Genomic DNA, 115,561 nt, shown 5'->3' with positions numbered 1-115,561 from the left:
AAAGGAATAATCTACCTGATTACAGCAGTCTTCGAAAATGCAAATTAAATTTTCATTTATGGTGTGAAACATGTTAAGTCAATTCATTTAATATAATGCTGAACTCCATTTTTCAGTTGTTTAAATAGTGTTAAATTATAGCACAACTAGGGAAATGATAAATATTTAAGAAGATTAAAATACCAGTGGAAAACATATTTCATGTAGATCAAAGGGAAAGCCTTCATTCAAAAATACTTCTGAATAGGGCCAAAATAATTCCATTAGAACTTTAAGAGAGAGGAGCCCCGAAAGTCCAGTTTGAAAGATAAGAATAAATATACAAACTATGAAGCAAAACCAGGAATATAGAATACTTTGAAACATCTACTTATATCCATTTTAATGAACAATTAAAGGATACAGTGTGTTAAAGACATATTTAAAAGACTAATAGTGGGAAAAGACAGATGAATCAAATTTTGTTTATATCCTAAATAATTACAAGAGATTTTGAAAGTGTAGTGTAATTCATGTTTTCTTTCCAGTTTAAAAATTTCTATCCATTGCCTCTATCTTTGGTGTCACTGCCACCAATAAACACAAGTATACAGCTTAGAAATCTAATTAACTATCTTCAACTAGGAAAAAGAAAACCAACATTATTCCTTTAAAAATAAGATATAAAGAACGTGATCCTACTTAATTTTGTCTCACGGTCCCACGCTATTCTGAAGTATCATGCCGAATGTAAAAGTTTGAAAGGGAACATCATCATTTGCTATAATTGTACCAAAAATTTAGCTACTGTACGCTGGTGTGATGACAGCTAGTAGTATGCAGAGGCTACAGAAAGACATAAAATACGTATGTTTAGCTCACAATTAGTCAAAGGAAGGTTCAGTTTAATGTGAAACTGAAACATGGACAACATAACGCCTTCACGTAAATATGCTACAGCTTTGTTCTCTTGCAGTTTAAAGGGATAGTGTAATTATCTTAAATGTACACAAAACATTATGAAACATGGTAGTTGTTCATGATTAAAATAAAATAGCAATGTAAATTAATTTAACAGTGTTAAATATATTCACATGATCACCACTGTGATTCAAAATGGCCACTAATGAAGTTACACAGCAATATATGTACATAACATTTGCCACAACAGTTTTTGTAAGTTTGACTTTTTGCAGACCAGGTAATTTCATGAGACAAATAATCTTGCATCAATTCTTTCATATTATGAAAGGAATTAAATGTTGTAAGTAGTTTCATTCCTCTAGGGGAGGGGGGAAGGGAGAACCTCTAAAAAGTCAGTGCAAATTGAAGAGAGTTCTGCCTTCTCGAGTATTTGAACCTGTAGACCAAGATAGATTCCTAGAAGCTGAGGATAAACAAACCTTATGATATTAAAGACTCTCACAACATTGTCAGCGGCATTTAGCAGATATTTGCCACAAAGAGGAATCCCAAGTCCTATAGCAGAGCCTTCTGAGAATATGGTTGCTGTGGCTGAGGTGGCTGTTGACTGCCTCCTGGCTGAGGCAGTGTTGATGATGTTAAATTATAGTTTGGCACCTGGGACATATTAGTTCCTGCATTCTGGTATATAGTGACGTCAGCAGTAGCAGCAGCAGCAGCAGGAGGAGGACTATATACTGAAGCCTGGTTGGGATATGTGTTTCCTTGAACAGAACTGACCATTGTGCTGTGGAGGGGGGAGAAAACACTTAATTAGATCAAACCTGACTTACACAGCCATTCAGAGATAAACAGGAAAGCTGTGCATTAAACATTCATTCATTCAACCCATTTCATAAATACTTATTAAATACCTTTAAGAGCCGAACATTTGCTAATTTAAACACTAGGATATTACAAAGAAAGAAGGAATGAGAGTCCTTACCATCAAGGACCTTAAATTCTAGTAGAAGAATAAAGATAACAAGTCTATAATATGTCAACGGATAATAACTGGTATGAAGAGAAACAAAGCAAGTAGGAGGACCAAGAGCACCTGGGACAAGAGATTCCAGTTCCTGAACAGTAGCAGGGGAAGGCCCCTCAGATAACAGTACATTTAAAAGACAGCTCAAACACTTGAGGGGGGGGGGAGTCATATTAATTATGGCAAAGAGGACAGCAAGTAAGAAGACTATAAGGAGAGAAAATGCCAGACATGTTCAAGGAACAGAAAAGAAGCCATGCTGGAGACAAAAGTGAGCCACAAAAGGGGAGAACAGCATAACATAAAGTGACAGAATTAAGGGGGAGGAGAGTTTAGAATATGTGGCGCCCTGTAGACCTTAACAAGGATTCTGGCTTATATTTGAGTGAGATGAAGATACCGACTGGTTGATTTTGGACAAAAGACTGATGTCATTTGATACGGGTTTTAATAGACTCCCTCTGGACCAATGACAGATACAAGCATATCTGAAAGGAGGCTATTACAATGGTCTGGATGAGATGACAGGTAGCTCGAGCCATGGTGGACATGGTAAAAAAGGAGAGGAAAGGGTCAGATTTTGGAGGCACTGCCATCAACATTTGCTAGTGGGAAGTGGTCAAGATTGCCTAAAGTTTTAGAACTGATAAGTAGAGTGGCCTTTTCACTGAAAAGGAAGACTACAGATAAGGACTACAGTAGATTTGGGGAGGGAGAATCAAAGTATAGTTGTAGACACATTGAGAGACCTAGGAGATTCACAAAAGACAATGGACAGGCCTGGAATCCAACTGAGAGGTCAGGACGAGAATATATACATTAGGGAGTCACTGGCACACACACAGTGTTCAGAGTCATGGGCCTGAACTGAGATCTCCTAGGGATTACAAACAGAAATCAAGTAGTTCTTATTTAACCCTAGACCTCGGAAAAAGGAAGATGAATAGGCACTGGGCAAAGAAGATCGAGGAGTGGCAAAAAGGTGGAAGGAACACTAAGAGAGAATGGTCATGTGAAGACAGTATTTCAAAAAAGTCAAGTGAAGACATATTTCAAAAAGGAAGTGAGCACTGGATGTCACAGTCAGAAATCACTAGTCTTTGACCGGAGGGGTCCCAGTGACTATGGTAGATGAAAGCTTAATAACCTTATTTCTCTTATTTCCATGAAAATAAAGCTGCATTATAAGAGGCCTCCTGGGGTACCTGGGTGGTTTAGTCAGTTAAGCATTCTGATTTCAATTCAGGTCATGATCTCAGGGTTGTGAGACTGAAGGTTGTGAGTTGAACTCTGTGACTGGGCGTGGAGCCTGCTTAAGATTCTCTCTCCCTTTGCCCCCAATCAAATAAAAAATAATAAAATAAAATAAAAGGGAGCTTCTATCTACTCCCACCACATTTACTATCTGTACCATACCCACATAAGACCCTGCATTCCCTCTCCCAGAAATTGATCAAGGTCAATGCTCCCATCCAAGGCACCCTCCACTGTCCATGGCTCCTATTCCACCAAAAACATTCCTTCAGGATTGCTGCTGTCTCTGCTTCCTCTCCTCCTGTTCCCAATCTGCTATTTGAGTTTCTACTCTGTGTAAGATTCCAAGTTAACTAAACCAAGAAAAACATTAAGAGGTTTAATATTTAAATTCCTCACACAGACAACACTTTCCATTAAAAATGTAAAACATGTTAATAAAAAAAAATGTAAAACAATCTATACAGTGGGGAATTGCCCAGAATTTTCAAAATATTGCCTATTTCTAAAGTTGTCATCAATTGCTACATTGTTTACAAATCATTTGTAAATTCAATGCTCTTCTACTTTGCAAAAAAACCCACCCCAATTCATTATTGCAACAGGTAGTAATTTACTGTTACATTCCACCAACTAATGTAACCACTTAAATAACATTTAAAGACATTACCCATTATCATTCTATGTGCTATGTTGTGAGATATAAAGTATAACAAGAGGTTGGATTTGATGCCAATTCTTACATCAGTAAGAGTCACAATACTGGTATCATAAATACAATGTTGAGACCAAGTGTTTAGCTGTGGAACCAAAATGCCTGGTTTTGTATCTTACCTAAGTAGGACCTTAGCCCTCCCCTCCATGTCTCAGTTTCCTCATCTATAAAATGGGTGACAGTGTATCAACTTTACAGGTTATTAGAGTAAGAGTGGTAATACATGCAAAGAATATAGCACAGTGCTTGGTGCTTATTGAAACACTCCATAAATGTTAGCTACTACTGCAGTCATTCCCATTTTGTACAATATTTCCTATCTCAGTCACAGTTCTGCCATCTACTTGAGGGTAAAACCCAGCAATTCACCCAATATTTCTCTTTCATACCGCTGCTCTGCCCTCGCTCCTCACCCAGCCACCAATATGTAATCATTCGTTAATCTCCTGAATAACTCTTTCCCCATCTCTTAACATTTCATCCTACAGTTGAACAATCATTGCTTATCTAATATATATAATCTCCTGGCTTCTTACCTAAGCCCTAAAAATTCATCTATCCTACTGCTATTTAAAGCCATTTAACAAGATTCCCCAGGTAAGATCCAACCTCCTTAACATACCTAGGACCATTCATTATCCTTGCCAGTAACTCCAAGTGTTATCTCTCCCCCATCCCACTGAAGACTTTAATCCTTTAGTAACAAAGTACTGTTTGGTAATCCCCAAAATGTGCCATGTATTTTCACAACTCCTCCATTTATTCATTCCATGAGTATCAAGCCATTTCACACTACCAAGTCTTTACTTATGACAGAACATCTTTCTTTTTTCTTCCAAACTAAGAATAACACAGCTTCAGCACATTTTCTTGTAAACCTTCCCTGAACCACAAGGCTCCTAAAGTACCTTGCAAGTACCTCTATTTGTAATTTGTTATAATTACGTATGTTTTTATTGTCTGTCTCATCCAACCATTAAGCACCTTAAGGATAAGAAACTCTAAATAAATGGTCAACTAATATTTAACAAGAGAGCCAAGAATATTCAGTGAAAAAAAAAATAGCCTCTTCGATAAATGATGCTGGGAGAACATGATAACCACATGGAGAAAAATGAAACTGGAATTCTGTCTCATATCATTCACAAAAACGAACTTGAAATGGATTAAAGACTTATATTTAAGACCTGAAATTCCCAGAAGAAACACGAAGAAAAGATCTCTGACGTGGTCTTGGTAGCAATTTCCTGGATATGACAACAAAAGCAAAAGCAACAAAAATAAAAATCAACAAGTGGGAGTACATCAATAATGCACAGCAAAAGGCAGTCAGCAAAATGAAAAGGCAACCTACAGAATGGGAGAAAATGTTTTTAAATTGTATCTCTAATAAGAGGTTAATATTCAAAATATATACAGAACTCACATAACTCAATAGCAAAAAACCTAACAACCCAAATAAAAAATTGACAGGGGAATTTAATATAGAGTTTGCTAAAGAAGACATAAAATGATCAATTAGTACATGAAAAAAGCTCAATATTACTAATCATCAGGGAAGTGGAAATGAAAAGCATAATGAGATATCACCTCATACCTGTTAAAGTAGCTATTGGGAAAAAAGAATCCTTGAGCAGTGTTGCTGGGAATGCAAACTGGTATAGCCACCATGGAAAACAGTATGAAGGTACCCCCCACCTCCCAAAATTAAAAATTGAACCACCATATGATCCAGCAGTCCTATTTCTGGATATATATCCAAAGGAACTGAAATCAGGACCTCTTAAGAGTTCTCTGCACTCTCGTTTTCACTGCAGCATTACTCACAATAGCCAAGATAGAGAAGCAATGTGTCAGGAGATGAATGGATAAAGATGTGGGGTACACTCATACACACACGCATGCATATACAAAGAAGTATTATCAAAAACAAGAAAGAAGGAAATCCTGTCATTTGTGACAATTTGGATGAGACATAAGGACATTATACTAAGTAAAATAAGTAAGATAGAGAAAACAAATACCATATGATCTAACTTATGTGTGGAATCCAAAAAAGTCAAACTCACACAGAGGAGAGGGGTAGTTAGCAGGGCTTGGGGATTGCTGAGAATGGGAAATCCTAAATAAAGGGTACACCCTTTCAGTTATAAGATGAACAAATCTGGGGACCTAATATACAGTATGGTGGTTCTAGCTAATAATACTGTATCATACACATGAACGCTGCTAAGAGTGAATCTTCAATATTCTCACCACAAAAGAGAAATGGTAACTAAATGAGGGGATAGAGGTAGTAGCTACTACTACTGAGTGGTAACCATTTTATAATATATAAATGTATCAAATCAACAAATTGTACACCTTAAACTTATACAATATTTTATGTCAATCCTATCTTAATAAAGCTGGAAAAAATTTTAAATCATATTCTGGCACAGATGAAATATAAACATCTGTTTAAGAGAAGTTCAATGAAATAACAGACAAGTACACAGCTTCGTTCACCTCAGTACTATCACGGGCATCATCACTACAGGCAGGTTCAGGAAACAGCATCAGTACCGCCTTACCAAATTATAAGTAAGATCGTCCTAGGGTGACAGAAGTCTGGACAAGTGATAATCCTAGAACCAAAACTATATATAAAAGAGTAAGAAATTGCCTTCTAGGTGTGAAATAAAGGACACTTAAAAACCTGCCTACCAAAAATAGAAGAAAAAATAATTCCTCATTTGTCATTACATATAACTTGTCATTACAAAGATCAAGTCGAATATGCAGTACACCTCTATCAAGTATATTTCCAACCCTAATTCTTGCTCCTCCCAATTTTGTTATCCTACATTTACCTTGTCACCAATTTCCTCATTTAAACACACAAAATATATTTTTATATATTTATAAACGTATGCTATACATACGTGTGTGTATGTGTGTGTATCTATTTAAAAACTTCCTCAAAGACTTGTGAAACCTTTGCAAGAAATTTAAAAATGTAACTCATTGGCCTAATACAGCACTTAAAATTCCCACCAACACTTAAACATTTATTTATCAAATATTAACCGAGTTTCCAGCAGGTGTAAAACTCTGCTATGTAGTGTGCATACAAAGGTGAAAGAGACTTAGCTCCAGCTCTCAATATACAATAATTCAGTGAGGATATAAATAAGTGAAAAACCAACAAGACAGTATATGCTGTGCTGGGGTACTGTGACAGCAACAGAAGAGGAACAGTGTTGGACAGGCAGGAAGGCAAAACAGGCACTCTGGGAAAGATGAAGGTCGACTAAGAATAAGAACTGCAGAATAAGGAGGAATTTGTCAGGCATGGAGGGCTAAATATTTCCAGGAAATGTTCTACTAGGCACCTCTAAACGGCACCTACTGAAATGTGCCTGTGCTTCTTACAGATAATTCTGACAGCTATAGTGTATCAGTGGAACCAGGCCCTGCCATACAGAGCAGGACGTGCATCCGGGATTTTACATTTTCAGTGCCGAAGCAGACAAAGCAACCTATAGCAAAACAGCAAGAGGATGCTACACTGCTACAGCACAACACAGTTTAAGCACCTAACATAAGATTACCTCTGAGAACAATTACTCAAGACCCTGACAGAAGCAAGCTCTAGTGACAAGGTGTTAGAGCAGCATGTGGCACAGTAACAACAGACTAGCTGGAAGAGAGGGAGCATTTCTGGCTAACAGTAAAGTATCTATATTAACTCATGCACATTCTCAACAATACCCACCTACTTTGTATCTAGTTTTTTTTTTTTTTTTTAAAGCAGGTTATTCCTTACCAATTTGCTTATTTTCCATGTAAGGGTATCATTTTCATCAAATTTCAAATTTAAAAAAAAAAAAAAAAAGTCCTAGAAGAGAAAGAGCTATACCTAACATTTTTTTTCCTATGCTAAATAACCTATGCTATATAACCCAGCAGGAAATGGCCTGTCTTTTGATGTCTATAATAGGCCTCTCTATGAACCTTCTTAAGGTCACTTAGGAATACTAGATGTGATTACAAAATGATGTGTGAAAATCCCCAAACATCCCCAGTGTGACTCGTTTGAGGATGAATAATATAATAGTGATGGTGGTATGGTGGCACTCTTGGGCAACTTCAACACTGATGGAAAGATTTCTACAAATTGTGCCTGGGCCACAAGTAACTTCTGTTATGAGTCAGAATATCATGACTTTTAGAATGAATATCTTTTATTCACTTCAAAAGAAAAAACTTCAGTTTAAATTCCCACTGAAGCAGAAGAAACACTCACATAATTATAAATTTTATCATCTATAATCACTTAATTGTAATAGGAAGCATCATAAGTAAATAGCCCAAACACTCGTCTATCATTTCATATTCAGCTACTGGACACATGAACTACAGGAGCATATGGCTTCTTGTATCTCTCCTTTCAAATGGTTTATCTTGCTGTGATAAACTAAATTCTGACACAGGGGAAAAAGAAGGAAATATTTGTCTTAGGAGACATCTCAGAACTATAAATTCTAGAATAATGATAAAAACACAGATTTTATATGAAATTTGTGGAGGATAAGTTATGGTCAAATTTAAGTTTCATTAAAGTCTTTCAAATACATCATATATTCAAAAGCAGCCAAATTATGGGTCGGGTTCAAGATGGTAGTGTAGGAAGACCCTAAAGTCACTCCATCCCATGAATGTAACAAATAGACAACTACATATGAAATAATTTACTCTTAAAAAGACCAGAAAACTGGACAAACAGAACTTTTGCAACCAAAGACAAAAACCACTGAGACAAGCAGGAAAGGCTGAGACACCATCTGGACAAAAAAAATCCCATCCCAGGGACTGTGATCTGCAATCAGGAGAGATCTCAAATATGAATACATTTTCCCTAGACATCTAACCTTTAGAATGCACATTAGCAGAGTCCCCAAAATGTTGGGCTTTGAAAATCAATGGCAATTATATCCAGGAAAACCAGAGACTGTTGGGAACAAAGAACTTGCTCTTAAAAGACTAGCCATGCAGACTCACTCAAAATCCAGCCTTTGGGATTCTGAAAAGCGCCTTGACCATATGTAAACAAGAACCACTTATCAATCTGGAAGTGCCTGCCAGAGAGGCAGGAAACTGTTGGGACTTTCTTCAGGAACAGAAACACTGGTAGGAGCCATATTAGCGATCTCACCCTACCTTACTACTGTCCATGTTAGCAAGTGCCAGTTTGGAACTATCTTTTTCATGTGCTAGAACCAGTAGTCACACTCAGTGGAGAACTCTGCCCACATTCACAGCACAACCATGAAGAACAGTCAGGCGAGGGCAACAGCCCTGCCTACCACCCAGACACACAACATCTGCGAGACACAGCCCAATCAGGCACTATCTCCATCCACTCCCACACCATAGACTGGGCCCTGACACAGCAAACAGGCACAGGCAATCCACACAGGGAAAGCACCTAGCTTTACTCAGAAGAGACTGTGTTTCTGTCCTATACACAAAATTTCCTACACAAGGCCACTCCTTCAAGACTGAGAGAAGCAGTTAATTTACCTAATAAAGAGAGTGAGGCAAAATAAAGAAACAGGAATATGTTCCAATGAAAGAACAAGAAAAAATATCAGAAAAAGATATTAATGAAACAGCAAGCTGACAGGAGTTCAAAATAATAGTCATAAAGAAGCTTACCACACTTAGGAGAAGAATGGATGAACACAGTGATATATTCAACAAAAAGTTAGAAAACACAAGAAAGTATCCAACAAAAGTTACAGAACAGAAAAATACAGTAACTGAACTGAAAAATATACTGGGCAGGTATGACAGCAAGCTGGATGAATCCAAAGTTGGAATACAAAGCAACAAGAACTCACCCAGAAGGAACAGAAAAAAAACAATGAAAACAAAGGAATACCGTTAGTAAAATATCAAGCAGAATAGCATTTCTATCATAGGGTCCCAGAAGGAGAAGACAAAAAGAAAACACCAAAAAACTTACCTAAAGAAACAATAGCTGAAAACTTCCCTAATCTGGAGAATGAAATAAACATGCAGGTCCAGGAAGCTCAGAGAGTTCCCAAGAAGATGAACCCAAAAGATCCACGCCAGAACATGTTATAATTAAAATGGTTAAAGTTAATATAAAGAGAAAATCCTAAAAGCAATAAGAGAAAAACAACTTATTCATACAAGAAAAACCCCAGGAGGCTATCAGCAGATTTTCCAGCAGAAACTACAGACAAAAGACAGTACTCACAGTGCTAATGAAAAAAAAAAAACAAAAACAAAAAACCCCTCCAACCAAGAATTCTTTACCGAGCAAGATTATCATGCAGAACTAAAGTAGATTAGAAGTTTTCCAGATAAGCAAAAGCTAAAGGAATTCATCACCACTAAACATGGCTTTACAAGAAATGTTAAAAGGATGACTTTAACCTAAAAAGAAATGGCACTAATTAATAACAAGAAAACACACAAAAGTAAAAATCTCATTGGAAAAGGTAATTATCTAGTAAAGGTAGATCAATCACTTATAAGGCAAGAATGAAGATTAAATTACAAAAATAGTAAAATTAACTAAAACTATAGTAATTAGTTAAGGGATATATAAAATAAAAAATACAAAATGAGGGATGCCTGGGTGGCTCAGTAGTTAAGTTGCTGCCTTCAGCTCAGGTCATGATCCCAGGGTCCTGGGATCGAGTCCCACATCGGGCCCCTTGCTTGGGGGGAAGCCTGCCTCTCTCTCTGCCTCTGCCTGCCTCTTTGCCTGCTTGTGTGCTCTCTCCTTCTGACAAATAAATAAAATCTTAAAAAAAAAAATACAAAATGACACACTAAAAATATAAAATACATGTAGAAGGTAAAAATGTAAAGTTTTGGAATGTGTTCAAATTTAAGTTGCTAACAATTCAAAACAGGAAGTTATACGCACAGCAAGTTATATGTGAACCTCATGGTAACCACAAAGCAAAAACATAGTAAATATACAAAAGAAAATGAGAAAAAAATCTAAACATACACTAAAGAAAGCCATCAAACCACAAAAGAGGAAAAAGAAAGAACAGAGAGGAGAACTACGAAAGTAGCCAGAAAACAACAAAATGGCAGGTGATATATACCTATCAGTAATTACTTTAAATGTAAATGGACTAAATAATCAAAAAAGATGGGATAGATTAATAGATAAAAAAACATGACCCATCTATATGCAGCCTACAAAAAGACATACTTCAAAGTAAGAACAGAAACAATCTGAAAGTGAAGGACTAGACAAAGATATTCCATGCAAATGAAAACAAAAAGAAACTGAAGTAGATGTACTCACACTAGACAAAATAGGCATCAGAAGACTGTAATTACACTGAGCCCAAATGGCTCAGTCAGTTAAGCATCTGTCTTCACGTCAGGTCATGATCTCAGGGTCCTGGGATTGAGCCCTGTGTCAGGCTCTCTGCTCAGCAAGGAGTCTGCTTTTCCCTCTCCCTCTGCACCAGCCCCGACTTGTACTCTCTCAAATAAATAAATAAATAAAATCTAAAAAATCGTGTCAGTTCAACAGATGCAGAAAAGCATCTCGTGAAATACATCCAATTATAATGAAAACTCTCAATAAAGCAGGTACACGGGGACCATTACTAGACATAAGGAAAGAAATAATGACAACAGCCACAGCTAACATTATATTCAATGGTAAAAAAAAAAGCTGGAAGCTTTTCTTCTAAGATCATGAACAAAACAATGATACCCACTCCAGCCACTTTTACTCAGATCCTATTGCATATCCCAACCATAGCAATTAGGCCAACAAATAAAAAGAAGGTAGAAAGGGGAAGGTGTAGAGGAAGTGTAAGTGTAAGGGAGAGGAGAGGAGAGGAGAGGAGAGGGCAAGACACCCAAATTAAAAAGGAAGAAGTAAAACTGTCACTGTTTGTTGATCACACGATACTGTATGTAGATAAGCCAAAAGATACCACCAAAAATTTGTGAGAATATATGAATCCAGCAGTCAAAGATACATGACAAACATTTTAGAAACACAAAAAATCAATATACAGAATTGTGGCATTTCTTATACACTAATAATGACTTATCAGATAGACAAACTGGGAAAATAATCTCACTGGGGAGGAGTCAAGATGGAGAAGTAGCAGGCTGAGATGACCTCAGGTAGCAGGAGATCACCTAGATAGTTTATCAAACCATTCTGAACACCTACAAATCCAACAGGAGATCGAAGAGAAGAGGAGCAGCAATTCTGAAAACAGATAATTGACTACTTTCTGAAAGGCAGGACCTGCGGAAAAGTGAATCCAAAGTGACAATAAAATAGACTGAGGGGGGGCAGCTCCCAGCGGAGCAACGGAGCACAAAATCAGAACTTTTAGAAGTCTGCTCTACTGAGGGACATAGCTCCAGAGGCTAAGCGGGGGTGGAGCCCTCATGGGGACAGCATGGTCTCAGGTCCCGCAGGGTCACAGAGGGATTAGGGGTGTCTGAGTATCACAGAGCTCCCAGGTATTAGAGTGAGGAAGCCAGCTACAGAGACGGAGCCAAGAAATGAGCACTCAACTTGGGATTACCTTCAACTGTGATCCGTGGCACAGTCAGGAACTGCTCTTTGAACAGGGACCCCACAAGTGGCAGATCCAGGGAAAACCCCTCGAAGAGTGGCAAGGATCGGCTGGGTTTGGAAACTTAAAGCGGGGCTGAGTGTCAGAGACAGAGACACTCAGTCACAGGCTGGATGAACTCGGAGCACAGTTGGGAGGCCAGGGAGACAGGAATGATTGAGCACTTTTCTCCCAAGGCACACTGAGGAGTGGGGTCCCAAGCTCTCAGCACCCCCAGGCTGGAGACTGGGAGGCCGCCATTTTCATTCCCGTCCTCTGGAACTCTACGGAAAGCATTCAGGGAACAAAAGCTCCCAAGAGCAAACCTGAGCAGATTACTGAGAATGGACCCTGCCAAGGGCTGTGCAATCTGGCTCAGGAAAAGACACTTGAGAATCACTACAACAGGCCTCTCCCCCAGAAAATCAGCAAGAAATCCTGCCAAGACCAAGCTCACTTAACAAAGAGAACACCAGAATTCCAGAGGAGGAGAAAGCAAAGTATGGAATTCATGGCTTTCTGCCCATGATTCTTTACTCTTGCAAAGTTAATTAATTTTTTTTAATTTTATTTTTTTCTTATTCTAACTTTTTTAACTTTTTTTCTTCTAAATTTATTTTAACTTTTACCCTTTCCTCTTTTAATGTTTTTTAACTCATTTATCTTAACAATACCTTCATAAAAAGAAAATCTTTTTGAACCTTCATTATTATACTCATATTTTATCCTTCATTGTTATCTAACTTCAATTTTTGTATACACATAGGGTTTTCTCTTCTAAAAAATTCTGGGATACCGCTTCTTCTAAAAGATCAAAATATACCCTAAATCTACCACAAGGCTTTGTTCTAGTCTCCAGCCTGAGCAAATTCTCTCCACTTTCTTTTTCTTTCTTTTCCCAACCAACTTACCTTATCAACTCCTTTTCTAGAATTTTTTAAAAATTTTCATCTTTACAGTAATATTCCATCCATTCAACATGTATACCCTTTGTGTGTGTGTGTGTGTGTGTGTGTGTGTGTGTGTAAGTTTTTCTTTCTTTAAAATTTTGGGAGGTAGTTTCTTCAAAGAGACCGAAATACTCCCAAAATTAAGTGGGTGTCTCTGTTCTATTCACCAGTCTAATAAATATTTCTTCTTTTTTCCTTTTTTTTAAATTTCTTTTTTGAACTTCTTTTTACCACCTTTCTTCCCACCACAATTTGGGGGCTCTTCTGATTTGGTTAATGGACATTTTTCTGGGGTCTTTGCCACTCTTTTAGTATTTTATTCTCTCCTTCATACATTCTTATCGGGATAAAATGACAAAGCGGAAAAATTCACCAGGAAAAAAAAAAAGAACATGGGGCAGTACCTAAGGCTAGGGACCTAATCAATAAGAACGTTTGTAATGTGTCAGATCTAGAGTTCAGAATGACAATTCTCAAGGTGCTCCCTGGGCTTGAAAAAGGTATGGAAGATATTAGAGAAACTCTATCTGGAGAAATGACTAAAATCTAACCAAGCTAAAATCAAAAGCTATTAATGAGGTGCAATCAAAATTAGAGGCTCTTACTGCTAGGATAAATGAGGCAGAAGAGAGAATTAGTGATATAGAAGATCAAATGATGGAGAATAAAGCAGCTAAGCGAAAGAGAGACAAAATAAAACTACTGGACCACGAGGGGAGAATTCGAGAAATAAGTGATACCATAAGATGAAGCAACATTAGAATAATTGGAATTCCAGAAGAAGAAGAGAGAGAGAGGGGAGCAGAAGGTATATTGGAGCAAATTACTGTAGAGAATTTTGTTAATATGGCAAAGAGAACAAGCATCAAAATCCGGTAGGCGCAGAGAACCCCCCTCAAAATCAATAAGAATACGTCCACACCCCATCATCTAATAGTAAAACTTACAAGTCTTAGTGACAAAGAGAAAATCCTGAAAGCAGCTTGGGACAAGAAGTCTGTAACATACAATAGTAAAAATAATTACAATGGCAGCAGAATTATCCACAAAGACCTGGCAGGCCAGAAAAAACTGGCATGATATACTCAGAGCACTAAATGAGAAACACATGCAGCTAAGAATATTGTATCCAGCTAGGCTATCACTGAAAATAGAAGGAGAGATAAAAAGCTTCCAGGACAAACAAAAACTAAAAGAATCTGTAAACACCAAACCAGCGCTACAGGAAATATTGAAAGGGGTCCTCTAAGCAAGGACAGAGCCTAAAAGTCGTAGACCACAAAGGAACAGAGACAATATACAGTAACAGTCACCTTACAGGCAATATCATGGCACTAAATGCATATCTCTCAATAGTTACCCTGAATGTAAATGGGTTAAAATGTAAATGTAAATCAAAAGACACAGGGTATCAGAATGGATAAAAAAACAAAACCCATCAATATGCTGTCTAGAAGAAACTCATCATAGACTCAAAGACACCTCCACATTTAAAATGAGGGGGTGGGAAACAATTTACCATGCTAAAGGACATCAAAAGACAGCTGGGGTGGCAATTCTTATATCAGATAAATTAGATTTTAAGCCAAAGACTGTAATAAGAGCTGAGGAAGGAGAGGCTATATGGGGGGCTTGGAGGGGCAGGAAAGGAATAAATGAAGCAAGATAGGATCAGGAGGGAGACAAACGGTAAGAGACTCTTAATCTCACAAAAGAAACTGAGGGTTGCTGTGGGGAAGCGGGTAGGGAGAGGGTGGCTGGGTTACGGACATTGGGGAAAGTATGTGCTATGGTGAGTGCAGTGAAGTATGTAAACCTGGTGATTCACAGAAGTGTAGCCCTGGGGCTAATAATACATTAAATGTTAATAAAAAAATTAAAAATTAAATTAGAAAAAAAAAAAAAGAAAATAATCCCACTTACAGCTGCATCAAATACCTAGAAAGAAATTCAACCAAGGATGTGAAAGACTATACACTTAAAACTATAAGACACTGATGAAAGAAACTGAAGTTTACACAAATAAATGGAAAGATATTCTGTGCTCATGGATTCGAAGAATTAATGTTGTTAAGTCTCCATACCACTCAAAGCAATCTACAAATGTATTACAATCTCTATTGAAATTCCAAGGTCATTTTTCACAGAACTAGAGCAAATAGTTCTAAAATTTGTATGGAATCAAAAAAGATCCTGCATAAGCAAAGCAATCTTGAGAAAGAACAACAAAGCTGGTGGTATCATGCTCCCTGATTTCAAACTATACTACAAAACTACAGTAATCAAAACACACAATGTCAGTATAAAAAGAGACAGATCAGTGGGACATCACTGAGAGCTCAGAATTACACCCACACACATACGGACAATTAATTTACAACAAATAAGCCAAGAACATACAATACAGAAAGGACAGTATCTTCAGTAAATGGTGCTGGCAACACCGAACAGCCAAATGCAAAAGAATGAAACTGGACAACCAGCTTACAGCATACACAAAAATTAATTCAAAATGGGTTAAAGACTTGGATGTAAAACCTGATACCATAAATTTCCAAGAAGAAAGCACAGGTGGTAATAAGCTCATTGACATCAGTCTCAGTAATATCTCTATGGATCTAATGCCATAGGCAAAGAAAGAAACAAACAAAACTGAATGAATGAATGAATGAATGGGATTACATCAAAACAAAAAGCAGCTTCTGCATAGTGGAAGAAACCATCATCAAAACAAAAAGGCAATCTACTGAACGGGAGAAATTTTTTTGCAAATCATATATCTGATGGGTAATTAATATCTAAAATATATAAAGAGTTCAATAACTCAACAACAAGAAACCAAACAATCCAATTTAAAAGGTGAAAAGATGATATGAGTAAACATTTCTCCAAAGACCTAACGATGGCCAAGAAGCACAGGAAAGATGTTTGAAATCAGTAATTATCATGGAAATGCAAATCAAATTCACAATGAGGTATCACCTTACACCAATTAGAATGAGTATTATCAAAAAGACAAGAAGTAAGTGTTGATGAGGCAGTACAAAAAAGGGAATCATCATATACTGTTGGTGGGAATGTAAAGCGATGCAGCCAACAGTATGGAGATTTTTCAAAAAATTAAGAAGAGAATGACTATATGATCCAGTTGATCCTCTTCTGGGTATTTATCTAAAGAATACAAAAATATTGATTTGAAAAGATATATCCACCCTTATGTTCACCGCAGGATTATTATAATAACCAAGAAATGGAAATAACCAAAATGTCCACTGATATAATTAATCGATAAAGATGTATGATGTGTGTGTGTGTGTGTGTGTGTGTGTGTGTACAGTAGTATATGCAGTGTATACATACTACTTGGGTATAAAAAAAATGAAATTTTATCATTTGAGACAACATGCATGGATCTTAAAAGCATTGTTAAGTGAAATAAGTCAGATAGAGAAAGACAAATATTATACTGATTCCCCTCATATGTGGAATCTAAAACAACCCAACCACTACCAAACCAAACCAAACTCATACAGAGAACAGCTTGGAGATTACCAGAGGGGAAGAGGATGAAGGGCTGGGTAGAAAGGGTGAAGAAGGTCAACTGAATGGTGATGGATGTAACTACACTTTTAGTGGCGATCACTTTACAGTGCATACTTAAAATGTACCTCTGCAACTTATATAATGTGATATGCCAATATCACCTTGATAAAAAGAAAAATGATAGGAAATATTAAAAATACAACACCAAGACTTGAATAGAGCTGTTCAGTGATTCAGTGAGACAGAAGACTGGCTTGTAATGCAATAATACAGGGGTTCAAGTAGAACCCACTCCTAACCACAAACAGGGCTGACCATCTGGTACTGGTGATAGCATCTATCCTAGGTTTTTCTTATGTAGCTCTTATGGTTACACGTGAATGGAGCCATTAAAGAGTTACAACAGTACTAACTCCAAACAGCAGCAAAACAATAGTCAAAAATCAAATTACTTAGGGTAGGATGCCTGAGTCTGCTGACTGGGAAGGGCTGGGTTTACAGATGGTGGAACTGCTCCTTGGCTGAGAGAAGACAGTTGCTCTGGGGGAAGACTGTAGCTCTGGAGATGGCTCATCTGTGCACTCCCTGCAACCAGGTAAGTACCACTTTGGGGAGGCCCTGGATATACCTAGAACAGTTCATGACAAAAAAATATATATAAATAAATTACATTTTCTAAGACTTTAAAAGGTATGCTAAAATTTCTTTGTAAAGGCATTCAGTTACACAGTGAATTAACAATCAAATCTCTGAAATCTTTTTAAAAGCTATTTCTTTCGATAGCCATTAAGAAAAATACTTTTCAGTGAAGTGGGCTTCTGATGATTTTCTTAGGTAAACATGAGCTAAACTTGTGTTTATCTCATATAGAAGCAGTAAAGGAACTTACCTCGAAATTTTACACTAATATCATCTCTCTTTCCATATTGATATTTTAAGTACTTTCCTAAAAGGAATCCTAAAAAATGTTTAAGAAGTGTCTTTGAATTCACTATTTCATGTCCATAGACTGCATATACAATCTGTATTTCCTACATTACAGTTTAGTAAACACAAAGCAACCTAACTTTCAAAAGCAGGGGTCAGCAAACATTCCTACAAAAGTCCAGATAATAAATATTTTAGGCTTTGTGGGCCTCTCTGAACTCTGCCCATATAAAAAGCAGCCAGAAACAATGTATAAAAGAGTGAGAATGTTACAGCAAAGTTGATTTAAAAAACAAAAACAGAAACAGGTGGGAGGCTGGATTTGTCTCTGGGCTATTATTTGACCACTCAGGCATCTAAAAACTATGCTTATTTTAGTCTAAAGAGACTGACCTCTTAAATGCCCCAAATCTTAAACACAAATAATATTCTAATTTTCTATAGTGTTCACTAAATCCTTCCATTTCATTTATTTGAGGAGAACCCCACTGTCTACGTAAGTGAGACTCCTACCAGGTGAGATAGTAGTAAAGATAGTATAGTAGTAACACAGTCATCAGGAGGTAAGACAATCATCTTAGCACTTCTTTTAAGCTTTTTAGCTTAAAAGCTTAAAGAAGCTTTCTTTTTAAGCTTTTAAGACTCACCATATATCAGAATACAGAAGGTCTTAATTATAAACAGAGCTATTCCAATCTAAATGCATTGGTTTTTGTACTTTGCAAATGAAGAGTTTTTGTTTTTTTTCTCAGACTGGTATCAAGAGCCATGAGTAGCTGTCACCTAGCCCCATGTTGCTCAAATATGACTACTCAGTCCCAGGCATCAGGCCTCTCATTTCAGGGCAAGTGGGCCATTTAAGGGGCGGGGGAAAACTTGCAGAAAATCTGGGCCACTCTGCATAAGTAAAGTAGAATGCCTATATAATTATTCCCTAGACAGTAAACTTACTCAGTTTGTGGGGAAAGTGCTCTTGAAATAGTTGCTTAGGGTGATTAAGGAGGAAAAGGGCTCTATATTACATTCTATCTCTTTTTTTTTTTAAGATTGTATTTATTCATTTGACAGGCAGAGATCACAAGTAGGCAGAGAGGCAGGCAGAGAGAGAGGAAGGGAAGCAGGCTCCCGGCTGAGCAGAGAGCCTGATGTGGGGCTCGATCCCAGGACCCTGGGATCATGACCTGAGCCAAAGGCAGAGGCTTTAACCCACGGAGCCACCCAGGCGCCCACATTCTATATCTTTTTAAAGGAAGAGGGAAAAATTCAGATTAAAACAACTTACTATAAAATCAAAAACTGCAGATACCCAAAAAAAGTTATTAATTTTTTAGCAATAATCAGACCAAAAAATGAGGTTCTTAACCAGGTAATTACATATGAAGTTTTAGAAATATATAGATGTTCTGTCCTTACTCTTGAATGTTTTGATTCATTAGGTTTCAGGTGGGGCCAAGGAACCTGTATTTTTTTTTTAATTTGATTAGTAATTCTGATTACTTGAAGAAAAACAATTTTTTAAAAAGAATTCTGGAATAATTAGTGTATTATACATTGTATTTATCAAGTAAAAAATTCTTTTAAACTTTATACTAAGATTACTTTCAGAAAGTTTCACATTTTTACAAAAACATAGCTATTCCAAATAATTTCAAATATATTAAGAATTTAAAATGATATACTTGAGGAGCTACCTGGGTAGCTTAGTTGATAAGCATCCAACTCTTGATTTTGGCTCAGGTCTTGATCATGGGGGGTCTGAGAATGAGCCCCAAATCAGGCTCCACGCTCCACGGGAAGTCTGCTTGAGACTCTTTCTCTCCCCTTCCCTCTGTGCCACCCTCTGCTCACATGTTCTAAAACAAATAAAATCTTAAAAAGGTAAAAATAAAATGATATGCCTGAATTTTTAAAAGCTTACCTGAGAACCAGAAACACCAGATGACTGCATGTAATACTGCTGATTCTGTAATTTCGCATACATGGAATACATTGGATCTTCATTCATTAACTTCGTATACAGTGAAAGTGCTTCCATCACTTTAACATTAAGTTCTGAGAGTTCTGAATGTTTTCTGAAATATTACACAGTAATTTCAAACAATTGCTATTTAAATGATACGATGTTCTAAATAAGGCACATAAAATAGCAAAAAGTAATATACGTAGATATTACTAAAAATTTAAACTTATGGCAGAAAATACCCTGTTCTTTAGCTCAAAGGCAACAAAAACTGCTTTATGTACTGTGCTGGGAGAACTCCACATATTACTGTACTTGACTTTACCTTGAAATAACTAGGTGTCCCTAGTAAATAACAGATGGGTAGGTCATTTGTGGGCTCTGGTAATGCTACATATAGCACTATAATGATTACAATAGGTAACCATTATTCTTCTTAAAAGACTAATATAATTAAGGTCAAACAAATGCTCACCTTAAAAAAAAATAGGAAGATGTGACTAATTCTAATTCCCCTATCTATAGTAGAAAATAACTGAATGAGAACTGGCTCTTTTGGCCTATCTTTAAAATAAAAAAATAATAAAAAGGCAATTCTATCCCAGTAGGCACTTAAACAGAACTTGAGGGAAGAAGATATACAATGTAGATAATTGCAAATGTTCTTTTACCTATCAATATCTTCCAGCTTTTCATCAATGAGAGGTCCCATCTGGTGACAAATTGCTAAGATAACGAGATTTAAAGAAATGTAAGAAAACACAGTAAAGGAAGCAAATCTCTCACGGATATTCATATAAGTGAAACGAAGTCAGAGAGGAGTAGAAATGTTAATATTTTTTATATCATTCTCAATTTTATCTAAATATAAAACTATTCTGTAACAGAACACTAGATATACCTCTGATATTTTTTTTAATGTGGAAAGTTAATGGAAAATAGTTTACCTTCAAGATGAAGTAACTCTGGAAGATCTGGTTGATCATCACTGGGATCTGTACTTTGCAACATCTGTAGCAACTGGTCCATTTTGTCCTATAGGAATTAAATAGTTAATAGAAAAAGCAATAAATCATTAAGCAACAATACAGTCTCACTTCATTAATTAGATAAAGGATGGAGAAATTTTGTGATTCATATGGAGACTCCAATTTTGCTTTTACATATTTAGTATCTGTGTTCTCTTTAGTACCATGTGAGCTTTGAAAGCTCTTCCTACTTACTTTTGAAACTGCTAAGAGAGACTCTCTTAAATGAGAAGAAATAGAGCCATATTTAAACTTACAACGTGTGAGTTCTTCAATCTGTTATATCATGCTGTGGATTTCTCTGTCATTTTGTTTTGGAGCAGCTGTAGCCTTGGTAACTTCTCTCTTAAGATGGCATTGCTTATGACTAACAACTCATTATTACTTCTCCACCATGGTGAATACAGCAGCTGTTTTAGCAAGGCATAGCTCAGCTATATTACAGCTCTTCTCCTTCTAAGTAGGGCCATAAGATTTTATTCTACATTTTCTTTCCACCAATATTTCAGTCTTTCATAAAAGGAAGGAAGAAGATTTGTGGTTTCTCTATTTTCCTATGTGAGAAGGCTGGAAGGCATCTCAAAGTAAGGACTCAGATCTATTTCAGAATCTTTCCTTATAAAAACCAATTGACTCTGAAAAACAATCTGAGGGGTTTGAAGTGGTGGGGGGGTGGGAGGCTGGGGTACCAGGTGGTGGGTATTATAGAGGGCACGGCTTGCATGGAGCACTGGGTGTGGTGAAAAAATAATGAATAATGTTTTTCTGAAAATAAATAAATTGAAAAAAAAATATTCTTACTGAGTATTAAAAAAAAACCAATTGTATATAAATTTATAAATACACCTATATCATTATATAAATACACCTATATATTACACAAGTATATATGTACTTATATGTACATTTTTAAGAATCAAAATACTGACCTTCAAAGAATACTGAGTACCAAAGAATAATCTATAATAATAACAAAGTTTTCTCCATGCATGGTTTTTACATGGTTATGTTACTAAACACAGATATATTAGGTAAATGTAAAATAGACTACCAATTTTACATAGTCATTTAAATCAAAACAAAAACTGTTTTTGCAAGGAAGACCTTGAGAGATGAACTAATCACTGGACAGTAAAAGCGACACAAGTATATAAAAAAAACTCTTCCAAAGTCAAAAGAATTTTGTATCTTAAAATAGACACTATATTTCAATGTAAAAGATTCACAATTTCCATTTTAAGTAGCCTAGAAAAGAAGGCATGTGTCAGAAAAGTATGCCTATAGCAAAGGAAAAAAAAGGGAGGGAAGTGGAGCTAACATGAGAGAGTCAACTAACATGTGGTTACTTTTTGTTTTATTCATAAAATATTACACCCTATTTGAAATTATCTAATATCAAAGAAATGAGATATCTATACAGACCATGAGGCTGACTCTAAACACATTTTCTTATGCAAAGAAATTGGCCAAACAAAACTTGCCCTGACCCAGTCAGATTCCCTGACTTTTAGCACAGTCTTCGACCGTCTCTTTCTCTAAGAGTACTCTTCAAATTTTCTGTTTATGGCTCCTCCCTAAGAAGGCTAAAAACCTACAAAATCCCTTCAAATATTTTAAAGGGGACACATCATTTTTCCTAAGCTTAAAATGTTAAAAACGATGTAATTTCCAGAGCATTAAGTACTGACCATTGCAAATAAGACAGTCACGTAGTCTATTAAATAGATTTCATCCAAAAAACTTTTACTAAAGGGTCGCCTGGGTGGCTCAGTCGTTAAGTGTCTGCCTTCGTTCAGCTCAGGTCATAATCCCAGGGTCCTGGGATAGAGCCCTACATGGGGCTCCCTGCTCAGCAGGAGGTCCTGTTTCTCCCTCATCCTCTTGTTCCCTCTGCTTGTACTCTCCTGCTTTGTCAAATAAATAAATAAATTCTTCTAAAAAATTTTTTTCTACAATTGTTATTTGCAATAATTAAAAAAACAATACAAAAAAACTGCAAAAATCCCAAGCTCCAATAGCAAAATAATTAAATCATATGAACCCATTCTATGGAATATTAAGCAGGGTTTTTAATGATGAGGTATAGAATGAGACTAGAGAGTTTCAAGGACAAACTTTGCTTTGTCTATATTGCTTGAATTTTATAACATAAAATACATGCAATAATCAAGCAATCAATTTTTTTTAAAGACGACAATAACAACACTTAAACTTCAATACCAAGTATTGAATACCAACTCTCGCAGAGGAAATCACTTACTTCATCAATAAAGGCTTGCTCTGGTTCTGGCTCTATTGTTTCCACTTGAACATCATCACTAAATTGTACCGTCTTCTTCTCCGTTTTAACTATAAAACATGTAATATTTATTTTTTCCTTATAATAAAATTCTATTTTAAAGCACTTTAAACTGCGTGAGAGAATTTGGATTCTTCTTTTATTCCCTTCAATCTCAGAGACTCAATTTAAGGAATAATTAGACTACATACTTAGGCAATAATGAGAGAACATTATTTTATGGAATCCTGTGAAGATTTCTTCATCTTAAGATTTTACATTTTCCATAAAAGATACTTCAGTAAAAATAAGAGGTATATTTCTGAAACAAAGATTAATTACCTACTACATATGAGAGTTCAGCAAATCGACGGACAAAATGTAAAGTTTTACAAGGTCAGAAATGAACTCTACAAATTAAAATAAGTCCTCTTTAAATTACCAGTCCCTTCAAAGAAAAAATCTCATTTGAAAGACCATGCTATTTCAATGTAGTGAAATGGAAAGTCAGCTATACATTCTCTGGCAAGCCACTCAGACTTGTAACTAGGAAAGTGACATCCAGGTCAGTGAACTTTATAAGTGGTATAGGCAGTGATCCATGAAATCAGCCTGCATTTTTTATTTACATTATTCTTTGAAATAAAAATGTGGTTATGAAGGGATCTGCAAATCACTGGCCAGAAGCACATATTTCTCTTGCTTAACAAAGCAATCCTTAAAAACTATTCAATATATCATTAACTAGTAAATACAAGGTTACGATTAATAGAGCAATTAACCATCTCCCCCAACACACTGAGAGGCCCCCAACACACTGAGATGACTTTTTAAAGGAAAGAACTTCCTTTCTGCATTTCTCATCCTTGTACCGATGTGGCTAATCAGTACTCACAAAAACATTAAGAATTAAGATGAAATGGGGTTTGGGAACAGAGCAGAATTAGGGAAAGGAAATTTATTAACTGAACTATTAAATGTGCGTAATAGAATATTACATTTCCTCCCAAATGAATCTCTTCTGCCATCTTATGAGATACGCCCATTTTAAAAATGATGTTAACAGCAGCACACTAATATTAAAAATGCTTGCACAGGAAAAAGCTAATATATGACACAATTGGATTTAAATACCAATCTATCTGGCACTACCAGCCCACATACTGGAATCCAGCTGATGATTTTTCACTCTGAGAACAGGAACTCACACCACTTATGTATTCTGTGCTGTAAGCTTCTGTATAAAATGTAGATAATTTAATTTCCATTCATCCCATTCAAGTCACCATAAAGCAAAATTCTATACACACACATACGTTTTAGCGGATTTTATTTTCCCATGGGAGTATAAGAGACATGTGTTAGAAATAATTCTGCTTTTCATATCTTGAGCTATTAGCAAGTAGAGAGCTGGGAAAGCAACACATTGGCTGCTACCCATAAGAGAACACATGGTAGACTTGACATCTTAATAGCTGACCACGCACAAGTTTTCAGTGCTTTTTCTCGTAGGCACTAATACTATTACCAAATATGTGTGCGTGTGTGCAAGTATACGTGTGTGTATGTATGGACACAAAATAAATGTTTTTACATCATCTTCCTATACTTCCTAAAGAAAAACAAGCTAAGCAGGGCAGGTACTTGTACAGGACATTAAAGTGGGCTTGTTTCCTCATGAAAAATAATGCTATGAAGGGGCGCCTGGGTGGCTCAGTCAATTAAGCATTTGCCTTTGGCTCAGGTCAGGATCCCGGAGTCCCAGGATGGAACTCCCACATGGCTCCAGGATGGAGCCCCACATCAGGCTCCTGGGCTCAGTTGGGAATCTGATTCTACCTCTGACCCTCCCCCTCTCTCATGATCTCTCTCTCTCTCTCTCTTTTAAATAAAAAAATAAAATCTTAAAAAAAAAAAAAAGAAAAAGAAAAAAAGAAGAATGCTAAAAAGATCATGCTAACACTCCTTTCCCAAGCTCAAGAACTACAACTCCATTACAGAAGCTCTGTTGTTCCTGCTCTTCTCTTCAGTAGTCCACAATGAAACACAGGAAGACGAGCTAGAATACTCATTTCAAAGCTGCACTGCTATATGGTAGAGAAAAAGATGAGTTGGCTACATGGTCCATATGAGACCTTGGGTTTCATCTTGAACAGAAGTCCAAGACAATTCCCTATTTTCCAACAGCTTACTGAGGATAAAACTAGAACAAAAAAATCCAAACCTCAAAAAAAACACAAACAAACAAACAAACAAAAAATCACCACCATAAGCCCAGGTTAAAAAGTTGGCACACAATACACTGCCATTTAAAAAGGGTTCTACAACATATTTTTTGAGTTTTAACAAAAAAGAACTCCATTAATAGAATGGGTATCAGGAATCAGTCTCTGTCATAAATTGGTTATAAAGTGACATGAGACAACTTGGCAGTAATTAGGAGACAGCTTTGTTTCATCAATGATAAAAGTAATGTCTGATTTATTGTTAAAGCCTTCTCCTGAAAGAGAAGTGTTCTTATTTAAGGAAAATTTACCTTTTATATATATCTTTACATATATATATGTATATGTAAACACACACATATGTATATATACACACAAATACTTACCATTTATCATATAAATATTTAGATAGTATGTATTTTGATTAAGATTCAGTACTACATGCTGTCAGAAATGAAGAGATGACTATGAGACAGAGATCCTTTCTTAAAATTCTTGTAAACTAAAAAAAAAAAAAAACCCAAGCATTCTATGGCTTATGACTCTCTTTGATCCCTTCTACTGGCTTTATAGAAAGATGAAATGAGGTGAGGTATTTTGCCACATAACTCCAGCTTACCAACTTACATACACAAAGTCTTAAAATTCTAAACCTTTCAACCACTAATGGAAATCCTTCTACACTAGAATGTATTTGTTTCCTTAAACAGAGGAAAACTAGGACTTAATCTTCAAGTCCCAAACTCATCATTATGAAGATCAGTGAATTCTAGTACTACGTACAAATGCAGTGAACTGCCTCCCAACATTTTTGTAAGTTACCAGTAGTTACATCTCCTGCAACTATTACGACTGCCAGTAACATCACACTTCCTCCTTGGACACTTTCTAGTTTATTTCCCCTAGCAGCACAAACAAAAAGGTATTCACATGATTAGTTATGGACCCTTCTGAGTATCTAACATGGGGGCTTAGGAAAGCCATTATATTGCTTACAGGCCCCTGCTTCCAAGTTTGGGGCTGGTGTTCGTATACATGCTCCCAAAGCAAGCAAGCAAGCTGTATTCTTAATTAACACCTTGGAGGAATTAATATGAGTCCCAGCTCAGCCTATAACTTTCCATGAAGCTGAATTTTTACTCTTTTATTAAGAAGACAGTTGTGGGCATAAATATTTATAATTGCTAGATCTTCTTGGTGGATAGACTCTTTAAGAATGATGTAGTATCCTTCTGTTATCTCTGACTACAGTCTTTAGTTTAAAATCTAATTTATCTGATATGAGAATTGCTACCCCAGCTTTCTTTTGAGGTCCACTGCGATGAAAGATGCTTCTCCATCCCTTCACTTTCAGTCTGGATGTATCCTTACATTCCAAATCGGTCCATTGTAGACAACATATGGATGGGTCCTGTCCTTTTATCCAATCTGCAAGCCTGTGCCATTTTATGAGAGCGTTTAGGCCGTTCACATTGACAGTGATTATTGAAAGATACATTTTTATTGACATCATGTTGTCTGTAAGTCCTTGTTTCTATAGATTGTCTCTGTAAATTTCTGTTCTATAACACTCTTGGGTTCTTTCTCATTTTATAAAACCCCTCCCCTTAATATTTCTTGTAGTGTCAGCTTGGTGGTCACATCCTCTTTTAAATCTTGCTGATCTTGGAAGGTCTTTATCTCTCTGTCCATTTTGAATGTCAGCCTTGTTGGATAAAGTATTTATTGTTGGCTGCATGCTCTTCTCATTTAATGCCCTGAATATGTCTTGCCAGCCCTTTCTGACTTGCCAGACTTCTGAGGACAGGTCTGACATTATTCTGATGGACCTAACTCTGTATGTAAGGAATCCCTTCCCCCTAGCTGCTCTCAAAAGCTCTTGTCTAAAATTATGATCCATCAGTCTTACAATCAAGGGCCTCAAGGTCCTTCTAGATTTGTTGATCTTGGGGGGCGTTCTTTCTACCTAGAGGACATGAACACTGGTTCTATTCCCCAGATTGGGAAAATTTTCATGGAGAATTTGTTCATCTCTATCTTCTAGTCTTCTTTCTTTCTCCTCCCCCTCAGGGATCCCAATAATTCTGATGCTGGAACGTTTCATGGTGTCATTTACTTCCCTAAATCTGTTTTCATGGCTTCTAAGCTGTTTGTTCCAGGCCTCCTCCTAATCCTTTTTCTCTTATCAGTTTGTCCTCTAGATCACTAATTCTATCTTCTGCCTCTGTTACCCTAGCTGTTGGAGTATTTAGATTAGACTGGATCTTACTGATAGCCTTTTTAACTTCCTCTCCTGCAGTTTTCACTTCTGCCCTAATCTATTCCATGCTGTCACTATGTAAGACAATTGTTAATCAAGATAAAGAGTCATACTGATATGAATACATTAATAGTAGGGGATCTTAACATGCCACTCTCAGTAATAGATTGTTGAAACAGAAAATCAATAAAGAAACAAGTGCATTGAATGACACATTGGACCAGATGGACCTCACAGATGTGTACCAAACATTCCACGCTAAAAAAACAGAATACTGATTCTTCTCAAGCACACATAGAACTTTCTCCAGAATAGACGACATACTGGGTCACAAATCAGGGCTCCACCGATACCAAAAGACTGAGATTATTCCCTGCATATTCTCAGACCACAATGATTTAAAACTGGAACTCAAACACAAGAAAACGTTTGGAAGGAATTCAAACACTTGGAAGCCAAAGACCACCTGCTTAAGAATGTTTGGATCAAGCAGGAAATCAAAGAACTTAAACAATTCATGGAAACCAATGAGAATGAAGACACTTTGGGCCAAAACCTATGGGATATGGCAAAGGCAGTCCTAAGGGGGAAATACAGAGCCAACCAAGCCTCCCTCAAAAAATTTGAAAAATCCAGACACCAGTTCTCTTTATACCTTAAAGAACTAGAGAATCAACAACAAATTAAGCCAACCCCACATACAAGAAGGGAAATAATTAAGATTAGAGCAGGGATCAATGAGATAGAAACTAGAGATACAGTAGAACACATCAAGGAAACTAGAAGCTGGTTTCTTAAAAGAATCAGTAAGATTGATAAACCACTGTCCAAACTAATCCAAAAGAAGAGAGAGAGGACACAAATTAATAAAATTATGAGTGGAAAGGGAGAGATCACAACTAAAACCAAGGAAACAGAAACAATCATCAGAAATTAATATCAATGGGGCACTTGGGTGGCTCAATGGGTTAAGCCTCTGCCTTCTGCTCAGGTCATGATCTCAGGGTCCTGGGACCAAGCCCTGCATCCAGCTCTCTGCTCAGCAGGGAGCCTGTTTCCCCCTCTCTTTCTGCCTGCCTCCCTGTCTATTTGTGATCTCTATCCATCAAATAAATAAACAAAATCTTTAAAAAAAAGAAAAAGAAAGCAAAGAAATTATTATCAACAGTTATATGCCACTAAGTTAAGCAACCTAGATGAAATGGATGCATTCCTAGAAACCTCTAAATTTCCAAAGCTGAATCAGGAAGAAATTGACAACCTAAATAGAACAATATCTAGTAACGAGATTAAAGCAGTGATCAGAAACCTCCCAAAAACAAGAGCCCAAAACCAGACGGATTCCCTGGAAAATTGTGCCAAACATTCAAAGAAGAAATAATACCTATTCTCCTGAAGCTGTTTCAGAAAACAGAAACAGAAGGAAAACTTCTAGACTCTTTTTATGAAGCCAACATTACCCTGATCCCCAAACCAGGCAAAGACCCCACCCAAAAGGAGAATTTCAGACCAATATTCCTGAAGAATATGGAAGATAAGATTCTCAACAAGATCCTAGTTAATAGGATCCAACAGTACATTAAAAAGATTATCCACCATGACCAGGGGGGATTTATCCATGGGATGCAAGGGTGGTTCAACATTCACAAATCAATCAATGTGACAGAACAAATCAAAAAGAGAAGAGAGAAGAACCACATGGTCCTCTCAATTGATGCACAAAAAGCATCTGACAAGATAAAGCATCCGTTCCTGATTAAAACGACTCAAAGTATACAGATAGAGGGAACATTCCCCAACTTCATAAAATCTATCTATGAAAAACCCACAGCAAATATTATCCTCAATGGGGAAAAGCTGACAGCCTTCCCTTTGAGATCAGGGACATGACAAGGATGTCCACTCTCGCCACTCTTGTTCAACATAGTACTAGAAGTTTTAGCAACAGCAATCAGACAACAAAAAGAAATAAAAGGCATTCAATGGTATTGGCAATGAAGAAGTCAAACTCTCTTGTCTTCACAGATGACATGATACTTTATATGGAAAACCCAAAGTCTCCACCTCCAAACTACTAGAACTCATACAGCAATTCAGTAATGTGGCCGGATACAAAATCAATGTACAGAAATCAGTTGCCTTCTTATACACTAACAATGAAAATATAGGAAGGGAAATTAGAGAATCAATTCCATTTACTAAAGCACCAAGAACCATAAGATACGTGGGAATAAATCTAACCAAAGAGGTAAAGAATCTGTACTCGAGGAACTACAAAACACTCATGAAAGAAACTGAAGAAGACACAAAAAGATGGGAGAGCGTTCCATGATCATGGATCAGAAGAATAAACATTGTTAAAATGTCTATACAGCCTAGAGCCACCTATACTTTCAATGCCAACCCAAGGCCATTTTTCAAAGAGCAGGAACAAACAATCCTAAAATTTGTACGGAACCAGAAGCGACCCCGAATTGCTAAGGAAATGCTGAAAAAGAAAAACAAAACTGGGAGCATCATGTTGCCTGATTTCCAGCTTTACTACAAAGCTGTGATCACCAAGACAGCATGGTACTGGCACAAAAACAGACACATAGACCAGTGGAACAGATAGAGAACCCAGATATGGACCCTCAACTCTATGGTCAACTAATCTTCAACAAAGCAGGAAAAAATATACAGTGGAATAAAGACAGTCTCTTCAATAAAGGGTTATTGGAAAAATTGGACAGCTATGCACAGAAAAATGAAACTTGACCACTCTCTTACATCATACACAAAGATAAACTCAAAATGGATAAAAGACCTCAACATGAGGCAGGAATTATCAAAATCCTAGAGAACATGGGCAGTAACCTCTTCGACATTGGCCACAGAAACTTCTTTTAAGACATGTCCCCAAGGGCAAAGGAAACAAAAGCAATAATGAACTTTTGGGACTTCATCAAGATCAGAAGCTTTTGCACAGTAAAGGAAAACAGTCAACAAAACAAAAATGGAATGGGAGAAGATATTCACAAGTGACACTACGAAGGGCAGATATCCAACATCTATAAAGAACTCCTCAAACTCAACACACACAAAATAGATAATCACATCAAAAAATGGGCAGAAGATATGAACAGACACTTCTCCAAAGACATACAAATGGCTAACAGACATATGAAAAAATGTTCATCATCATTAGCCATCAGGGAGATTCAAATCAAAACCACACTTAGATACCACCTTACACCAGTAGAATGGCCCAAATTAACAAGACAGTAAACAACAAGTGTTAGAGAGGATGTGGAGAAAGGGGAACCCTCTTATACTGTTGGTGGGAATGCAAGCTGGTGCAGCCACTTTGGAAAACTGTGTGGAGATTCCTTAAGAAATTAAAAATAGAGCTACCCTATGACCCTGCAATTGTACTACTGGGTATTTACCCGAAAGATACAGATATAGTGAAAAGCACCCCAATATTCGTAGCAGCAATGGCCACAGTTGCCAAACTGTGGAAAGAGCCAAGATGCCCTTCAATGGACGAATGGATAAAGAAGATATGGTCCATATATACAATGGAGTATTATACCTCCATCAGAAAGGATGAATACCCAATTTTTGTAGCAACATGGACGGGACTGGAAGAGATTATGCTGAGTGAAATAAGTCAAGCAGAGAGAGTCAATTATCATATGGTTTCACTTACTTGTGGAGTATAAGGAATAACATGGAGGACAGTGGGAGATGGAGAGGAGAAGTGAGTTGGGGGAAATTAGAGGGGGAAACAAACCATGAAAGACTGTGGACTCTGAGAAACAAACTGAGGGTTTTGGAGGGGAGGGGTTAAGGGATGGATGAGCCTGGTGGTGGGTATTATGAAGGGCACATATTGCATGGAGCAATGGCTGTGATGCATAAACAATGAAATGAATTTTGGAACACTGAAAAAAAATAGAATAAAAAAAAAAAGGCAGTTGTGGATTATCATCCACTTACAGACTGGAAAATACTTACTCATTTCTGGTTCAGCAGTAAGATCAGCAGTCACAAAATTAGAGGGAAATAGCCCCATGCCTTGATGGGTTTCACCTTTCCACCAGTTGGGATCACTAATGAGGAGCAAGAAAGAAAACCTTGATTATAATAAAGATTTTTATCTCTATAAATCTCTACCTTTTATAGTGTTTAACCTGCATTTTTACTAGATTTGAATCCCCCAACAATCTAAGGAGGGAAGAAATGAATGTACCATTATTACGAATAGAAGATGAAGCCTCAAGAGAAAATAAAGAATGTTAAACACACAGCTCTTTATCTTTTGGAAGGCTGGTGAATGCTTTGAGGATATAATACAAGGCTCTGAACTCTGCTCACCAAAACAGAGATCTCTTCAACTTCAGGTAGTTCACGGCCTCCCTGCAAGACTCCTTTGTAGTAAGGTAATAGTAGGCTCTTAATTCAGATCCATTCCTAAATTTTGCCCTCTCTTGTATACATTAGCACCTTTTTTCTCCCACGAGAAACAAGATGATAGATGACACTGTTTATAGCACAAACGTTCACAATGAACATACACTCAGATACACCCCATGCTTAACCACTGTATCTTTGGTGCCTAGTATAAGGAAAGCTACCAAGCTCTCAATGAACATTTTTTGAATGAATCAATGATCAAGGTTTTCTGCAATTTCCAGCTAAACAGCTCAAACTTAACTTTTCTTTTACTCAAGAAAATAATGTGTTACACTACAACCTAAATTTTTTTTTATTTATTTTTTAAAACCACTTGCAAATTTCAGTACTTCATTATCAGTAACAATCATCAGTAAAAAATTTTGAGTAAACATAAAACTCTAGTCAAAACCCAGATGTACTTACAGGAAACAAACTCAGGGGTACTGGAGGAGAGGAAGGCAGAGGATAGAGCAACTGGGTGATGGACATTAAAGAGGGCACATGATGTAATGAGCACTGGATATTATATAATTACATAACAGATGAATGAATCACTGACCTCTACCTCTGAAACTAATAATATACTATATGTTAATTAATTGAATTTAAATTAAAAAACAAAAAACCAGAGGTACTGAATCACCTCCCATAACAACATAAATGTATATAATTCCATGTAAAATGAATTTGACCCATGGATATACTACTTTTTGTGAATAAATAATTTCAATGTATTATGCATTTCTAATAAATTCCATATATACCAACACATACTTGGCATATTTTCTAAAATCTTAACCTTACTAATTTAATAATTTATATTATTAGATGGAACAAAAATGAATAAACTAGGCCTCCAAAAAAATAAAAACTATTTAAATGAGATGAGAAAAAAATTAAACTACAAAAAAGAATCCAGACAATATGACATAAGCAAAGTAAAAAAACTGTCACACAGAGAAAATATCTACAATATTTATTCTTATTACCTTTGGTAATGGCATTCAACAGGAATAATATGAAACACAGAAGCAATATGTCATATATTTTCATATGAATGTCAACTTAATATCAATTTGATATTATCCATCACCTGTCATCAAGAACTGTAATTATTTCTCCAGCTTTAAAAGTAAGTTCATTATCTTCAGCAGCTTCAAAGTCATATATGGCACGAACTTTTCTGCCTTCATGTTGGTGGTTAGTTAAGAGATTGGATGTGCTTGGGTATAAAGTAGAAAGGGTGGTTGACTGCTGCCTTTGTTCCTTCAAAGACAACTCAATAGCTAGAAAAGAATGAGTTAAAAAGACTCAAAATGTTAATATATCCAACAATCCAAAGAAGTAAAAAGAAAAGGTATCTGAAGGTAAAATGTATTCTTTTAAATGTGAAGATGGGAACTAGGACATATCTTGACATAATGAATAAAAATGATTTCATGAATTTTATTCGTTCATTCACAACTGAAAGTTTAAAGAATAAACGAAAAAAGTTGAACAGAATAATTACTTTTTTTAAAGATTTTATTTATTTGACAGAGAGAGATCACAAGTAGGCAGAGAGGCAGACAGAGAGAGAGAGGAAACAGGCTCCCTGCTCAGCAGAGAGCCCGATGCAGGGCTTGATTCCAGAAGCCTGAGACCATGACCTGAGCCGAAAGCAGAGGCTTAACCCACTAAGCCATCCAGGTGCCCCAATTACTATTTTTTCATGTAATCTCTACACCCAACATGAGGCTTGAACTCATAACCCCAAGATCCAAATTCACATGTTCTACTAACTGAGCCAGCCAGGTGCCCTGCATAATGACTATTTTTACTGAATGGATAAAATTTAAATTATTCTGCGTACTAAAAAGATGTAATATCTTAGATTCACTTTTTTTATTTAGCTGCTGATATTTTAATCTTCTTCCATATTTTCAATATACTTCTACGCTTCTGTTCCCATAATGATAATCAAAATCACTAGGGAAGTCAAGAGTCCCATATCTCAATGAAGACTTACTAAATCAGAGCGTCAAAGGTAGTATCCGGGAACCTGTACTTTACAGCTCCAACATTAATTCTTATGTTATCAGTCCAAGAAGTGGAACTTGGAAATAACTAGAATGAAGTTTCACCTAACAAATTCCCCCCAAAGAGATTTCAAATATGTCTCTTTCTTTTTGGGTGGTGGGGAGGGGGAGAAGGAAGACAGAATCTTAAGCAGACTCCACACCCAGCGTGGAGCCTGAAGCAGGGCTGGATCTCACAACCCTGAGATCATGACCTGAGTGAAACTCAAGAGTTGGATGCTTAACCAACTGAGCCCACCCAGGCACCCCTCAAATGTCCTCCCCTCATGCAGGCCATCACCATGTGTCACTCAGGCTCTGCAATGTAATCGGAACAGACTGATTACCCCGCTTTCAACTCAAACCATAACCCCCTTCATCTCTGTTCTTCATTGATAAAAGACCTAACAGGAAAAAGAAAACTTTAAAACTATCATAAGAAAATACAGGAAAGTACCTTTGAGGATTTGGGGAGTAGGGTAAAATATTTTAAGATGTAAAAAAACAAAAATCATAACCAAAAAGCAGAAATTTTGACATCAAAATTTAAAACTTCTATCGGATAAAATATACGATTATCAAAGTCAAAGTAAAAGCCATAAATCAGGGGCACCTGGGTGGCTCAGTGGGTTAAGCCTCTGCCTTCAGCTCAGGTCATGATCCCAGGGTCCTGGGATTGAGCCCCACATTGGGCTCCTGCTCAGTGGGGAGCCTGCTTCTCCCTCTCTCTCTGCCTACTTCTGCCTACTTGTGATCTCTGTGTGTGTGTGTGTGTGTGTGTGTGTCAAATAAATAAATAAATAATCTTAAAAAAAAAAAAAAAGCCAAAAATCAAAAGTAGATATCGACAATAGAAATAACAGGCAAGAGTGCCTGGGTGGCTCAGTCAGTTAAGCGACTGTTTTTGGCTCAAGTCATGATCCCATAGTCCCAGGATCGAGCCCACATCAGGCTCCCAGCTTAGAGGGGAATCTGCTTCTTCCTCTGACTGTCCTCTCTCTAGTGCTCTCCCACTCTCTCTAATAAATAAAATATTAAAAATAATAAAAGTTTAATATCCAAAATTAAACTTTCTATATCATCTTAAAAAAAAAAACCCTCAATAAAAAGAGAGACAATCAGAACAGCTAATAAACATACAAAAAAGGACCAAGGCTCACTAGTAATCAAGGAAATAAAAGTCAAGATAATTGGACATTATATCCAACCTATCAGAATCACAAAAATCAAACTCAAATACCAAATATTTTCAGGAGATTAAAAATATTAATAACTTTCATACACTGCTAGTGGCAGAGGAAATAAACTATCTAGAAAAGTTGAAGATGTAAAAATGGCCCCATGGGCCAAAAATACTGGTTACTGTCACACAAGATACACACACACACAGAAAATATTCACAAGAATACTCAATGCAGCCTATTTACTATAGTAAAAAACAAAACAAAAGACAAACAAAAGGGGCGCTTGGGTGGCTCAGTGGGCTAAAGCCTCTGCTTTCGGCTCGGGTCATGATCCCAGGGTCCTGGGATCGAGCCCCGCATCCGGCTCTCTGCTCAGTGGGGAGCCTGTTTCCTCCTCTCTCTCTGCCTGTCTCTCAGCCTACTTGTGATCTCTGTCAAATAAATAAATAAAATCTTTAAAAAAAAAAAAAAAAAGACAAACAAAAAACTCCAGAAAACCCAAACATTCATCAGTAGCAGGATGGATAAACTACAGTATATATTTATTAATACTCTGGAGTATTAAACAAGTGAACTTGATTTATATGTTCTATTATGAATAGATCTTGGACATAATGCACATTAAAAAAACTGTAAATGATATGTATAATTCTTTGTGAAAAAAGAATTTGTTGGACACATAAAAGTATTGGTATTACTTATGGATATACAGTGTAATTAAAATAGTATTACAAAATAGATGGAAAGGACATAAATGAATAGTAGTTGTCTCAGAAGAGTATTATTTGATACCGTAAAGGGGCACAAAGTAGATTTCAGTGTTAGCTGTAAAGCCCTACATCTTTCACTTTAAAATATCTCAGGAAAATAGTATTAAGTAAGGGACCCATTCTCTTCCCACTTTTCCAGTACCTGGGGCTTAAAAACATACCTTTTGCTAAATCTTCTTCTTCTTTTTTGTTAGCCACAGTACCAGGATCTTTAGCAACCAAAGCTGGGCTTGCTTTTGCTTGTTCTGCAGCCTAACACACACAAAAAAAGAATACAGTATTTGAGGACTGTCCTCAAATTTTCCTACCTCCACTCAATCTAAGAACTTGCAAGACCCTTCTTATTAATCTACCACAGACTCCTGAAGCAGAAAATAATCCAAACTGGAGCAGTCTCTAATTTGAAAGGAGAAGAGTTTTAACTCACCAGTCAACAGCTAACATAATCACTTTCTCCACCCCTAAATTAAGGATTTCCTCCTGTGTTCCTCTGATGGTTCTTTTAACAAGTTACTACGCTGTGAGTAGTTAATAATGTAAATTGTGGGGCCAGACAAACATGGGCCCAAATCCTAAATCTACCAGGTTCTAATTATAACCTGAGGTACATTAACCTCTTTGTGCCTTAAGTCTCTCATCTACAAAATGAGGGTAATGATAGCACCTACCTATGGAAGGATTTGAAAAGATTAAATCAACATGTAGCTTCCAAACTTAGATAGGATGGGGGCTGCCGCTTATCGTTTAAAACAAAAAGTTTAACATTTTCTCCTGGGATTTATAATGTACATGGAAGTAATATGTATGATAATTATTGCATAAAGGATAATGATAATGAAGGGTAAATAAACCCTAAACAGTTGCAAAGTTTCTACATTTTACATGAATACAGTACTAACTCAAAATAGACTGTGAACACTTACAAATGCGTATTAGAATACCCAAACTAACCAAGAACATAAATGGAATTCTAAACAAAATTCAAATTAACACATGTACAGAACACAGAACAGAGCCTGGCACATATTAACAGTCAATAAATCTCAGCTTCTATTAAAATTATCTGCTTAGATCTGTCTCCATAGCCATGCTATTGGTCCCTAAGAATACGAGTGCCTAAATATGGACGGATTACTAGCAATCAAGAAGTTACTGCTGAATAAATGAAAGGGAAAACATTCAATATTACAGTAAAATACAGTTCTAGATACATATGTAGTTCTACATATACAGTTCTGTATATACATTAGTGTATTTTATATCGTCAAACAAACACACAAAGCATTTTTTAAGAAAAATGGACGTTAAAAAGTTTTTTGTACTTCACTAAATGAAACTTTAAGCCCTCTCAATTCTCATCCATCTCTATGTGGAATCTTCTTTCGATACTAATTGTGTGTGTGTGTGTGTGTGTGCGCGCGTGTGTGTATGTGTTTGGGGTTTTTTTTGTTGTTTTTTATGTTCAATTACTCAACATATAGTACATCATTAGTTTCTGATGCAGTGTTCAATGATTCATTAGTTACGTATAACATCACACATCTCTGAATATTAAAGGTATGCTTCCTCAGAACAACCTTTTCAATTACATATGATATTTTTTTCAGTTTGGTCAATTTCACAAATTAGACATATTGATCTTTTGTGGTCTGTGGAGGAATTTCTATCAGTCAAGAAGATAGCGCAGACATTATATTCAGAGTGCAAAAAGGAAGAAATTTACAACCAAGGATACTCTACCAGACAAGATTATCATTCAGAACTGAAGAACTGAGAAAGAATTCCCAAATAAACAAGAGCTATAGGAGTTCATCACTACTAAACGGGTTTCACAAGAGATATTAGAGGGACTACATCATGGGAAAAGATCATAACTAGAAATAAGAAAATATGAGATAGAAAAAAATTTCACTGATAAAAGAAAACATATGGTGAGGGTTGCTAATCAACCACTAATAAAGCTAGTATGAAGGTTATAAGACAAGAGTAATGAAGTCAACTATATTTACAATAACTACTTAACAGATACACAAAAAGATGTAAAATATGACATAGAAACATAAAATGTGGGTGAAGGGAATAAAAATATAGTGCTTTCAGAATGTGTTTGAACTTTAGCAACTATCAACTTAAAATAATCTGCTACATATACACAGGTTGTTATACATGAGTCCCAGGGTAACCACAAACCAAAATCCTGTAACAGATACACAAAAAATAAACAAAGTAATCCAAACAAAACACTAAAGTAAGTCATCAAATCACAAGGGAAAAGACCAGGAGAAGAAAAAGAAATAGAGAAGAAGCACAAAAACAACATGGAAACAATGAACAAAATGGCAATAAATACATACTATCAACAATTACTTTAAATATAAATGGGCTAAACTCTCCAATCATACACACAGGATAGAGGAATTTAAAAACCAAGACCCATCAATAGACTCACTTGAATTGGCATTAATTATATCACACAAAACAGGCTTTAAAACAAAGACTGTAACAAGAGAAAAAAAGAACATTACGTAATGATGGGATCAATTCAACAAAAACATAAAACACTTGTAAATACTTGTGCATCCAACCTAGAAGTACCTAAATATATAAAATGACTATTAATGGACAAATTAGGGAAGAAAAAATGACAGCAATACAGTAATAGTAGGGGGCTTAAAATACCTGCTTACATTAATTGCTAGATCATCTAGATAGAAAATTAATAAGGAAACATCAGCCTTAAATAACAAATTAGACCACATGAATGTAACAGACATACATAGAATATTCTATCCCAAAACAGCAGAATACACATCTTCTCTTCTCTTCTCTTCTCTTCTCTTCATACACATGAAACATTCTCCAGGAGAGATCACGTTAGGCCACAAAATATGACTCAGTAAATTTAAAAAGAGTGAAATAAATCAAAGATCTTTTCTAACCATAATGGTTTGAAATCAGAAATCAGTTACTAGAAAAAAACTCTAAGAAACAAATACACGAAGACTTGACACGCTACTGAACAACAAATGGGTCAACAATGATGACACTGGGGGGTCAACCTCAGGGTCAACATGACATTCGAGACATAAGAGCCCCCTGGACAACCGGCCACAGCTAGAGCACAAAAGGAAGAGAGAAGCCCTGAGCTGCTATGGTGTCCTTGCCTCAGCTCATCCCCCAACACACTGAGAATCTCCCAACCCTAACAAAGTTTTCATCCCAGACACCATGAAGAGAGAAGAGGCTTTTAGGAAGCCCTACCTTGTCATGTACCATCAATAATATATACCACAGCAAGACAAAGAACAAAGACAAGAAAAGGTCATCGAAATCGTAAAGGAAATAAAACTGTCATTATTCACAGATGACATGGTACTATACATAGGAAACCCTAAAGACTCCTCTGAAAAACTATTAGTACTAATAAATTAATCCAGTAAAATTGCAGAACACAAAATCAAAATATAGAATCTGTTGCATTTCTATATACTAATGATGAACTATCAGAAAGAGAAATTAAGAATGCAATCCCACTTACAATCCCAACAAAATGGGTAAAATGCCTAGGGATAAATTTCAAAAGACCTATACCCTAAAAACTATAAGACAGTGATGAGAACAACTGAAGATGACATAAATAAATGTAAAGATATGCCAATCTCATGAACTGGAGAATTAATATTGCCAAGATGTCCATACTATCCAAAGCAGCTACAGATTCAATGTAATCCATATCAAAAATAATACTGGCATTTTTCACTAAACTAGAACAATCATAAAACTTATATGGGAGCACAAAGGATGCCAAAAAGCCAAAGCAGTCTTGAATAGGAAAAACAAAGCTAGGAATATCACACCCCTGGATTTTAGAATATACTATAAAATTGTTATAAGACAAGAGTAATGAAGTCAACTATATTTACAATAACTACTTAACAGATACACAAAAAGATGTAAAATATGACATAGAAACATAAAATGTTTGAAATATAATCAAAACAGTATGGCACTAGCGCAAAAACAAGAAACACAGATCAATGGAACATAAACAACCCAGAAATAACACTTGGGTGGTCAATCAATCTATGACAAAGATGGTAAGAATATACAATAGGAAAAAGAGTTTCTTCAGTAAGTAGTGTTGAGAAAATTGGACAGCTGCATGCAAAATAATGAAACTGGACCAGTTTCTTATACCATATACCAAAAATAAACTGGATTAAAGATTTAAATTTAATTCCAAAACCATACAACTCCTAGAAGGAAACATAGGCAGTAAGTTCTCCATCAGTATTTTTTGGATCTATCTCCTCAGGTAAGGACAACAAAAGCAAAAATAAATAAATGGGACTACATCAAACTAAGAAGCTTTTGCACAGCAAAGGGAAACATCAACAAAATAAAATGACAACCTACTGAATGGGAGAAAATATTCATAAATATTATATCTGATAAGAGGCTTGTATCTAAAATATATTAAAAAGCTCATATAACTCAAGTGTTATAAAAACAAGTAATATAATCTAAAAACAGAGGACCAAAATAGACATTTCCCCAAAGACAATATCCAGAGGACCAACAGGTATGTGAAAAGATATTCACCAACAATCAGGGAAATGCATATCAGGACTACAATGAAATAATTCCTTCACATCTGAGAGAATGGCTAGTATCAAAAAAAAAAATTTTACAAGTATTGGCAAGGATGTGGAGGAAAAGGAACACCTGCTTTGTTGGTGCGAGCATAAACTGGTACAGACACTATGCAGGTTCCTCCTGAATAAATTAAAAGTAGAACTATCAAAAAATTCAGTAATTCTGGTTTTTATCTGAAAAGCTTCTACATTTTTAACCAAAGACAAAAAAAACTACTAATCCCAAAAAGACATATGCACCCCTGTGTTCACTGCAGTACAAGAGCCAAGACTAGAAGCAACCTAAATGTCCATCAACAGATGAAAGATAAAGATGTGGTATACGTGTACGCGAGCACACACACAAACACACACACAATTACTCAGCCATAATAGAAGAATAAAATCTTGCCATTTACAACAACATGGATGGACCTAAAGGATATAATGCTAAGTGAAATAAGTCAAATAGAGAAAAACACATGGTATGATTTCACGTTTATATAGAATCTAAAAAACAAACAAACAGAAACAGACTCAGATACAGAAAAGAAACTGATAACTGCCAAACAATAGTAGGCAGGTGAAGGCATTGGACAAAACAGGCGAAGGGGATTAAGAGATATAATCTTCCAGTTATAAAATAAGTAAGATGGGGGAGGGAGACATAATGTACAGCACAGAGAATCAGTAATATTTTAACAACTCTGGATTGTGGCAGATGGTAGCTAGACTTATTAAAGTGACCATTTCATAATGTATATAAACAGTGAATCATTATGTTGTATACCTAAAGCTAATAAAATATTTTATGTCAAATATTCTTCAATAGAAAAAGGGAGAAGGATGTGCAGAAATAAGCTACATTAAATCCTATATACCTGAAATGCACACTTTTCAAAATTCCTTCCTATCATCCGGTTCTAAGTGTAGCAGTGATACCTATGTTATTAATCAGTCAAACACAGTCACAGCGCTAGCATTACTTTTACATCTCTGTGTCAAAAGTGAGTGCTACAAGAACTGCAGCAAAATGAGTCAGCTGCCTAAAGTATGACTTTTCTTAAGACTTTTATATTATTTTCTTCTGTATTTAGGATGAAAACATGTACTTTAAAAACATTTCCAGAGGCTTTTGTTAAGTATGCTGACAAAAATCTAGTCTGATTAAAATGTAATAATGACTAAGTGACTGAGTTTAAGATCTAAAGGAACTTGTATAGATGATCCTACCTGATACATTTTTCATTAAGTATGAAGTTCCTCATAAACATGGTTTTCAACGATAAGTTATCAGACACCATTTAAAAAAAAATCACCATTCTACCTCATATTTTACTTTATATGCATTTTATATATTTCCTGTGGCTGAAGACAGTAATTACAACCAAATTAGCTTTCATGTATTTTATAACATCTAGCCAAAAAAAAAAAAGTAATTCTTAACTTTACTAGTGCTGATGTATGTCCTAAACCTCTTGAACAGGAGAATAATCTAACTTCTGCATCAGTTGATAAATAAATGCTCTTGCCAGTGTTCACTCCACTTCTTGTCCTTTGAAGCCTAGTCCAAACAGACACATATCCACTAACCTCTATATCAAACGGAAGGCAGGATCGTGTAGTGGAAAGAACACTGGACTGAGAGTCAGGAGGCCTGCGTTCTAGTTCCAACTCTGTCAACTATGAGCTGTGGCCCTGGGGAAGTCACTTAACCATTCTGGGTCTCAGTTTCCTCATCTGTAAAATGAGGGGATTAGATTAGAGCATCCCTAAAGTTGTTCACACAACTATCTGAGATTCTAGGTTAACCAAAGCTATGTATCACATAGATCATTAGTTCTTCTGCCTCCTCTAATTGGAACCAGTCCCTTTGTGGACTGAAAAGCACTTTTCACTTGCACCGAAGCTGTCCTCAAGAGCAGTGCTTCCCAAACTATAACATGCACGTGGAATCATCTGGGGATCTTATTAAAATAGAGAAAATGAATCCATAGGTTTGGAGTGACACCTGAGATGCTCCATTTCTAACAAGATTCCCTGTGATGATGATGATGGTCAACAAAATACATTTTAAGCAATAAGTTCTAGAATAGCTTCTTAGGGGGTAGAAACTGCAATCTCACTAATCATCTATACCTTTTGGTTTGCTATAATGAGTCTACCTTTGATAAGTAAACACTGCCTCTATTGTCAAGGAACTTATTATAAGATATCTTGGATTTTTCTGCTTAAAGTTATTCCTTAATTATAAGGATTTTAAAAAATATTCTGAGTAGTAAAAGCCAGATTTGTCTTAAAGACATACTTCACCATTGTAAAACCATTCATAAGCCAAATTTTTTTTTCAAGTAAGAAGAAAAATATCCTTTGCTTCCTTCATCTCCCAGACATATTTCTGGATCTTCATATCTCAAGAATATTCAGATAAACTAAGACTGCTTTGGGTAGAAATCTAGATAAGTATCGATGGATCACTTCACAATTCCCTGAAGTGGTCAAAACCGCGAACTCAAGCCTTCCACAGTTTGTGAGTTTTCTACGCATGCTTTCACACTACTTGTCATATTGTACCCCAATCCATGCAGTAGAGAAAGTCAGTATAGTAAATTACCATACATTTTAAACATCCTAGATTAGCTGGAGATCCCAAAGGATGGTTATCCAGAATAGAAAAAAAATAAATAAATAAAAGAGAGACCCTTCCATTCTTTCTTTATGACATAAACCAGAGATTGATCCCATTACATAGATTGGGGGAAAGAGGGGCAGAAAGGCAATTTAAGCCTTTCACTCGGTCATATTTCTGTCAGCTCTTATTAAGAGAAGATGCTTTGTGTGCTTCTCTCCTCACTGATTAACTTTTTTTCATTTTTAATACAAGTATTCATAAATTTCATATTGAAAAGAACTTTTTTTTTTTTAAAGATTTTATTTATTTATTTGACAGAGAGAAATCACAAGTAGATGGAGAGGCAGGCAGAGAGAGAGAGGGAAGCAGGCTCCCTGCCCAGCAGAGAGCCCGATGCGGGACTCGATCCCAGGACCCTGAGATCATGACCTGAGCCGAAGGCAGCGGCTTAACCCACCAAGCCACCCAGGCGCCCCTTGAAAAGAACTTCTAAACTCATCCTTAAATTTTAAGGATATCTTGATTTTTAAGCTGTCATTCTTTGTAGATAAAATTAAAGCATTAAGAGTATTTAAGAAGACTGTCTTACTACATGGTACCATAAAGCAATTTTGTCTATATTATTAAAAACACCATAAAACATTTTTTAATTGCAAAAATGCTAATCTAATTTATAAGGAAGCAGAAACGGTGGGAAAGTGGAAGTTGGAACACATTAATATTCCCCTGTATTTTCTGGCACCACTGAATGCAAGATTATTAACAAAAATTCCTTTGGAGTAGTAAAACCTACCCGGATTTGGAGGAAAAAAGAAAATTTCATATAAATGTTGCTACTTTAGAGAAACAAATTGTAGCCACAATGCATAGGGCATTACAAAATACCTGAGAGCCAATAGCTGGAAACGTAACTCCTTGTTCCTTAAGGTTCTTAATCATTGCTGATATTAGACTAAGCTGTGGATCATTCTTAAATTCATCTGTCCATTCAACCATAAGAGCCTTTAATTTTTCACAGACTTTAGGATGACCCTGAAAATAGAGAAAGAAATTAGTAAGAAAAAGTACTAATTTGGCTAATGGTAAAACACAGATATACTAAATATAAAAATTACAAGGTGCTATAGACATTTTTTTTTAATCACACACTACCCCTAGCTATAGATGATACCTTAAGAAAGCAGACTTGGTTACTAAAAATAATCAAATTTTTTTTCATACTATGAAAAAGCATTAGATGATACCAGTATATATCTCATATAAAATTAAAACAGATCAAGTATGTTAATTTTGGTCAGAGGGACAAACTTTTCAGAGTATTTTGCAACTAAGTGGGCGTTATACATGAGGAAGACACAGAAGAGTAGTCTGTTTTGTTTTGGCTATTTTGCAGATCAGTAAAAAATAAGGTGGAAAGAGAAAATAAATGATACAGTTCCTTTATTCCTAATTCCTGACTTTTAAAAGTATGATTGTGTATTTTTTCCAAGTTGTTTAATTATCCAAGGCCTGGTTTGAGGTCCACTGTATGTATTTTTAGAAACTTCATTTCTTCAAAATAGTATCTCCCCCTCAAGTATAAAACCACTAGGTTCACTGTAAAACCTTGGGAAAATAAAGAAGTCTTTGTCTTGTATATAGCTGTTAGCTTTTTAAAATAGTTGTTCATGCTACTAAATACAAGTTTGAATATCTCACCTTCAATTAAATTACAGAAAACATATTAAACGTATACTAAAATCTCTTCACAAACAGTCATAAATTTTGACGGACATTCTGGACATTTAAAAAGTGATTATTAGTTAGTAGAAAATACCTAAATGCAACTGAATAAAGCAAAACAGGGAAAGAACACATATTCATGCTTGACAAGAAAGTACAGAAACTCTGTAAAGAATTACGTAAATAAATTTTTATCTTATTTCTGTACTGTTTTCTACTAAAACCTGGAAATAATCATTTTTCCCAAAAACATGAGGCATTTTCCCTTTTGACATCTTAAACTTGTTCTTGATTATATACTATCCCATCCTCCCTCCTCCTAAGAGTCAGAAATAATTACCTTCAGAATGCATAAATTTTTACTAGGAAACCTCACATGTTACTTAGTAACTTAAATTTTTTTAATTCCTTGAATTCCATCATTATATTCCTTATACTACATCCAGTTAAATAAAAAGCAGCATTAAAATCCTGTCATGGGGACGCCTGGGTGGCTCAGTTGGTTAAGCAGCTGCCTTTGGCTCAGGTCATGATCCCAGCGTCCTGGGATGGAGTCCCACATCGGGCTCCTTGCTCAGCAGGGAGCCTGCTTCTCCCTCCGCCTCTGCCTGCCATTCTGTCTGCCTGTGCTCGCTCTCTTCCCGCCTCTCTCTCTGATAAATAAATAAAATCTTAAAAAAAAAAAAAAAAAAATCCTGTCATGGTCAGGTAGTGGTCTTACTCATGTCACAATGAAAACAGTGTCATATTTTGGCAGTATTTCTGAACAGTTCTATATAAGGAAAATACCTCCACATCTACACAAACGGTTACAAAAACTGTGCCTAAAATAGACTGGTATTTAATCAGAAAGAGAAACAAATATATTTTCTTATAAGATGAAAGGAATGATGATGAAAACAGGTTAAATATACTCTAATCTGGTTAAAAAAAAAAAAACAATTCTCCCCATTACACAAACTAATAGTCTCTTCAGCAAAACATCTACTTTACTTTACTTACATCTTGGATAGACACAGCCTAGGAAGGATTTTTAAAAACAGGAAGCACAAACCAGTCCTTTGTGATTTAAAATGTAAACAACCAAACGATAAAATACACAAAGAAGGCTGTTAATTCATTACAGGAAATAATGCTCCTTACCTTGTTTAGTACGTTGCTTACTTCACTAGCAAAATCTCTTGAACATACTTCTAAATGAAAAATTTTGCCACAGTTTGATACACATGCTCCTAGAAGCTAAAAGTATAAAATCACAAGTTAAAAGGGCTCAGTTTTAGCAGACAGTTTTGTGGTAAAACTTAAAATGAAATCACTTACAGTCAGAGCTTGCATAGCAACATGAGGATCTTTATGGTTCACCCTCCTCATAACAGACCGAAGACAATCTTTGGGTCTAAAAAATGAGAAATGTAACAATCAATTAGTAGTACATCGAGGCTTTCCCGCCCTTAACTTAATAAGCAATAGACTACTATACAAAAGGTAGACTACAGTAGAGAAGTTAAATTTTAATAATGACACAAATGAACTGTACACTAACAAGTTCCTTCAAATTTTTCAAACAAAATTAACAGGCTCTCTTCCTTAGCAAACACAGATTAAGCGTTTCACACTAATTCTGGATTTTAAAAAAAAAGTTCTGAAAATGAAATGACAGACCAGATCTTCCACTTCCAGTCATGATGGAATAAATAGAACCAGACTTATACTCCCATTATAAACAATGAGAAAAATGGAAAAATATATTTAAAATATACACTCAGGTCACTGGGTTGGACATTAGGCCACAGACAGTGCTGAATGATCTCTAAGAAGGAATATAATTAGATAAGCAAGACATCTGCCTCAATTTTCCACTCAGAGGCACTTTTCGGATATCAGTACAGGCTTTCTGCTTTTAAGGGAGTTTCTGGATCCTGGCGTAGAGATTGTGATCCCAAGAGAATGGTAGTCTCACTGAGTTGAGGGGAAAGAAATCAGAACTCAGGAAGGCCAAGAGAGCTAGAATTTGCAAAACAGAGTAGAAGGAGCTAAATGAAGAAATGGTTCTGGATACTTGCATAGGAGTCCACTTAGGTCTACTGAGGAAAAAGCCACACATGCATAGATTAAAACCTCCATAAGGCTGGACAAAAAGTGACTGTGAGCTGTATGCAGAAGAGTTCCCAAAGCTCACGCAGTCATCAGAGTTCCCATCAAAATGGAGAGTCCTTGTTAAATATCTAGAGCCTTCAGTGGATACACCAGAGTTCAGGCTTTGGTAGTAAGACTAAACTATCCCAAAAGACTACTCTAAATCCATCCTATAGTAACCTAAAAACAAGTCAGAGAAGTATAAAATTGAGCCAAATGTAACAAGTTCAGAGAGAATAAAGTCCAATGATCTTTAACAACAACAAAACCTGGCACTCCATATAAAATTCACAACACTACGTATTCAGTCAAAAATTATTAGATATGATATTATACACAAAGCAATTATGAGATATAATACGAGGTACTCAATATAAAATTTGTAACAATAAGCATTCAGCCAAAAATTACTAGATATAGGGGCGCCTGGGTGGCTCAGTCATTAAGCATCTGCCTTCGGCTCAGGTCATGATCCCAGCATCCTGGAATGGAGCCCTACATCGGGCTCCCTGCTCTGCAGGAAGCCTGCTTCTCCCTCTCCCACTTCCCCTCCTTGTGTTCCTCTCTCGCTGTCTCTCTCTCTCTGTTAAATAAATAAATAATCTTTTTAAAAAATTACTAGATATAATACAAGACATAGCTAGGAGAAAATCAGTCAACTGAAAATGAAGAAATCACAGAGATGATGGAATTAGCAATCAAAGACTCTGCATAAGCTATTCTAAGTATACGCAAGGATATACATCAAATCAACATAATGAGGAAAGAAATGGTGTAAAAAGGATAAAGCTTAAAATAAGAATACTTCTAGACATGAAAAGTATATATTTTAAAAAGTGGATAAAATTAATTAGATAAGAATAAAAGATCAGTAAACTTGAAGAATGCTTGAAGTACACAAGTAAGTACAGAGGTAAAAAAGACTAAAAAAATTTAATACAGAGCCATCACGAAATACATTTTTAAAAGAGAAATGGGATATTTTAAAAATTCACAAAAAATATTCAATTGATATATATAATAAACAAAAGTTCAACAGAAGAAACATATCTAGAAAAATGGCAAATTTTAACATTTTATTTTTTTAAAGATTTTATTTATTTATTTGACAGACAGAGATCACAAGTAGGCAGAGAGGCAGGCAGAGAGAGGAGGAAGCAGGCTCCCTGCTGAGGACCCTGGGATCATGACCTGAGCTGAAGGCAGAGGCCTTAACCCACTGAGCCACCCAGGCACCCCAAATTTTAACATTTTAACCCAACCAAATCAACAGTTATGTTAAATGCAACTGGTCTCAACACACCAAATAAGACAGATTGCTTGATTGGATTAAAAAAAAAAAAAAAAAAGGCAGGACCCAGGGCACCTGGGTGGCTCAGTCAGTTAAGCGTCTGGCTCCGGCTCAGGTCACAAATCCTGGGTCCTGGGATCAATCCCTGTGTCAGGTTCCCAGCTCAGCGGGAAGTCTGCTTCTCCCTCTCCCTGTGTGTGTGCTCTTTCTCCCTCTAGCTCTCACTCTCTCACAAACAAACAAAACCTTAAAAAAAAAAAAAAAAGCAGAACCCACCTAACTGCTCCCTACAAGAAACTGTTAAAATATAAGGACCTATGTTACTTAAAAATTAAAGGATGGAGGAAAGATAAACATACCAAGCAAACATAAACCACAAGAAAGCTGGAGTAGTTATATTAGTATCAGGCAAACTGCAATTCCAGAGAAGCCATATTACCAGGGATATAGATTAAAATTACAAAATGATAAAAGGATCAATTCTCCAAGGAGACATAATAGACCAAGATGTGCAGTCTTATCTAAAAACAAAGCTTCAGGGGCGCCTGGGTGGCTCTGTGGGTTGGGCCGCTGCCTTCGGCTCAGGTCATGATCCCAGGGTCCTGGGATCGAGTCCCGCATCAGGCTCTCTGCTCAGCAGGGAGCCTGCTTCCCTCTCTCTCTCTCTCTGCCTGCCTCTCTGTCTACTTGTGATCTCTGTCTGTCAAATAAACAAATAAAATCTTTAAAAAATAAATAAATAAATAAATAAATAAAAACAAAGCTTCGAAATATATGAAAACTTCATATAAAACTTCATATAAAAACTTCAAATCCACAATTTAGTTGGAGATTTCATTCCTGTCTCAGAAATTGGTAAAACAATTGAATAGAAAAATGGGTGTGAGAATACACTACTCTACAAGAGCAGACTATATATTGTCTCCAGTGCATACAGAATGTTTACCAAGACAGGCCATACTTTGAACCATTTAGAAAAACTTAATTTTTTAAAAAAAATTGAAATGATATAGGCTATGTTGTTAGACCATGATAAAATTATACAAAAAATGAGTAATATGAAGAAAACTGGAAATTCTCCAAGTTCTACATAACCACAGTTGGTCATAATACATTATCCTTTTTATATATTATTAGGTGTGATTACAGTGTTGTTGAGGATTTTTGTACCTTTGTACATAACTGGTCTGTGGTTTTTCCTTTTTTGTTTTTGGTACTGACCTATTGAAGGCCTCATAAAATGAGTTACAATAAAGAAAATTCTGAGCCCAGACAGCTTCGCTAATGAATTCTACCAAATAAGTGCCATTATGCTAAGTACAAAAATTTTCTGTACATATCCTTTAACAGGTTGAGAAAATTACCTTTAGTTCTTAAATTAATGAAAGATTTTGTTACAAATGTATACTGAATTTTTTCAAAGGAACTTTCCACATTTATTGAGATGATTATATGGGTCTTTTTCTTTAGTCTGATGAGACAGTGAATTATACTGATATATTTTCAACTGGTGAACCAGGCTTGCATGCCTGGGATAAATTCCACTTGATTTTTCTTCAAAGAACCAGTTCTACTTTTGAATTTTCTCTATTGTTTTTTTCTCTTTTCAATTTCATTAATCTCTGCTCTTATTTTCATCATTTCTTTTCCTTTGCTTCAAGTTTGCTGTTCTTTTTTCTTAAGATAAAAACTTAGATCACCAACTTGAGACATTTCTTCTACTAATATAAGCATTTAATGATAAAAATTTACCTCTATGGATTGCTGTAGCTACATCCTACAAGTGTTGATATGTTTTATTTTCACTTTCATTTCACTGAAAATACTTTCTAGTTGCTGAAAGTAACTATGGGTCCTCTTAGACCCATAGGTTATTAGTCCAAAACAGAGATAAAATACAATCATAAAAAAGTAATTGAAAAGAAAAATGGAGAAAAAAGGGAAGAGATAAAAAATATTGAAAACTCCTAGCAAAAGGGTAGTTTTAAATCCAACCATATCAATAATTACATTAAATGTAGTCTAAGCACTCCAATTACCAGGCAGAGGCTATCAAATTGGATAAAAAAGCAAGAACCAAGTATATGCCAGCTATAAACTATCTACAAGAAAATCTATTTTAAATACAAACAGATGAGGGACACCTGGGTGGCTCAGTTGGTTAAGCGTCTGCCTACCACTCAGGTCATGATCCCACAGTCCTGGGATCAAGTTCCTCATTGGGCTCCTTGCTCAGTGGGGAGCCTGCTTTTCCCCCTGCCTGGTGCTCCCCCTGCTTGTTCTCTCTCTACCTCTCTCCCTGACTAATAAATAAAATATTTTTTAAGTAAAAAATAAAGAAATAAACAAATACAGATAGATTAAAAGAAACAAGACAGAGAAAGACATATCAACATAAAAAAAGGTCAAGTGGCTTTAACAATTTCAAACAAGGAATACTAGTAGAGATAAAGAGACACTTCATAATAATGAAAAGGTTACTTCTCTAAAAGAAACATAATTTTAAGTAAGAGAACTTCAAAATATATAAAAGAAACATATATATATACATATATATACACACACACACATATACAGAAATGAAAGGAAAAACTGACAAGTCTAGTCTCCTAGAACTTCAACAAACTCTTCTCAGTAATGTGACAGCCTAAGTAAAACAAACAAGAAGTATGAATATAGAATAATTGAATACTACCACCTATCTGGGCCTTTTGAACATTCTACTCACACATGGTAGAAAACATAATTTTGAAGTGCACAGAAAATTCACCAAGACAGATCACATTCTGGACTATAAAACAAATGGTGACAAACTTAAAAATCACACAAAATATGTTATTTGACCACAATAGAATTAAACTACAGATTAATAACAAAATGACTATAAGAAATACCCAAATGTGTGAAAATTAAACACAAATCTAACAAACTTAAATAACTCTTACATCAAATGAAATCACAGAAACGTAATTTCACTTAAGTAAATGAAAGCACACTATCAAGCAGTCTGTGTAAGAATGTTCACAGTGGCTCTCTTCCTAACAGCTAAAAACTGGATATAATGCAAATGTTCCTCAATGAGTAAATGGATAGAAAAAAATTTTAATATATTTATACAATGGACTATACCTCGGAAATAAACAGAAGTAGTAATATACATAAAAACTTGGACTTAACTCCAAAACATATTCTATATTAGATACAAAATCACACACTACACAAATTTATTTCCAAAATTTTAGAAAGGAAAATTTAATCTATAATAACAAAAAGCAGATCAACAGTTGCTTAGGACAGCAGAACTTTTGGAAGTGATTAAATGCTCTCTACCATGAGTGAAGTAATGCTTATTATAATATAGCATATATATTTGCTAATCTCATCAAATTATCAAACTGTATACTTACAAGGAATGCATTATATTGGCAAGAAGTCACTTCTTCGTAAAACAGACTTATTTTTTAATACCAGGCCATGTACGTGTAATCATGTGTTTCATGGGGATGCTATAAAATAGCAGTAATAGTAATAGCAAGTAACTATAACCTATGGAACACATATGTGTTTAGGTTCTCAAAATTTTACTTAAGGAACTCATCCAATTTTCAAAACAGTCACAATAAACTGGAGTCTTACAGTTGTTCAATTCCTTGCCCATGATACCGAAGTGGGTAGTAACTGGTACAAAAAAGATTCAAACCCAGGTGTGGCTGAGTCAATACTCTACATTCTGACCATAGAACTGCCTTGCAATGAAGACGAAGGAAGCTGGGAGCTACTCATACAACGCAAAGGATGAAAGCCTCAAAATATTAATTCACCAGATTGAAATGGCATTTGTTTTACTTAATATTATAAAACATTATCAAAAGGATAAATATTGTATGATTCCATTTATATGAGGTCCCTAAAAAAAGGCAAATTCATGGAAGTTAGCCTTGACAAGTAAAAGTCACCAGTGGCAAGGAAGGAGAGGAAATGGGAAGTTATTATTTAATGCACACAGAGTTTCTATTTGGGATGATGAGTGAGTTTTAGAAATGGATAGTGAAAACATACATGAAAGAAAAACCCTTATCAACTGATATGAACTACAATGGGCCCTGAAGAAACTGTCCAGTAAGAATAATTATCCTAAAAAATGTCTTTAAGAACTGGAATACAACTACTAAACACTGTGACTTTAAAAAGTCATTATTAATAGGGAAAAGTTAAAATAAAAAAGGATTTCTGTTTCTAAGAATGTTTCATTGACTATTGGAAGATTTCCTCCTAAACAGCATGGAGAAAAAAAAAAAAAAAAAAAAAACAACTTTTTTTTTTTTTTAAAGAATTTATTTATTTGAGAGAGAGAGAGAGAATGAGAAGAAAGAGGTCAGCAGGAGAAACAGACTCCCTGCTGAGCAGGGAGCCTGATGCAGGGCTCGATCCCAGGACCCTGGGATCACGACCTGAGCTGAAGGCAGAGGCTTTAACCCACTGAGCCACCCAGGTGCCCCCCAAAAAAAAACTTTTAAATTATATTTATTGGCTATCCATTGCATGCAAAGCATTCATCTCTTCTCATTCAGCTCTTTTTCTATTGATTTTGTATGATCTTAGTATTATCTGAGGGTGACCTGGCTGGCTCAGTCAATTAAGCCTCCAACTCTTGATCTCAGCTCAGGTCTTGACCTCCAAGTCATGAGTTCATGACCCCACTGGGCTCCACACTGGGTATGGAGCCTATTTAAAAGAAAAAAAAGTACCTGACAGCAATATTACTAAACTGAAGAATTAATATACTATAATATTATTATTTTTTGCCTTTTTCATAGTGGGATTTATTTTAGGAGCCAGAATCTGTGACCTCATACTGATTTTCGCAGTTGTGAAAACCATGCCAACACATAAAAACACAAAATTATAATTTCAAGCGCCAGTACAGGTGAAATCTAAAGGGATTATCTGAATGTTAAAATTAAAACCATTAAAAATAATGATCCATAGACGATTCAGCTCAGTAAATGAACTTAATAGAAAGTAATCCTTCATAGTTGCTTAAACTAAATTTCTGACATATTTTTTATAAACCACTTTCATTTTTTTAAAGAAAGAACTCCAAACTCAGAAGACTTTTGGAAAGGGAAGTGAGGAAAGAGCATTGAAATGCAACCTTTACTTTTTATTTTATGTATTTCTATACAGCTTGAAATGTTTTACCACAGCCAATTTTAAAAACCAAGGCAATGATACCTCTGGCACCAAAATAAACTTGGCTATCGCATAATAAAAAGGATAATGTCATAAAAAACCAATTAGAATGCTTATAAGCGCTGAGGAATAGAGTGAGTAAAACACAAAAGTAAAAGTGAAATAATATATACACACTCGATTATTACTCTTACAATTTAAATAAAGATTATAGCTAAAATACTATTTTTAAGAAGGAGAGTTGTATTTTTTTTAAGATTTTATTTATTTGACAGAGAGAGATTACAAGTAAGCAGACAGAGGGAGAAGGAGAAGCAGGCTTCCCACTGAGCCACCCAGGTGCCCCAAGAGTTGTATTTTTTTTTTAAATATAAACCTATGGTTAATATAAAAGTAAATACAAAAATATTCATGTAAACAGAATATATACATATATGTATTGAATTTGTTTCCTAGCTCTGGTACAAGCAAGCTTATGTGGTACCCATACCTCAGCTTCTTTTTACCAGTGAATTTAAACTATGTATACTAAGGCTATTATCCTCTCAATGAAGAATTCAAGTTGACTGTAGAGACTGTATAATTTATCAACTATACAAGTACCTTTTTGAGAATGAAAGGGATGCTAACTGGGCATAATTGAAAAACAGGAGGCATAAAGTGAGATTATCCAAGACAAACTATATGTTTAGTCACAGGGCCAAAACACTGTCCATCCACAAAAATCAGCTTTTGATGCATATATCTGAGACACGTAGTTCAGAAAAAGGGCGAGAAAAAAGAGGCAGCAAATAAATCTCTAAGTATCTAAGACTACAGCATTCCTGTAAAGACTCGTGGGTAAGCCTAAATGGCCTAAAGGGAAGAAGCAATGACCATTAATTTATAAGGAAAATGTTTTTAGCATTCCCAGACCCCAAACATAAGCTCCCTTGGGCTTTTCTGATACCTTAGGACACATCTTGCTAATGGATGCACCAAGTCAGTCAAGATAAAGCAGACGCTCACAGACACAGTTCAAAGCTATGGCGGCTTGATGCTGAGAATCTGAGCGCAGCTCCCCAGGGTGAGCTGGGCAGCGCTACTCTTGCTGCTCCAGGTGCGTGCTATCTCTAAAATAGCTCAAGGAAAAACTGAATGCCACTGTAAACATGAAGATTCCCTTCAAATTTCTTTTAGTTAGAGTAAACAGGTACAAGTGGAGGTCCTTCAGTAAGAATAAAGAGGCATAAACAGAGGATACCTGTACTTTCATGTGGCTGTGGCTTCTAATGATTTTTTTTTCTCAAATCACAGACTGGCCAGGAAACAAACTCTTCAGGAATGTACAGAGCTGCCTTGACATATATCAGGTCTGGTGAACTAAAGCATCAAAGTCAATTTCATCATTCACAAATACTATTCCAATCCACCTTAATGAAGTACCTTGGGCCTCAAAGAAAGCTGAGCTTTAAGAGGGGCATCTTTTCGGGGCACCTGGGTGGCTCAGTGGTTAAGCCGCTGCCTTCGGCTCAGGTCATGATCTCGGGGTCCTGGGATCGAGCCCCGCGTCGGGCTCTCTGCTCAGCGGGGAGCCTGCTTCCCCCTCTCTCTCTGCCTGCCTCTCTGCCTGCTTGTGATCTCTCTCTGTCAAATAAATAAATAAAATCTTTAAAAAAAAAAGAGGGGCATCTTTTCTATTGAATCCTCTTTACTCTACTTGTCTCCCATCATACCACTCTCAGTCATTTGGTTTCCATGTGAAGTTACAACTACTACAATTAAGCTACTTCATGCTCAAAGGTAGATGAAAATTTAAGGCATGAACGCTCCTTAACCTTCAGATACAATTATCAGAGTCATGCTACCGCACTTTCTTTTGCAATTCAAAAATTTTTTCAGTAAGTCTGCAGAAGTTGAAGCTCTTAAGGCAATTCTGGAAAGGATATAGTCTTTAAATGAGTTTCATCAACAGTCACTCCTTTGATCTAACAATAACTTAATAAAACTTTTCATTCTTGCTCATTCATCTTATTGGAAAAGTACCCAGAAAGCAAGATCCCTCTACATATTGTGCCTTATGTTTATATCAGTGCTAAAGAATACCAACCCTGGGACGCCTGGGTGGCTCAGTTGGTTGGACGACTGCCTTCGGCTCAGGGCGTGATCCTGGAGTCCCGGGATCGAGTCCCACATCAGGCTCCCAGCTCCATGGGGAGTCTGCTTTGCTCTCTGACCTTCTCCCCTCTCATGCTCTCTCTCACTGTCTCTCTCTCTCAAATAAATAAATAAAATCTTCTAAAAAAATAAAAAAAAAAAAAAAGAATACCAACCCTTATGATCAATCCACTTTGTTAGCCAAAACTGTCACACTGAATTACTCTCTCCATGTAAATTACAATGACGCTGTGAAAAAAAAAAATTATCAGGCAGCAAATAGCTCAGCTGATAATGCTTTAACTAATGTTATGCCATCATCTTCACTTTGGCTTTTATGAATTTTCATAAGCTAAGTTTTACCACATCATGCACATAAAACGAAACCATGAAAGGTCACCATGAAACTAAGTCTTTATGACTATCCAAACAGTATTCCCATGTTAGCTGTTCTTATTTACAAATATCTACAAATGGGTAGAACTCTCTCAACACAGAATAACAATTTTCTAGGCGGAAAATAGCAAAGGATCCTTACATCATATTTTGCCATTACATCATATTTTGCCATTCAATCTCTTAAAGACTGTGTATCTCAATTATCAAAAATGGAATTTACTATTTTGTTTACTAAAATTCACTATTTTGTTCCAATGATATATGCATTGTTTTGTCATCAAGGTCAAAGTTCTCATTCAATACTTAGAGAGCAGGCCTCTGTGGCATATTATATATTCCAAAGATAACCACAATAATAACTCCCTTTCTACATGCTCTTCTACGAAGTGAACTTGCCACTTCCCATCAAGAGGTAAAGTTTAATAACCCTCCTCTTAAATGTGGACTGACTCCAGTGACTTGCTTGACCCACAGAATGTAGCACAAGTGATATTCTGAGATGGGCAGTTCATAAAAAGCATGTAGAATAAACCTCCATTTCCTAGAATGCTCCCTCTAGGATCCCAGCTACTGTACTGTAAGAAACTCAAGCCAAGTGTATAGACCTTGGTAAATGTTTCAACTGAGAGCTCCCGCTGAGAGCCCAGCTGACTGCCAGACATCAACTGCCAACCAGACTGAGCATCCATCCCAATCAGGCCTTCAGATATTCCAGTCCCAGCCATTAGGTGACTGCAAGTTCACGAGAGACCTCACGCAAGAAGTACCAGACTGTTAACCGAAAGAACCGTGAAGATCATAATAAATGCTTTTAAGCCACTAAGTTATAGGTTGGTTTGTTATGTAGCAACAGATAACTAGAATCACCTCTAGCAAAGTGTGCTGACAGCTGTTCAAACACTATTAACTTGTATAATTTAAAATTGGGTTTTCTTTTCATCTTTCCTTTTAAATAAAATTTTAATAAAATTGCCTTAACTGTTTATCTCCCCATCTTGAGGGTTTCTGAAGACAGGATCCAGGGCTACATTGTTCATCCTTGGCTCCCTACTCCCTAGCCACTGCACATAAGATAAAACGTTTTCAATTAGCAATAACTGCGCCTCTGATAAACCTCATTGGCTACGATACTGCCACTGCACAAAGCTGATAAAACATTTTCATTGTGAATGTCGCCTACAATAATGCCTTCAACATGGCTGATGCTGAATAAAAAGTCACCAAGCTAAATATGGAAAACACTACTTTTCACTGTTGTACAATACTTAGTATTTAGAATAAGTGAATAATCCTCCTTACAAAACTCTATTACCAACTCCTATATGTCTTCCACTGAGTTAGTTTTCTATGAGAAAAATGTACATGCTTTCATAAAATCTTGTCTTAGAATTACAATAGGATTACAATAAAATCTTGTCTTAGAATTACAATAGGATTACAATAAGGGAAAAATTCAGATTATCTAATGCTGGGAAGAGCACAAGATGTGAGGTAAGAGACTGATGATGGTAATAAACATTAAGTATTTTGTAAAAATACATGCTAAAGGCAAAATCTCCATGTGCATTAGGAAAAATCTACCAGTGATTCCCATCACCCACCTCTGTAAAGGGTAGTCTCTCTAAAAACCTTCTCAAAACTCCATTTTTGTATTTAAAAAAATTTTAAGACATATCCTCTCTTTTCTTTATCTTGAGACATGCAAACAAAAGACCAGGGTCAGGGACAAGAACAGGGAAAGGGAAATTATTTTTCATCTTTCCCAGTTTTCCAACTACAAAATAACTTTGCTGCTCTAAACTTACCATGTGAAAACAAGCATAGCACAAATCTCACCACTGTAAAATATCAGGGAATAGTACAATTTCCTGGGGTGTGTTTCCAAAGTCTGGGCAGTGGCAAAAATTGCAATTAATCAATTTCTCTTTATTAGGGAGTTACCTATTAGAAAACATACTGCATCATCTCTCAAATAAGCTCAACATAGACAACTTTTCCTCAATTATTAAACCAAAACTGTTACTTTAAGCACCCATCGAAGAAAAAGGCTTTCAGGCACTTGGGTGGCTCAGTCATTAAGTGTCTGCCTTAGGCTCAGGTCATGATCCCAGGGTCCAGGAACTGAGCCCCACATCGGGCTCCCTGCTGGGTGGGAAGCCTGCTTCTCCCACTCCCACTCCCCCTGCTTGTGTTCCCTCTCTCGCTGTCTCTGTCAAATAAATAAAAAAATATATAAAATAAAATAGCTTTCATACAGGCCATGTTGTTTAAAAAAAATGCATACACTGAGTGAATCACACTTAGTGCAGTGAGATATTCATACTCTGAGAGAAATGAAAACTAAAATGGTGAAATAGCACATAAATCACTAAATGATATCTCACTAAATAGACAACATTTAGGAAAACACAAGTCTTTAGGACAAATCTTTAGGAAAAATACAATTTGAGGGGGCTACAAAGAATACAGTTAAATTCAGTAAGATAAACATGCATATGATGCAGCTCAAATCTATAGTCAGAAGGATCACAGAAAAGTAAAACTAATTTTGCATTCCTGCAACTCTCTTTTCAAAAAATAATGAAATTTCAAATCTCTTTAAATAGCCTCAAGTAAATATCCAAAATTGTTATTCATAAATTTCTACCTACTTTCAAGTATGTTGCTGTATAGTTATGTCAGATAAATAGCTCAACATTAGTCTCCCAGCTACTGGGACTCTCTGAAAAGGTCTTTCCATTTATACATAGGGCAAAAGCCAAAAACATAAAATGATTCTGCAGGATCAAGATTTGTGACATCTTGTGCTTTATAAAATTTTGCTAAAAACTTTCATTTCAAATAGGTCTCACTTCTCTATTTCTCATTTGAAAAATATTTTTGTATCATAAAAATATTAAGTTAAACTGTGATAAGCTTTTATATCCTTAGGTAAATCATTACCACTAAAAAGGCAGTTAATTTGAATTCTAACTATTTTATCTACTACTAAATCAATGATCTTAGATCAATTAACTTCAAAATGAGGATACCACTTTCTTCATTATCCCCCTCATGGAACCTGACAAAAAAAAAATAAGTAGGACATTTTCCTTAAACTATTGCAAATATTAAAGAAAAACAGAAAAAAACAGTAAGAAAGTAGGTGTTTCTCCTAAGATGAAATGATATGTGACTACAGTACATGAATAGAGTATACAAATGATGTTATTTGGCATTTAAAGAACAAGTTCATGATTCCAAAAGACTTCAGCAGGAAAGCAGGTAAACTAAACACTGAGGATTGATGGAAGAATGAATAACAGTTACTACATACTTAAATTCAATATGGTGATACTTTGAGTTTCCTAGACTATGTTAACACTAAGGTATATATCTGTCAAACACAACACAATGTGATTTATGCATGGAAAAGAGAAGAATCACTCAAAACTTCAATATCAAATTGGCATGTCTTGATTCATGATTTTTAACTTTCAAATAATTGTTCATTATAGGCACTTAAGAACGCAGCACTGAAAAGTGAGGCAAAAACGTAAGATTGAGCGTAAAAACCTAAATTTGAACTTTACCTCTGTTACTACTTTCGGAAAATCACATTAAAATTTCAGAGCATTAATTTCCTTATCTTTGAAAGGATCTCTACAGTCACGAGGACTCTATAGGTCCTAGCTATAAAATATATTGTGTTTTAAAAATTATAATAAAATACAAAAGTAAAATCACTGTCTAGGGCCAAGTACAGATGAAAAAACGAGACTGAATCACAATCCCACCCTAACTACTAACCCCACTCATCTTCTCAATTTCCCCCTTCAGGAATACACAGATGTTATAGTACAGTCCACTGATGAAAAAAGAAGATTCCTATCAAACAACCAGTTAAAGAAAGACTTCACTTAAATGCGGGAAAAAGGAAAAAATACCTCGTAAGAAACTTTACCAAAAATATTCAAGACTTCTAAGAGAAAAAATTCAACAGTACTAAAAGATACAAAGATAAGCTATGTTCTTGGATTGGAAGATTTTATATCATAAAAACAATTTATTCATTTAAAACTAAGCCAATTTATTTTTTTTTAAGATTTTATTTATTTATTTGACAGAGATCACAAGTAGGCAAAGAGGCAGGCAGAGAGAAAGGGAGAGGCAAGCTCCCTGCTGAGCAGAGAGCCCAACGTGGGGCTCAATCCCAGGACCCTGAGATCATGACTTGAGCCGAAGGCAGAGGCTTTAACCCACTGAGCCACCCCGGTACCCCCAAAACTAAGCCAATTTAAAAAGAAATGGTTTTTAGACTAGGCAAGTCAATCCCAATGTTCATCTGGGGATAGTAGGAAGGGAAAGGAGTATTTAGAAAAACTCTGAAATCATGCAGAAGCAGCACATTATATACACATACAAACAGGACCAAAACTAAAGTTCAAAAAATACATAGGGTAATACACACAGGAAGGAGTATAATATATAAAGGCAGTATTTCAAATCAAAAGAAAAAGATGGATTACTCCGTAAATGTCACTGGAATTTTGGGTAGCAAGACAGAAAAGAATAAAGTTAGAGCCACAGCTCATACTATATAAGAGGATATTCCAAATAGAGCAAAGATTTAAATGTAAAAAATGTAACCACAGGTACACAGACATTGGGAAACAGTTTGGCAATTTCTCACAAAGCTAACCATAGTCTTCCAAATGATCCAGCAAACATGTTCCTAGGTATTTACCCAAATGAGTTGAAAGCCTAAGTCCACACACGCAAAACCTGTACACGAAATGTGTATTTCATAGCAGCTCTACTCACAGTTACCAAAACCTGACCGGAATCTAGATGTCCTACAATAGGTGGATGAACAAACATGTATATAGTACATGTATATAGTACTATATACAAACATGTATATAGTACATCTATATACTGGAATATTAGGTGGCTCAGTGGGTTAAAGCCTCTGCCTTCGGCTCAGGTCATGATCCCAGGGTCCTGGGATCGAGCCCCGCATCGGGCTCTCTGCTCAGCAGGGAGCCTGCTTCCTCCTCTCTCTCTGCCTACCTCTCAGCCTACTTGTAATCTCTGCCTGTCAAATAAATAAAATCTTAAAAAAAAAAAAAAAAAGAAAAAGAAATAAAAAGAAACAAGGTATTAAGCCATGAAAGGACACAGATGAAGCTTAAAGTCATTTTGCTAAGTAAAAGGCATTCTGTGTTAAGCGAAGACAATCTGAAAAGGCTATATATAGGATCTTAATTATACAACATTTTGATAAAGGCAACATTAAAGAAGCAATAAAAAAACAAACAATGGTTGTGAGAGGTTAAAAGAGAGGGAGGAGAAGAATGAGTATGTGGAGCAAAGAACATTTTTTAAATGGTGAAGCTATTCTCTGTGATACTATAATGATAGATACTTATTATTAAAGGCTTGTCAAAATCCATAAAACGGTACAGCACAAAATACGTTTTAATGGGAACAATGGATTTGTTAATAATGGTGTATCAATATTGGTTCATTACTTATTAACACATGTACCACGCAATATAAGATGCTAATAAGAATAGCAGTATGTGAGCAGTAGGGTGGGTATTAGAATTCTTTACACTGTCCGCTCAATTTTTCTATAAATTTAAAACTGTATTTCAAAGTCTACTAATTATGAAACAAAAAAATGAAACCATAAAGAGAAAATGAGTTAATCCCACTAAACCCTTGGAGAGAGTAAGTTCTGTACCATTCAAAATAAGAAAAGACTGATGAATTTACCTGTATAAAAATTAAAAACTTCTAAATGGAAAAACAACAAAGTAAAAAAAAATAATGTAATACACACGCACACGCACACACACACACACACACAAACTCAAATTATAGACAAGTATGTCCCTAATATATCAAGGACTACAAGAAATGAAAGGATACATACAGTTCACAGAAAAGGAAACAAAAATCTCTTAAACATAGAAAATGATGTTTAATCTTGCGAAGGGTAAGAGCCTTTGATTCAATGTAAGACTACCCAATGATGAGCCCAGGGTGATGTATGGAAGTGCTGAATTATTATACTGCACACCTGAAATAAATACAATACTGTACGTTAACTAACTGGAATTAAAATAAACACTTCAAAAAAACAACAACAATAACAAAGACTGGGACACCTGGGTGATGCAGTGAGTTAAGGGGTCGACTCCTGCACCAAGCATTGTCTCTCTTGCAGGATTCGTGTAGATGTCATTTCCTCTGCCCCGGACCTGCTTTCAGCTCTTAGGTTCTTCTCAACTTTAAAATCATAGAAGTTATCCCTTCAAACTAGTCCTTCCCTACAACATCTAAGTAGGTCTCCCCTTCTCTTCTCCACTAAAGCACTCTGATCACTATCTTCTTAGCTTGTTATCTGTCTACTTGTTTATTTCTACTTCTAGTAGACTGTCACCACAGCTGATGTCAAAGGCTTTGTTGTCTTACTTCCCACTGCATATACAGAACATGATATCCAGCCAGTACTGTTTTGTCAACTAAAAGAAAAAATGACTGGGGTGCCTGATGGCTCAGTCATTAAGCATCTGCCTTCGGCTCAGGTCATAATCCCAGGGTCCTGGAAATGAGCCCCACATGGGGCTTCCTGCTCAGCAGGAAGCCTGCTTTTCCCTCTCCCATTCCCCCTGCTTGTGTTCTCTCTCTCTGTCTCTCTCTGTCAAATAGATAAATAAAATCTTTTAAAAAAAGAAAAAAGAAAAAAAGACTGATGCAGAGAGAATGAAACTAACTAAAAATAAGTCCACAATGTAAAAAGTTAAAGAGACATGAAGATCAAGATCACGCTTTACAAAAAATCCTTTAATTTTACTCCTGTTGGGATTTCCCTTAATTTAAATTATATTTAATCCTAAATATGAATGAGATTCCATTTGTAAACTGGAAAAACCTATACTACCTAGAGCTGCTATGATAATTATAAATAAAATGTTTCTAAGGACCTTAAACAAGACCTGGAAAATAATAAACCATCAATAAATGTTGGCTATTATTTTTTAAAGAGCACGTGAAAGACTTTAAAAATTAAGGCCTATAAGTTGAAGATACAATTACAATTGGAAGAGATGTGTTTCTCTACCTGACTGAAGATGGCTGAGTAAAAGACTACTTTTCCTTTTAAAAAAAAACTGGAAATAATTCTTTTAAACTCCAGTTGAAAAACAGAAATAGTTACAGCCCAAGTTCAAAACAGATAAAATGAAAAGCATTTTTAGCCAACTCTTTTCCAAAGGTTTATATTTGTATTTTTGACAAAATGACTACCATTAGTTCTTCTAGTTCTACAGGAATAATCTAATAATCTAATCTAAATAGATCCCTTAACCAAGTAAAGAAAAAAGTTGTATTCAGTCAACTATATCTCTGTCCAAAGCTAAGCAAAGACAGTTCAGCTATAAAATAATAGCACAAATTAATCTAGATGTCAATTAGAGAACTTTAATTTTAGCTTGTTATTGTGGATAATCAACACCTACCCTCACATTTATTTTTCACATGAGAATATAAGCAAATCAATTAAAATTAACAAACAAAAGCTATTCATTATGTGAAGACATGTTAAAGAAAACTGTTACCATCATTTTCAAAGTTCTCTTGATTCTAAACAAACAGACTTTTCAGTCCATCATATGACCTCATTGGCTAGGCATTTTTCAGTACTTACTCATACACTGGAATTGCACAGTAAAAGTCATGTGAATATCCTAGGAAGTCAGAAAAAATTTTCAGAATGTTCTTTACAGTTTCAAGTCCAGCATATTCAAACATTTCAGGCTCAGAAAAAAATCTCTAACCTATATAAAGCAAATAGTAACCACACCTACTAAGTTTCCTGAGACTGATATAGTTATTTGTAGTTATTAAGTAAATGATTTTAGTTAATAATTATTATTTAAGTGTGGTAATATTCTACATGCTACTAATCAAAAACTCATGTTAAGCTAGAAAATGATTTCTAAACTTGTCAATTTAACGACCAGTGCACTGCTAACAGACATTAAAAGAAATGTATTTCTAAGGCCATCAGGATATATTAATGAATTAACTAATTACCGTGTATATATAATAAGCTTATTATATATGAATGGAAAATAAATTCATATTTCTGTCAAGAAACAATGCAAAGATACAAAAGGAACAAAAGCAGTTATCTATAGAGGATGGGACAGAAAAACAGGGATAGGAGTTAGACTTGTCCATGTTCATCTTTTCAAGCTGTTTTAATTTTTGAGCCATATAAATATAAATCTATATTTAAATCAAAAAGTACATATTTTATATAAGCATAAGTATTTCCTAAAAGCAACAAATATAAATACACTCACACATATGTGCATATGGTTTAAAGAACAGAACAATAAAACTTTCAAAAGTGAAAGAATTAAAGGAACATTTTTCAAAACACTGGAAGCCATGTTTCTGGGTCACAGTTCTGACTAAATAAAATTTCACAATAATGGCTCTTTTTCTTCCCTTCAAAACTTGAGAATATTTTCCAAACTACAACTCTAAAATAGACGATGCTTACAAAAAAAAGAAGAAGAAGGAGAAAAGGCCAAAACAATCTGGAGGGTCAGAGTAAGAAAGGCTTGACAGAAATTATTTTATTTATGCACTAAATAATTCCACAATATACTGATGGTTACAAATCATTTTGATAAAAATATCAAAGCTTACAGAAAAAGAAAAGCTTTTCCTCAAGTTGCCTCCACAATCTCCAAATCCACCTACTTAAATGGATTTGTACATTTTATAAAATTAGATTAAAACCAAATGGCAATGCTTTTTAAAAAAAAAAAAAATCTACACTGCTGCCTAGTACACAAATAACTTTATGAAATGCATTCCAATCTCTAACTTCCCTCTACTTCAACCTACCCTACCCAAATCTGTTTCAGGAAAATACAAATCACATGGGTATGGTTTCAGGAACACCCTCTCACACCAAGGGCATTTCTCAGTCTTCTCTAAAGCACATCAGGTACCTAGAATACCTCGCTGACAACCTAAAGTAATGTTCAATATTCTTATGCTATCATCAGCAACCCATAACTAAACATATGTATGCAGGTTCCTAGAAAACATAAACCAAATCTCCGCAAGTTCTCTATATAAACTAATTACAAAATGATTTCAAATATTAGAAACAAACTATGAGTGGTTACCAGATACTGGCAGGGGGAGGGGGTGGTGGTAAGGAGTTGTCTAGTAAGCAGAGTTTTAGTTGGGGATGATGAAAGGTACTAGAAGTGATAGCTTCTGATGATAACCCCACAACAATGTAAATGTACTGAATGTCACAAACATGTCACAAAATGTTTAAAGTCATACATTTTATTCTATATATATTTTACCACAATAAAAATAAATAAGCAAACAAAAGAAGTATTACAAACACCACCATAAGTATCCCACAGTTTACTGTTCACCTGAAAAGCACCTTCATAATTTTCTACTACTAAGTTGATCTGAGAATACCTAGCGCAACTGTTATTTTTTAACAGCTCGGTAATATTAGAATAGTGTCTCAATTATTATTTAATCCTTTTCAAACAATTCTTTATTAACAAGAGCTATGGCAAGAGACTGCATTTATATAAACAAATAAATGCTTAGAAGTTAATTTAATGATTTAAAGGAACTAGAGAACAATAAATGTAAAGGGAGGAAAAATAAGTGGAAGGGAAAAAGGAAGAAAAGAGAAAAAGGAAAAAACATCATTTAAAATAACAAAAAGAACTATACCTCATTATTTAGATCATCAAAGCTGAAAATCCTTCCTAATTCATAAATTTAGCAAAACATCAATTAAAACTCCCAAAAGATAACTGAAATATTAAGGAACATACTTAGTATACAGTCTAAAATAAATTTGAAAAAAAAATAATCATGTACTAATCTAAATAAATAGGTACTATCAATACAATCTATTGATTCTAGATTAAAAAACGACAAATGGAGGGGGGATGGTGCCTGGGAGGCGAAGTCATTTAAGTGTCTGACTCGTGGTTTCAGCTCAGGTCTGACCTCAAGAGTAGTGAGATCAAGCCCCACATCAGGATCCACACTTAGTGTAGAGTTGGCTTGGTTTTTTCTCTTCCTCTTCCTGTGCCCCGCCCCAACCCCTTTCCCTCTCTCTTTCACTCTCAAATAAATAGATAAATGTTTAAAAAATGGGAAAGTTTTTTAATGTTTAAAGGTCATTTTAAATATATAAGGCCAATACTGGATGGACCTTGAGGGCATTATGCTAAGGGAAATAACTCATACAGATAAAGACAAATACTGTACGATTTCATGCACAAGTGGCACCTAATAAAACTGAACTCACAGAATAGTGGGGTGGATGGTTGCCAGAGGTGGGGGGTGGGATGAGGTGAAGTGGGTGAAGGGGGTCAAAAGGTAAAAACTTCCAGCTTTAAGTAATGTAATGTACACCACGGACAGTACACTTACAATATATTATACTTAAAATTTTTAAGTTAAGTACAATATACTTACAATTTTTATTCCTACATAGCAAATGAGGAAGATAAGATACCTAGTGTGACACAGCAAAGTGGTCAGAGCTAAGATGTGAACCCAGGCAGTCTCACTCCAGAGTCCCATGCTCTCGACTACTAAACTATCTAAACTAAACTAAACTACCACTAAACTGCACAACAAAAATTCACGGACCTTTTCATTCTACAAATCTAAGTCTATCACATAGACATAAACTATTGTAACACACAACAAAATACAAGTAAGAATGATTTTGATACAGTGCTTTGAGGATTCACATGGCCATAATATGATTTGCTGTAAAGGGGATAAAGAAAGCTTTGTGGAAGAAATGATATGTATATTGAGCCTGGAAAGATATGAGAAAACAGAGACAGAAAATGGGAGAATAAAATACTTCACACTAAAGGAATACAATGACCAGAAGCATAAACTAAGGTAGAAAACACTGGCAACTGAAAGGCTTTTGTTGAAAAAAATGGTACTTAGCGGAAAAATAAATGAAAAATAAATGAGCCAGATGCCTAGAGGGAGGACAGACAACTCACTGCAGAAGGCAGGGCAGTAATATGGTCAGAGTTGTTACAGGGCAACTGGATATAAGAAGTGGATAGGAAAGAAATGGAAAGAAACGCCAGGAGGTTAATTCAATAGTCTAGCTATGGTAAGGAAGGTCTCAAGTAAAGTGGGACCAACAGAAATAGAGAAAAAGGAAAAGATATACAGCACACAGTAGCTACTCAAATTCCAATTAAATTAAGGAACTAAAAGGGTCAGAAAGAGAAAGACTCAGTACACTAAAATGTAAAAACAACAAAGGAGATGGATGAGGCCACATTTAGAGGCCACATTTTGGGGAATCTAAAAAGGGCTGCATGTTACAAAAAGGCCTTGACTGAAGGGGCAGAAAGACCCTGAACACAAACGACCCTTGCCTGGTTTGGCCAGGTTCAAGAAGTTAACTGAGAAGACTTTATAATATCAACAATCTGCGAGATATTTTGGAGACAGACTGACAGAATTTAGCAACAGTATTAATGTGGAGGTGACTCTGAGGTTTTAAGTGCAAATTAAATAATCTTGTCATTAACAGAGATAGGGAACAAAAGAGGGAAAGCAGGTTTAAAGCAAAAAGAGACATGACTTCAGGTTTCTACATGGTGAGATCAAAGCTTATATAGTATGATACCCAGAAATAATGATGTGTTCCCAAGACTAGTGCTACAGTGAGAAAAATCAGAGCTGAAAATACAGATGTCACCCATATAAAGATAAACATAAGTTGTAAGATTTTTTTGGGGAAAAAAAAAAAGAATGTACTAGAAAAGAAAAAAGTATTAGAGGAAAAAAGAAAGGATCAAAGGAAGTTTAAGAAACTTCCTATATTTGGGAGGACGGAGTCAAAGAAAGCATCATCAGAAGGTTAAGATTAGCACCACAAGAATCAAGTATGGGGCGCCCGGCTGACTCAGTTGGTGAAGCATGCAACTCTTGATCTCGGGGTTAGAAGTTCAAGCCCCATGTTGGAGTCCCATGTTGGATACAGAAGTTGCTTAAAAACAAAATCTTAAAAAAAAAAAAAAAAAAGAATCAAGTGTAACACAGCAGTGTTCTCTAACATTTTTCACAGGGAAGTACACAAATTAGACAATATTTCTATGGCACAAAGGGGTAAATGAGGCTACTAAAATCAGATGTTATTAGTCCAGGAATTAAGGAAATTATTAATCTGTATACCAGTTAATCAACTTGCTGTATTGAAAGCTCTGTATGAACAAAAAGATTTACGCCAAAAAGTTTAAGATTATATTGTCCTGAACTGTCTTTCTATAGTCATTGGTTAGGTAGAATACTGCAGAAATGACAATGAAGAACTGAAAAATAACGATGAAACTTGAGAAATCACTTAACTGAGAAATCACTAATGGTTTTAAAAGTCAGTGGAAAAAGCTAGACTTTGGGAAGCAACTCTGGACAAGGGTTTAATTAAAATATCAACATGGTTACCAGTCATGTTACCCTAATTGGCTACAGAGAGTAATTTAAATGGAATGATTCCTTAAATCTTGCTAGCAAGGAAGTCCCTTTTTAAACTAATATACTTTACCTTCTAACTCTCATTTTATTCATGTTAATAAAGAGAATCAATAAAGCTCCTCTGAAACTTTGCAACACTTACCCAGTTCGAGATTGACCGACTTTATCACAAATATCCAAAATGAGGCCCCAATCCTCAGCAGTATTCATCTCACTGGTTGCTTTCTCTGTGTATTATGAAAAGAAATTGCAGAAACATTATTTTTGAAAATCTTTAAGAGGTAAATAATCACATTTAAATGACTAAGTTGTGATAAGAAATCAGAATAGTTGCTAGTAGCCTGTTTAATGAGATGGTCAAGAACATCTTCAGAAGGGGTTAGGGGCACATTTACCACCTATTAAAATAATTTTGCCCATACACATTTCAGATGCTTATTACTTAATATTAAGAAATAGCCCTGGAATTTAAGGAAAAAAATAAAATAAAAAATTTTAAAAAACCAGATGAACATAGAAGGGAAGGAAAAGTAAAAAAAAAAAAAAAAAAAGATGAAAACAGACAGAGGTAAACTATAAGAGATGTAACTATAGGGAAGAAACTGAGAGCTGCTGGTGATGAGGGCAGTGGATGGGGTCAGTGGGTGATGGTCATTTAAGGAGGGCACTTGATGAGCACTGGGTTTTATATGCAACTGATGAGCCACAAAATTCTACCCCTGAAACTAATAATATATTATATGTTAACTAAGTTGAATTAAAATTAAAAATTTTAAAAAATAAAAAATTAAAAAACCTTTAGAAAGGGAAAAAAAGAAATATGCCACTGATGGGACACCTGGGTGGCTCAGCTGGTTAATCATCTGACTCTTGATTTCGGCTCAGGTCTTGATTCAGGGCCCTAACATTGAGCCCCATGCTGGACAAGAGTCTGCTTGTCCCTCTCCCTCTGCTCCTCCCCCCACACTCCCCTCAAATAAATAAATAAATAAAATCTTAAAAAAGAGAAATAGGCCATTGATACTTATTTATAAAAAAAACAAAAACAAGAAACTACATACAGGTCTATTCCCTTCCCCACGAAGAAAGAAGAAATACTTTCACTATCAAGTAATTCTTAACTTTACCTGCCAATGAAGAAACATGACAAGGCACAAATCTCTACCAAAATGTTTCTGGTACTTAACTAATTATATGATTTTGTTGATTTTCATATGTGACATGGGAAAGGAGGAAAACGAAAAGAAACTAAGCTTTAACTGAGTATTTTCCATTAAATAAAAACTTAACAGAGGCACCTGGGTGGCTCAGTGGGTTAAAGCCTCTGCCTTCAACTTTCTTTTCATTTTCCATAACCAGAAATAACACCACCAACCAGTACCACAGATCTAAGCTGAAACAGACAAACTGCTGAAGGCTAAGTATGCACAATTCTGGAAGCTAAAATTCAAAAGGGCCCAGACATAGGGGATTTCCCACATTTTTGTAATTTTATTTTTATGAGCAGGATCTCAAGGTAATATCAGAGAAAACTTTCTATTTTTCAGCAAAGGGAGGAGGACAGTAACTATTGTGAGATACACCAGAGCATTCTCTTCTTAACAAGGCAACTTGTTAAGCACCTAACCAACTAGGGTTTTACCAGAGATTAATCCACCTGGGGTAAAGGAAATGCCCAACTCCAGCCTGCTCCACCCTTCCACATAGAAGAAGGGGAATACTCAACTTCAGCTCAGCTAGTCATCTTCTCCCACCTAAGAGAGGGGAAAAACTGAGAAGCATGTGAGAAATTCACACCCTACGGGCAGAGGCTCACTTTAAAAGACTGAGAGCGGGGCGCTTGGGTGGCTCAGTGGGTTGACCCTCTGCCTTCAGCTCAGGTCAGGTCTCAGGGTCCTGGGATCAAGCCCCGCATTGAGCTCTCTGCTTGGCGGGAAGCCTGCTTCCCCTTCTCACTCTGCCTGCCTCTCTGCCTACTTGATATCTCTCTCTCTCTCTCTCTCAAATAAATAAATAAATAATCTTTTTAAAAATAAATAAATAAATAAAAGACTGAGATTTAATCACCACTTATATCACTTCCTACCTAACGCCTTACTATTGTGCTATTAAAGGATGGTGGGTGGTGGTTGTTGTTTTTGAAGGATGGTGTTTCTTTTATCAGTACATCATGTCTAGCTTTCAGCAAGCCACATTATAAGGCAAAAAAACACAATATGAAGAGTAAGCATCAGAACCAGATACACACATGACAGAAATGTTGGGGTTATCAGATGGGAGTTTTAGAAGCTATAACTAATAACGCTAAGAGCTCTAATGGAAATAGGAGATAGCATGGAAGAACAGATAAAGAAAGTGAGCACAGAAATGGAAATTCTAAAAAAGAATCATAAGAATCATAAAGAAATACTAGAGATCAAAAATGAACACCTGCGGGGCGCCTGGGTTGCTCAGTGGGTTAAGCCGCTGCCTTCGGCTCAGGTCATGATCTCGGGGTCCTGGGATCGAGTCCCACACCAGGCTCTCTGCTCAGCGGGGAGCCTGCTTCCCTCTCTCTCTGCCTGCCTCTCTGTCTACTTGTGATCTCTCTCTGTCAAATAAATAAATAAAATCTTTAAAAAAAAAAAAAATGAACACCTGCGACGCACTCAACAGCAGACAGAAACAGCTAAAGACTCTCCGGACTTGCACATGTATCAGTAGGAACTTCCAAAACTGAAAAGTGAAGGAAAAAAAAATGACCAGAAGGAAAACAAAAACAAAAACAAAAACCCAGCAACAGATTATCCAAGAACTGTGGGAAATTACAAAGAGTAATGGACAGAAGAAATAGAATACTTGAAGCAAAAACAACTCAACATTGCCCCAAATTGGTGGGAGACATCACACCACAGGTCCGGTGAACTCCAAGAATACCAAGCACAAGTACCAAAAAAAACTACACCTAGGTATACCATTTTCAAACTGCAAAAAATCAATGATAAAGAAAAAAATGGGGGAAAAAAAAAAGCCAGCAAAAGAACCACCACCTTACCTATACCGGAGCAAACGTAAGAATTACATCTGCCATCTCAGAATGCATGCAACCAAGGAGGAAATGGAATGAAGTAGTGCTGAGCAAAAATAACCACCAACCTATTACGTACCCTGTGAAATTACTCTTCAAAAGGAAAGAAGAAATAAAGACTTTCTCAAACAAAAAACCATTAAGGAAATTTGTTGCCAACAAACGGACCTTGCAAAAAAAAAAAAAAAATGTTTAAAAAAAAGTCCTTCAGAGAGAAGAAAATGATATAGGAGGTGTGAGTTTCCACGTAAGCGAAAATGACAACAAGGATCTCAGGAAAAGGAGAGAAGAACTAGGAATATTTTGTTATTCATTTCACTTGCCTGCACTACCAATGAAGTGGTATAATGTTATTTGAAAGTGGATTTGGACTACTTCTAAATGTACATTGCAGACTCTAGAGCAACCACTAAAAAGAACAAAAACAGAAATATAATTAATATGCTACAAAAGAAAAACGACTGAATCATATGAAATGCTCCATTAAAAGCACGAAAGAAAAAAAAGAGTGGAAGAAAAAATAGGAACAAAGAACAAAGGCTACAACTAGAAAACTGTAACAGATATAGTAGATTTTAATCCAACAATATCAATAATCAGTTTAAACATCAGTGGTCTAAATACAAATATTGCTGGAGTGATCAAAACACAAAATGCAATTCTATGTTGTCTAGAGGAAACCCACTTTAAATATAAAGACATACATTTAAAGTAAAGAGATGGAGAAAGATAACAATGCCAATACCAATTAAAAGACAGTGGGAATAGCTATATTAATTTCAGACAGAGCAGATTTTGGAGCAAGGCAAGTTTTCAGGAATAGAGGCATTACATAAAGCAAAGGGGTTAAATCTACAAAAACATGTAACAATCCTTAATATGTACATGCCTAACTACAGAATGTCAAAATAACAGTGTCAGAAAGTAACAGAACTACAAAGATAGGGGCACCTGGGTGGCTCAGGATATGATCCTGGGGTCCTGGGATGAAGCCCTGTGTCGCGCTCCCCTCTTCATGAGAAGCCTGCTTCTCTCTCTCCCTCTGCCCGCCACTCTGCCTGCATGTGCTTGCATGTGTGCACGCGCCCTCCCCCTCTCTGTCAAATAGATAAATACAAAGATAGACAGACAAAATCTTTGAGAAAAAGAGGAAGGGAGGGAGGGAGGCAGCAGGGAGGGAGGAAGGGAAGGACAAATCCAGAAGGCAGAAAATCACTAAGGACATAGACAAACTCAACACCATCACTCAACTGGACATAATTGGCACTATAGACTATTTTACCCAACAACAGCAGAAGACACATTCTTCTCAAGCTCACATGAAATACCAAAATACATCACACAGCCATAAAACACCACAGCAAATGCAAAAGACTAGAAATCTTACAATGTCTGCTTATAGACCACAATGGAATTAAACAAAAAATTAATAACAGGGGCGCCTGGGTGGCTCAGTGGGTTAAAACCTCTGCCTTCGGCTCAGGTCGTGATCCCAGAGTCCTGGGATGGAGCCCCGCATCGGGCTCTCTGCTCCGTGGGGAGCCTGCTTCCTTCTCTCTCTCTGCCTGCCTCTCTGCCTACTTGTGATCTCTGTCGGTCAAATAAATAAATAAAATCTTAAAAAAAATCAATAACAAAGAAATAGCTGGAAAATCACAAAACACATGGAGATTAAAAAACACACTTCTAAATAATACACAGGTCAAGAAAGAAAGCTCAAGAGAAATTTTTAAATATTTTGAACTAAACAAAAATGAAAGTACACATATAAAAATTTGTAGGACAGGGGCCCCTAGGTGACTCAGGTGGTTAAGTATCTGACTCATAATATCGGCTCAGAGCTCAAACTCAGCATTGTGAGTTCAAGCCCTGTGCTGGGGTCCACACTGGGCATGGAGCTAACTTAATGAAAGAAAGACAGAAAGACAGAAAGAAAGAAATTGTAGGATATAGTTGAAATCAGTGCTTACTGGGAATTCATAGATTTGAATGCATACATTAGAAAAGAAAATCTAAAATCACTAACATAGGGGCACCTGGTGGCTGGGCTGGTTGGGCAGCTGGCTTTGGCTCAGGTCATGATCCCGGGGTCCTGGGATAAAGCCACCATCGGTCTCCCTGCTCCATAGGGAGCCTGTTTCTCCCTCTCCCTTTTACCCTGTGCTCTCTCTCCCTCTCTTGCTCTCTTTCAAACAAACAGACAAATAAATAAATAAAATCTTTTAAAAAATAAAAAATAAAATCGCTAACATAAGCTTCTACTTTAGGAAACCAGGAGAACGAATCAAATCCAAAGTAAGCAGACGAAAAGAAGTACAGCAGCAATCAGTGAAATTGCAAACAGAAAATAGAGAAAAATCAACAAACCAAAAGTTGGTTCTTTGAAAATATCAATAAAATTGACAGATGGTTGAAAAGAAAAAAAGAAAGGAAGGAAGATACAAACTACCAATATCAGAAATGAAAGAGAGAATATCACTACAGATCTCATGGCCATTAAAAGGATATTATATGAACATTAAAATGGTTCAGTGATATTGATGGGATCACGGAAACCTCCAATTTACAGCCAATCAATATGAAGCATACGACAGATCCTGACCTTTGACTAGCATCCGAGTGGAGAGTAAGGGCAGTCTTATGGGACTGAGCCCTAAACCTGTGGGATCTGACACTTTCTAGTTAGATAGTATCAGAATTGAGTTAAATCTGAGGGACACTGGTCACTCTCCACTGAGAATTAGAGAACTGCTCAATGGTACTGGGAAAACACACATTAGAATTATGAACTCTATGCCCACAAATGTGATAACCTAGATAAAATGGATCAATTCCTTGAAAAACGCATCTGTCAAAATACAAAGATAGACAATCTGAAGAGGCCTATATCTATTAAAGAAATTGAACCAATAATTAATAATCTTCCAAAACAGCATCGGGCACAGAGGTTAATGGTAATTTCTACCAAACATGTAATGAAGAAATTATACCAATTATCTACAATCTCATCTAGAAGACAGAAGTAGAAAATACTTCTGTTCTATGAGAGCAATATTACCCTAGTAGCAAAACCAAAGACATTATTAGGAAAGAAAACTATAGATGAACACAGATGCAAAAATCCTTAACAAAATATTAGACAAAATAAATCCAACAAAATAAAAAAAGAATTCTAAATCACAACCAAATGGGATTTATCTCAGGTAAGCAATGCTGGCTCTGTACTCAAAAATCAATAAATGCAATCCATCTCATCAACAGCTAGAGAAGAAAAATCACATGATCTTATTAAAAAACTCAGAAAAAGCATCTGACAAAGCCCAACAACTCATGATAAAAATTCTCAGCAAACTAGGGATAACAAGGAATTTCCTCAAGTTGATAAAGAACATCTACAAAATGTCTACAGCTAATATTTTTAATGGTGAGAAACTAGTAGAAGTTTACCACTAAGATCAGAAACAAGGCAAGGGTGTCTTCTCGCACCATACCTTTCCACCAGCATACTGGAAGTCCTAGCTAATGCAAAAGTATGAGATAAATACATAAAAGGTGCAAAGATTAGGAAGGAAAAAATAAACTTGTTTTTCCTCACAGACAGCATGTTCATCTATGTAAAAAACCCAAAAATATCAACAAGAAAAAACTGGAACTAAAAAATGAGGGGTGCCTGGGTGGCTTAGTCAGTTAAGCCTCCAACTCTTGGTATTGGCTCAGGTCATGATCTCAGGGGCTGGAAATGACCAGCCACTAACCCTGCTCAGCAAGGAGTCTGCTTTCCCTCTCCTTCTCCCTATGTTCCTCTCCCCTCACTCCTGCACTCTAAGTAAATAAATAAATCTTTTAAAAAAATGATTCTGGGGGCGCCTGGGTGGCTCAGTGGGTTAAAGCCTCTGCCTTCGGCTCAGGTCATGATCTCAGGGTCCTGGGATGGAGCCCCACATGGGACTCTCTGCTCAGCAGGGAGCCTGCTTCCTCCTCTCTCTCTCTGCCTGCTTCTCTGTGATCTCCGTCTGTCAAATAAATAAATAAAATCATTTTAAAAAAATGATTTTGGCAAAATTGTACAATACAAGGTTGACTGTAGAAAAGTCAGCAACTTTCCTATATATTAGTAACAAACAACTGTAATTTTAAATTAAAAACAATACCATTTACATTAGCACTCAAATAAAATACTTAGGTATAAATCTATAAAATACATATAAAATCTATATGAGGAAAACTACAAAACGTGATGAAAGAAATCAAAGAATTAAATAAATGGAAAGATATTCCATGTTCATGGATGTCTACTGAAGCTTTATTCATAATCACCAAAACTTGGAAGCAAACGTGGTATCCTTCAGTAGGTGAAGGGATAAACTACGGTACATCAAAACAGTGAAATATTATTCGGTGCTTAAAAAAAAAAAAAAAAAAAAAAAAAGGACTAACAAGCCATGAAAAGACAAGAAAACTTGAAAACTTTAGAGGCACATTAAGCAAAAGAAGCCAATCTGAAACGCTAAATAATGCATGTTTCTAACCATATAACATTCTAGAAAAGTAAAAATTAATTAATTAATTAATTAATTCAGTGGTTGCCAGGGGTTGGAGGGAGGACAAGATGAACAGGTGGACCACAGGATTTGCCACGCAGTGAAACCATGCTGTTTACAATGGTAAACACGTTGTTACATATTTGTCAAAACCCTCAGAAGATACAACACCAACAATGAATGCTAATGTAAGCTATGAACTCTGGGTGGTCATGATGGGGATATCTGGGTTAATAGATTATAACAAATACACTACTCTGGTGCAGGATGCTGATACTGGGGAAACTCCTGTGTATGTGGGAATAGGAGAGATACAGGAAATCTCTGTACCTTGTGCTTAATTTTTCTGTGTATCTAAAACTCTTCTAAAAAATAAAGTCCATTTTTAAAAATAAAGGAATTAAGCAACTGTGTGAATGCTGATACCTGCTGTTCAGAAAAGAAACAAATAATATATATTAATAAAAAATAAAAATTAAAAAAATAATTAGTTAACTTAAAAAAAAAAAACAGGGTTAACATAGAGGGCTGACTGGTATTCTTTCTTTCTTTCTTTCTTTATTGACTGGTATCCTTTAAAAGGGTTGTTTATGCATTGTCTGGTGTATGGGAACTTAGATTTAGGGAGAGTTCTCACCATTCTCAGAACTTAAAAACTGGCCCCCTATGTCTAAACTGATTGTACAGACAATATGGTTTATACTGAATATGCTTTCTTTGTGAGAGTCTGGAGTTCGGGTACTTGCCAAGCAGAATACGCCTACAGGATCAGCTCTCAAGAAAAATCCAAAGCACTGAGTCTAATGAATGTCCCTGGATGCAACATTCCACACATGTTGCCACACCTCACTGCCGGGGGAATTAAGCATGTCTTATTTGGAAGACAGTAAGCATGTCTTCACTGGAAGAGGAGCCAAGGAAGCTTATGCCTGGTATTTCCAGACTTCACCCATGTGCCCTTTCACTTTGCTGATTGCACTTTGGGTCCTTTCACTGTAATAAATCATAGCTATAACTATAACTGAGTCCTGTGAGTCCTGGGGAATCCTAGAACTGGGAAAGCAGGGGAGTGTTCTTGAGGTCCCACCCACCCCCATCAAATACCTGCCCTCTCAGAAATTACTCTATTCTACCCTTCACCTTCATTCATACCTTCACCCTCAGAGAGATTACAGGACTCTGGGGATTCCAGGTCAACCCAAGAGGAAACTCCTAAAGGTAAGATAGCAACATGGAGGGACAGAGAGAGTTCCACAGTAAATGGCAAACCACATCAACATGAAGTTCAGTCAATAAGGCCTAACCACAGGATCACAGATTCCACAGTGCTTTTTATTTCTCTAGTATTAACCATGGGCAGAAAACCAAGGATTATCAGCTATCTGAGAAAATCTTCTTACACGGAAGATAAAGGAAAAGACAAACAAAACAGACAAATACAGCAAACAAAACAAAACAAAAACCAGAATAGGGCAAGTTAGAAAAAACAAGAACCTATGAAGGAGGGAAAAACTTCAGAAGAAATCATTATTTTCTTCTGAAACAAAAGCTATACAGAAGTAGAATGTAACCTGTCTTGAGTGGAACACTGTAACTCAAAGAATAGATAGACTGAAAGACAGCATCACCATGATCTCCATGAACATTTTCATTTTTTTTAGCCTGAGACAGGTTGGGGGTAGGAGGCCTGACCCATACCAAGATTCTTATTTGTAAGGGTTGGTCTTGGTGAAGACAGTGAAATTCCTGCTCCCTACTTCCCTTCAAAGCCCTGTTGCCTGGTTCAACAGATAATAATACTCATTTCCCCACTGTGATCTACTACTGAGAGCTGGAGATTTGAAGCAGAAAACAGCAAGCAGCCAATTCTTTCCAAACTCTATGTAGGCTAATAATTCCTAATCCACAGCATAGCCCCAAGAGATAGAGCAACACCTACCAACTAGTCATTGCCATTAGAGGATTACATTAAGTATCTTATAAAGTGGCAGTGAGTGATAACTAGTGAGTAGTGGGTACCTATGCCTAGTCATCATACCATCTTCTAATAGGGTAGATAACAAAAGCAGGTTATTCACACAAATTCCTTGTGTAAGAATACAAAATGTCCAAGACATCTGAGATCTTGGAAAAGTGACTTATTTGCAGGAAATACTAAAATTTGGACAGATATTCAACAAAATGGAATAAACTTCTAATCTATGCCAGGCCCCATCTGAAGTAGCTGAGACTCTAAAAAAAGAAATGAAACCAGAAGATAGAGACCTAAATAGATGAAAGAAAAAGTATTATAGAAAAGAAAAAAAAAATGGAAAGCCTGATGCAAGCTGGAAAAAAAATGGTAAAGACCTGGGGGGAGAGAAAAGAAGAATCAGGCAAGGCTTCTTGATATACTTAGAAACTAAGGAGAGAACAGGATTAACAATGAACTCTTTTGTTTCTATTTAAGTAGTAAATATATAGTAGAGTATAATAAAGAATAAACAAGTATAACAAAGAAGCTAGGCTGGCTACAATAGAGACTACTTTGTCAAAGGTTGGAACCACTCAAAAACCTAAAATACAAGATGAGATGTTTGTATTAAATCAAGAAACAGACAAGAGAATTTGCAGCAAGGAAATAGTCTAATCAGAACTGGACTTCCAGGAAAAAAAAAAAGACTACTGCCCATATGTGAAAATGGTTCGCATGAGGGAAAATGAGACCTAATGAGAAACTAACACTACTCTTGAAACTAAACAGATAACTTACAAAGCATATGTTGAAATCCTGTTTAATTTCATTCAGGCTGCAGGGTATATACCAAAAGGATAACTGAGTCAAATTTACCTGTCATTGTTCAAGTTCCCATAACACACTATAAATCCCTTGAAAATAATAACAATTTCTACTTTGGGAAATTCTTTCAATATTCATGTTCTCAACCTAAGGACTCAATAAATACTAAACTGACTCATGTAATTACAGTATGAATCCATAAAACTCACAGAAACACATACACCTTTAATAGTATCTACTTCAATGATTTTCCAATTTTACTTTTCACTGTGGAAAACCCTCTACAATGCAACTGTGATGCTACCTATTTGGAGTTGGTGCAGCCCACACATTGAGGGCACAGAACTCCCTCAATGTTTCCCACTTCAGACATAAGCAACAAGCTCTCGGGTTCCTAGGTCATATGCACTTTTGATGAACTGGTAACAAAATCAGGGGTTTCCATTACCCCTCAGGTTCATTAATCACTAAATCAACTCAAAAAACTCAGAAAAGCATTTTTATTACAATTTTATCACAAAAATTACAAATCTGAATCAGCCAATGAAGAGATGCATAGGCCCAAGCTTCTGTGCCCTCAGGATGCATCATCCTGACACATCAGTGTGTCTCACAAACCAGGAGACTCAACCAAGGTTTGGTGTGTAGTTTTTACTGGCATTTTATTATGAAGGGCCGGTCGGAACCGACTGGAACTCAATCTCCACGCCTCCTACCCCTCCCCAGAGGTCATATGACTCAAAGTCCCAAGCACCTAATCACAAGGCTAAGTCCTTCTGGAGTGACCAGCTTCCATGCTGAGTCATCTCATTAGCATAAGTGAAAACTTTATACAAGGAGCCCTTCTTGAATAAGATGCTCCTATCATTCAAGAAATTCCCAAGATTTTGAGGCTCCCTCTCAGGAAACAGGGACAAAGACCAGTCACACACTTTATTTTTCAATACTTTCCTTTATAAGAACATTTTACCTTCAAAGAAATGCAAAATGTAAACCAAATCCAAGTGGACTGCTCTGAGGATTCTCAGAGCTCTATCTCTAAGACCCCTAACCCTTACAAAGCCAAAGAAAATCGACTGAGTCATCCTGATCAAATATCCTCTGGTCTAACATTTACTTCATCTTAGAAAAGCAAAGCAAGTCATTACTTTGATCTGATAGTGTATTTAAATAATTGATTCATTATCTTTACTGGCTGGTAGTCAAGCAGGCCTTTTAAAAACATAGTGCATTTTTGTAAAAGAAAACTCTTAAATCTTGAAATCTATCACCTTCTTAAAAAATAACTAAGCTTATTAATACTTAAAAGTCAAAACTTAAAAACTTACTGAAAAGGATACGCTTATGACTGATCAAATATAAAGTGCCTATATAGTAGCTAAGTATGATCTTACAGCTCCTGAATTAAGGTGTACCCAGGAGTGTATGGTACAGTCATCAGCAGGTAGGCTGAACACTCATGAACTACATTCTTTACTCTCTGATACATAAATAGGATCAGTACCTGACTCAAACTTACGTACATCCGGAATGCAACCCATTTCCAAACTTTTAAACTATTCAGATTATTTACTGATGCTGCCTCAAGATCAATAAGGGCAGCAAAGCAGTTCTTCTCAGTTACAAAACAAGTATTTTTTTTTAATTGGAAAGAATAAAAACTATTATAACAATTCAACATGGTTTTATAAGTAGTAAAGTCAAAACTATTTTCTTTTTTTTTTTTTAAGATTTTATTTATTTATTTGACAGAGAGAGATCACAAGTAGGCAGAGAGGCAGGCAGAGAGAGAGAGGAGGAAGCAGGCTCCCTGCTGAGCAGAGAGCTGGATGTGGGACTCGATCCCAGGACCCTGAGATCATGACCTGAGCCCAAGGCAGCGGCTTAACCCACTGAGCCACCCAGGCGCTCCTCAAAACTATTTTCTAAGACAAAAACGGGTTGCAGGGAAGGTAAAAGTGAAGCAAGAAAAGAGACTTGCTTCTAACCAATGCAAAGTTTCATAATGATCTCATTTTATCCTCAGATTATTCCCACAGACAAAGCTCATTTTACTGCCCTTCACTTTATTGCACTTTGTAGATAAGGTGGTTTTGGTTTTTTTTTGTTGTTGTTGTTGTTTTTACAAATTGAAGGTTTGTGGCAACCCTGCTTTGACTCCATTTTCCATGTGTCCCATTTTGATAATTCTTGCAATATTTCAAACTTTTTCATTACTATTATATTTGTTATGGTGCTCTGTGATCAGTGATTATGATCTGCTAAAAGCTCAGATGACGGTGGGCATTTTTTAGCATGAAGTATTTTTTAATTAAGGTGTGTGCATTGTTCGTTAGACATGATGCTACTGTACACTTAGTAGACCACAGTATGATATAAACATAACTTTTATATACATGAGGAAACAACAAAACTCATTTGACTCACTTTATTTAGATGTTCACTTCATTACTGCGGTCTGTAACCCAGCCCACAATACCTTCAAGGTATGCCTGTATACAAAGAACAATGATCTTTGATGTTGCAATTGTAACTGTTTCAGAGCACCGCAAACTGCACCCATATTAAGACAATGAACTTAATAGAAAAAGTGTGTGTGTTCTGACTGTCCACTGGCCCATCTCTCTTCCTCTCCTTGGGCCTCCCTATATTCTCTGGAATACAACAATATTGAAATTAGGCCAACTAGTAACTCTACAATGTCCTCTAAGTGTTCAAGTGAAAAGAAGGGCCACATGTGTCTTTAAATCAAAAGCTAGAAATGATGAAGCTTAGTCAGTAAGGCATGTCAAAAGCTGAGATAGGCCAAAAGCTAGGTCTGATGAACCAAACAGTTAATCAAGTTCTGAATGCAAAGGGAAAGATTTTGAAGGAAATTAAAAGTGATACTCCAGTGAACATACAAATGATAAGAAAATGAAGCAGCTTTATTGCCAATATGGAGAAAAGTCTGAGTGGTCTGGAGAGAAGATCAAATCAGCCACAACATTCCCTTAAACCAAAGCCTCATCCAGAGCAAGGTCCTAACTCTCCTCAATTCTATGAAGGCTGAAAAAAGTAAGGAAGCTACAGAAGAGAATTTCAAAGCTAGCAGATTGATTGATGAAGTTTAAGAAAAGAAGACATGTCCATAAGACAAAAGCACAAGGTAAAGCAGCAAGTGTTGATGGAGAAGCCACAGCAAGTGCTGATGGAGAAGCCACAGCAAGTGATGATGGAGAAGCCACAGCAAGTTCTCCAGAAGACCTAGCTAAGGTCTTTATCCAGGGTGCTACACCAAACAATAGATTTTCAATGTAGACAAAACAGCCTTAGAGTGGCAAAAGATGCCAACTAGGCCTTTCAGAGCCAGAGAGAAGTCAATGCTCAACTTCAAAACTTTGAAAGCTAGGGAAGACCCTCTGGTTAGGGGCTAAGGCAGCTAGTGACTTTAAATTGAAGCCAGTACTCATTTACCATTATGAAAATCGTAGGACTCTTAAGAATTATGCTAAATCTATTCTGCTTGTGCTCCCTATATATGGAATAAAGCCTGGAAGACAGGACATCTGTTCACAACATGGTTTACTGAATAGTTTAGCCTACTGTTGAGACCTACAGCTCAGAAAAAAGATTCTCCTTTCAAAATACGACTGCTCATTGTACCTGACCACCCAAAAGCCATGACAGACATGTACAAAGAGATTAATGTTGTTTTCATGTCTGTTAACACCACATCCACTCTGTGGCATGCGGATCAAGGAGTCATTTTGACTTTCAAATCTTACTATTTAAGAAATACATTTCCTGGGGCGCAGGATGGCTCAGTCAGTAGAGTGTCTGACTTCAGCTCAAGTCATGATTTAGGGTCCTGGGATTGAGCCCTGATTCAATCTCTGTCCTCAGCTGGGTATCTGTTTGTCCCTCTCCCTCTGCCTCCTCCCCACTCTCATGCTCTCTCTCTCTCTCTCAAATAAATAAAATCTTAGAAATATTTATTCAATAAATAAAATCTTAGAAACACACACACAAACTACAACTGCCATAGATACAAATTCCTCTAATAGATACGGGCAAAGTAAACTGAAAACCTGCAAAGGATTCATCATCCTAGATGCCAGTAAGAACATTCACAATTCACGGGAAGGTCAAAAGATCAACATGAGTAATAGTTTGGAAGAAGGTAATTCCAGCCATCCTGAATGACTTTGAGGGGATTAAGACTTCAGTGGAGGAAGTAACTGCAGATCAGGTGGAAATAGCAAGAGAACTAGAATTAGAAGTGGAGCCTGAAGACATGACTGAATTATTGTAATTTCATGATAAAATATGAACAGATGAGGAGTTGCTTCTTACAGATAAGCAAAAAAGTGGTTTTCTGAGGTGGAATCTACTAGAAGATGCTGCGAAAACTGATGGAATGCGACAGAGTTTAGACGATCACATAAACTCCGTTGATAAAGCAGCAGCAGGGACTGAAGGACAGATTACAGCACTGAAATAAATTCTACTATGGGTAAAACACTGTCAGACAGCATTGCATGCTACAAAGAGTTCAATGAAAGGAAGAGCCAATCAATGTGGCAAACTTCGTTGCTGTTTTATGAAATTGCCACTGCCACCCCAATCTTCAGCAACCATCACCCTGAAGTCAAGTCAGTAGCCATCCACATCAAGGTAAGACCCTCCACCAGCAAAAAGATTATCACATAATGAAAGCTCAGAGGACGGTTAGCATTTTTGTTAGCAATAAAGTATTTTTTAATTAAGGTATATACTTTTTTTTAGACATAATGCTATTGCATACTTAATAGCTACTGTATAATGTAAACATAAATTTTATATGCACTGGGAAACAAAATTCATTTGACTCTCTTTACTGCAATATTTGCTTTACTGCAGTAATCTCAAACTAACCAGCAAGATCTCCCAGGTATATCTATACTCAAAAAGAGGAGATTGAGAAATCTGCCTAGCAATACCCAGAAAAACATAAGCAGCGCCTCATTTGAATTTCAAAAGTCTTCTCAATGGAGAACTTTTCCTGATAAGCAGCTACTTTTTATTTTCTCAGAATTTATAACTCTCAAAGATTTGGGGAGGTGAGAAATGCTGACAAGATGACTGCCCATCGTATTCTGGCTATAGGGAAAAAAAAAAAAGGTCAATCAGCTTAGAGATGTTAACAGTTCATCAAAAATGGCTAATGGAGAAAACAAGTCTTAAAGAAATTATTGTCTTTTTGAGATTATGGTTATCAATTTTTCCAAAATGTTTCATCTAATGTTCCTATCCCCCTGACCACTAGAAACTGTTTACAAAAAAAAGCAATCTGAAATTCTACTAACCAGAAAGGAAGTAGGCGTCAAAGGAACAGCATGGAAGCATCTCAGAAAAAAGCACAAAATAGAAATGAAAACCTGAAAAGCTTTATACAAGGAATACCTTACAGGAGAAGTAAAATCAAAACAGAAGAAACAATGAGTACACATTCTTAACCCAACGGTTATCAGATTTTTAACAGACCTGTATTCTAAAATTTTCACATTTCTCCCCTGAGTATATTTTCACAGTAACTGATTCTACCCCTTAGAATCTGAGCAGCCTCTAGAGGCTCTAGAGCTATTATCTAACATTATTCTAAAAGAAGCTAGTGTGCTAACTGCTTTATATGCATCATATCCTTAAAACAACCCTAATCAAGACTAATGAAGAGAAAGCTATGTCAAGCCAGAGGATCCACACCTAAAAAAGTAGTAGTATAAAGCCAACAAAGAAATATGCCTTGAGAAAACATAGTGGAAGGTAAGGCTGAAGAGGTTAAAAAAAAAGAGAGAGCTAAATGCTGTAAGGTCTTACACGCTATACCAAAAAGTTCAAACTGTCATGAAAGCTGTAGATTCACTAAACTGCTTTAATCAGAGGAGATATATGATTATATTACATTTTAGAGAGATTATCAGCCACCTAGAAAATGACTGGGTACAGACTGGAGGCAGGGATAACTGAGGCTACTGTACTAACGTTAAGAGTTCAGTAATCTAAGCCTGCCCTAGCAGCAGCAATGAGAATAGAAAGGATGAGTGGCATGAATTGAGGGAAAACAAATGGGGACTTTAGGAAGATAAAGTGTACAGACTACAGCAACACCAACTCCTTGAGGCACATTCAGTGTGCCTAGCACATAGACCATAGTATGTGTTTGTTGTCTGGAATGCAGAAAGTTACAACTATAGAGGTCAAGAGTGACTCCCAGATTCTTGACATGTGTGACTAAACTGAAATACCAGTAATGAGAACAGAGGAAAAGCATACTTGAGAAGAAAAGTTTAAATATGGTTCTGAACATCCCGTTGAAGCCTATTCATCTCCAGTAAAGAATTAGAATGTCATGTGTTTTTATAACTGTTTCTCATAGCAACTCCATGGAGTAGATATTTTAATCCCTATTTACAAAGGTGGAAAGTGAACTTAAAGGGCTTTTGTACTTGCCCATACTATGCCCATTTACTAACAACAAATGCCATACCTGCAATTTAAACCCAAAGCCCAAAGTCTTTCCATCACACCATAGTGCAGGAGAATAAATGTACCATTAACATTTATGAAAATTAAACTGGCTGTGGTTTATAATACTGAAGAGAATAGAAAAATAGACTAAGAACATGGCCAAGTCTAAAGGATACAAACTGGTCCGAAGTACTCTGATTAGGAATCCAAAAAAAAAGCTATTACAAAAACAAAGATATGATGATTTGGCAGAGGCAGGGTAATGATTCAAAGATGCCTCTAGGGCTTCAAATCAGGATAACTAGAACCCCATAAAATTACCATATAATGAAAGTAGAACCAGACTGAAAAATAAGTTCGGTTTTCTGATAGATTGATTTCTAGGTGATAACACCAAACAGAAATACAAGACTGGAAATGAAAATAATTGATAAATACTTATTGAGTACTTATTGTGTATCAGATACAGTCCCTAGTTATTAGGGACAGAAATGAAAAGTTTGGGTGTCTGGTGGCTCAGTCAGTTAGTTATCTGCCTTCAGCTCAAGTTATGATCCCGGAGTCTGGGGATTGAGCCTCTCTCTATTTTTCCCTCTCTCTACCTGCCACTCTGCCTACCAGTGCTCTCTCTCTGTCAGATAAATAAATAAAATCTTTAAAAAAAAATTGAAATGAAAAGTTCTCATCCATACAGGAGACACTCAGGGAGTTGAGTACCATAAAGAAAAATGAAACAGAACAAGGAAGCAGAGTGAGGGAGTACAAATTGGGTTTGTTTTTCACAGTAGGTATTTAGGGAAAGCCTCTCTTCGAAACTTACTTGAACAATCCTGAATGTTGTAATGGACATCAAGATCTTCAAATACCCAGGGGAAGAACATCACAAGCATAGAGAACAGCACAATATAGAGAAAAAGGCAGGAATGACCTCGGAGTGTTCAGACCCAAGAAGCTTAGAATGAGAGTTTGAAGGTCAATATCATATCAAGGACACAGGAAGGGGGCTAACTGTAAGCCATGATAAGGAATTTGCATTTCCCTCTAAGTGGGATGGAAAGCTACTGCAGTTTTCTGAGCAGGTAAGTGATATTATCTAAGGTTTTTTAAAAGATCACTAACCTTTGTATATGAGAACTAACTACAGAGGGCAAGCCTGCAGCCCAACTATAAACCTCTTGCCACAGTCTAAGAAAGAGATACCAATGATTGGAGCAAGATAATAGTGGTAAGGCAAGTTAAGGAGAAGTGAGGAAATTCTGGATATGTTTTTAATGCAGAACCAAAGATCTTACTGACAGAATGCATGTAGAATGTGAAAAAGGAAAAAACCATCATGACTCCTAACATCAGAGATGAGTGACAGGAAAAAACAATGGTGCCATCTAAAAGAAATAGGCAAGGATGAAGAAATGAGGACGTTTAGATAAGAAAACTAAGAACCATTTATCACTATATCCCATATTAAAGATAAGGAAACTGAGGCACAGTGTCACTGCTGATAAGCTGCTAAGTTGGACAATGAATTCAAGCAGTATAGCTCCAGAGTGTGAATTCCTTTTTTTTTTTTCTAAGGTTTTATTTATTTATTTGACAGAGAGAGAAATCACAAGTAGGCAGAGAGAGAGGGAGAAGCAGGCTCCCCGATGAACAGAGAGCCCGATGTGGGGCTCAATCCAAGGACCCTGAGATCATGACCTGAGCCAAAGGCAGAGGCTTAACCCACTGAGCCAGCCAGGTGCCCCCAGAGTGTGAATTCTTAACACTAAGCTAAAGTGCCTAGTAAGGCTGCAAGGGGAAAAATGTCAAACAATTTCTAGAACTGAGCCTGAGGCTTGGTTCAACATTTGGAAGAAACAAAAAAGGAGAGGCCAAAAAGACTAAAAAGCACCTAAGCAGAAAATTAGAAAAGTTTGGTGTCCCAGAAAACAAGCGAATAGAGTATATCAAAGAGGAAAGCTGCGATCAACACAGAAATAGACTAGGAATGGACCATTACACTTGGCAAGACGGAACTCACTAGGGACTCTGAAATAAAAACTTGATGGAATAAGTTATCATTATAATTCAAGTTGAACTGAGCAAGGAATACAACATCCAAAATGAGTTTCATGAATTAAAAAAATGTTTGCTGAATGTTTTGTTAGTGGTCCATATGCTTGGGATATAGTTTTGAGCAAAGCAAAAATCCCTGTCCTCATGGAGCTCACATTCTAACAACACATTTCAGCACTTCTTACAGGGAAAGCTATGGCCAATATTCTGCCTCTTTGTATAAAATGTCACCTTATATAAATCACTGAATTTCTGACTCACCAATTCAGTTTATGAATAAAGCTAAAGACAGTTAATTTTGAAGAAATACAAATGCATACAACGTTAGGTGATAAATTATATCAAGTGACTTAGTATGACTACTTTAATGTCACATACTCATTGATGGACAAAGTGAGGAGGGTGTTGAATTTATTCTACACACCATATTCTATATATGTTACTAGTAAAAAAAAATTAACATGGGAGTCTACTGGACTCTTTCCAAGTATTATTTGTTGGGAGTCTCTGACAGGTCTCCTCAGGATAATCTCTCATATTTTCATATATGGATCATGAGGAGCGAATTGATCCAAACACTAGAACCCAACTTTAAAAGGTAAGATTTCCTGGAGCAAAAGAATATCCTTACTCTTACTGTCCAGCAGGCTCAAGTGAGGCAGTCTCAAACAAACATTTATGGGATGAGACACCTACTATGTGGCAACTAATAAAATAATTACGGAGCATAATACAGGATATAATTATCTTTAATACTAAATAATTTGGTAAAGACAAAAAGTGTTGCAGGAGTTTGGAAAAGGACCAAGATTTCAGTGGGCTTAAAGAGAGGTTCTCAGCTGGTAGCTATTTTGTGCCCCCAGGGGACATTTAGTAATGTCTGAAAACTTTCAAAATCATGGAGGGGCGGTAGAGCTCAGGCAGGCTGCTAAACGTCCTACCTTGCACAGGACAGACCTCCACAACAAAGATATTTATCTCGTCCAAACTATCAATAGTGTCACTATTGAGAAATCCTAGACTAATCAGGAAATTATTCAATAACGGGCTAGACTGAGCTGGCTGGACCGAGCTGGTGTTTAGTCATGAGCACATGTAGGCACATGTAGAAATGTAGAAGAAATAAGTTAGAAGTGAAAGTATAAAAGCTAAAGGAGCCTATGTTTGAACTGACTGGTTTAGGTAATGGGAAAGAGTTTGATATTAAGAAATTTATTTAAACCCAAAGGAAATGTGTGTTTAAAAGTCAGTAGGATATAAAAGTGAATGTAGTTGGAAACTAGATTATATACAGTCATGAAAATGAGATAAAGGCTCTGGAAACAGAAGTAGGTATTAAGAAATTGTTATATTTTGAGCATTTGCCCTAGAAATTATTGTAATGTTATGAAACTGCTTGAGAGCAGCAATCATGCCTTATTCATCACTCTCTTATGTCACTGAGACAGTGTCATGTAAGAATAGATCTTTCTAGACTTATGATGGGGTCAGGTCTCAACAAGCCTATAGTAAGTTGAAAATATCCTAAGCCAAAAATGCATGTAATTCACCTAACCTACCAACAGCTTAGACAGCCTACCTTAAGTGTGCTCAGAAAACTTACTTTAGCCTATAGTCAGGCTAAACCATCTAACGTAAAGCCCATTTTTTATATTTCATATAATTTATTGCATACCATACTGAAAAAGAAAAAAAAAAAGAATGGTTGTATGGATGCAGAAAGGTCGTTTACTCTCGTGGCTGCGTGGCTGACGGCGAGCTGAAGGTGGGTGCCGCTGCCTAGTATCCTGAGAGACGATCATACCGACCGCATATGGCTTTCCCGGGAAAAGATCCAAATTCAAAATGCAAAGTACAGTTTCTACTGAATACATATCCCTTTTGCACCATGCTAAAGTTGAAAAATCATTAAGTTGAACTATTGTGAGTTGGGGACCATCTGTAACTGCGTGCTAAGTGCTTACTGAATTAAATGCAAGTTTCCAATTGTTTATTAAGTATTGTTGGCGATCTCTAAAGTTCCAGCCACTGCTGATTCAGGCCAGGCATATAAACTGGAATCAAAAATAGTGATCATTTAATAGGTGACTCCTATATAAAGGCACTGCAGTGGGCCCTTTACACATATTATTTCATTAAATCACAAACATAATGTACTTTTCCACTCTGTAAAGATGAATACTCTGGGACTCAAAGAGCTTCAGTGACTTGTCCATGATTTCACTATGAGCTAGGCCGTGGCCAAGATGGGACTGAACCCTCTTCTTACTCTTAGCCCAAACCTTCAAGCCTCAATGACATGCTCTAAAGAAAGAGTTAAAAAGCAAAAATCAACACCTGCTATTTGTAATTAAATTACACAAAATAACAAAAAGCAATTCCCTAAGGATGTCTTTATATTTCTTTACCACATTAATCAGTCATGGTAATTTGCTTGCTTTCATTCCATACTTGTGTGCCATTCCAAACTTCCTAAGTGCATTCAAATCACCTCAAAATTCTTTCCCTGGAAACTCAGTCTTGTCATTATTATCCTCAGACCCCCAGGGAGGAGGGGGAGAGTTAACCTGTTGAATTGGTATACTCAATCCCCAAAACCAATGATTCAGAAAACAGAAAAACAAACAAAAAAGGCGTTTCAAAATCAAAATAAATCAGCATGTTCAGATTTAAGGTCCTCTTCCACACTTCTTAAAGTACTGAGACAGAGTCTAAAGAACGCAGCACAATGGCTCAGGTCCTGAATTCGGTTTCAGTTGTTGCCAAGTATTCCATTTGCATCTCTCCCAACGTTTTGGGGAGTCTATCCTTAGCCAGAAGCTCTCTCCTCCCCTTACAATTACAAAAAAAGAAAGAAAGAAAGAAAAAGGACGTTAAAATCCCCTAAGGAAGCTAATCTAAAGCATTCTCCTAGGTCCAAACGTTTGAATTCATCCAGGGAAACACTTTATTGGAGGGCCTATAATCCTACCCTAGGTGACATACTGCTCAGCTCTCTCAACTCCCTTCTTCCAGAAGCACTGTCCCAGCACCAGACGCTACACCAGCTGTTCCTCCAAGGCCCTCCACACCAACCCTCTAAAGCAATTCTTTCGAAACCCAGTCCAAGTCTAAGGCCCACTTCACAGGCTCTCTGAGTCCCGTTCCTTGATGAGCCAAGCCCCCAACCTTCTCCAAACTCTTCAGGAAGGAGCCTCAGAAAAAGGGAAGCATTCAGCCCCGGCCAGGGGGACAGGAACGCAGCAGAGAGCGGGCAGGGTGGGCTTGCACTCCGGCTCAGGCTGGACAGGGAGCGGCAAAAGGACTTACCAACATCTTGATCGAAGGGATTGGTGGCAAAAAGAGGCATCTCCGCTGCGTGCCCAGGGGTCCGCAGGGATTCCCCCTCGACACCACGGGAGTCAGGGAGCGACGGAGGAATGAAGACTCCTCAGACAAAAACAGCAATACAGACGGACTCCCCAAGGCAGGCGACAGCTCCACCTCTCACCGACCCCCCCAGCAACCGCTGCAGCGGCAGCGGCGACGGCGGCGGCGGCAACAGCGAAGGCGCAGACAAGGCCCCCTGCGAGGAGCCTGTCGGGAATTTAGACGGCCTCGGCGCTGCCTGCTCAAAACCTGCCCGGCACCTGCCCCGCCAAAACAGGGCCCCCTAAAGCGCCCTCTCTGCCTGACTCCCCTTCTGACTGGTCATACCGGAGGGTGGGAGTAATGCCTGCGTTTTCTGCTTTGGCTTTGGCCAGGAGTCTCCGGAGGACGGGGTCCTCCAGGCGCACCGAAGCCGACTACCGAGCCCCGGAGTGAATCAGAGACTAAGAAAAAGGGTCGCGTGAGCGTTGAATGAGACCCCGTGCTCGCCCCTCGGTCGGTAGCCTGTCAGAATTTTATAGTCTCTGTTGAGAGGGGGTGGAAACTCATTTATTGGGGGTCATCTAAGTTAAAAAGCCGTGAGTTCCGTTGTTGCCTGGGATGACAGGAAATTTGTTTGGATGAAGTCATGTGAGCCGAACCGATTGGCCCGAATCCTTAAAGCGGGGAGTGTCAGGGCGCGCGGCTCCCTCGGAGAGGCTGAGGTAACGCGGGCACCTTCCCGAGAGTCCCTGAACGCCTCTGGCTTCTGAATCCCTGTCGAAAGCACTTCTAGCTGGGCGTTGGCACTACTGACTAACTGTGCAGTCACTAGGCAGTTGCGATGTTTGGAAAATAAGTTTCACACAAAAGAATGCCAACGGTAGCCCCCCCGCCCCCGCAAGCCCGAGCAAAAACACCAAAACAAAACTGTAAATGGAACTAGAAACTGATGAGGGATTCCTAACCACTTAGAATGTTTATTTAGTGATTTTATATGTAAATACCTAACAAATTGTGCCTACATCATGTGGAATTTTTAAGGAGCACCTCGAGGTTCTGTGTCCCACTTGGAACAAAGTAACAGCACCTTGCACATAAATTGGAATCCTGTAAGTTACACCTGAATTAGAGCACTTACAAATGTAGCATGTAAACAAATATTTACCACTTGTCAGCGACAGGGTTAGTATACAAAGAGTGCTTACAGAAATCATTAAAAATGAAATCTCATTTTTATGTAAATTAAAGTAGCATTCAGATCCCTTTTTGCCCGACAGGGATTGAAATGAGATACGGAGAATCTATACTCACGTTGTTGAATGAAGTGTAAACAATGTAGTCCCCCTGAAGGCAATATCTGAGAGTCTGTTACAAAAAACTTCTAGAAATGTAAACACCTTTAGACCCAGCAGTTATGCTTTTTGGAATTTATCATAAAGACATTCTTTAAGAACATGAACAATGACCTTCGTGGCAACGTTGTTTATAATATCACAGCATTGTTAGCCACTAAAATGTCCAATATTAAGAGGTGGTAGAAATTACTTCACTTCTTGGTTCCTCAATTTTTCATCTGTGAGAAACAGAAATAATAATAGGGTTGTGAGGATCAAATGGATAAATACAAACCAAACCCTTGAGGCTTTAAGCCCTAAATTTATAGTAAGCACCAAATAAGTGTAAGAAATCGTTATAATTAATATTGGTTATTATAACTAATCATTATAAGTCCTTATAAATTAGTAAATTATAGTACACACAATGTAAAAACTCCACAGCTGTTAGAGGTGATTATATAGATCTGTATTTTTGTAGAAAGACATCTAAATACTAAGTTTTTAAAAGCAAGTAACAAAAACATGTAAAATTACAAAATACCCCTGATTTTTAAAGTCTGAAAGGAAATACATGAGAACATTATGACGATTATCTCTGAGTGGTAAAATTTGGGATGATTTTTTGTTCTTTATGCATTTTATATTTTCCAGATTCTTGAGTAATGAGCCTATGTTTATTTCAGAAGCATAGTTAAAACACAACAATGTACAAAATGTGATATGTTAGTATCACCAGTTCTTAACATTTTAAGGAGCCAATGCCAAAAGTTTGTTTGTGTTTCCTTATGGCAGGTATAAAATCCTAAAACATCACTGTTGATATGAGAAGCAGAACATTCTCTCTCAAAAAATGATTCTTGATGACTGGTCTGACAGAATCAAGTGACAACTTGTCCGTCTTAAGTTTTTGAGCAGTGTCTGGGACACATTATCATAATCATCCTAGATCAAAGCCAAATATTTATGAAAATGAGTTTGAATATGATTTGTGCTTTAGTAAGGAAACTGAATTATTCTATGGCCAGCAGTAAGCCAGTGATCAAATTGTTTTAGCCTTGATCATCAATATGTAAAAGCAATGAGAACAGTGAAGGAATTAGTCTTGGTAGCATTATCCATGTCTTTTAACCTAAAAGAATTACTTTAGCTATTGGGGGCCTTTATGGTTAATATACTATAAATAATAATGATTTTTAAATGTGGAACTTTTAATATTATTGTTTAACATAAAAGCAAAATATGAGAAGTGAAATGGGTTTGTATTTTGAGGTTAAGTTTCTCTTATAATCTTTTAAAACACAAACTGTGGGAGTTGTACTTTTAAGATTACCAAAGTTTTTTTTTTTTACATTTTTATTTGTTTATTTGAGAGAGAGAATAAGAGAAAGCACAACAGCTGGGTGAGGGGCAGAGGAAAAAGCACACCCCTCCCCAAGCAGGGAGCCCAATGTGGGCTTGATCAAGGGACTCCAGGAGCCACCCAGGCACCCCTAAGATTACCAGTGCTTTTAAGCTGTAGAGACTATATGTCAATTACACAGTAAAACATTTCTATAATATATGTTTACTAAATTCTGTGGTTAATTTTAAAATGTTAAATCCCTTTTTTTTGTTTGATTTTGAAAATTCTACATTAAAAAAGATAGCAATGTGCAAATGGAGTTTTTCCAGGAAAAAAATCTGTAGTTTTAAAGTTTAGAAAAAGAAATACCCCAGGAACATTATTCATACTAGTTCACACCCTCATCATCTCTTAGATGAAATATTACATCCACCTCCTACTATGTTTTTTTCTCCTTTCTTACTGCTATGGACTGATTTGCATCACACCCAAATTCACAGAAAAGCCCTACCCTGAAATCTGATGGTATTTGGAGATGAACCCTTTGGTAGAAAATTCAGTAATTATATTTAGATGAACTCTTGAGAGTGGAGCTCTCATGATGGAATTAGTGCCCTTTTAAGAATAGACACCAGGGAACTTGCTCTCTTTGCCTTGTGAGGACACAGAAGGGAAGCCAGGAATAGAGTTCTCACCAGAGCCTGATCATGCTGACAGCCTGATCTCAGACTTCAAGTTTCCAAAAACAAATTTCTGTTTTTTAAGCTTCCTAATCTATGATCATTTCTTTTTTTTTTTTTAATTTTTTATTTAGTTATTTGACAGAGAGAGATCACAAGGAGGCAGAGAGGCAGGCAGACAGAGAGAGAGGAGGAAACAGGCTCCCCGCTGAGCAGAGAGCCCGACGTGGGACTCGATCCCAGGACCCTGAGATCATGACCCGAGCCGAAGGCAGCGGCTCAACCCACTGGGACAGCAGAGTTAACTAACAACTACCTATCTCCAAACCATTCTCCAAACCCCTGCTGGAATGATTTCTTTTCTTTTCTTTTTTAAGATTTTTATTTATTTGACAGAGAGAAAGAGACAGCACAAGTAGAGCAGCAGGCAGAGGGAGAGGGAGAAGCAGGTTCTCCACTGAGCTGGGAGTCCAATGCAGGGGTCAGTCCCATGACCCTGGGATCATGGCCTGAGCTGAAGGCAGTCGCTGAACCGACTGTGCCACTCAGGTGCCTGGAATGATTTTTCTAATACACAGATTTGATTGCCTCATTCCTGTAAAATTCTCACATGGTTCTTCAATAATCCAGTCATTCAGTACATATTTATTAATTCCTTATGTAAGCCATGTACCATTCTGTATGCTGGAATAACATAAGGATAAATGCTCTATGAGATGACCTTTTTTGGAATATATCCTATGGGGAATACAGTCATTAAGTAAATAATTAAAATAATTACATGATTACGAGTGTGCAGAGTAGTCTTATAACTTTAGGATTAAATTCTGATAATTTAGTAATTATATCCTTACTGAACTGGCCCCTAGTACCTCATCTCTTCAGTCTTTTTTCGTAGTCTCTAACATTTCTGATGCTCCATGGTTTACATATCTTCAGATAAGCAACTTTTCCTGCCTTTCCTTCTCTGATATACTTTCTCTAAACCTCTACTCAGATTTCATTTCCCAAAAGCCTTTTCTCACTCAGTACCTGCTCTGTAATAGACATATACTAAATATGTTAATTCGTTGATTATTGGCCACCTCTGTGACAGTATGACAGCACTTAGTGGTACTATATTTGTTCCAGGTGTCTTTTACTATATAGAAACCCCTCCAAACTTGCCTAAAGGCAACAATAATCGTTCTTTGATTACACATCAGAAATTTAGTCAGAGCTTTGCAGGCACAGATTGCTTCTCTTCCACATGATCTCAGCAGAGGTGCCTCAAAGGTTGGAATGACTCTACACCTAAGGGTTGGCAATTGTTTGAAAACTTTTTCACTTACATGTCTAGCAATTGATGCTGGCAGTTGGCTAGGTCACTGGAGCTGTCAGCTAGAACAACTATAAGGGACCTCCTATGTGTCTGCTTGGTTTCTCCCAGCATATTGGACTGAGCATTCCAAGAGACAGGAAAAGGAAGCTGCTGGTTTTCCTAAAACAGGAAAAGGAAACTGTTAGTTTCCTAGGAGATAGGAAATGGGCACAGCATCATTTAGTCATATTCTATTGGACAAGCAGTCACAGTGCGTACACTCAAGGGGAAAGAAAGAAAACTCAATTCTTGATGAAAGGAATATTAAAGAATTTTGAAACTATGTTTGAAAGCAACCACAATACTGTATTTTTTTACTTGTTTGTATAGCATTAGTCTGTGACTCACTTATCTCTAGATTTCCCCAGTAGATGTCCCATAAATATTTATTAAATGTAGTAAATAAATAAAATATGTCATGATTAAAGTAGTATATTTCCAATGACATACTTATCATCCATGAGGCAGTTTAACAGGATCTAGACTTATCTTTTTACTATAACCAAAAAGAACACTGAACAAAATATATGAATTGATTTCAAACATGGGACAAAAGATTGTAATCCCAAGGAGAAAGAAAACATGCATGAGCCCTGGATTGACACAGCTTTCTGCCTAGAGTCAGTTTCTGGACTATGCTATAGATAGGGGAAACTCAAAAGGAACCAAATGGTCTTACTGTATTAAGGAGAGAAAAATCAGTTTGAATAGACTAAGGGGTACGAATTTGGAAGTCAGAATACGAGGAGGGTGCTATGTAGAGAAAGAGTTCCAGAAATCTGTATAGGAGTTCCCTTGAGACTATGGTTGAATGCTAATCTAGTCATGGGTCAGGTAGAGTTCTACAAGTCTAGGTAAAGAACTTACAAGGAAAGAGCTATTTCCATGGAACCAAAATCTGAAAAATCCCAAGAGTTCATACAAGTCCAGGAATCATTTGAGTTCTCAAAGCCAGAGGGAAGAGACCTAACTGAATATATTGGGCGGGTTAATAAATAATCCCACAAAAGATAATGTCTTAGGTGTTGGGAGTAGCCCAAAAGAGAAGGCTACTCTAGGTCTGCTCCAAAAAAGCTTAAAAAGTACCTCTTGAAAAAAATCGACATAACTTAAATGGAGGGTAAAACAAAGTATGAAACTTAAATACAACAAATTCAACATTTAAATATAACATTCAACAATGTAAAATGGCTAGACTCCAATAAAAATTTACTGAACACATGAAGGCCCAAGAAAATATGACCAGTTACTATTAGAGCACGCAGTCCATGGGAACATACAGAAATTTTAAAAAATGATTGAACTAACACAGAAATGTTTAAAGAACTATTATAGCCATGGTAAATAAAGTTAAGGATTTACAAAGATGTACATAATGAAGAGAGAAAATAAAATCAAAAGTATCAAATGGAAATTCTGCAGCTAATCTAATACCTAAAATGAAACTCACTAAATAGGATTAACAGTTTGGATGCTACAGAAGAAAAGATAGAGCAACTGGAAGACACAGCAACAGAAATTATACAGATTGGGGGCGCCTGGGTGGCTCAGTGGGTTAAGCCGCTGCCTTCGGCTCAGGTCATGATCTCAGGGTCCTGGGATCGAGTCCCGCATCGGGCTCTCTGCTCGGCAGGGAGCCTGCTTCCCTCTCTCTGCCTCTCCATCTACTTGTGATTTCTCTCTGTCAAATAAATAAATAAAATCTTTAAAAAAAAAAAAAGAAATTATACAGATTGAAACACAGAAGGAAGACAAAAAAGTGTTCAATTATCTATAATAAAATATGAAACAATATAATGTGTAGAGTTTCACAGCAAGAAAAATAGAAAAGAAAAAAATTTAAAAACAAATTTTCCCTAAATGTAATGAAAATTTCCACAGATCTGAGAGTATAAGTGAATCCCAATCATAACTAACAACAATTAAACATCCACCAAGGCACAGCACCACCAAATTGCTGAAAATCAGTGATAAAGACAAAATCTTAAAGGCATTTGGAAAACATAAAGACAAATAGGAATAAAGAATTAAAACGGACTTCTAATAAAACTATGTGAGATAAAAACAAACAAAAAAACAGTGGAACATTACCTTTAAAGTCCTGAATTTTAAAAATGTCAACCTAGAATTCTCTATCAGCAAAAATATTTTACAAAACCAAAGGTGAAATAAATATTTACAAAAAAAAATTCATCACCAGCAGATCTACACAATAAAAGATGTTAAAACATACAAATAAAAATAATTTTAGGCAAAGGAATGTGGTATCTATGATATAGATCTTCACATAGACATTGAAGAACATCAGAATGTTCATGTGTGAATAAATATAGAAGACATTTCTATTACTAAATTTATTTAAAAACAAAATATTTTAAATTTTAAGACTATTTAAGATTTAAAATTTAAAAACAAAAATATCATCTGTATATATTGGAGTTGATAACATAGGTAGAAATAAAAGGAAAATAGCACAAAAGATGGCAGGAAGAAAATAGAAATGTAGGGCTGGAGGATTCCTTACATTATATATAAAGTGGTATAAATAAGATTTGAAAAGAGATTGTGTTAAGTTCAAAGTACATAACATAAGCCCTAGAGCCTTAGCATCCCCAAAGAAAATCAAGCCAAAGGGTATAGATAGAACAATGGTGGAAATAAGTGAAACTTTTTTAAAAATTCAAATAATTTTTTAAAAGGCAGTAAAAGAAGAAAAAAATGGGACAAATAGTAGATTTAAATACAACTATATTAATAACTACATTAAATACAAAAATCTACACATTCCAATTAAAAGATAGAGTCATCCTTGGGGCATCTGGGTGGCTCAGTGGAGTAAGCCTCTGCCTTTGGCTCAGGTCATGATCAGGGTCCTGACCTGAGATCAAGCCCCACATCTGGCTCTCTGCACAGCAGGGAGCCTGCTTTTCCCTCCTCTCTCTGCCTGCCTCTCTGCCTACTTGTGATCTCTCACTCTCTGTTAAATAAGTCAAAAAGTCTTAAAAAAAGCAAAAGGTAGAGATAGTTGGGCTGCATTTTAAAAAAGCAAGATCCAGCTATATGATATATTATATAAGAAACTTGTTTTAAAAAATAAAAATAAAATTCAAAGTTACATTAAAAGTAAAAAAAAAGTAGGAAAAAGGTATATTTGGAAAAAAAATTTTTTTAATTTTAAAAAAAGGTATATCTTGAAAATACCAAAGAAAGCTCAGGTTATATTAATATCAAACCAAATAAATTGAGAAAAGGAAACTTTCCAAGGATAATGAATAGCAATTCATAGTAATGAAGGGATCATCTAATCAAGAAATATTAAATATGTATCAACCTAATAACAGAACTTTTAAAAAAGGATACAAAAAGGAAAAATTGATTCATCCATAGTTTGTGTTGTTTGTCTTTTTTCAAAGATTTATTTAAGGGAGAGCATGAGCACAGGTCAGGGAGAAAGGAAGAGAGAAACTTTAGCAGACTCCTCACTGAGCTCTGAGCTAATTCAGGGCTTGATCTCATGACCCTGAGATTATGATCTGAGCACAAAGAGTTGGATGCTTAACCAACCACCCAGGGGTCCCTGTATTGCCTATTTCAACATTCTTTTCTCAGGTAAAGATAGAACAAATACAAAATCAGTAATACTTAGAAGAGTCAACTCTAACGATTAACTTGACTTCCCTAACATTTATAATGGCCGTGCCAGTCATGCATTTTTTTGAAAGGGACACAGAACATTAAGAAAAAGACAATATGCTGGACCCTAAAATGACTCCATATAATTTAAAGTATAAAATCATATAGATTTTGTTCCTTGACTAAAACAGAATTAATTTAGGAATATAAGAGAAAGTTATCTGGAAAATTGCAACTTACGTAAAGATTGACCAATGCAGTTATAAATAACTTATGTGTCAAAGAAAAATCAAAAAATATTTTGAACTGGATGAAAGTGAAAACAACACATCAAAATTTGTGCAATGCAGTTATGTCGCCTAGAGGAATACTTCAAGCATTAGATAATAGGCAAGAAAAATCTAACATGAATCTTTTAAGATAAAAAAAGAATTCAAGGGCACCTGGGTGGCTCAATTGGTTAAGCATTTGCCTTCAGTTTAGGTCATGATCTCAGGGTCCTGGGATTGAGCCCTGCATCAAGCTCCCTGCTGAGCAGGGAACCGGTTTCTTCATCTCCCTTTGCATCTCCCCCTGCTAGTACTTTCTCTCTCCTCTCTCAAATAAATAAATAAAATGTTATGGACTCTGAAAAACAATCTGAGGGGTTTGAAGTGGCGGGGGGAGGGGAGGTTGGGGTACCAGGTGGTGGGTATTATAGAGGGCACAGCTTGCATGGAGCACTGGGTGTGGTGAAAAAATAATGAATAATGTTTTTCTGAAAATAAATAAATTGGGAAAAAAAAGAAAAAAGAATTGAAAATAAGTAGAAAAAAGACATAATAAAGACAACAGAAATCAATGAAATAAAACACAAAGGGAAAATCAACAAAACCAAATTTAATCCTCTAAAAAGATTAATAAAATGGGTAAAACTCTACTTAGATTAAAAGAGAACACACAAATTACCAGTGTAAGGAATGAAAGAAGCAACATGACTACGTATCTTGTAATTAAAACATAGGAGTTAAATGATACTAAGTTAAAACATTCATAAAGGAATATTCTTAAACTCTATGCCAATAAATTTGAGAACATAGGTGAAGTGGGGAAAAAAAAAACTCTTGAAAGATACAAATGGCCACAACTGGATCAATAAGAAATGGAAAAACTGAAAAGATATATATCAATAACAGAAATTGAATTCTTCATTAAAAACACTCTATAAAAGTCTCCAAGCCTAGGAGTTCAATAGTTATTTCTAATTCATCAATCTTGTGAGAAAGAAATAATATCAAACCTATATGAAATCTTTTAGAAAATAAACCATGAAGAAAAAATTTCCTGCTTATTTTATGAAACCAATATTACCCTGATAGCAAAGTCAAATCAAAGAGCATAGAAGAAAACTTCAAACAATATCCTTCATAAACATAAATATAATAATCCTTTAAAAATAGAGATTTACGGCAATATATAAAAACAAAAATGCATCATGACCAAGTAAAGTTATCCTAGGAATACAAAGTTACGTTAGCATTTAAAAATCAACACAGTTCACTATTTTGACAGAATGTAAGAGAAAAACCATATGATAATCTCAATAGTTGCAGAAAAATATTTGAGAAAATTCAAAAACCTTTGTGATAAAAACTGTGCAAACAAAGACTAGAAGAAAACTCTCAACCTGACAAAAAGCATCTTCAAAAAACTTAGAGCTGGGGCGCCTGGGTGGCTCAGTGGGTTAAGCCGCTGCCTTCGGCTCAGGTCATGATCTCAGAGTCCTGGGATCGAGTCCCGCATCGGGCTCTCTGCTCAGCAGGGAGCCTGCTTCCCCCTCTCTCTCTGCCTGCCTCTCTGCCTACTTGTGATTTCTCTCTGTCAAATAAATAAATAAAATCTTAAAAAAAAAAAAAAAACTTAGAGCTAACATCTTACCCAATGGTGAAGGAAAATGGTGTTTCCATGATAAACAGCAACACAAGTGTGTCCATTTCACACTACAGATAAATATTAATATATAGTACTACAGACAAGAAAAAAAAATAAAAAGGTATTGGTTCCAGGCTTCACCTTTGGTCTAAATGGAGTAACGTAGGCTAGATTTATCCTCCTGCCTAAAACAACTGCACAACTAGACAAAATATATGAACAACAGTTCTTGTGACACTGGACATCAGACAACAAAGGACAATGATCACTGAGAGATGGGACACAAATGACATTAGCCTTATGATTGCCCTAGCTTACTGCCTGGATAGATGTCTCAGGCCATCACATATAATGTCAGTCTCCCTGAGATAGGGAAGCAAAGCTGGGAGTCCAGAGGAACCCAGGCTGAAAAAATTTGCAAGAAAGAGTACCCGAGACATGCTGGAACACAAAAATATCCATCAGTTGAGAAGATAAAATATACAGTGTCTGACATCCAATAAAAAATTAGCAAGCTATCTCTAAGAAACCTCTAAACATAAGACTACATCATGGTATATAAAGATAGGCCATGCTAACACTAATCAAAAAAAGCTGAAATATCTATATTAATATCAGACAAAGTAGGTTTCAGCTCAGGGAATATCACCAGAGATACAGAATGTCACTTTATAATGAAAATGGGTTAAATAAGAGAACATGACCTCTATGGTTTTGCATATAATAACAGAAGTTCAGAGAACATAAATTAAAACCTGATGGAACTTCAAGGAAAAATCAACAATTCCACAATTACAGTTCAAAATTTCAATTCCCTGTTTTTGTTTTGTTTTTTTATTTTTTTATTTTTTTTCAATTCCCTGTTTTTGTTTTGTTTTTTTTTTATTTTTTTTTAAGATCTTATTTATTTGTCAGAGAGAGAGAGAGGGAAAGAGAGCGAGCACAGGCAGATAGAATGGCAGGCAGAGGCAGAGGGAGAAGCAGGCTCCTTGCTGAGCAAGGAGCCCGATGTGGGACTTGATCCCAGGATGCTGGGATCATGACCTGAGCTGAAGGCAGCTGCTTAACCAACTGAGCCACCCAGGTGTCCCTTGTTTTGTTTTTTTAAAGAGAGAGCACAGTCATGTGCCAGTGGAGAGAGAGGGAGAGGGAATCTTTTTTTTTGTTTGTTTGTTTTTTTGTTTGTTTATTTATTTGACAGACAGAGATCACAAGTAGGCAGAGAGGCAGGCAGAGAGAGAAGAGGAAGCAGGCTACCTGCTGAGCAGAGAGCCTGACTCGGGGCTTGATCCCCGGACGCTGGAATTATGACCTGAGCGGAAGGCAGAGGCTTAACCCACTGAGCCACCCAGGCGCCCCTTCCCTGTTTAAAAGTGAAAGAACAAATAGATAAAATCAGTAAGGCTGGAGAAGACTTGAACAATACTATTAGCCAACTTGACTTAATTGAAATTGATAGAACACTACAACTAATGAGAACTCAACACATATTGTTTTCAAGTGCTCATGACATATAAAAACAAATCTCAATTTAAAAGGATTCAAGTCATACAAAATATGTTCTCTGACCACAATGGAATAAAATTAAAAATAAATAATAGAAGAAAACTTAAAAGTCACCAAATATTTGATAACTAACACACTTCTAAATAATGGTTGGTCAAAGGAGAAATAAAAATGGAAATTAGTGACTGTTTTGTTATAATGAAAATGAAAACATCAGAATTTGTGGAAAGCAGTTAAAGCAATATTTGGAGGGATATTTATAATATAATGATAACATATACACTAGAAAAGAAGAAAGGTCTCATCAGTTATCTCGGCTTTCATTTTAAGAATCTAGAAAAAAATGCTAAATGAAATCTAAAATAAGCAGAAGAAAATAAGTGATAAACATCAAAGAGAAAAAGAAATGAAAGCAGGAAAACAATAGGGAAAATAAAACTATAAGGTTTTTGAGGAGATAAATAAAATTGATAAAACTATAACTAAAAAAAAATTGATAAAACTATAGTCAGAATGATGAGAAAAATAGAAAAGATACCAATTACCGACTTCAGGAATGAGGAAAGGGACCATTATAGATATTAAAAACATAAAAAGGGAATATTGTGGCCAACTTTAAACTCATAAATTGAATAACTTAGAGGAATTCCTTTCAAGGAACAAATTACTAAAGCTCAAAAAGAAATAGTTAACTTCAATAGACCTATTTCTACTAAAGAAATGTAATTTCTTATTAAGAACCTTCAACAAAATTAATTGCAGGCCTAGATGAATTCCCTGGGGTTCACAAGAAGTATGAGGAAACGGGGGTTGGGGTTGATAGGCTATTTTATTATTTTGAGGGCAGTGATAGTTTCATTGATGTACTACATATATGTCAATACTTACTAAATGGTACACTTTATATATGAACAGATTATTGCACATTAATTAGACCTCAATAAAGAAATTAAAATTGCCAGAAATTTATCCTTCACACTTTAGTTTTGATGAAAAATTTTAGATAATCATTTAAAATATGAGTGAAGGCAAAAGTGTTTGAAAACCAAGGTCTCAACCCATTCCCCAAAAACCAGATTGCCCCAGCCTCTCCTAACAGATAATTCTGGAAGAGCTCCTTCTTGGTTTAACATCTTTTTTGAGCAGATTGGGCCAATCTGTCTACTGCCATGGTTTATAAATAGCCTTTTCACAACAAACCACAGTTTTATAATAAATATAAACTCCCTTTATTTGTTATACTTCAGCTTGTCAATTCCACTTTTTGCCCCCTTTCGTATTATAAAGATCATATGTTTTCTTTAACTTAATGACTGCTAAACAATGGGTAACTAGATCAGCAACACTCACCAGCTGGTCTGGGTTTATGATGACTCCTCTGACTCAGTCTGCAGATCCTCACCAAGGAATCTACTCCACTTCAGTCTTCACACGTTCAAAGACTTTCCAGAGGCTTTCATGCATATTAAAATAAGGCACAGATTTTTAAAACAGGTGACTCCAGTTTTGAAAGTAGTTCATTTCTGGGAACAATGAAAAATGTATATGCTTGCTGTAGGGACATTGATAGGAAGAAAAAAAGTCACCTTCATTCTAAGTTCCCTGTACTATATCTGTGTCCATATAGAAAATGTTTCTAAAAGGAGCAATTAAAATACTATTTTTTATATTTAGTCCAACATAATTAATGTTCATGATAGCATATGTGTTTAGTTTCATTTTCTTTATCACTTTTGTAAGGTATGAACTAGTTCTTCAGGAATGAAGTTCTCATTTATAATAAATAACTGAAAAACACCTATAGAATTAAAGGATTTTACTTAAGAAGATTTGACTTTTTCAGCTGATGGCCTAGAACTAAGTCTGTATGAATAATTCTCTTTTAGAGGACATTCTAGATAAGCTCTAGATAAGACATCAATAAAAAAATCAAATTAACTCCAGTTTTCTTCCAAGCTACAGTGTTCAATTTATCATTTTCTACAGTAATGCTTCTGTGTTGAAGAGGTTTCTCAGTCTTCACATTTCAGTTCTCATTCTTTTTCTTTGTGTTTGTTTTTAACTATACTTCCCCTACTCACTTGCGTTGTCCTTTACAAATACTCTCCTCCTGAATCTACTCACTTTCTTTCCTCTCGTAATCATTCTGTGCTACTTACAAATACATTGTTAAAATTCCCATTCTTCCCCCAGACAAAACATATACAAGCATAGGTAAAAACAGAAGACAATATATAATTAGCTGCTAAAATGACTGACACATTATTAGTACAAACTATTTTATCTGGGCAAGAATAAGGGTCCACTAAAAGTTGAAGTGGCAGGGAAAGCCACTTGAAAGAACTGGTATTATATGTAGCCTTGGAGGGTGAATGAGATTTACACAAACAAGAAAAAAGGGAAAATAGCAGTTTGGTAGGATGAAAAGAATGCAGGATTTGGATTAAAGGTTACCCAGATAAGTTTATGGACAATTGAACAGACCTGCTTGTTGGATCACAGTATTTTAGTGACAGGTACCTACTAAGAGATGATGTTTGATCAGCTCCCTTAGGCTCAGGTTATAATAGAAAATTCAGAAGTCAAGCTGAGTAATCAGTTTTTATCTTAAATGCAAGGATTACTCTCCACTGATTGATAAAATAAAAGATGTTTTGAGAAGTCAAAGTTATATGTAAAAATGCTACTTCAAAGTTTCTTTGTTGTTAAGACACCTCACTTTGGTTTTGTTTTTTTTTTTAAAGATTTTATATATTTGCCAGAGAGAGTAAGCGAGTACACACAAGTAGGCAGAGAGGCAGGCAGAGGCAGCGAGAGAAGCAAGCTCCTTGCTGAGCAAGGGGCCCAAGGCGGGACTCGATCCCATGACCCTGGGATCATGACCTGAGCCAAAGGCAGCAGCTTAACCCACTGAGCCACCCGGGCATCCCAAGACACCTCACTTTGAATTAGGTTCCCTACCTCAACTTTCTGTTCCCTACCTCAAACTATCTCTACCTCCATCTCCTTCATTCTTATCTGAGAAAGAAGTGTCTTTTCTTTTTTTGAAAACTAATTCCTCCGTCTATCTTCTTGATCTCTTACCTTTCCACAGTCAGAGGGATTTTGCTTCATAAATAGCCCATTTCACGTAGACAGTCAATCTTTCAGTATTTTATGGCACTTTCATTAAGCAAATAAACAGAACCCTTTGATTCTGTTGTGTTTCAAGAGATCTCGTTCATTCCCTTGTTCATGCTGACCATCAGCCTAATTCTGGCCTTTCTTACTTCTCTCCTAGAAGACAATTGATGTCATTTCCTGTTGCCTAATTCATCTTTGAAAAGAGGTTTCTTTAACTTGATTTTCCTTCACCCAAGTCTTCAGAAGTTCATTGATGCCTTTTAAAATGGAGTGGTCTTCAATGTTTCTATTCTATCCTTCTCCTGATCATTTTAAGATTTAGTCAAACTGCACAATTCACTTTTCCTCAGGCTTGTGGTTTGTCCTGCCTGCATGTTCATGGTGAGCCCTCAGCTTGCCTCTTGCAACCTGTCTGTTGGAATCAAGTATTCAAGGGTGATTTCTTGCACAAAGCCTTTTCTGAGATCAGACGAGATTGGGCATGTTCAGGGTAGTATGGCTGTAGACACAAAGCCTTTTCTGATCTCCCAAACAAGTCACATTTTTTGACAGGTCTTTAACGTTCATAGCACTTTGTGATCCACTTTTCAAGTTTATTTTACTCTGCATATTGATGGATGCATGGATTATTTTCTTTTTTTTTTTTCATAACTATTTTTTTTTTGTATTTTATTATTTTCTGTATTCTTTTTTTTTTCCCAATTTATTTATTTTCAGAAAAACAGTATTCATTATTTTTTCACCACACCCAGTGCTCCATGCAAGCTGTGCCCTCTATAATACCCACCACCTGGTACCCCAACCTCCCACCCCCCCCGCCACTTCAAACCCCTCAGACTGTTTTTCAGAGTCCATAGTCTCTCATGGTTCACCTCCCCTTCCAATTTACCCAAATTCCCTACTACTCTCTAACGCCCCTTGTCCTCCATGCTATTGGTTATGCTCCACAAATGAGTGAAACCATATGATAATTGACTCTCTCTGCTTGACTGATTTCACTCAGCATAATCTCTTCCAGTCCCGTCCATGTTGCAACAAAAGTTGGATATTTGTCCTTTCTGATGGAGGCATAATACTCCATAGTGTATATGGACCACATCTTCCTTATCCATTCATCCGTTGAAGGGCATCTTGGTTCTTTCCATAGTTTGGCGACTGTGGCCATTGCTGCTATAAACATTGGGGTACAGATGGCCCTTCTTTTCACGACATCTGTATCTTTGGGGTAAATACCCAGGAGTGCAATTGCAGGGTCGTAGGGAAGCTCTATTTTTAATTTCTTGAGGAATCTCCACACTGTTCTCCAAAGAGGCTGTACCAACTTGCATTCCCACCAACAGTGTAAGAGGGTTCCCCTTTCTCCACATCCTCTCCAACACATGTTGTTTCCTGTTTTGTTAATTTTGGCCATTCTAACTGGTGTAAGGTGATATCTCAATGTGGTTTTAATTTGAATCTCTCTGAGGGCTAATGATGATGAGCATTTTTTCATGTGTCTGATAGCCATTTGTATTTCTTGATTGGAGAAGTGTCTGTTCATATCTTCTGCCCATTTTTTGATGTGTTTGTCTGTTTCGTGTGGGTTGAGTTTGAGGAGTTCATTATAGATCCTGGATATCAACCTTTTGTCTGTACTGTCATTTGCAAATATCTTCTCCCATTCCGTGGGTTGCCTCTTTGTTTTTTTGACTGTTTCCTTTGCTGTGCAGAAGCTTTTGATTTTGATGAAGTCCCAGAAGTCTATTTTCGCTTTTGTTTCCTTTGCCTTTGGAGACGTATCTTGAAAGAAGTTGCTGTGGCTGATATCGAAGAGATTACTGCCTATGTTCTCCTCTAAGATTCTGATAGATTCCTGTCTCACGTTGAGGTCTTTTATCCATTTTGACATAACTATTTTTTTTCAATTTATTTATTTTCAGAAAAACATTATTCATTATTTTTTCACCACACCCAGTGCTCCATGCAAGCCGTGCCCTCTATAATACCCACTACCTGGTACCCCAACCTCCCACCCCCCCCACCACTTCAAACCCCTCAGATTGTTTTTCAGAGTCCATAGTCTCTCATGGTTCACTTCCCCTTCCAATTTACCCAAATTCCCTACTCCTCTCTAACACCCCTGATGCATGGATTATTTTCAGTTAGAGGTTACTATGAATAAAGTTGCCCTGGAAGTTTATGTCCAAATCTGTGTGGACCTCTTTTTGTTCTCTTGGTTAAATAGCTAGTTATGAATTTGTTGGGTCATATGGTAAACAAGGGAATGTTGACCTTTTAAAGAAATTACGAAACTGTTTTCCAAAGTGTTATTCTCTTTAGCCATATAGGAGAATGCCAATTGCTCCACATCCTTGCCAACATTTAAAATATTAGATGTAGTGCTACCTCACAGCAGGTTTGATTTGCATTTTCCCTAAAGACTAATAAGATTGGATATCTTTGCATATGCTATTGTTATTTCTATGTATTCTTTGCAAAGAGTCTATTAAAATCTTTTGCTCATTAAAAAAATTAGGTTGTTGTATTATTGAGTTGTAAAGAATCTTTATATATTCTGTATACGTGTTCCTTGTCAGATCCATGTATTGAGAAAATCACTTTTTAAATGTTGTCTTTGGAATTACAGAAGTTTTATGTTTCAATGATGTTCTGTCTTTTCCTTTATGATCAATGCTTTTTATTATTGGTTCTAAGAAAACTTTGCCTTCCCCAAGGTCACAGTGGTTCTGTTTTCTATTTTATACTTTTTAAATAAAAGTTTTATACTTTTAGTTTTATATTTAGGTCTATGATCCATATTAAATTAATACTTAGTATATGGTGTGAGGTAAGGGTCAAGGTTTATTTTTTTTTTCATGTGTCTATCCAGTTATTTCAGCTCTATTTATTGAAAAGACATACCGAGTCATCTTTGTTGAAAATCAGCTGAAAAAAAAATATATATATGGTCCTGGACTCTATTCCCTCTTATTGATTTGTCTATCGTTATGCTTACCACACTGTCTTATACACTGTAGTTTTTTACACTGTCTTGAAAAGAAGTATGTTTCAACTTTGTTCTTCTTAAACATTTCTGTATAAATTTTAGAGATAGCTGTCAAATTAAAACAATATATATTCTGTATTCTGCTGGCATTTGGGGAGAACTGACATTTTAACCATATCATCTTCCAATTCAACTTCCAATTCCAATGGCTTCCAATGGATAGCCATTAATTTAAGCCTGATTTCTCTTGACAGTGATTTATGGTTTTCAGTGTACAGGTCTTACACTTTTTTGTTAAATTTATCCTTATATATTTCATGTTTTTGGATGCCGATGAGCATTCTTTGGTTTTATTTTAAATTTCACTCTCCAGTTTTCTTTTCTGTAGAAAACAATTTGTGTTCCAGTAGCTTTTTAACGGAGTCCTTAGGCTTCTCTAATTATTATAGTGTTGTCATTTGCAAATAGTTTTACTTCTTCCATTCCAAATTAAATGTCTTAAAGAATAGTCGTTCATAATTTTCTTCAAATTTAAACATTTTCAGCCATTATTTCTTCCCCAGGCACATCTTAGCCTACCCTCCCCCCCGCCACCAACTGGGATGTCTTTCTCAAAATTATCTAAGTTTCCCAAGCCCGCCGGTAGTGCCTCCTGGATCAGGAGCCCAGAGCTCAGATCACAATGGAGGGGTGAGTCCTTTCTTCTGGTTGGTGACCTCTCCCACGTTTCTCCATACCCTGTGGAGCTACTAGACTCCGACTGTGTGGTCTTTTGGTGGTCGCCACCTGCACAGGGTCGGGCTTAGTTTCCAGGAGCACAGTCTAACAAACACGTAGCTTCCACATGCTGAAGCAGAATTTCTTTTCTAAGGATCAGGGGAGATCTGCGTCACGAGAACGGTGCTAATACGCTAATTTGGGGGGACTCAAACTGCTTCAGACCCTTAAGGCATTTATTTAGGTGATTTAAGTGTGGGTGATTTATATGGGTGATTTTTAAGTGTGAGACTTGCATCTCACGACAACCCATGACATAGGTTTATAAATTATTCCCACTGAGGAAACTGAGGCAATAGAGAAGTTTAGGTGCCCAAGTTCACAAGCTAGTCTTAACTGTGGTGGATCCAGGAGTTTGGGGTTTGAATTTCAGTAATCTGACTCGGCGCCTGTCTTCCCAGCTGTGTGCTCTAAGGGGAAAGAGGAGAGAGCTGTTAGGAGAAAGCATGGGTCTTTGAAGGAAGATACAAAAGGAAAGGGGTAGAGTGGAGAACAGTGCGATCCTGCGGAGGAAAGGGTTCTTGTCAGCCCTTATTTGTAGCTTGCCTACATCTGCTCAAACTTTTGTCCTTTGGTATCTCGTCATGTCCTCTTTTCTCCAGCTTCCCTGTAACGTCCAGACACGACGCTGCACTGCAGTCAATGATGCCTTTAGAACGCTGGCTCCGGGGGAATCCACGCAAGTGAGGCTGTTCCGCCGTAGTCCTCCGGTAACGCCCCGCTGGCCGGTAAAAGTGAAAGACTGAAGCGGGCGACTCTTCCGCAGAAGGTCCTAACGCGTTCTTAGCGGGGAGGTCCCACCACCGGTCCTCACTTCCACAAATTACCGTCCCAAAGGCCGGGCGGGCGGGACCACTCCAAGTCCAGGTGTGTTCCGTCCGCCCCGACTAAATGCACCAGCCTGGGGCAGGTCGCCAGCGCCCGAGACGTCCCAGCTAGAGGTCCCCCCAGCTAGAGACGCGGACAGCTTTCCGTGGGAGCGGAAACCACGCAGCCGCCTCCAGACTGCCCCCGGGGCCGGCTCCCAGGCCGGGCAGCCGGGTCCCCGCGCCGCGCGCGCTCCCGAGGGCCGGGGGCGGGGCGGCCGGGGCAGCGGCCGGGGGCGCCCGCTCCTCCCCCTGCGGGCGGCCGGGCTGGCGGCGCCGAGCCCCCTGCGCGCGGCACATGGGGCGCCTGACAGAGGCGGCGGCAGCGGGCGGCGGCGCTTCAGCGGCGCGCTCGGCGGGGCCCCCTCCCACTCCCTTTCCCCTGTCTTCCACCTCCCCCGGGGGCACGGCCACCATGGCGTCCAGCGAGGAGGACGGCACCAACGGCGGCGCCTCGGAGCCGGGCGAGGAGAAGGAGGCCACCGGCAAGAGGAGGCGCCTCGGCTTGCTGGCCACTGTCTGGCTCACCTTCTACAACATCGCCATGACCGCGGGGTACGTGCGCGGAGAGGGGCCCTCTCCTCCCTCCGCCCCCCTCCCCGCCGTGCTGCCCCCCGACATTCAGCGCTCGGGGCGCCGGTGGGGCTGGGGGCGCTCGGGACTGCGGGGAGGGCGGCGAGCGGGTGAGGCGCTCCGGGTGCCGGCTGCGCGGGGCGGCGGGGTGGGCGCGGCGCGGGGAGGGGGCGCGGGCGGCGGCCGTGGGGGAGGGGCGCGGGCGCCGCCGCGGGCGCCGCCGCGGCCGCGGGGGTTGAATGGAGCGGAGTGGAGCGGGGCGGACCAGCGGGGGGGTGCCGGGGCCCTGCTCGCCGGGCATTGCCTAATACGGTGCACGGCGTGGCGCGGCGACTCGGGGCGCGGGCCGGAGGTTAAGTATAGACCTGGGCAGGAATGCGGGGCAGACCCGCGGGGGAGGTGGCTTCGGTCGGGCCGCCCCGGGCGCCGCTGCCTGCGGCCGCTGTTGAAGAAACGCCTAGTGCCGCGGCCCCGGAGCCGGAGCTGTCCGGCCGTGGCCCCCACGGTGCATTTCCTCGTGCAGCAGATCGCTGGGCAGAGTTTCCGGAACTGTTAATGTCACCACGAGTTTTGGGTTTTGATTTTTTTTTTCTTGAGCCCCAGAGCTTCTTACTTGGGACGATATTTTACAAATCCTGCTGTATCAGAGCTTGGCACTCGGGTCCAGCATCTTTACGGCCCCGTGCTTCGTGACTGATGTCCCGTACTTTTATTTCTGACTTTGAGTATGAGTTAGAAAATAAGGTTACACAGTGACTGTCGCTCTTCAGAGAGCTGTCAAAATGACTTGTGTGTCGACGGCTTTTCAAGACCAGTTGGGAAATTGCTCTTCTGTTTCTAAGTTGCATTGTCATTTTGAAAAGCTACTTTCTCATTATCACCTATAAATATAGGTGATCTTTTAATCTTACTCCAGGACTTATAGAAAAGAATTAATGGTTTGACCCAGTACTGAGTACTTATTGTGTGTTTAGTGTAATCCTGAATACCAAATACTGTTCGCAAAACAATACATTTGTTGAGGATTTGCTATGGGTCAGGTAATGTGTTGATTACTTTAGATGTACTAGTTCATTTTTGGTTCTTTTCCCTCCTGGGAGGGGTACATGATGTCAATTTGAGGGATTAGGAAACTGAGGCACAAAGAGGTTAAGTAATTTGCTCAAGATCATTCAACCAGCAGGTGTCAGCCTTGGATTTCAGCCTAGACAGTCTGACTCCAGAGACGTGCTGCTGCTTTTTATGCTTTACTGAGTTTTATAATCTCGAAGAAGAAAAGTAGTACATTTGGAACAACCGGAGAACAATCGAGTACCCACCACGAGCTGCTGTCTTTAGCCACAGTGAGAACTGAAAGAATTTTCTCTCCTGTGATAGTCTTACCCAGTTTTTGGAAAATTTTTGGAATACCTGCTGTTTTTTAACTGGTTTGCTGTCCCTTTGCTTTCCAGTCCACTCTCCCTTTTGAAAACCAGGTTAAACTTTTTTAAAAGTGAAAATCAATGCATAACTCTAGTTTAAAGCCTTCGGTGACTCCCTATTACCTCCACTGTAATCTAAGGGATTTAGGCTGTTGGTCATTCAAGGCCCTTTGTAATAAACTCCCTGATTCTCTTTACACATCTATTGTATTTGAAATCAACTGTAACTCATAATGCGGGCAAGGCACCATGCATTTTTATTTTTACAGCTCTCTCCGTTCTTGCTCAGGCCTTTGACTCTTTGTGTAATATCCTTCTTGTTCCTCATATGACTTCTAAATCAAGCCATTTTCTTTGAAGCTTTCTAGTTCTTCTGCCCCATCTGGAGCAGAATTTGTGTTCTCACACTTTGCATTGTCACACTTCATTCCTGTCTTTCCTACCTGCCCAGCAAATTACCGGGTATCTGAAACTTATCTGTCTTCCTGCCTATACTGGGAAGGTCTCTTATCATTTTCACCTCTGTTTAAAAGCAGAGGTGACCAAAATGGAGTAATCCATGTAACTCTTTGGAGGCCTTTAGAGGCTTTAAGATTTGAAGACGGTGGGACACCTGGGTGACTCAGTGGATTAAGCCGCTGTCTTCGGCTCAGGTCATGATCCCATAGTCCTGGGATCTAATCCCGCATTGAGCTCCTTGCTCCGCAGGGAGCCTAGCTCTCTCTCAGCCTCTGCCTGCCTCTCTGCCTGCTTGTGTGCTTTCTCTCGTTCTCTTTCTGACAAATAAATAAATAAATAAGATCTTAAAAAAAAAAGATTTGAAGAAGGAATAGGATTGAAATATGTGGACAGTAGATATTTCGAGTGAATATTTTCAGTAAATTCTAGCAATAGGTATGAGATGCAAGAAAGCCCGGTATATTCTCTTGATCTAATTGGAGGGTGGTGTTGGAGAACAGAGGTAAGTAAGGTTGTAGTGTGGAAAGTGGTAGGTAAACCAAGGTATACATTAATTAGTACGGATAGCGGAGGGTTAGCTGAGGTTCTTTTTGTCCATTTAACTTATTGTTTTTCTCTTTGAGCAGAACTTTGAAGTATATTAAGCTTTTGTAATAGTTTTGAAAACAAAATAATAGATAAGTATTTACATAGATATAAAAAAAGAACTTGCCTAATTTTATAAGCTTAGCATGACATTTTGTTTTTTATCTTTTATGTGAATATCTTCATTCAGATAGCATATATCCCCATTATGCTATTATTCCTCTGGCCTGCTTTATTTTTGTCATTGCACTTATTGCCTTATAACTGTACAATGTATTTTACTAATTCATATTATTGCTTTTTGTCTGTCATGTCCCTCATTCGAGTGTAAGATCCTAAATGCATCTTATAGAGGATTGCAGCTAGGGTATCTGCTCTATTATATATTCTATTTTCACCTAATAATCTACCAAATATTTCTATATAGTTTTCATAAATATATTCTTTCATGGCTACATAAGAGTGTATAGAGTTAATGTACAGTAATGGATTAACTAATTCCCCTAATGACATTTTGCTTTCATTTGTTTCTGTTGAATAGTTACTTAGGATGAATTTCCCAGGAATAGGATTACACCTTTAAAGGATTTGAGGATTTTTGTGGTACTTGTTCATAATAGGTATGTGACCAGAGAAGCAGTTCTTCCTCCGTGTCTGTCTGTCTCTCTCTCTCCCGTGGTGGTGTTGTTGCTGTTGTTTCTTTTCAGGACTTTTGAACCCGTATGTGTCAAATGTATGGTCTTATGTCTTATAAGATAAATATTTTAGGCTCCATCCTTGAAGAAGTGTAACCAGGGACATTTATATATTGCAATAAAAGACGGAGTGAGTGCGTGCTTGACAGAGGTGACGGGTCAGACAGGTAGGGGGAATCAGAGAAAGCTCTGGTGATCATAGCATTTCAACAGAGCTTTGAAGGATGAATAGGATTTGATAGGCAGGGATGAGAAAACAGTGTGTTAGGGTACAGAGATAAGGCATTCCTAGACATGTTGTCAAGGCAGTAGCAGGTGGGCCTGAAGTGTAGGGGGGAGATGAAGCCGGAGGGGGAGCATGGACCACTCTGCACAGGGCCTTAAGTGCCTTGCTAACATGTTTGCATTTTAATCTGCATAGAGTACAGTAAGGTGTTGTTAAAGTCTATGCTTCACCCGTTTTTTGCTGAGTAGCCTCAGATAAGTTACTGAAACACTCTGACTCCGAGTTTTCTTATCTGTAAATTGGAACAACAAAGCTGCTTTGCTAGATTATTACAAAGAATAAAAAGATCATGGGTATGAAGTGATCAGCAAGGTGATTGACACCAAGAGAGAAGCTATTGAAGATATTTTCAGAGTATACATTGTGTGAGTTATTAGAACACCAAAACCAAGGGGCCGGCATATACATTTTCCAGCCTGTGAAGGAACAGACGTTTATTTTATCCCTGAGGAGGGTAGATCCTGTGTATGGATCTCGTTTATCCAACTTGCTTATCCGTTCATCTGTTGGGGGACATTTTGCTTCTTCCCAGTTTGGAGCTATGACAAAGCTATGAGTATTCAGGTACAAGTCTTTGGACTTGGACTTCATTTTTCCGAGGTGAATGTTTGTGAGTGGAATGGCTGGGTCATACGGTAGTTGCATTCTTGATTTCTTAAGAAACTATCCAGACTTTCCAGAATGATTGTACCATTTTATCCCTGTGGACAATGAATGAGAGTAGCTGTACATCGTCACCAACACTTGGTATGGTCAGTGCTTGTAGTTCTAGACATTCTAATAGGTGTGTTACGTTATCTCATTGTGATTTTATTTTGCATTCCCTAGTGACTAACGACACTGAACATCTTTCCATGCATTTATTTACCAATTGTGTATCT

At 36.9% G+C, this 115,561-nt stretch overlaps 2 protein-coding genes and 1 pseudogene across 4 annotated transcripts in view; 1 reads left to right on the top strand and 2 right to left on the bottom strand.

Annotated features, from left to right (window-relative positions):
- Positions 1–353: 353 nt before the first annotated feature.
- STAM (signal transducing adaptor molecule) lies at positions 354–91,317 on the bottom strand. 3 transcript variants are annotated; one of them, XM_044228239.1, is made up of 14 exons: positions 91,099–91,315; positions 69,004–69,088; positions 46,454–46,529; positions 46,277–46,372; positions 44,297–44,443; positions 36,307–36,397; positions 33,228–33,420; positions 31,694–31,788; positions 23,192–23,280; positions 20,851–20,938; positions 20,575–20,629; positions 19,862–20,015; positions 17,469–17,644; positions 354–1,690 (listed from the first exon to the last, which is right to left on the bottom strand). In XM_044228239.1, exons 1-14 carry the CDS (start codon positions 91,136–91,138, stop codon positions 1,459–1,461), a joined length of 1,617 nt encoding a protein of 538 aa, XP_044084174.1. In that variant the 5' UTR covers positions 91,139–91,315; the 3' UTR covers positions 354–1,458. The 3 variants fall into 3 exon arrangements, with proteins under 3 accessions (XP_044084174.1, XP_044084175.1, XP_044084176.1); XM_044228240.1 differs by lacking the exons at positions 69,004–69,088; positions 91,099–91,315 and adding an exon at positions 63,985–64,003; XM_044228241.1 differs by lacking the exon at positions 17,469–17,644 and having other exon boundaries at positions 1,549–1,690; positions 91,099–91,317.
- Positions 57,235–57,436, bottom strand: LOC122892731 (annotated as a pseudogene).
- Positions 91,318–110,944: 19,627 nt separating the features above from the next.
- HACD1 (3-hydroxyacyl-CoA dehydratase 1) overlaps positions 110,945–115,561 on the top strand; it is a 17,258-nt gene continuing 12,641 nt past the window's right edge. Inside the window, exon 1 of the mRNA XM_044227066.1 lies at positions 110,945–111,216. Within this exon, the coding sequence (XP_044083001.1) occupies positions 110,960–111,216 (257 nt within the window). The 5' untranslated portion in view covers positions 110,945–110,959. The remainder of the gene's footprint in view (positions 111,217–115,561) is intronic.

This window comes from Neovison vison, chromosome 12 (genome assembly GCF_020171115.1).
Source record: "Neovison vison isolate M4711 chromosome 12, ASM_NN_V1, whole genome shotgun sequence".
NCBI classification, from domain to species: Eukaryota; Metazoa; Chordata; class Mammalia; order Carnivora; family Mustelidae; genus Neogale; species Neogale vison.
This window is presented reverse-complemented; position numbering and strand designations above follow the sequence as displayed.

What these genes read in the sequence shown, in the direction of transcription:
- STAM (XM_044228239.1), bottom strand. Translation starts at nt 91,138, where the DNA reads ATGCCTCTTTTTGCCACCAATCCCTTCGATCAAGATGTTG. An exon ending in TCCCTTCGATCAAGATGTTG is followed by an intron (nt 69,089 to 91,098) that starts GTAAGTCCTTTT and finishes CATAATACACAG; the next exon opens with AGAAAGCAACCAGTGAGATG. An exon ending in AGAAGAAGATTTAGCAAAAG is followed by an intron (nt 33,421 to 36,306) that starts GTATGTTTTTAA and finishes ATTCTTTTCTAG; the next exon opens with CTATTGAGTTGTCTTTGAAG.